General features: G+C 39.7%; 1 protein-coding gene across 1 annotated transcript, besides 2 other annotated features; it reads right to left on the bottom strand.

Annotated features, from left to right (window-relative positions):
• Positions 1-1,146: part of a mobile genetic element that runs on past the window's edge.
• Positions 1,147-39,317: 38,171 nt separating this feature from the next.
• Positions 39,318-42,047: a mobile genetic element.
• A 5,392-nt stretch (positions 42,048-47,439) lies between these two features.
• Positions 47,440-82,671, bottom strand: Haspin. The gene is made up of 5 exons (NM_001015349.4): positions 82,532-82,671; positions 81,568-82,477; positions 66,838-67,041; positions 66,485-66,780; positions 47,440-47,704 (listed from the first exon to the last, which is right to left on the bottom strand). The coding sequence occupies exons 1-5, from the start codon at positions 82,615-82,617 to the stop codon at positions 47,500-47,502; spliced, it is 1,701 nt and encodes a 566-aa protein (NP_001015349.2). The 5' UTR covers positions 82,618-82,671; the 3' UTR covers positions 47,440-47,499.
• Positions 82,672-144,179: the final 61,508 nt, after the last annotated feature.

The following is a 144,179-nucleotide window of genomic DNA, read 5'->3' as shown; positions in this document are numbered from 1 at the left end:
AGAAACGCCAGATAAAATAAACGATATAATTCACATAGACATCTGGTATCCTAAAAGAAACATTATGTACGTTACATCAATTGACAAAATGTCTAAATATGCCACTGCTCAACATATTAAAGACAGATCTTGGATTTCTTTGCTTAACGCAATCAAATTAAGAATTCAATACTTAGGAAAGCCGAAAAAGATTGTAACTGATAACGAATTCGATATTGTCGTAATTAAGCAATTTCTCCTCGAAAATAACATAGATATACACTTTACAACTCCTTATAAGAAAACTGGAAACTCTGATGTGGAAAGATTGCACTTAACCCTAAATGAACATATGCGATTGTATAATGCTGATCCAAACAATTTTGACACTATTCAAGAAAATGTTTATAAAGCAATTGTTTGCTATAATAACACAATTCATTCAACCACAAATATTAGACCGATAGATTTATTTAATAATATACTTTGTCACGAAGACATCTCTAAACTATCCGAAAAGCTAGTAAGAAACAAACAAACTTTAAATGCAAAACAGGATAACATAAACGAGTCAAACTTCTCAAATATATTTGTAAAAAATAATCAAGTAGGAAAATCAAATCCAAAATATAAAGAAATAAGTAATTACACTCAATACGGTAACTACTTGATTAATAATAAAGACAATAAACGAAAAATCTATAAGGATCAGGTGAAACGGAAATATAAATATCAAAATGAAGATTGTGAAACCTAACATTTCTGTACTCCTATTATTTACATATGTATTACTTAATGAAATAATTTCAACCACATACTTGAAACTTACGCTGGGGGAGTCATGTATACCCTTACATACCCTCTTATTAGATTAAGTTATGTTAGAATACACATGGCGCTAAGCTTTTTGTCTGAGCTTAGCTTTATTTTTAGTTAGTAGACAAGAAGACCTCGATCTGTACACATCATTGAATAAACCCTCAATTTGTTAAGCGAAACCTTTCGTTTTGTTTTAACCCCTCTTTAATCGACAAAGAAGTCGATGGGTGCTTAACTGAGGAGTTCAACCTTCAACCTACAGACGACAACGAAGTCGTTTCTGGAGGCAACGATCTTTTGGACACAACGGTCTCTGCTCGGAAGGCCCTATCAACCTTCCACATAACTATATGGATGACATAATTGTATACTCCACTTCATTAGAAGAGCACATAATGTCTTAAAGCTCAGAGAAGCAAATTTAAAACTACAGCTAGACAAATGAGATTTCCTTAAAAAAGAAACTGAATTCCTAGGGCGTATAATTACAACAGATGGTATTAAACCAAATCCCACAAAAATTAAAGCCGTAGTGAATTTCCCTATACCAAAGTCCACTAAGGAAATAAAATCATTTCTTGGTCTTTGCGGTTTTTACCGCAAATTTATTCCAAACTTCGCTAAAATAGCAAAACCAATGTCATTACGACTAAAAAAAGGCTCAATAATAAATATCAAAGACACAGACTATTACTTAGCTTTTGAAAAATTAAAAATGTTAATAACGTCCGGTCCCATATTAATACACCCAGATTTTAAAAAGTCTTTTTTTGCTCTAGGCGCGGTATTATCGCGAGAAAAAGAAAAAGGAACTCCTTGCTATTGTTTGGGCCACTAAATATTTCAGGTCCTATTTATTTGGTAGAAAATTCGAGATCTATAGTGATCACAGGCCATTGGTTTGGCTTGATTCAATTAAAGAACCAAACATGAAAACTCAGAGATGGAAAATCAAATTAAATGAATTTTATTACCATATCAAATATCTCCCTGGTAAAGAAAACCATGTAGCAGATGCTCTATCAAGAGTAAAAATTGAAGAAAATTTTCTAGGAGAAACCTCCAGTAGCATTTCATTACCAACACAAGCTACTATTCACAGTGCTCAAGAAGATAACCAATCTTATATTTCCTTAACGGAAAGGCCAATTACTTACTACAACAGGCAGATAGAATTTATAAAAGACGATAATAATACCGTATAAACCAAAAGATAAAACATAAATCAAAAATTAAAATTCATTACATAGACATTTTGCTGCTAATCTGCCCTCAATGAGATCGGTTGTGTCGCGGATAAACGACATTCTGTTGATGTACGTGTAAGCTTTGTTGATCTGCTGTGCACTATGTGTGTGCTAAAAATAGCACACTTGTTTTTTGGACGCTGTCTCGCGCAGTGTTGGCAGTTAGACCACAACATCAAAATATAACTGTATTGTTAGATAAGACTGCATTGCTTGCCCGTTAGGGCAAAGCTTTACCCCTCACTCCGCGCGTAGCCGAACAAGAGAGGCAATAAGCAACGCGCTTATCAGAAAAAGAAAATATACAAATATATATATAAACTTTTACCTCTCAGCTTAGAAATAAGTCGATTGATTATGAAGAAATGCGGCAAGTAGCAGGTAAATCTCCACTGGATATCAGGATGGAGTTATTGAATCCACGCTTTTCATGCACTGAATCTGTTAACCTAAGCACAATAACTACGATAATAACATTTACAAGTGCTACTTGCAATACTACATCTACAACAACTGCATCAATCAGTAGGCCAAGCTCTAACGAGCTTGTGTGCATCGGCCGCTCCGAATATTCTTAATGATGACTGTGTACCAAGTGAGACATCCAACAGCCCACAACAGTATACTGATAAGCAGAATTCTTACAAACAATCAAAACCACCGCAAATAGTACTGAGCCTTACCAACCTTAATGATCTCTTTGAGCTCATCACGGAGGTCACTAGCTTAGATAATTTACCAGTCAATCAAGTGGAAACAGTGAGAATATTTCCCAAAGACGCTGATACTTATAGAGCCAATGTTAATCTTTTGTATAGTTAGGGAATTGAATTCCATACATACCAAATGAAGGAAGATAAGCCTCACAGAATAGTAGTTAAGGGCCTCCACCATAGCACCCTAACCAACGAAATTATCGCCAACTGTGAAATATATAGCCTATAGCCTATATGTTCTACAATTACATAACCCAAGATCCAGGAGTAATAGAGAAGAAAAACTTAATATATTCTTCATAAATATAAAGACCTGTGCAAAAATTAATGACATATACGATATTAACACACTATGCCGACAGAAAGTGCGGATTGAAAGAATGCGTAAATCATCGGAAATTGCTCAATGCATACGTTGTCAGGAATTCGGCCACACAGCTAAATACTGACGTCGTCATCCCAATTGTGCTCGCTGTGGTGAAAATCACTTAACCAAGTTATGCGTACTTCCCAATGATCAACAGCCTATCTGTGTACACTGTTGAGGAAATCACACGGCATGTTACAAAGGTTGCCAGGAGTATCTTCGACGATCAATGGGCACTATAAAGAAGCAACAACCTAAGCAAGCTAGGTTAGATAAAAGTGTAACAAACCAGCAACAGCCCCAGCAAAAACAGCAGCATGCAATAGCTAGCACTCCCAAAGATCATGCTGGGAGCTTGTCCTACGCAGATATTGCAAGAAATGGCAATACAACAGCCCAGCCTCGTCTACATAATGTACACTTAAAGGGAATTAATATTAAACAGCGACACCCACTTGACGTTCAGTCAATATTGGCACAGCAGCAGGAACAATTTATGAAGTGGCAGCAACAGATTCAACAGCATCAATTCCTATCGTGGCTACAGCAGCAGCAACAGGAACAAAAACAACAAAACAAGCTGAATAGTCAATGACTCGAACGGCTGGAAAAAATGGTTTTTAAAATGGCCAATATGCTGAAGCAACGGACTGGGGATACATCGGCTCCAACTCCATGGTAACGCTTTACCATCGCAATGAACCCTCTGAAGATTCTTATCTGGAATGTAAATAGTTTTTTAGGTAAAGCCAGAGAAGAAGAGCTCTTCGCACACAACAACTGCGTTGACATTCTTTTCCTAAACGAGATCAGACTCAACAGAGGGAACACAGTTAAAATACCTGGGTATAGCTTTTATCCAGCATACAAACCGGAATGGGAGGAGCAGCATTACTGGTGAGAAGCTCTCTCGAGTTATTGAAACGAGAACTATTCAGATGTCTTCAGTTAAGGTCTCCACCGGGCTGGGAGATATGGAATTTAGCGCGATATACTGTCCGCCAACAAATAGAATTAAAGAAAGGCACTTCAGTGACACACTTGTCTCTTGTGGCCAAAGGTATTTACTTGGTGGGGACTGGAACGCCCGACATTGGCTATGGGGTGATACGTACAATTCACCCAGAGGTCGAGAACTAGCAGAAGCCATTTCAGCCGGAGGTGCTTATATCCTTGCAACAGGTTAACCAATTAGATACCCACATGTGCACAGACCTACCTGCATTGATTTTGCTGTGTACCATGGGGTAAACTTAGACAGAACAAGTATTTGCGAAAATTGGGATCTAGACTCCGATCATGTAGCCCTTGTTGCTACTCTACAAACAGAAGGTACCTATGTCAGGATCCATGGGACAGAATCTTGGGGAACCGAGCAGCAAAGCAACTCAAAATCATCTTAAGGGAACTCAGAAGTGATTTCTTTAAAGTGTGGAAGTGCACAAAAGCGACAACCACTTCGATGGGTACCCGTACTCTGTCCAGGTGGGGAATTTGCAAAAACTGAAGTGGAACAGGCTAATGCATTCGGCTACCACCTAGAGGATCGCTTCCTTATGACTTCGCCACGAAAAAACAAATAAGAGAGACTCACCAGTACCTACAAATGCAATTGCAAATGTCTTGGCCTATTAGCCAATAGGATAGAAGAAATATCTGAAATAATTAAATTAATGCCGAAACATAAAGCTCCAGGAATTGGCAGGATTTGCCATGCCACGGTAAAGGTTTTACCTATAAAAACGATAATCTATATAGCACTAATCTTTAATGCTATTTTAAGGATCCAAGTGTTCCCAAGACAGTGGAAAATGGCTGTAATTTTGATGATCCACATGCGTGGAAAACCAGATGTTGATCCTGAGTCGTATTGGCCTATAAGCCGCTTACCCTCCCTTTCTAAACTATGGGAGAGACTTTTTGCCAATCGGATCAACGACATTATAAGACAAGGCAATATCTTGCCGGATCATCAATTTGGATTTCGAAAGGGACACGGAACTATTGAACAGGTCCACAGACTGGTGAAACACATATTACAGGCTTTTGACGACTGCGAGTACTCCAACGCTGTCTTTATAGATATGCAACAAGCCTTTGACAAAGTATGGCATGTTGGATTATTATGCAAGATAAAGACCCTTCTACCTGCGCCCTACTTCTGTATTTTAAAGTCATATCTGGAAGGACGACAATTTAAAATCACGGTGAGAAATAGCTACTCCTCTATATACCCAATGAGAGCTGGAGTCCCACAGGGCAGTGTTCTCGGATCGCTACTATATACCTTGTACACTGCTGATATCCCTTGCCCGAGTTTCGAACACACGGAAGAACCGAACAAGGCTCTTATTGCAACCTATGCAGATGACATCGCAGTTGTATAAATTAACAGACAAAAATTTTAATTATTGCGATTTATTATGCGACTATGCGCGTTCTGATGAGTTTTTAAAACTAAAGACAGAAAACTTAAGCTTAATATGAAGTAGCAGCGCTCACGGCAGAATGCTGACATTGCGCTTCACACGCTCCGGGCAGTAGAATGTTGGAATCAGTCATATTTCGCGACTTAGTTGCAGTCGCGCTGACGTTACTGCGGCCGCGTCCGGTCTTATCGTGGAGTTAGCGATTTTGGCCCTGCGCGTATTATCTTATATAACTCTAGGGACAGCAGAGAAGCAGCTAACGGACTACACTAATATATTTTTGCTCTAGCAGCCTGGTGGAACCTAAAAATAAACCCACTGAAAACCATGCTTCACATTAAAAACGCTTTCACGAACACCCCTCAAATCCGGCTAAAAGGAGTTACCCTGAATCAGCCGCTGCAAGCAACATATCTAGGTATCACCCTGGATAAACGGCTCATCTTGGGCCGCATCTCAAAAACACGGTAAAGAAATGTGGTCACAGATCACAACAGCTGAGATGGCTCATGAATAGAAGGAGCATTCTTTCGCTGAGGTGCGAAAGAGCTGTGTATGCGCACTGTATCGTACCGATGTGGTTATACGGGATCCAGATTTGGGGAATTGCAGCCAAATCTAATTATAAACGTATCCAGGTGATGCAAAATCGCGCGCTACGACAAATAACCAACTTTCCCTGGTATGTACGTAACTCCACAATCCATAAAGATCCCAATATCTACACAGTTGAGACACAAATTGGGAGACATACAAGTCGATACAGTGACAGATTACTGAGCCATAGCAGTCTTCGTGCAAGGCAAGGCTTCGCCAAGACAATTGGGCAACAGTAAAAACTCTTCACTCATGTTCCCACTTCACTTATTTTAATATAGTGTTTGGTAATTCCTAAGAATATTTATCCACCCTGTGATGTTAAGTTACAATATGATGTACGGATTATTCACTTAATAAATAATAATAAAAACAAAAACTACTCCCGCAAAACAGATAAGAGCGGAGTTTGTCCAAAGCCCCTATTGCTATATATATATTATATGAAAGATTTTACTAATATCAAAGAACGCCAAAACTTCGGAAGAAGATAACTAAAGGCTTCCAAAGCCTTTCACCGCCTTGATTTCATCTACTTTTACGAAATAGCACAAGAAATCTACGCTTTCGAACAAAAAACGCGTTTTCCAGGTTAACCTCAAGCTTAGCTTTCCTTAAACTGTCGAATACCACGCAAAGATTAACCCAGTGACTTTTATAGTCTTCGCTAAATCATAGTTTTTAGCCGTTAATATAGACATAGAAAATGTTTCCTATGTGCTCTATAAGAACATCGTTGAGACTTCACTGAAAGATTGTTATGGCGAGGGCATGATAATGCTCTCATTTAGGAGTTGCTCAATCTGTTTTTCTCCTCCGCCATCATGCTAGGGGCTACTACTACTATTTCATCTTTCACATTAGTATTAATCAAAACTTGTCATAACAGTGGTTCGAAAAAACCATATCCATCCATATTTGTTAATCAGAGAATTTAATGTCAAATAAGCAATGGAAGAGGTTCTTTGTAAAGGTGGGATTCTAACCCACGAGGTTGTGATAAAAGAGGGTCTTTTAAAGTCCCTACCGCCTTAAAAGTATCGTCGCCTATTATTCCATCAAGGGTCTAGACACCTGGGAGCACATAAAAGACGGTGGTCTCGTTCTTTCCGATGCGTTGAAGAAAATATCGAATATCGTTCTCACTATAATACAAATAGACTTTATTGACGGCTTGATGAACTTATCGTTGTCGCAAGTTAATTATATTCGAAACACTCTTGGTCTGCTATTGGATTTATGTCTTGTCAAAAGTCCTGATGATCCATATCATCCTTCTTTTGATGTGATAATCGACATAGGTACCGTAAAAAAAGAGAAACCATATATGGTTTAGATTGCAAAGGATCCGAAAAGGTTTTATAATTTCGATATCACTATCAACGAGAGCAAAACCCACTCGGCTATGCGATAGCTTGAGCGTCACTGATAAGCTTTTTGCGCTTCGATTCGTTGTGCAGTTCGGATGCTGCTCGGCAAAGACAGTCGCAATGGTGATGTTCGAAGCTGCACCGGCACAATAAATTCGAAACCGAACTTCGCCGGTTTTATTCTTTTTTGAGTGTAAATTCCCCAAGTAGGCCGCTAGTCGCCAGTCCCCATTATTTTAAAAAATGTTCTTCTGGAAAACTCTAACGGATTTTTATGGCGCCTGAATCAGGCCTACGACTGGGATATTCCAAATCGTCTTTCTCACAGAACAATCGGTTGTGCAATATTTTTCGGAATTCAGTTCATTCAGTTAAGAAGTGCAAAGCAACAAAGTGTCACGTTTGAACAGGCAAATCAATTTTATGGCAGAGGACTCAGCTCAGCGTTGCCGCTTAGACAGGGAAGAATCATTTTTGAATATAACTACTGTAGGAAAAATCGACTCAGTAGTACGGCATAAAGTCCACACGTCAATTCATTCAATGATCACAGTGTCGCTACAGATTTTTGGGTGTTAAGCTCAATTTCATCATATCAACCCGAGTATGAAATTAATTATGCCCAATGGAGGTTTGCAGGAAGAATTGAATTGGCACTCATTTTTACAAGAACGCAAAAGTGGATTTACTGATTGGCGCAGAATCCTTTTTCGAACTTCTGAGCGTAGACCAAATAAAATTGGGTTCACTCCATAAAAAGCTATTAGGATAGATTGTATGCAGCGTCATTGTTAATGACAATATATGTTCTTTCGAGACTCTGGTGGAAAGTTTTTTGGAATTGAAACACGTTCCGGACAGTTCGAAGGCTGTTTATACAGCTAAACAAATTGCTTAAGAGCAGCACTTTGCGAAAACCATACACTGGCTCTCGTCTGGTCGTTTTGAGGTGAAGTTGTAACTTAAGAAAGATCCAAGTGTTTTCGGCTTCTCCTTTAAAACGACAAAGTGCAGATTCTTGCATTGGAACGGAAACTTGCAAATAAACGCGAACTACACGAAACGTATCAAGAGTTTAGGATTATCTTAACCTTGGGCATATGTCGCTGCTTGAAAAAACCTCCTTCACTAAAATACTATTACATTTCACATCAATGTGTCCTGAGACCTGATGGTATCAAAACAAAGTTGCGAGTTGTGTTAGACGCTTCAAGTAAAACCTCGATCTCATTAAACGAGACTCTAATGGTGGGTGCAACAATTCAGAGGGAGCTTTACGTTATTCTGCCAAGATTTCCATTGCACAAATATGCTTTGGCGGCTTATATCTCAAAGATGTATAAGCAAGATAAATCGATGCAAGCTCACCTCAGCACCATCACTTATGGGACAGCCTCTGCTCTATTTTTGGCCATCTTTGTGCTATCTAAAATTTACGCTGAGTCACATCCTGTTGCATCAGACGTGATCCCCAGCGACTTCTATGTCCACGATATAACAGGAAAGAACAGTATGTTAGAGTTGGAGGTAATTTGCAAAGAAGTGACGAATGTCTTAAAGTTTTTTCTGTCTAGCCAAATGGGCAACAAATCACACAAGTTCAATCACCAGCCACTTCTGAGTCCGTTAAAACGGACTTCCGCTTGGAATAAGATGGAAAAGATGAATGGAACGAGTGGCCTCGTTCGCATCAGATTAAACTTTCACCAGAGGTATGTCGATATTGAGCTTATTGAAAAATGTTCATCATTTAATAAACTCCTGCGGCATAAGTAAATCGATTTGTTCAAGGGAAGAAGCGTTAACGCGTTATTTCGGCTAACGAAATGAAGTTGTCGTTTCTTAGGATGGTTTAAATATTTAAAAAATAGGAGTTGGGTTCAAAATATATGGAGTTGGAGAAATCCGAAAACTTATGCCCACTTGTACAACGTTTAAGTCAAAGTGATGGTTTTACTCTTGAGACAACAGATATGGTTAATTAATGCGCGAGAAGCGTGCACGAAAATTTTCCGTAGCAGCGTTCAATGTTTCCGTTATGTCAATGGGTAGTTTGCCAGATGATAGGGTCAGAATGGCACGCCAATTTTTAGTTTGCGGGGTAGCTTTATGAGCTCCATTCTATGTGTCATTAAGTATCCATGGCCGTTTTCGTGTGTTTTTCGTCAAAGTCTATTCACTTTGTTGTCGATCTATCCACTAACAGTTTCTAATCCGCTTTCAAAAGGTTCGTCGGGTAGCTTAAGAGAGGGCAGTGACGACTCCCATTGCCGGAGTTAAGGCTGCTGATGGATCGCACAGAGAAATGCCGTCAGCAAAGGTTGAGCGGGCTTAGATTTATGAGGCGAGCTTTGAAATCTCCCCACACGCTGAGGATTTAAGCGTTACGAGAACATCATCAAATTTCTAACTCAAATCGTTTTCAATTTAATCCAAATCAAGTTCGCTCAGGATTTTTGGATTGTTTGTTTCAGCTCATCGGTAAGCTTCAACCTTATGTTAACGCAGATCTTTATAGAATCTGCTAATCAACTCTATTATATATTGCAGTCGCCTGTTTACATCAGCGGCAACGTTTCCAGAATTTGTTGCAGCCTTAGCAACAGCAACAACAACTAAAAGATGAGATGATTAAAAAGATGAGCGCAAAGAAGAATAGCAGCAGCTTCCGTTATTTGGCTATGATTTAAAAAGCTTTGTATAATGGGCACTATATATTGTTTATGAATATATCACGAGGGGGTCACCAAAAAGTTGAGCTAATAAGCTTTTTAATTAGCTGTTTTTAGGCAATTAAGATATTTTTTTTCATCGATGCGATGGTTACAAAAAAGTGACTTAATTGCAGAGCGATCAGCAAAACGCTAAGCCAAGTACAAGAGAAAGAACGAGAGAGGGGAGAGCTCAGATGCTCGCGCAGCCGATTTGCATAGATAACAATGATATTCCTGCGCTAAGATAAGAACCTATGTAAAAATGAATAAAAGGCGAAGCCCTCGCAGTAGCTAGTCAGTAAGATTCAAACACCCGAATTGAACTCATTAAATCTACGCACAAGTTTATAGTGCGAACATTTTCGTCCTTCGAGAAATTCTGTTGTTTTCCCCCACCAGTGGTAAGAAACACAGAAGAAAAAACCAGTGCTTTAAAGTAAAAAGAGCAAGGTTATTCGAGTGATTCTTTTGTTTCCCCCACTAGTGGTAAGAAACTCAGAATAAAAGACCACGCCTTAAAGTACTAGGACTATAAGGTGAAACATTGTGTTCTTGCTTTTCCTTGGCTGATCAATCAGCTGTGAGTCGAGGTACAGCTAGGTCAACTGGGCGACCAATCAAAAAATTCTCCAACGGATCACGCCAAAGAATACAAGCGAAAGCACAAAAAAGTCACAGTGATTGTTTTCCCAAAATGTTGTCAGAAAGATCTGTGAAATTGATGCAAGAACAAGGAGAGCAATAGAAGTATTGGTAGTCCGATTTACTACTAACAACAATGCGCTGGTAAAATTGGGAGTTGGCGATCATTAATATTTTAATGATAAAATATTTATTAAAACTATGGAAACAAGGCCTACAAGGAATCACTTTTAAAAGTAGAAACACTTGAAGAGATAAATATACCAAGAGGATCAAAATTATCTGATACCGCGTCAGCTCGGAGTTCCAGTCCAGTTGATAATCTGGTTCAACTGGTGGATAGTAGAGCGGACAGGGTGAGGCAACAGATGAGCCTAATCTACGAAACCCTAGATAGTACAAGTGAGATTGAACTAGTCAATCAGCTGGCAATGATGAAAAGTCATAGGTCCAACGTGACGGACACACAGAAACTGCTTGAAAACATGACAGAACTGACTTTGATCAAGATGAGGCAGACATTCTGCAATCTGAAGTTGCCGCACTAGAGATGGTACTTCAAATGAAGTTGGAACAGTTCAAAAGTTCCAACTACGACGTGCCAGGACTCCCAAAAGTGGACCTTCCAACGTTCAATGGAAATGCCAAGGAATGGCCAATATTTAACGAGCGGTTCTCTGAGCTAATAGACAACAGGAAGGATCCCAGCAACACAAGGAAGCTGAGATATTTAAGAGCCTGCTTAAAAGGAGAAGCTCAAATGGTGGTTAGCCATTTGATAACGGGATCATCGGCTAGCTATACAGCAGCGTGGGAGCTTATCTGCAAACGCTATGAGAATAGCAGAAAAATATTCTCCCAACACCTTAACAAATTAATGGAACTGGAGTGCTTGCTGCCCAATGATGAGAAAAATTTAAGGAAGTTCTTGGATACTGCGACTGAGAGCATATTCATCATAAAGGAAAAAGGAAAAATAGAAAGCTCTGCTGAGGTAATTTTTAGCAGAAATTCTACTGCGGAAATTTTTTGCCAGAAGCCTTACAGCTGTATGAACAGCATGTAAAAAAGGCAAGAGCTATATAGTCCGTGCAAGGCGTACTGGAGTTTATTGAACAACAATACAACTCAGTAAATACCATTACCAAAAATACCGCTCAGCTTGCTACAAGAAAAGTGCACGTTAGATCGTGTGCCTTTTGCTCTAAGGATGGCCACGATATGATAAAGTGTCTCAAATTCAGACACAATCAATCGAAAAAAGAAAAGAATTCGTTCAAAGGAACAGCATGTGCTTTAGATGCTTTGGAAAGCATAATGCTATCGACTGCAGAAAGGAAATTACATGCAATCGATGCTCCAAAGGATACAACAGCCTTCTTCATGAAGACAGAAAACGCAGTATCAACAGCAATAGCCTCAAGCAAGGCCAAGACACACTATTGGCTACAGCTGTTGTTTTAGTGAAAAACATAGCTGGAGGTTACAACGAGTTGGTGGCGCTTATTGACGGTGGACACCAGAAGACGCTGATTTCAGAGGAGGCAGCACAAATATTAAGGATTCCCAGAGTAAGGAGTACTATAGAGCTCGAAGGTATTTCCCAGACTAATCAATTATCAAAAAATAGCGTCCACCTGACGATCAAACCAAAAATTCTAAGCAGCTTTAAAACATCAGAGCAGATCCACGATTCAACGAGCCAAGCAGAATTGACGTGGTGATAGGTGTGGATCTATTTCCCCTGATTATGATGAAGAAAATAAAAACCGTAAATGGAATCTTGGGACAAAAAACCAGATTTAGATGGATTCTGTCCGGAAATATAACTCGAGCAGCAAAGCAAAAAATTATAAGTGCCACTACAACAATAAATCTCAAGGACCTGGAACGCTTTTGGGAATTCGAAGATGAAGCAGATGAGGCGATTACAGACAATGCAGAATGCATTTCAGAAAGCGAAAGCAAATTCCAAGAAACAACTGTCACCAACGAGGAAGGCAGATTTGTGGTTTCAATTCCATTCCACAAAAAGGCAAAGCTGGGAGACTCTCGCAAACGGGCAATAGCAAGGCTTATGCAAATGCAAAAGAAGTTTCAAAGAAACCCAAAGAACTGCGCTGCATACAACATATTCATGAAAGAATACCTTAACGGGTCAAGGTAAATACTAATTACCCCATCAAGCAATCATCAGGCCTGGAAGCTTAACTACGAAGCTACGAGTAGTTTTTAACGCATCCGCAAAGGCGAAAAATGGACTAAGCCTAAATTACGTTATTATAAATGGTCCTAAGATTCAAAAGGATATATTCGATATTCTAATTACATGGCGCAAGTGGCAATATGTTATAGTAGCTGACATTGAAAAAATGTATCGCCAAATAAAGGTTGCTGAGAAAGACCAAGAATACCAATATATCCAATGGAGAGATGATCCAAAATTGCCGATCAGTCAGTTTAAGTTAACAACCGAAACTTATGACACATCGGCAGCACCTTTCTAAGCAGTCCGATGTCTACGAGAGTTGGCAGATCGCTTTTGCCAAGAGGATAGCGTCTTAGCAGAAACAATTAGAGACGACTTTTATATGGATGACCTCATAGCTGGTGGAGACACAGTCAACGAGTGCTATGAACTTCAATGGAAATTGAGACATGTGATGGAGAAGGAGAAAAATCAGCATTGAGGAGAATGAATCGAATAAAACGTATTCGGCAGAAAACCCAATGCTAACACGCATAACAAAGCGGTTAGTGTTATCACAGTTGTCCAGAATTTTCGACCCACTAGGATGGTTGGCACCTGTAACAATTCAAGGCAAATGTTTCATTCAGGAACTGTGGAAGTTACCGATGACTTGGGACGTTGAATTGGAATCCAACTTAGCTAACTGGTAGATGGTGGATGCTAAAGGTCTATCATATTTAGAAGAAATTAGCATTTCACGCTGGACTGGATGCTCCAAAGGTATGGAGCTACATGGATTCTGCGATGCATCAGAGAAAGCATATGCAGCGGCTGTTTATACAAAAGTAGGCGGCAGAGTTACTTTGCTAGCAGCAAAAAGCAAAGTATATCCTATAAAAAAGCAGGAAAACAATTTCAAAGTTGGAATTATGTGCTGCGCATTTATTAGCAAAGTTATTAGCGATGGTGCAGGCTATATGGAGCAACAAGATCACATCGCATGCATGAAGTGATTCGCAAATTACTATTGCTTGGATACAGAACAAGCGCAGCAAAGATAAATTCGTCAGAACTAGAGTGGAAGAAATTAATAAACTAATTCCCAATGTCAAATGGAATTACGTTAAGTCGGTAGGCAATCCAGCAGACGTGGCTTCAAGAGGGATATCACCGCCAGCTCTTAAAATCTGTGAAATTTGGTGGAGAGGGCCGAATTGGCTAGCTATAGATGCACAACACTGGCGCACTCAAATGGAATCGGAAATTGTTGTGGTATCCACATTGATAAAAATCCGAATATCTGCAAAATCAACTTTTATCAAAGTATTCATCAATCGACAATCTTCTTAGAGTAATGGCGTATGTATTACGCTTCATAAAAAAGCTGAGAGGAAAATCGTAACAGCCGTCACATCTTACGGCTGACGAATTAAAGCTGAAGCTAACAAAGATTGTCGTGGTAAAGATACAACAACAGCTGGATTTTGGACACGAAGTCAAACTACTACTACCCAAAGAGTAAGTTACAGGCGCTAAATCCGTTTTTGGATAGTGATGGGGTACTTCTGGATTTTTGGCATACAAAATTCCTTAAAGAAATATTTAAGGGAATGTATTGTAGGCATACCGTACAAGAAAGAGATGTCCAGTCAACTGATGGGAAATTTACCAGTTTATCGAGTAACGGCTGATTACTCGTTTTAAAATACTCGAATCGACTACGCCTGACCGTTCCAGATTCGCTGCTCAAAGGGAAGAGGTCAAAAAACGTATAAAGGATACATTTGTGTATTTGTTTGTATGGCAACAAAAGCAATACATCTGGAAGCTGTTAGCGACCTTTCGTCAGACAAATTCCTGGAGGCTCTTCGACGGTTCTTTGCAAGACGAGGCAAGAGTGAGAACCTATACTAAGATAATGGAACAAACTTCGTGGGAGCTTCAAGAGTATTGGACAAAGAATTTGTAGCTGTCATTAAAAACAATGAGTTAGCACCTACACTAGAAAAAGAAAGCATGAAGTGGCACTTTATTCCCCCGCGAAGCCCCCACATTGGAGGTTTATGGGAAGCCGGTGTAAAATCAGTGAAGCATCATCTTAAACGAGTTATTGGTGAAAACAGCTTTACATATGAAGAATTTGCATCGCTGCTGTCAAATCGAAGCAGTGCTAAACTCGCGTCCATTAGTCACTGTAAGGAGCGAAAACGATGGTGAGGACATATTAACGCCGGGTCATTTTCTGGTGGGAAGACCTCTAATTGGAGCTCCTGAACATTTTGACGAAAGTAAGACAATCAGCTCTTTGGATAGATGGAAGTTTATTCAACGCATCAGAGGTGATTTTTGAAAGAAATGGAAATAGGAGTAATCTGGTGTCATTGCAACAGCGAACCAAATGGCGCCAAGAAAAGCCGAATCTGAAGGAGGGACAGCTGGTTCTTATAAAACATGAGAACACTCACCATGCAAATGTCACTCATAATGTCAGGGTAGTCACGGTTAAAACAAACGATGGGGAAGTAAAAAGATCGCTAAACAAGATCTGTCAACTTCCTGTTAGCGAAGCAAAACCAGCTGGAGCTGCAACGCCATCTATAACGGAGTCAATGCAGCTACGCAATGACAAGAAGTTTAGGCAGCGAGTTCCAAAAGACAAAAGGAATGGCACTGGAAGCATAGCTACTGTGCTATGCTGTGTATCGATATTGCAAGCTACAACTGCGACAGAAAATTCGGAACCTCGAAAACAGGCCGAAGAACTTGGGAATATTTAAGACATCGACGCAAAAGCTGCAGTTATGGTGAACAAAATTGGTAAATTTGAAGTCGCTACAGCCAGTTGGCAATTATTGTTTTATTATGACGTGCAAGCCAATTTTAATGTCATAAAACTATCAGAGGACTTCATGGAAAAATCCCGCTTAGTTTGCGAAAAAATGGGAGACTTCAAGGACTATAGCTATTTCCTCGGCACGACAATACGGACAAAAATTGACAACTTCAAAGAAAAAGACAAAACACTACGGCACCGTACCAACCGAAAGAAAAGGTTTATACTGTTCTTTGATATCGGAAATGCAAATCGAATACAGGAAAATATGCAAACGATCATAAAAAACGAAAAACATCTATTGGAATATGTTGACAATCAGACCTCGGTCATCAATGCCACGGAAGAATTAGTAAGAGCAACTACGATGGAAGCAAACCGGAATTTGGGAAAACTGACCCAACAAGTCAACATTATTGCAGAAACCATGAAGGAGCACTTTATTATATATAAGGAGTCAATTAAATTCCTTATGTTATCAAATCAAGTGCGAAACTGGATTGAAGAGGCAGAAAGCCTACAAGCAACAGCGATCTCAATGATAACGGACATTAGTGAAGGAAGAATTCATCCTACACTAATTGCGCCTAACAAAATGCTGGAGGAGTTCGAAAAAGTTAAGCAAAAATTAGGACGAAAACAAATGCTACCGGGTGGAAATTCAGTTGTACAATTACCACTGATCTATAAACTGATGAAGGCACAAGCAAAATTGCCTATATATCAGGCAATCAGGAAACGGATCTCTTTGAAGTAATCCCAATACCACTGTGGACAAACGGAACAAAGGTTATTCCGAAATTGAATTCAACATTTTTTGCGTTCAATAGACATAAACACATATCACCTAATGTCTGATATTGAAATTAACCAATGCAGACAAGAGGATTCGACAACATGGCTTTGTGAAAATAATTGGGCGTGGAAAAACGCGGATGATCACTCTTGCGAAATATCAAGCGAAACCAAGCAAGGCACACTCATGCTAAATGATGGAATTCCAAGGCAATTCGTTCATCAAATAGATAAGTGGATCCAACCGTTGGCTATTTAGACTGTTTCGGAATACAACAGCTAATATAAGACGCAACGAACAGCATCTAGTTATAAGACTGCCCAATCAAGGCATTATACAACTACTTGCAGGATGCACAGCAATATTAGTGGATACAACAATAATTACTCCTCAAAAAGTAATTTCGACAGCGTCTGAAATGTCTATCTTTCCCAGTTTACGAATTATAGACAACAAGGAGACATGGAACGTGGTCCCGCTAAAGCAATTGATTGTCAACAACACTAATGAACCGCAAAATCTTCAAATGCGCAACAAGACTCTGAAAAATAACAAGGTACACATTAATAACTTGATTTTCCACACGGCACGCGGACACTCGGCTCTAGGGTTGACAACGATTATCATAATTATATTGGTCATTTATATCCGGAGGCAACGCATAAATGAGAGACGACTACTGGCCGTACACTATCCCCAGATTCAAACACCCGAATTGAACTCATTAAATGTACGCACAAGTTTATAGTGTAAACACGAACGGTCGTGTTTTTTCTGTAGAACGAAAATATTTTTGTGATTTTAATAATTTCTCTTATAATTCTATACTGTAAAGATAATTATTAAAACTCCGATCGCTTCGCGAGTGAATGTCTTTTGATTTGTGCATTCTATTAAACAAATTAATAAAATAGTTAAAGCTTTAATAATTTATAACTTCAAATTCAAAAATAAATTTCATTGGGTTGCATACAAACTTGAATTTTATTTGGTACATTAGCTGTCTATAATATTTAAGTGTATCCCGTACGGGTTAACGATGCCAACAGCCATACAGCTAACGGATATGGATTGTGTATGTCGGAGAAGCCGAGCGCGACTCTTCATTCATTAGCACAGCAAGTCGCCTGCGTGTTGTCCCTTCGGAAATGCTTTTCTCGATGCTTTTCTTCTATTTCTCAACTTCACTCAATTGCTTTATCCTTGCTTCGATTCCACTCTACCACATAACGGATCTATAACATAATTTCGGTTACATACAAATAATAATTCAAGGAAAAAAAGGATAAAAGAATTCAAGGAAAAGTTTCGACATTGTGAATATGTTATATATTGCCCATTTGTTTATATTATTTCGGGAGCGAGATTTCCCGCTTGAGATATTGATTGTATACAATGAGTGGATGTGGATTGTGTGGTTTTTGCCACTCAGCAACGATCGTCCTGGGACCCTCTGTACCGACCACTGACTCCGCTGACCCTTACGGACACGCCAAGTTCTTTCCTTCCCTTCTGAAGGTTCTTCTGACGGCGGGAACGGATTTAGGATGTTATGGTGCAGGGTGTATCGTCCACGGGCGAGGCAACGCTCGGCCTGGGACCACCTTTGCCGGCCACGGACTCCACTGATCCTTACTCTTCCACTCCCAGGATCTCTACCTGCTTGTGGTGAACGTCCTTCCGTGTCCTTCGGGGTTCTTGCCGCCCGATGCTTTCACTGTGCCTTTCCTTCTGACTTGACAGCACGTTCTCACTTCCGAACTCCTTCCGTTAACACTCCGACGCTCTGTCTTCTTCCGTGCGCGATTTTGCTGTCTCACTAACTGCCCCCCATCCGTGCTCGCGCCTACCCCTTACAGGCCGCAGGGATCCCGTTATTTCCCTTTTTGCGCACGGCCCGCCCGGGTAAAAGGTCCACATATTGTGCCGTTAATTCACGGTGCGTGCGCAAGTTCGACCTATTTGCCCTTGGCCCGCTGGAATCCAAGGTCCAGAGCGATACCATTAGTTCACGGTCTCTCCGATTTACCATGCACCGCGGCTGTTGCTAGGCCGCTCCCCTACACGAGATTTGTGGGGAGTTTTAAGACTCCTCACAGTTTTAATGTTTGGCACTTAATACCTGGTTCCTTTATCCAATCCAATCCAGTCGCGGATTCTAAACAATTCGCCGAATTCCAACAACTAGGTATTTCGCCAACAATTAAAAAAAAAAAACAGAACAAGTCGACGGAAATTTACTATTTTTGTTCGTTTTTTTTTTACGTGAAAATAATGAACGTGTCAGTCGTAGGCCTGATTCAGGCGCCAAAAAAATCCGGGAGAATTTTCCAGAAGAACATTTTTTAAAATAATGGGGACTGGCGACTAGCGGCCTACCTGGGGAATTTACACTCAAAAAAGAATAAAACCAGCGAAGTTCGGTTTCGGAACATCACTTTTGCGACTGTCTTTGCCGAGCAGCATCCGAACTGCACAACGAATCGAAGCGCAAAAAGCTTATCAGTGACGCTCAAGCTATCGCATAGCCGAGTGGCTTTCATTAGCTTCTTTACATTTAATCTTTATATAATTTCAGTATTTATTCTAACTTACATTTAACAAAACAACTTAAATTACTGCTGCGACAAGTAGTAATGGAGAGGGCAATACTGGCACTCCGTCGAAGAGCCTTGCTTGTTAACTGATATTGTTGCATATTCTATATATGCGAATTCATTTGATGCTTTGCAGCGTACGTTTGGGTACATCCATAAGTTTTGCAAGCGCAATCGACATCCATGGTTTACTGTCACTCACGTTCAATGTGGGGCTTTTCTGTTTTTCTGCCCTTCCAGCCCTCTTCGCATCTTTCCTGCACCCCGATTTTTAGGACTTTTAAGACTACTCACAACTTCTATAACAGCGCCATTTTCTTCCTTAAGTATGGATGTAATTGGTCTAGATATGGTAGCGAAGTCTTTGACAAAACTCCTGGAGTAACTGGCCAGTCAAATTTGTTGACTAATTTATTTTTTATTTAATTTTTAATCCTGAAGGACCCGTCCACGTAGTGTAATCGAAATTATAAATCCTTTTGAAAAACATAGAGGTTTTTTAAGGATTGAGGGATAGTACATCGAAACACAAGAGTTAAAAAATGATTTAATTGTGGAAACAATGAATTTGTGTGCTAGACTTCTCTGGTTTCTCTTATATTACGGTCTATTATGACCTCAAAAGAAGGATGATATGAATCATAAGGACTTGTTACAAGACATAAATTCAATAGCAGACCAAGAGTGTTTCGAATATAATTAACTTGCGACAGTCAATTTTTTTTTATATCTCATTCTATTTATTTTAGTTCCAAATGTAATCGTTCAGTCAATTCAGCTGAACTTAACCTAATGTGTGTATAAAGGTATATGAGACCAAGTAGTTATTAATTACTTAATGTGTGATATATAATACTATCCTCCGGGTAGGGAGATCGATGGGGTGTACCCTCTTCAGCCTTCGGAGGGAGATGGGATTAGCTAGGATATTTGCTAGTCGGTTAGGGTGGACCATAAGCCTGTCGGCATAACGGCTGCTATGAAAATTACTCTGATCCCCAAGAGGGGTAACTTTCAGATCTCTTTCGATTGCTTTGTTCGTCACGTACCAGGGGAGCCCAGATGCGTGACGTGCAGCTCTCGACTGGACCACACTGAGCCTATTGAGCTGGGATTTGGCGGCAGTTCCCCTCACCTGGATGGCATAATTCCACGTTGGAGAAAGTATGGCTTTGATTAAAAGAGCCTTGGAGCTCATTTGTAGTTTGCTGGAGTGAAAGAGCCAGTCGAGGTTTTTTAGCTTCACCAGTGACTTAAATTTGACCGCCGTGATGTGAGAACTCCAGGTCAGTCTCCGATCTAGATGAACTCCTAAGTAGCAGTGCGAAGTGACATTGATGATAGGGTTTCCATCGAAAGTCAGACCTGTGCAAGTTCCGGGCCGCAGGGAAAAAGTTACACAGGCTGACTTTGAGGAGTGAATGGCCACATTCCATTTGGCAGTCCATTTTTCGATTGCATGCAACCATTCCCGGAATGCGTTGGAGGCAGTTTGCAGTAAAGGATGAGACGCTAGCATGGCGGTGTCATCGGCGTAAGTGGCCAGGAGCAGCTGAGCCGGGGAGACTTCAACAGGTCGGCAGTGTTCAGGGTGTACAGGAATGGCCCAAGAACACTTCCCTGTGGAACTCCTGCGTGAATCTCTTCCAGGCTGGACCGAGCATCACGCACTGCAACGTCGAACGTCCGATAAGAGATGAACGATCCCAGGATGGCATAGTAGGGAGCAGGAAGGAGAGTTTCATCTTGTATAGAAGGCCCTCATGCCCACCCTGTCAAACGCGTGCTTCACGTCTAGAAAGACACCGACCGTGTAGAGTTTGTGCTCGAAGCCATGCGTCACCTGCTTTACCAGTCGATGTAATTGTTCAGGGCAGCCGTGGGACTTCCTGAAACCAAATTGGTGTCGAGGTATGTGGTTCACTACATGCAACAGCTCCATCGGGCGGGCTAAGAGTACTCTCTAAAAAATCTTGGAGAAAGTTGAAAGCAAGCTGATTGTTTTAGTTTTTACTAAGGCTAGGACTCCTTTGCGTGGCAGCGACTTCGCAGCACGGTTGTCGATGCCATCGTAACCAGGGGTTTTCTTGATTTGTAACGCCTTCAGCTGCATCATGACTTCATGCGGTGTGGTATGCCTAATGGGGCAGTCGGAGTGTCCAGAAAATTATTGATGGCTACGCGGTTTGAGTCGTCTGTTAGGTTGAAAGGCATGAAGGGGGAGGTCAGGTGCGAAGCAAATGCCCTCGCTTTTTCATCGTCCTTCTTAAGCCAGAGGCCACTGTGACTCAGGACGGGAGATTGAAACAACGACTGTCTCTTGATACCTCTTGTGAGCCTCCATAACGATAAATTGCTGTTGTTATTTGTGCCAGTACCCTCCAGAAGGGTATGCAGATTTTCTCGTCGGGTCCTGGCTAGCAAACGGTGCAGTCTGTTAGCGGTGCTAGAGTATAGCTGCTTGATGCAAGGATCTCCTGAAGCGATGTACCGTCTCCTGAGGCGTCTTTTTTAGGAGAGTAGCTCCCGTCAATATATTCGATTTTTCTTCTTCTTCCACATAATGCCATGTTAAAATCACTCAAAACTACCAAGTGGTTGCTATCGGACAGTATATTTGAGACAGATTGGATAGTGGACAAAAGATTTAGAAATTCTGGGAATTAAGAAGACGGCGGAACGAATTACGATAAGAGGCGATAAAAAGGCGCAGATGAGGTGCCCTACAACAAACTGATGCTTAAAATGTTTATAAAGATGGTTTTTATGATCTGCACCCTGCTGAAAGAGTGACTGTCACCAGCATCCTGGTGGTCTTAATTTTCAACTAATTATCGCTGTGCCAGCTGTAAATAATTATCAACACCGACCATTGGCAACAACAATAAGGCACGCAAAGGACCAAAACAAAAGCAGAAGACGATTTCGACTGTGCAGACTGGCATGGATCACTACATCCAAATGAAGAGAAAACTCAGTACGCAAACCAATATGACGAGTAATCAACCCGAAATCAATCGTATAAAGGTATATGAGACCAAGTGGTTTCTTAATTATGAAGTACAGAAGGAAAAATTTATCTAGTTATTAATTACTTAATGTGTAATATATAATACTATCCTCCGGGTAGGGAGATCGATGGGGTGTACCCTCTTCAGCCTTCGGAGGGAGATGGGATTAGCTAGGATATTTGCTAGTCGGTTAGGGTGGACCATAAGCCTGTCGGCATAACGGCTGCTATGAAAATTACTCAGAGGCGTAACTTTCAGATCTCTTTCGATTGCTTTGTTCGTCACGTACCAGGGGAGCCCAGATGCGTGACGTGCAGCTCTCGACTGTGCCAGCTGTAAATAATTATCAACACCGACCATTGGCAACAACAATAAGGCACGCAAAGCACCAAAGCAAAAGGAGAAGACGATTTCGACTGTGCAGACTGGCATGGATCACTACATCCAAATGAAGAGAAAACTCAGTACGCAAACCAATATGACGAGTAATCAACCCGAAATCAATCGAGCCAACAACGGCAATGAAAACTCTGCAGTAAACAATTCAAGCCGATATGCTATCTTGGCGGATTCTCCGACCTAACAACCCAACGAAACAACGGGAAACAATGGGAAACCACAAAAGACCAGGCCTCACCCTACATTTATACGAGAACAGAGTACAAACGCAGTCGTAAATAAACTCGTAGCATTGGTTGGTGACAGGAAATTAAAAAAGGAAATATTCATGAAACAAAACTACAGATTCAAACAGAACCAGACCACCGTATAGTGACTAAATACCTACTCCAACCAATTAAAAATTTGCAAAATATTGCCACAGCACATACATACAACAAAGTCAATTTCTGCTCTCCGCAATCGATGTTTCAACCACCCTTAACTGTCCCAAGCATTACTTCTGGAATTTCCTTCGCGCGTTAAAATCCGGACTACATGTCCGGGCCACATGTCCCGATCACTGAATCCACTATCCTTTCTAACCACGTCAGGCCCTTGTTTTCTCTGCCCACGAACCACTTGCTTAGAGATTAGGATGTTGTGGGGCAGGATTCCCCAATATGTATCGTTATGAAATTTCTTTGTTTTTTTTTTTACTTTTATTAGTCATGTAAATTTCTATCGAGTTGCCAAAAAAATTTGGTACACCCACACATTTAAAAATCGTTTTGACATTTCTTTGTTTTATTGTTTGTCTTGCCAATTTCTATCGGTAAACCAAAAATACTTTGGCACCGCCCACTCTTACGCCAACAAAACGGTCACGCCCACACTTTTTAACAATTTTTAAATTGTTTTTAATTTTATTTCCCAATATCTACCAATGCCCCAGAAAAATTATAAAATTTCACGTTCGGATTCCCACTATCTGAGTAATGGGTATCTAATAGTCGGGGAACTCGACTGTAGCAATCTGTCTTGTTTTATTTTTATCTGTCAGAATAACGAGCAGGGAGCTCGAATATCAAGGGGTAATCGGAATTCAAAGAACTCAGCTTGGGAGATTGTTGTTTTGAATTTTTTTAAGTTCACTTTTATATATATTTCGAAATCTTTTCAATCAGTACATGCATCTTAATTTAAATTAAACAGATAATTTGCGCAATGAGAAGCACTTTCAAATGTCATTATAATGTTTTTCAATTCCTTTATTTTATCAATGTACATCCTGTGAACTTTCGTATTGATGCTTTTGTATTTCACGCTATCCAGTACCTTAACGATAACATATGATAGCCATATGATATTTGTTTTGGGTGAAAACGATGACCAGTTGTTCCTTAAACAAAATAAAGAATTAAAAGAAGAATTATTTACAACATTGGTTTAAGGTCTAAACATGTTAGATAGGTGTTAGGTGTTAATATTTCGTATATAACATATTTATGTTTCCTGCTATCTACTAAACTATGAATGTCTTTAATAAAATGCTTAATTTCAATAAATTCGTGTGCACAATAAGCAATTATTTATTAATAGACAATAGAAAGCGTTATTAATATTTGTTTTTAGCTCACGTAAAAAAATATAAAGAATTAACACCAGCAGGATGCTGGTGAAAGGCACTATTTCAGCGGGGTGCAGATCATAAAAACCTCTTTATAAACATGGTAAACATAATTTTGTTGTACGGCACCTCATTAGCGGCTTTTTATCGCCTCTTATCGTCGTCTCTCTCCCTCTGTGCTATTCCCTTTGCAATAAAGCCTGTCCCTCGCTTTTGCTAATTATGCATTTTTGCCTAGCTATAACCAAAGTAAACTAAATACATTCGAAAATCGAAATATTTAAAATCGTATAAACTTAAAACTGTCTATGAATATCGTTAAAAGGAATGTCGGACACGCTTAACTATAGTACAGTAAAGTTATTTTTTTTATTTTGATTACAATGAAGAGCACATTGCTCACAAAACTAACTCCAGCTAACGTTAATATCATTAAATTGGTTATCTAGGCTTAAGGGTAGATAAGGTTATTACACCTCCACACCCTTCCCAACAGGTTGCGGCTTACGATGTTACTTAAAATATAATTGGCACCCAACCTAAATACCGAATCCACGACTCAATAACATGTAAGTGGGTTGATCAAATTATAGTACAGGGAAAAAAATAAAAATAAATATAACTCCTACAAATTACTTACACAAAATTTAAGCACGTACAATTAAAAAAATGCGTGCTATTCAAACGTGTTATTGTGTTATTGTGTTATTGTGTTATTATATTATAACCGTGTTAGACCTGTTAATACAAAAAAATCTTTGCTATGCTATGTAATTTTTCAAGTTCTTTTGAGTGTTGCTTATGTGCTGTGTTTATGTTGTAGGGTGGTTACTTTGTTATTTGTTAAGTTCTTTTTTTTATATTTTTTGTTTATTTGTTTCTAGTTTTTTGGTTTTTTTTTAGTTTTTTATTCTTATTTATGTTAATTTCCTGGAGCTAGTGAAATCGTATCGACTTTTCCCATTTTTTTACATTAGCGCTGATTTCTTGTTTTACTTCCTTAAATCGGATTTATGAAACATTTTTCCGGACTTTGTTGTTATTCTTACGGTGTTATCTTCCAACACCCCATCGGACCTAAACCGCGGCTCCTTACTTGTAATCTGCATGTTGGTCACGTAAACTTTCTTATCTAGATTGTAAATAAATTAAAATTCTTAGTTAGATTTTGCCTGCGTTATATAAACCTGACGTCCTATAACGATTGCATTCTAAAGCCATCCAATTCCTAGTTGTTCCTTCCTAAAAAATTCGTTTTTTTTTTTAAACAGAAGAATAAGTCTACTGCAGTTGGGACTAACCCAACATCCTTAAAGGTTGTTTGGTCGTTTTTATAGAGTTTGCAAAATTCGCAAGGGGATAATTGGGCGCGTGGAAGTAGAACTTTTCGAGGAGCTGAACACGTACCTCTTAGAACACATATATTCCCTTTCAATTATGTCGCAGATTTGTTAGACGTATTTTAAAAAACTTACAATTCTCGAAGCAAAGTTCTTAAAAAACCTTCAAATATGCTTCTGGGATTTTAACTCGTAATGTCTACGGGCTTTAAAAAATGTTGCAATGCGGCTTATATGGCGAACGTATCCTGTATCATGCGTAATAACGACAACAACGTGGAGCGTCGTTAGGCGAATTAAGTTCTTGTTTGCACCAGTATCTATGGAATAGTAGGAATAGTAGTTTAGGCCCATCTTTGGACATACTCTGGGTATTTAGGTTAAGAGAGTTAAATCAAAGACACTAGAATAACAAGATGCCTAACGGCCATACATTGGTTTGGCACTATGCAGCCACTTTTTTGCTGACGGCCAAAATTGCACTCTATCCGCTCGCTTACGCTGAGAGCCTAAGACATCTAAAAATAGAATTGGCTTGCTTCTGTGAGTGAAAACAAGATAACGTGTATACGTGTGCGTACTTGCGTAAGAAGATAATTTTCGGGCCAAAATCAATTCTGATCGAAGATATTTATTACATAGTAATTAAAAATTCACGCCCTGACTATTATAATTTTAAAGTTTTTTAAATCCGTTTGTTAAGACACTTTTTTCATTTGTGCACTTAATGCATTGATTATTTTTTGATTGCTCAACAATCAATTTTTTTATACACATTTGTTTTTTATTATTTTTAAAAATATTTTCAAAAACTAATGTGTATTTTGCAAATATTAAAAAATAGATCCGATTCAGTTTCCCGAAGTCCGAGTCTATTGAGTAGTTTTTCTCATGTATAAAAAGCTCTGATGGAGCCGTTAAATACTCGGTTTCTTTTAAAATTACCGATCTGCATTTATCGCAACTGGATCCCTTAGCAATATATCCAACAAAATATCTTCAATGGCAAAAAAAAATGTTATCTATATTTTGGTCAAAGAATGTACCTCTCATTGTCTTGTACAATTTTGGAATATAATACAGAGTATTCTTGTTGCTGTATTTCATTTTTTTAATGAAAGGCTGATATATTAGCGAATTTAACTCTATAAAACATCATCATCTGATTCCCAATTCGACTTTTGTGAAAATTTAAAAATGTGTAGAGATGTGAGCTTGGCAATTATTATATTAAATTCGTTAACTAAGGGATTTCTGCAGTTACCACCTTTTGCTCGAACGCACGCAAATATATTTTCAAGGGGATTCTGGTTAACTCTACTAGTTAAAAAGAAAAAATGGTCTTCGTTAAAGCCGGATATACTTTACCCTGAAGTTTTCCCGGGTATGCACACTTTATTTAGGCATGATCGTCACTTCAGGCGGGGAGGTTGAGTCTTAATTACTGTTAGGTCTACCCTCCCTCACGACAAAGGATGTACCTTTTGACGATTCCCTTAAAGTAGAATTCATATTCATATTCATTTTCATATAGATTAGTTTATTTTCGTTCCGCCGTCTTCTGAATTCCCATAATTTCTAAATCTTTTTTCCGCTATCCAATCTGTCTCAAATAGACTGCATATAGGAACCACTTGGTAGTTCTGACTGATTTTGACATGGCACTATGTGGTCCCCGGAAGAAAATATCGAATATCGTTCTCCCTATAATACAAATTGACTTTATTGACGGCTTGATGAACTTATCGTTGTCGCAAGTTAATTATATTCGAAACACTCTTGGTCTGCTATTGGATTTATGTCTTGTCAAAAGTCCTGATGATCCATATCATCCTTCTTTTGATGTGATAATCGACATAGGTACCGTAAAAAAAGAGAAACCATATATGGTTTAGATTGCAAAGGATCCGAAAAGGTTTTATAATTTCGATATCACTATCAACGAGAGCAAAACCCACTCGGCTATGCGATAGCTTGAGCGTCACTGATAAGCTTTTTGCGCTTCGATTCGTTGTGCAGTTCGGATGCTGCTCGGCAAAGACAGTCGCAATGGTGATGTTCGAAGCTGCACCGGCACAATAAATTCGAAACCGAACTTCGCCGGTTTTATTCTTTTTTGAGTGTAAATTCCCCAAGTAGGCCGCTAGTCGCCAGTCCCCATTATTTTAAAAAATGTTCTTCTGGAAAACTCTAACGGATTTTTATGGCGCCTGAATCAGGCCTACGACTGGGATATTCCAAATCGTCTTTCTCACAGAACAATCGGTTGTGCAATATTTTTCGGAATTCAGTTCATTCAGTTAAGAAGTGCAAAGCAACAAAGTGTCACGTTTGAACAGGCAAATCAATTTTATGGCAGAGGACTCAGCTCAGCGTTGCCGCTTAGACAGGGAAGAATCATTTTTGAATATAACTACTGTAGGAAAAATCGACTCAGTAGTACGGCATAAAGTCCACACGTCAATTCATTCAATGATCACAGTGTCGCTACAGATTTTTGGGTGTTAAGCTCAATTTCATCATATCAACCCGAGTATGAAATTAATTATGCCCAATGGAGGTTTGCAGGAAGAATTGAATTGGCACTCATTTTTACAAGAACGCAAAAGTGGATTTACTGATTGGCGCAGAATCCTTTTTCGAACTTCTGAGCGTAGACCAAATAAAATTGGGTTCACTCCATAAAAAGCTATTAGGATAGATTGTATGCAGCGTCATTGTTAATGACAATATATGTTCTTTCGAGACTCTGGTGGAAAGTTTTTTGGAATTGAAACACGTTCCGGACAGTTCGAAGGCTGTTTATACAGCTAAACAAATTGCTTAAGAGCAGCACTTTGCGAAAACCATACACTGGCTCTCGTCTGGTCGTTTTGAGGTGAAGTTGTAACTTAAGAAAGATCCAAGTGTTTTCGGCTTCTCCTTTAAAACGACAAAGTGCAGATTCTTGCATTGGAACGGAAACTTGCAAATAAACGCGAACTACACGAAACGTATCAAGAGTTTAGGATTATCTTAACCTTGGGCATATGTCGCTGCTTGAAAAAACCTCCTTCACTAAAATACTATTACATTTCACATCAATGTGTCCTGAGACCTGATGGTATCAAAACAAAGTTGCGAGTTGTGTTAGACGCTTCAAGTAAAACCTCGATCTCATTAAACGAGACTCTAATGGTGGGTGCAACAATTCAGAGGGAGCTTTACGTTATTCTGCCAAGATTTCCATTGCACAAATATGCTTTGGCGGCTTATATCTCAAAGATGTATAAGCAAGATAAATCGATGCAAGCTCACCTCAGCACCATCACTTATGGGACAGCCTCTGCTCTATTTTTGGCCATCTTTGTGCTATCTAAAATTTACGCTGAGTCACATCCTGTTGCATCAGACGTGATCCCCAGCGACTTCTATGTCCACGATATAACAGGAAAGAACAGTATGTTAGAGTTGGAGGTAATTTGCAAAGAAGTGACGAATGTCTTAAAGTTTTTTCTGTCTAGCCAAATGGGCAACAAATCACACAAGTTCAATCACCAGCCACTTCTGAGTCCGTTAAAACGGACTTCCGCTTGGAATAAGATGGAAAAGATGAATGGAACGAGTGGCCTCGTTCGCATCAGATTAAACTTTCACCAGAGGTATGTCGATATTGAGCTTATTGAAAAATGTTCATCATTTAATAAACTCCTGCGGCATAAGTAAATCGATTTGTTCAAGGGAAGAAGCGTTAACGCGTTATTTCGGCTAACGAAATGAAGTTGTCGTTTCTTAGGATGGTTTAAATATTTAAAAAATAGGAGTTGGGTTCAAAATATATGGAGTTGGAGAAATCCGAAAACTTATGCCCACTTGTACAACGTTTAAGTCAAAGTGATGGTTTTACTCTTGAGACAACAGATATGGTTAATTAATGCGCGAGAAGCGTGCACGAAAATTTTCCGTAGCAGCGTTCAATGTTTCCGTTATGTCAATGGGTAGTTTGCCAGATGATAGGGTCAGAATGGCACGCCAATTTTTAGTTTGCGGGGTAGCTTTATGAGCTCCATTCTATGTGTCATTAAGTATCCATGGCCGTTTTCGTGTGTTTTTCGTCAAAGTCTATTCACTTTGTTGTCGATCTATCCACTAACAGTTTCTAATCCGCTTTCAAAAGGTTCGTCGGGTAGCTTAAGAGAGGGCAGTGACGACTCCCATTGCCGGAGTTAAGGCTGCTGATGGATCGCACAGAGAAATGCCGTCAGCAAAGGTTGAGCGGGCTTAGATTTATGAGGCGAGCTTTGAAATCTCCCCACACGCTGAGGATTTAAGCGTTACGAGAACATCATCAAATTTCTAACTCAAATCGTTTTCAATTTAATCCAAATCAAGTTCGCTCAGGATTTTCGGATTGTTTGTTTCAGCTCATCGGTAAGCTTCAACCTTATGTTAACGCAGATCTTTATAGAATCTGCTAATCAACTCTATTATATATTGCAGTCGCCTGTTTACATCAGCGGCAACGTTTCCAGAATTTGTTGCAGCCTTAGCAACAGCAACAACAACTAAAAGATGAGATGATTAAAAAGATGAGCGCAAAGAAGAATAGCAGCAGCTTCCGTTATTTGGCTATGATTTAAAAAGCTTTGTATAATGGGCACTATATATTGTTTATGAATATATCACGAGGGGGTCACCAAAAAGTTGAGCTAATAAGCTTTTTAATTAGCTGTTTTTAGGCAATTAAGATATTTTTTTTCATCGATGCGATGGTTACAAAAAAGTGACTTAATTGCAGAGCGATCAGCAAAACGCTAAGCCAAGTACAAGAGAAAGAACGAGAGAGGGGAGAGCTCAGATGCTCGCGCAGCCGATTTGCATAGATAACAATGATATTCCTGCGCTAAGATAAGAACCTATGTAAAAATGAATAAAAGGCGAAGCCCTCGCAGTAGCTAGTCAGTAAGATTCAAACACCCGAATTGAACTCATTAAATCTACGCACAAGTTTATAGTGCGAACATTTTCGTCCTTCGAGAAATTCTGTTGTTTTCCCCCACCAGTGGTAAGAAACACAGAAGAAAAAACCAGTGCTTTAAAGTAAAAAGAGCAAGGTTATTCGAGTGATTCTTTTGTTACCCCCCTAGTGGTAAGAAACACAGAATAAAAGACCACGCCTTAAAGTACTAGGACTATAAGGTGAAACATTGTGTTCTTGCTTTTCCTTGGCTGATCAATCAGCTGTGAGTCGAGGTACAGCTAGGTCAACTGGGCGACCAATCAAAAAATTCTCCAACGGATCACGCCAAAGAATACAAGCGAAAGCACAAAAAAGTCACAGTGATTGTTTTCCCAAAATGTTGTCGGAAAGATCTGTGAAATTGATGCAAGAACAAGGAGAGCTGCAGAAAAAAATACTGCAGGCCATCAAGGAAAAGGCATCTATACCAGCAATAGAAGTATTGGTAGTCCGATTTACTACTAACAACAATGCGCTGGTAAAATTGGGAGTTGGCGATCATTAATATTTTAATGATAAAATATTTATTAAAACTATGGAAACAAGGCCTACAAGGAGTCACTTTTAAAAGTAGAAACACTTGAAGAGATAAATATACCAAGAGGATCAAAATTATCTGATACCGCGTCAGCTCGGAGTTCCAGTCCAGTTGATAATCTGGTTCAACTGGTGGATAGTAGAGTGGACAGGGTGAGGCAACAGATGAGCCTAATCTACGAAACCCTAGATAGTACAAGTGAGATTGAACTAGTCAATCAGCTGGCAATGATGAAAAGTCATAGGTCCAACGTGACGGACACACAGAAACTGCTTGAAAACATGACAGAACTGACTTTGATCAAGATGAGGCAGACATTCTGCAATCTGAAGTTGCCGCACTAGAGATGGTACTTCAAATGAAGTTGGAACAGTTCAAAAGTTCCAACTACGACGTGCCAGGACTCCCAAAAGTGGACCTTCCAACGTTCAATGGAAATGCCAAGGAATGGCCAATATTTAACGAGCGGTTCTCTGAGCTAATAGACAACAGGAAGGATCCCAGCAACACAAGGAAGCTGAGATATTTAAGAGCCTGCTTAAAAGGAGAAGCTCAAATGGTGGTTAGCCATTTGATAACGGGATCATCGGCTAGCTATACAGCAGCGTGGGAGCTTATCTGCAAACGCTATGAGAATAGCAGAAAAATATTCTCCCAACACCTTAACAAATTAATGGAACTGGAGTGCTTGCTGCCCAATGATGAGAAAAATTTAAGGAAGTTCTTGGATACTGCGACTGAGAGCATATTCATCATAAAGGAAAAAGGAAAAATAGAAAGCTCTGCTGAGGTAATTTTTAGCAGAAATTCTACTGCGGAAATTTTTTGCCAGAAGCCTTACAGCTGTATGAACAGCATGTAAAAAAGGCAAGAGCTATATAGTCCTTGCAAGGCGTACTGGAGTTTATTGAACAACAATACAACTCAGTAAATACCATTACCAAAAATACCGCTCAGCTTGCTACAAGAAAAGTGCACGTTAGATCGTGTGCCTTTTGCTCTAAGGATGGCCACGATATGATAAAGTGTCTCAAATTCAGACACAATCAATCGAAAAAAGAAAAGAATTCGTTCAAAGGAACAGCATGTGCTTTAGATGCTTTGGAAAGCATAATGCTATCGACTGCAGAAAGGAAATTACATGCAATCGATGCTCCAAAGGATACAACAGCCTTCTTCATGAAGACAGAAAACGCAGTATCAACAGCAATAGCCTCAAGCAAGGCCAAGACACACTATTGGCTACAGCTGTTGTTTTAGTGAAAAACATAGCTGGAGGTTACAACGAGTTGGTGGCGCTTATTGACGGTGGACACCAGAAGACGCTGATTTCAGAGGAGGCAGCACAAATATTAAGGATTCCCAGAGTAAGGAGTACTATAGAGCTCGAAGGTATTTCCCAGACTAATCAATTATCAAAAAATAGCGTCCACCTGACGATCAAACCAAAAATTCTAAGCAGCTTTAAAACATCAGAGCAGATCCACGATTCAACGAGCCAAGCAGAATTGACGTGGTGATAGGTGTGGATCTATTTCCCCTGATTATGATGAAGAAAATAAAAACCGTAAATGGAATCTTGGGACAAAAAACCAGATTTAGATGGATTCTGTCCGGAAATATAACTCGAGCAGCAAAGCAAAAAATTATAAGTGCCACTACAACAATAAATCTCAAGGACCTGGAACGCTTTTGGGAATTCGAAGATGAAGCAGATGAGACGATTACAGACAATGCAGAATGCATTTCAGAAAGCGAAAGCAAATTCCAAGAAACAACTGTCACCAACGAGGAAGGCAGATTTGTGGTTTCAATTCCATTCCACAAAAAGGCAAAGCTGGGAGACTCTCGCAAACAGGCAATAGCAAGGCTTATGCAAATGGAAAAGAAGTTTCAAAGAAACCCAAAGAACTGCGCTGCATACAACATATTCATGAAAGAATACCTTAACGGGTCAAGGTAAATACTATTTACCCCATCAAGCAATCATCAGGCCTGGAAGCTTAACTACGAAGCTACGAGTAGTTTTTAACGCATCCGCAAAGGCGAAAAATGGACTAAGCCTAAATTACGTTATTATAGCTGGTCCTAAGATTCAAAAGGATATATTCGATATTCTAATTACATGGCGCAAGTGGCAATATGTTATAGTAGCTGACATTGAAAAAATGTATCGCCAAATAAAGGTTGCTGAGAAAGACCAAGAATACCAATATATCCAATGGAGAGATGATCCAAAATTGCCGATCAGTCAGTTTAAGTTAACAACCGAAACTTATGACACATCGGCAGCACCTTTCTAAGCAGTCCGATGTCTACGAGAGTTGGCAGATCGCTTTTGCCAAGAGGATAGCGTCTTAGCAGAAACAATTAGAGACGACTTTTATATGGATGACCTCATAGCTGGTGGAGACACAGTCAACGAGTGCTATGAACTTCAATGGAAATTGAGACATGTGATGGAGAAGGAGAAAAATCAGCATTGAGGAGAATGAATCGAATAAAACGTATTCGGCAGAAAACCCAATGCTAACACGCATAACAAAGCGGTTAGTGTTATCACAGTTGTCCAGAATTTTCGACCCACTAGGATGGTTGGCACCTGTAACAATTCAAGGCAAATGTTTCATTCAGGAACTGTGGAAGTTACCGATGACTTGGGACGTTGAATTGGAATCCAACTTAGCTAACTGGTAGATGGTGGATGCTAAAGGTCTATCATATTTAGAAGAAATTAGCATTTCACGCTGGACTGGATGCTCCAAAGGTATGGAGCTACATGGATTCTGCGATGCATCAGAGAAAGCATATGCAGCGGCTGTTTATACAAAAGTAGGCGGCAGAGTTACTTTGCTAGCAGCAAAAAGCAAAGTAAATCCTATAAAAAAGCAGGAAAACAATTCCAAAGTTGGAATTATGTGCTGCGCATTTATTAGCAAAGTTATTAGCGAAGGTGCAGGCTATATGGAGCAACAAGATCACAACGCATGCATGAAGTGATTCGCAAATTACTATTGCTTGGATACAGAACAAGCGCAGCAAAGATAAATTCGTCAGAACTAGAGTGGAAGAAATTAATAAACTAATTCCCAATGTCAAATGGAATTACGTTAAGTCGGTAGGCAATCCAGCAGACGTGGCTTCAAGAGGGATATCACCGCCAGCTCTTAAAATCTTTGAAATTTGGTGGAGAGGGCCGAATTGGCTAGCTATAGATGCACAACACTGGCGCACTCAAATGGAATCGGAAATTGTTGTGGTATCCACATTGATAAAAATCCGAATATCTGCAAAATCAACTTTTATCAAAGTATTCATCAATCGACAATCTTCTTAGAGTAATGGCGTATGTATTACGCTTCATAAAAAAGCTGAGAGGAAAATCGTAACAGCCGTCACATCTTACGGCTGACGAATTAAAGCTGAAGCTAACAAAGATTGTCGTGGTAAAGATACAACAACAGCTGGATTTTGGACACGAAGTCAAACTACTACTACCCAAAGAGTAAGTTACAGGCGCTAAATCCGTTTTTGGATAGTGATGGGGTACTTCTGGATTTTTGGCATACAAAATTCCTTAAAGAAATATTTAAGGGAATGTATTGTAGGCATACCGTACAAGAAAGAGATGTCCAGTCAACTGATGGGAAATTTACCAGTTTATCGAGTAACGGCTGATTACTCGTTTTAAAATACTCGAATCGACTACGCCTGACCGTTCCAGATTCGCTGCTCAAAGGGAAGAGGTCAAAAAACGTATAAAGGATACATTTGTGTATTTGTTTGTATGGCAACAAAAGCAATACATCTGGAAGCTGTTAGCGACCTTTCGTCAGACAAATTCCTGGAGGCTCTTCGACGGTTCTTTGCAAGACGAGGCAAGAGTGAGAACCTATACTAAGATAATGGAACAAACTTCGTGGGAGCTTCAAGAGTATTGGACAAAGAATTTGTAGCTGTCATTAAAAACAATGAGTTAGCACCTACACTAGAAAAAGAAAGCATGAAGTGGCACTTTATTCCCCCGCGAAGCCCCCACATTGGAGGTTTATGGGAAGCCGGTGTAAAATCAGTGAAGCATCATCTTAAACGAGTTATTGGTGAAAACAGCTTTACATATGAAGAATTTGCATCGCTGCTGTCAAATCGAAGCAGTGCTAAACTCGCGTCCATTAGTCACTGTAAGGAGCGAAAACGATGGTGAGGACATATTAACGCCGGGTCATTTTCTGGTGGGAAGACCTCTAATTGGAGCTCCTGAACATTTTGACGAAAGTAAGACAATCAGCTCTTTGGATAGATGGAAGTTTATTCAACGCATCAGAGGTGATTTTTGAAAGAAATGGAAATAGGAGTAATCTGGTGTCATTGCAACAGCGAACCAAATGGCGCCAAGAAAAGCCGAATCTGAAGGAGGGACAGCTGGTTCTTATAAAACATGAGAACACTCACCATGCAAATGTCACTCATAATGTCAGGGTAGTCACGGTTAAAACAAACGATGGGGAAGTAAAAAGATCGCTAAACAAGATCTGTCAACTTCCTGTTAGCGAAGCAAAACCAGCTGGAGCTGCAACGCCATCTATAACGGAGTCAATGCAGCTACGCAATGACAAGAAGTTTAGGCAGCGAGTTCCAAAAGACAAAAGGAATGGCACTGGAAGCATAGCTACTGTGCTATGCTGTGTATCGATATTGCAAGCTACAACTGCGACAGAAAATTCGGAACCTCGAAAACAGGCCGAAGAACTTGGGAATATTTAAGACATCGACGCAAAAGCTGCAGTTATGGTGAACAAAATTGGTAAATTTGAAGTCGCTACAGCCAGTTGGCAATTATTGTTTTATTATGACGTGCAAGCCAATTTTAATGTCATAAAACTATCAGAGGACTTCATGGAAAAATCCCGCTTAGTTTGCGAAAAAATGGGAGACTTCAAGGACTATAGCTATTTCCTCGGCACGACAATACGGACAAAAATTGACAACTTCAAAGAAAAAGACAAAACACTACGGCACCGTACCAACCGAAAGAAAAGGTTTATACTGTTCTTTGATATCGGAAATGCAAATCGAATACAGGAAAATATGCAAACGATCATAAAAAACGAAAAACATCTATTGGAATATGTTGACAATCAGACCTCGGTCATCAATGCCACGGAAGAATTAGTAAGAGCAACTACGATGGAAGCAAACCGGAATTTGGGAAAACTGACCCAACAAGTCAACATTATTGCAGAAACCATGAAGGAGCACTTTATTATATATAAGGAGTCAATTAAATTCCTTATGTTATCAAATCAAGTGCGAAACTGGATTGAAGAGGCAGAAAGCCTACAAGCAACAGCGATCTCAATGATAACGGACATTAGTGAAGGAAGAATTCATCCTACACTAATTGCGCCTAACAAAATGCTGGAGGAGTTCGAAAAAGTTAAGCAAAAATTAGGACGAAAACAAATGCTACCGGGTGGAAATTCAGTTGTACAATTACCACTGATCTATAAACTGATGAAGGCACAAGCAAAATTGCCTATATATCAGGCAATCAGGAAACGGATCTCTTTGAAGTAATCCCAATACCACTGTGGACAAACGGAACAAAGGTTATTCCGAAATTGAATTCAACATTTTTTGCGTTCAATACAGACATAAACGCATATCACCTAATGTCTGATATTGAAATTAACCAATGCAGACAAGAGGATTCGACAACATGGCTTTGTGAAAATAATTGGGCGTGGAAAAACGCGGATGATCACTCTTGCGAAATATCAAGCGAAACCAAGCAAGGCACACTCATGCTAAATGATGGAATTCCAAGGCAATTCGTTCATCAAATAGATAAGTGGATCCAACCGTTGGCTATTTAGACTGTTTCGGAATACAACAGCTAATATAAGACGCAACGAACAGCATCAAGTTATAAGACTGCCCAATCAAGGCATTATACAACTACTTGCAGGATGCACAGCAATATTAGTGGATACAACAATAATTACTCCTCAAAAAGTCGGGTCTAGGGTTGACAACGATTATCATAATTATATTGGTCATTTATATCCGGAGGCAACGCATAAATGAGAGACGACTACTGGCCGTACACTATCCCCAGATTCAAACACCCGAATTGAACTCATTAAATGTACGCACAAGTTTATAGTGTAAACACGAACGGTCGTGTTTTTTCTGTAGAACGAAAATATTTTTGTGATTTTAATAATTTCTCTTATAATTCTATACTGTAAAGATAATTATTAAAACTCCGATCGCTTCGCGAGTGAATGTCTTTTGATTTGTGCATTCTATTAAACAAATTAATAAAATAGTTAAAGCTTTAATAATTTATAACTTCAAATTCAAAAATAAATTTCATTGGGTTGCATACAAACTTGAATTTTATTTGGTACATTAGCTGTCTATAATATTTAAGTGTATCCCGTACGGGTTAACGATGCCAACAGCCATACAGCTAACGGATATGGATTGTGTATGTCGGAGAAGCCGAGCGCGACTCTTCATTCATTAGCACAGCAAGTCGCCTGCGTGTTGTCCCTTCGGAAATGCTTTTCTCGATGCTTTTCTTCTATTTCTCAACTTCACTCAATTGCTTTATCCTTGCTTCTATTCCACTCTACCACATAACGGATCTATAACATAATTTCGGTTACATACAAATAATAATTCAAGGAAAAAAAGGATAAAAGAATTCAAGGAAAAGTTTCGACATTGTGAATATGTTATATATTGCCCATTTGTTTATATTATTTCGGGAGCGAGATTTCCCGCTTGAGATATTGATTGTATACAATGAGTGGATGTGGATTGTGTGGTTTTTGCCACTCAGCAACGATCGTCCTGGGACCCTCTGTACCGACCACTGACTCCGCTGACCCTTACGGACACGCCAAGTTCTTTCCTTCCCTTCTGAAGGTTCTTCTGACGGCGGGAACGGATTTAGGATGTTATGGTGCAGGGTGTATCGTCCACGGGCGAGGCAACGCTCGGCCTGGGACCACCTTTGCCGGCCACGGACTCCACTGATCCTTACTCTTCCACTCCCAGGATCTCTACCTGCTTGTGGTGAACGTCCTTCCGTGTCCTTCGGGGTTCTTGCCGCCCGATGCTTTCACTGTGCCTTTCCTTCTGACTTGACAGCACGTTCTCACTTCCGAACTCCTTCCGTTAACACTCCGACGCTCTGTCTTCTTCCGTGCGCGATTTTGCTGTCTCACTAACTGCCCCCCATCCGTGCGCGCGCCTACCCCTTACAGGCCGCAGGGATCCCGTTATTTCCCTTTTTGCGCACGGCCCGCCCGGGTAAAAGGTCCACATATTGTGCCGTTAATTCACGGTGCGTGCGCAAGTTCGACCTATTTGCCCTTGGCCCGCTGGAGTCCAAGGTCCAGAGCGATACCATTAGTTCACGGTCTCTTCGATTTACCATGCACCGCGGCTGTTGCTAGGCCGCTCCCCTACACGAGATTTGTGGGGAGTTTTAAGACTCCTCACAGTTTTAATGTTTGGCACTTAATACCTGGTTCCTTTATCCAATCCAATCCAGTCGCGGATTCTAAACAATTCGCCGAATTCCAACAGCTAGGTATTTCGCCAACAATTAAAAAAAAAAACAGAACAAGTCGACGGAAATTTACTATTTTTGTTCGTTTTTTTTTTACGTGAAAATAATGAACGTGTCAGTCGTAGGCCTGATTCAGGCGCCAAAAAAATCCGGGAGAATTTTCCAGAAGAACATTTTTTAAAATAATGGGGACTGGCGACTAGCGGCCTACCTGGGGAATTTACACTCAAAAAAGAATAAAACCAGCGAAGTTCGGTTTCGGAACATCACTTTTGCGACTGTCTTTGCCGAGCAGCATCCGAACTGCACAACGAATCGAAGCGCAAAAAGCTTATCAGTGACGCTCAAGCTATCGCATAGCCGAGTGGCTTTCATTAGCTTCTTTACATTTAATCTTTATATAATTTCAGTATTTATTCTAACTTACATTTAACAAAACAACTTAAATTACTGCTGCGACAAGTAGTAATGGAGAGGGCAATACTGGCACTCCGTCGAAGAGCCTTGCTTGTTAACTGATATTGTTGCATATTCTATATAGTGACGTATTTGGGTGGTCCAAACCAGCCACTTCCATTATTTCAAAGAAATCAGTAATGCACTCTAGTAATTTTCCATAACGTATCCCAGCTGCGCAGCATTCGTTTATCTTTGGCAGCGCAGCCGTTCTTGTAAACATCCTAAAGCCTGACCTAAGCAGATTTGACTGCCCTCTTTCAACGCTACCTAATCTTAAGAACCCAAGAGCGAGGCTCTCCCGAAATACAAATATTGTTCAAATACTGAGGCTTCTCCTCAATCCAATTTGCATTTGATTTTTAGTCTTAAGCTGAGATCCAAAGAATAAAGTCGTGAAACTATTTCTCCTAAAAACTATTTTTTTATTTCTTGGCGTTGTCCTTAGTCAACTGACGGGACATTAGTTCGACTCATAAATAAAACAACAATTTTACTGGCGCAGTCGGTAGGATACAAAAGTATCCGAAAAAAAGAACCTTCGAGTGGAAAATAAGTTAAATTTTATAGTCCAGTGCTCGAAACATCTCCCAAAATAAATTCGTGAAAACTCTTCAACTTGGATTATAATTCCAATTCGGTTATCCAATAATAAGTGGAAGTGAAATACGAAACAAAAATATTAAGTCCAAAGGCAACTAAGTTTTAAAACCAACATATAAAAATAAAAAATTAAAACAATATAGAATTTTAATAATACAACACAAAAATTTACAAAACAAAAAAAACAAACAAGTGAAACTAGAAAGCTTAAAAATAATAATAACATTGAATCCGAAACAAAACAAAAAAATAAAACACAAAAGTTAAAAATTTTACAATAAAAATGTCACAACCAATTATTGCGCTGAGCGACATAAACCTTGCCGAAGCCCGTCGGCAGCTTAAAGACATTATGCCATTCAAGGGTGATCCAGAAACCCTTCACACCTTTATCAGCAGAGTGGATTACGTAATTTCGCTCTACCAAACAAATGATGTCCGACAACAGAGGATTCTACTGGGAGCCATCGAAAGGAACTTGGACGGACAAATTACACGATCTTTGGGACTTCCGAACATCGAAGATTGGCCTACCCTTAAAGCAAGACTCATCGCGGAATTTAAAATTCAAACACCAAACTACAAACTTCTGGAGAACTTCAGGGAGACACCATACAGAGGAAGCCTAAGAGCATTCTGCGAAGAAGCGGAGAGACGACGTCAATTACTAATTTCGAAACTACACCTGGAAGGTAACCAATCGGATTTTCTTATTTATATTCAGGGTATTAAAGAATCTATTAAGATACTGATAAGGAAACTACCAATACAATTATTCACTATTTTAGCCCATCACGATATTACAGACTTAAGATCCTTAATTACCATTGCACAAAATGAGGGAATTTATGAAGAACACATTAATTTTGAATTTTATGAAAAACCAGAATATCGTAATAAAAATTCAAGTTCTAACCAGAATTCGAAAACACAAAAATTCAATACAAATGTTCAAACTCAAAATCGACCAAGTTACTCACAATATTCCCAACCCTTCCAACCTAATTTTAATCAATACATTCAACCATTTAGACCTAGCTATACACAGCAGATAACTAACAACCCACCCATGTGGCACGCACCTAATTATTTCAGACCCAACCAATACATAAACCCACAACCCATTATTCAAAAAAATCATTTCCAACAATATCCCAACAAAGCCCAATTTCCCCAAACAACGCATTTTAGAGGAAATACATACCCTCGACTACAACAACCCTCTACATATAAAAATACTAACTTCCCGATTACTAAACGACTAAGACCATCGGACAGTGAACAAACTAAAATGTCTATTGACGAAATTAGATTCCAAGACGCGCATGAATTCGAACAAGTCCAACCTAATTATTACGAGCAACAGTATTTTAACCAAAATCAATACAATCCGTATCAAAATCATAGCTTCATTAATGAAGGGCAACAACAAGTCCAATCTGTAATTTTAAGTGAAAATCTGTTAGAACCAGAAATAGATTTGACACCACTATACACACCACTTAATATAACAAAAATAAAAATTGTAAAACACAACGACATTGTTGAGATGATTTCAGAGAACAATATTACACTTTACATACAAATGATCATTGTAATAATCGCACTAATTTTGTTGTACTCATATTTAAGATATGTATCATTTAAACCATTTATGATGCTGTATGCAAAACTTAAAATAAGAAAAAATCAAAATCAAAACACACCACAACAAACAGAAATAGAAGAAACTCCATTTCCCACACTATATCCATCAATCCCAGCCCAAGTATAGGCTTCTCTTTAAGGGAAGGGGAGTGACGTATTTGGGTGGTCCAAACCAGCCACTTCCATTATTTCAAAGAAATCAGTAATGCACTCTAGTAATTTTCCATAACGTATCCCAGCTGCGCAGCATTCGTTTATCTTTGGCAGCGCAGCCGTTCTTGTAAACATCCTAAAGCCTGACCTAAGCAGATTTGACTGCCCTCTTTCAACGCTACCTAATCTTAAGAACCCAAGAGCGAGGCTCTCCCGAAATACAAATATTGTTCAAATACTGAGGCTTCTCCTCAATCCAATTTGCATTTGATTTTTAGTCTTAAGCTGAGATCCAAAGAATAAAGTCGTGAAACTATTTCTCCTAAAAACTATTTTTTTATTTCTTGGCGTTGTCCTTAGTCAACTGACGGGACATTAGTTCGACTCATAAATAAAACAACAATTTTACTATATATGCGAATTCATTTGATGCTTTGCAGCGTACGTTTGGGTACATCCATAAGTTTTGCAAGCGCAATCGACATCCATGGTTTACTGTCACTCACGTTCAATGTGGGGCTTTTCTGTTTTTCTGCCCTTCCAGCCCTCTTCGCATCTTTCCTGCACCCCGATTTTTAGGACTTTTAAGACTACTCACAACTTCTATAACAGCGCCATTTTCTTCCTTAAGTATGGATGTAATTGGTCTAGATATGGTAGCGAAGTCTTTGACAAAACTCCTGGAGTAACTGGCCAGTCAAATTTGTTGACTAATTTATTTTTTATTTAATTTTTAATCCTGAAGGACCCGTCCACGTAGTGTAATCGAAATTATAAATCCTTTTGAAAAACATAGAGGTTTTTTAAGGATTGAGGGATAGTACATCGAAACACAAGAGTTAAAAAATGATTTAATTGTGGAAACAATGAATTTGTGTGCTAGACTTCTCTGGTTTCTCTTATATTACGGTCTATTATGACCTCAAAAGAAGGATGATATGAATCATAAGGACTTGTTACAAGACATAAATTCAATAGCAGACCAAGAGTGTTTCGAATATAATTAACTTGCGACAGTCAATTTTTTTTTATATCTCATTCTATTTATTTTAGTTCCAAATGTAATCGTTCAGTCAATTCAGCTGAACTTAACCTAATGTGTGTATAAAGGTATATGAGACCAAGTAGTTATTAATTACTTAATGTGTGATATATAATACTATCCTCCGGGTAGGGAGATCGATGGGGTGTACCCTCTTCAGCCTTCGGAGGGAGATGGGATTAGCTAGGATATTTGCTAGTCGGTTAGGGTGGACCATAAGCCTGTCGGCATAACGGCTGCTATGAAAATTACTCTGATCCCCAAGAGGGGTAACTTTCAGATCTCTTTCGATTGCTTTGTTCGTCACGTACCAGGGGAGCCCAGATGCGTGACGTGCAGCTCTCGACTGGACCACACTGAGCCTATTGAGCTGGGATTTGGCGGCAGTTCCCCTCACCTGGATGGCATAATTCCACGTTGGAGAAAGTATGGCTTTGATTAAAAGAGCCTTGGAGCTCATTTGTAGTTTGCTGGAGTGAAAGAGCCAGTCGAGGTTTTTTAGCTTCACCAGTGACTTAAATTTGACCGCCGTGATGTGAGAACTCCAGGTCAGTCTCCGATCTAGATGAACTCCTAAGTAGCAGTGCGAAGTGACATTGATGATAGGGTTTCCATCGAAAGTCAGACCTGTGCAAGTTCCGGGCCGCAGGGAAAAAGTTACACAGGCTGACTTTGAGGAGTGAATGGCCACATTCCATTTGGCAGTCCATTTTTCGATTGCATGCAACCATTCCCGGAATGCGTTGGAGGCAGTTTGCAGTAAAGGATGAGACGCTAGCATGGCGGTGTCATCGGCGTAAGTGGCCAGGAGCAGCTGAGCCGGGGAGACTTCGACAGGTCGGCAGTGTTCAGGGTGTACAGGAATGGCCCAAGAACACTTCCCTGTGGAACTCCTGCGTGAATCTCTTCCAGGCTGGACCGAGCATCACGCACTGCAACGTCGAACGTCCGATAAGAGATGCACGATCCCAGGATGGCATAGTAGGGAGCAGGAAGGAGAGTTTCATCTTGTATAGAAGGCCCTCATGCCCACCCTGTCAAACGCGTGCTTCACGTCTAAAAAGACACCGACCGTGTAGAGTTTGTGCTCGAAGCCATGCGTCACCTGCTTTACCAGTCGATGTAATTGTTCAGGGCAGCCGTGGGACTTCCTGAAACCAAATTGGTGTCGAGGTATGTGGTTCACTACATGCAACAGCTCCATCGGGCGGGCTAAGAGTACTCTCTAAAAAATCTTGGAGAAAGTTGAAAGCAAGCTGATTGTTTTAGTTTTTACTAAGGCTAGGACTCCTTTGCGTGGCAGCGACTTCGCAGCACGGTTGTCGATGCCATCGTAACCAGGGGTTTTCTTGATTTGTAACGCCTTCAGCTGCATCATGACTTCATGCGGTGTGGTATGCCTAATGGGGCAGTCGGAGTGTCCAGAAAATTATTGATGGCTACGCGGTTTGAGTCGTCTGTTAGGTTGAAAGGCATGAAGGGGGAGGTCAGGTGCGAAGCAAATGCCCTCGCTTTTTCATCGTCCTTCTTAAGCCAGAGGCCACTGTGACTCAGGACGGGAGATTGAAACAACGACTGTCTCTTGATACCTCTTGTGAGCCTCCATAACGATAAATTGCTGTTGTTATTTGTGCCAGTACCCTCCAGAAGGGTATGCAGATTTTCTCGTCGGGTCCTGGCTAGCAAACGGTGCAGTCTGTTAGCGGTGCTCGAGTATAGCTGCTTGATGCAAGGATCTCCTGAAGCGATGTACCGTCTCCTGAGGCGTCTTTTTTAGGAGAGTAGCTCCCGTCAATATATTCGATTTTTCTTCTTCTTCCACATAATGCCATGTTAAAATCACTCAAAACTACCAAGTGGTTCCTATCGGACAGTATATTTGAGACAGATTGGATAGTGGACAAAAGATTTAGAAATTCTGGGAATTAAGAAGACGGCGGAATGAAAGAGTACGTACCATAAACAGATCTATAGGAAAATTACAGCTATACGAATTTGAATTCTAGATAACTCGTCAAAAAGTATCTCCTCTGACGCTAGGGAGAGCTGACCTAACATTAATTAAGTGTCCACCTCCCCGTCTGGAGGGACGATCATGCGACGATTCAGCTTTAACCAAGTCTATGTAAATATAATGACATGGGATCACCAAAAAAAAAGCTTATTAGGGACAGTGTTCTTAGAAGATGAAATGTCCTTAGCGTAAGAACAGTGAAAATTTTCCACTTTTATATGATCGGCTTTTGTTTTGTTTTGTATATAAGAAACGAGAATTATTTTTTTAAGTGAGGTCCGACTTGTAAATGTAGTCCGGACTCAAACTCATTTGCGGTGGTAAGCTAATTCCCCTGAGGCCTCCTACCACCCACCACTCATTAGCACGAAAAAACTATGAAGCCGCCTTTAGTTTGGCGCGTAAACACTTTTATCTCGTTTGCAAGGACAATCTTGTAGTGTGCACCATTTTATTACATAGCGTACAAATAGTGTCTAGTGTCTAAGGTAGGACTTCGAGGATATTTATCTCTGGTGGTGCGCTGACCGACTCTTTGTAAGCTCAGCGTCGTTCCTGCATATGTTCGGAATATGATGGGAGAACTTCTCCATTAGATAACCAATTAAATGATATTAGCTTTAGCTGGAATTAGTTTTGTGGGCTATGCGCTCTTCATTACAATCAAAACAAAAAAAAAACCGAACTTTACTCTAGTTAAGGGTATCCGACATTCCTTTTAAGGCAGTTGTGTGCTTATTCGTTTTTTTTAATAATCCTACAATCCTATACATACGAATGTATGTAGCTTACTTTGGTTACAGCTATGCACAAATGCATACGTAGCGAAAGCGAGGGGCAGGTTTTATTGCAAAGCGAATGGCACAGAGGGAGTGAGACGACATCGGATGTTTAATTACGATAAGAGGCGATAAAAAGGCGCAGATGAGGTGCCCTACAACAAACTGATGCTTAAAATGTTTATAAAGATGGTTTTTATGATCTGCACCCTGCTGAAAGAGTGACTGTCACCAGCATCCTGGTGGTCTTAATTTTCAACTAATTATCGCTGTGCCAGCTGTAAATAATTATCAACACCGACCATTGGCAACAACAATAAGGCACGCAAAGGACCAAAACAAAAGCAGAAGACGATTTCGACTGTGCAGACTGGCATGGATCACTACATCCAAATGAAGAGAAAACTCAGTACGCAAACCAATATGACGAGTAATCAACCCGAAATCAATCGTATAAAGGTATATGAGACCAAGTGGTTTCTTAATTATGAAGTACAGAAGGAAAAATTTATCTAGTTATTAATTACTTAATGTGTAATATATAATACTATCCTCCGGGTAGGGAGATCGATGGGGTGTACCCTCTTCAGCCTTCGGAGGGAGATGGGATTAGCTAGGATATTTGCTAGTCGGTTAGGGTGGACCATAAGCCTGTCGGCATAACGGCTGCTATGAAAATTACTCTGATCCCCAAGAGGCGTAACTTTCAGATCTCTTTCGATTGCTTTGTTCGTCACGTACCAGGGGAGCCCAGATGCGTGACGTGCAGCTCTCGACTGTGCCAGCTGTAAATAATTATCAACACCGACCATTGGCAACAACAATAAGGCACGCAAAGCACCAAAGCAAAAGGAGAAGACGATTTCGACTGTGCAGACTGGCATGGATCACTACATCCAAATGAAGAGAAAACTCAGTACGCAAACCAATATGACGAGTAATCAACCCGAAATCAATCGAGCCAACAACGGCAATGAAAACTCTGCAGTAAACAATTCAAGCCGATATGCTATCTTGGCGGATTCTCCGACCTAACAACCCAACGAAACAACGGGAAACAATGGGAAACCACAAAAGACCAGGCCTCACCCTACATTTATACGAGAACAGAGTACAAACGCAGTCGTAAATAAACTCGTAGCATTGGTTGGTGACAGGAAATTAAAAAAGGAAATATTCATGAAACAAAACTACAGATTCAAACAGAACCAGACCACCGTATAGTGACTAAATACCTACTCCAACCAATTAAAAATTTGCAAAATATTGCCACAGCACATACATACAACAAAGTCAATTTCTGCTCTCCGCAATCGATGTTTCAACCACCCTTAACTGTCCCAAGCATTACTTCTGGAATTTCCTTCGCGCGTTAAAATCCGGACTACATGTCCGGGCCACATGTCCCGATCACTGAATCCACTATCCTTTCTAACCACGTCAGGCCCTTGTTTTCTCTGCCCACGAACCACTTGCTTAGAGATTAGGATGTTGTGGGGCAGGATTCCCCAATATGTATCGTTATGAAATTTCTTTGTTTTTTTTTTTACTTTTATTAGTCATGTAAATTTCTATCGAGTTGCCAAAAAAATTTGGTACACCCACACATTTAAAAATCGTTTTGACATTTCTTTGTTTTATTGTTTGTCTTGCCAATTTCTATCGGTAAACCAAAAATACTTTGGCACCGCCCACTCTTACGCCAACAAAACGGTCACGCCCACACTTTTTAACAATTTTTAAATTGTTTTTAATTTTATTTCCCAATATCTACCAATGCCCCAGAAAAATTATAAAATTTCACGTTCGGATTCCCACTATCTGAGTAATGGGTATCTAATAGTCGGGGAACTCGACTGTAGCAATCTGTCTTGTTTTATTTTTATCTGTCAGAATAACGAGCAGGGAGCTCGAATATCAAGGGGTAATCGGAATTCAAAGAACTCAGCTTGGGAGATTGTTGTTTTGAATTTTTTTAAGTTCACTTTTATATATATTTCGAAATCTTTTCAATCAGTACATGCATCTTAATTTAAATTAAACAGATAATTTGCGCAATGAGAAGCACTTTCAAATGTCATTATAATGTTTTTCAATTCCTTTATTTTATCAATGTACATCCTGTGAACTTTCGTATTGATGCTTTTGTATTTCACGCTATCCAGTACCTTAACGATAACATATGATAGCCATATGATATTTGTTTTGGGTGAAAACGATGACCAGTTGTTCCTTAAACAAAATAAAGAATTAAAAGAAGAATTATTTACAACATTGGTTTAAGGTCTAAACATGTTAGATAGGTGTTAGGTGTTAATATTTCGTATATAACATATTTATGTTTCCTGCTATCTACTAAACTATGAATGTCTTTAATAAAATGCTTAATTTCAATAAATTCGTGTGCACAATAAGCAATTATTTATTAATAGACAATAGAAAGCGTTATTAATATTTGTTTTTAGCTCACGTAAAAAAATATAAAGAATTAACACCAGCAGGATGCTGGTGAAAGGCACTATTTCAGCGGGGTGCAGATCATAAAAACCTCTTTATAAACATGGTAAACATAATTTTGTTGTACGGCACCTCATTAGCGGCTTTTTATCGCCTCTTATCGTCGTCTCTCTCCCTCTGTGCTATTCCCTTTGCAATAAAGCCTGTCCCTCGCTTTTGCTAATTATGCATTTTTGCCTAGCTATAACCAAAGTAAACTAAATACATTCGAAAATCGAAATATTTAAAATCGTATAAACTTAAAACTGTCTATGAATATCGTTAAAAGGAATGTCGGACACGCTTAACTATAGTACAGTAAAGTTATTTTTTTTATTTTGATTACAATGAAGAGCACATTGCTCACAAAACTAACTCCAGCTAACGTTAATATCATTAAATTGGTTATCTAGGCTTAAGGGTAGATAAGGTTATTACACCTCCACACCCTTCCCAACAGGTTGCGGCTTACGATGTTACTTAAAATATAATTGGCACCCAACCTAAATACCGAATCCACGACTCAATAACATGTAAGTGGGTTGATCAAATTATAGTACAGGGAAAAAAATAAAAATAAATATAACTCCTACAAATTACTTACACAAAATTTAAGCACGTACAATTAAAAAAATGCGTGCTATTCAAACGTGTTATTGTGTTATTGTGTTATTGTGTTATTATATTATAACCGTGTTAGACCTGTTAATACAAAAAAATCTTTGCTATGCTATGTAATTTTTCAAGTTCTTTTGAGTGTTGCTTATGTGCTGTGTTTATGTTGTAGGGTGGTTACTTTGTTATTTGTTAAGTTCTTTTTTTTATATTTTTTGTTTATTTGTTTCTAGTTTTTTGGTTTTTTTTTAGTTTTTTATTCTTATTTATGTTAATTTCCTGGAGCTAGTGAAATCGTATCGACTTTTCCCATTTTTTTACATTAGCGCTGATTTCTTGTTTTACTTCCTTAAATCGGATTTATGAAACATTTTTCCGGACTTTGTTGTTATTGTTACGGTGTTATCTTCCAACACCCCATCGGACCTAAACCGCGGCTCCTTACTTGTAATCTGCATGTTGGTCACGTAAACTTTCTTATCTAGATTGTAAATAAATTAAAATTCTTAGTTAGATTTTGCCTGCGTTATATAAACCTGACGTCCTATAACGATTGCATTCTAAAGCCATCCAATTCCTAGTTGTTCCTTCCTAAAAAATTCGTTGTTTTTTTTAAACAGAAGAAGAAGTCTACTGCAATTTGGACTAACCCAACATCCTTAAAGGTTGTTTGGTCGTTTTTATAGAGTTTGCAAAATTCGCAAGGGGATAATTGGGCGCGTGGAAGTAGAACTTTTCGAGGAGCTGAACACGTACCTCTTAGAACACATATATTCCCTTTCAATTATGTCGCAGATTTGTTAGACGTATTTTAAAAAACTTACAATTCTCGAAGCAAAGTTCTTAAAAAACCTTCAAATATGCTTCTGGGATTTTAACTCGTAATGTCTACGGGCTTTAAAAAATGTTGCAATGCGGCTTATATGGCGAACGTATCCTGTATCATGCGTAATAACGACAACAACGTGGAGCGTCGTTAGGCGAATTAAGTTCTTGTTTGCACCAGTATCTATGGAATAGTAGGAATAGTAGTTTAGGCCCATCTTTGGACATACTCTGGGTATTTAGGTTAAGAGAGTTAAATCAAAGACACTAGAATAACAAGATGCCTAACGGCCATACATTGGTTTGGCACTATGCAGCCACTTTTTTGCTGACGGCCAAAATTGCACTCTATCCGCTCGCTTACGCTGAGAGCCTAAGACATCTAAAAATAGAATTGGCTTGCTTCTGTGAGTGAAAACAAGATAACGTGTATACGTGTGCGTACTTGCGTAAGAAGATAATTTTCGGGCCAAAATCAATTCTGATCGAAGATATTTATTACATAGTAATTAAAAATTCACGCCCTGACTATTATAATTTTAAAGTTTTTTAAATCCGTTTGTTAAGACACTTTTTTCATTTGTGCACTTAATGCATTGATTATTTTTTGATTGCTCAACAATCAATTTTTTTATACACATTTGTTTTTTATTATTTTTAAAAATATTTTCAAAAACTAATGTGTATTTTGCAAATATTAAAAAATAGATCCGATTCAGTTTCCCGAAGTCCGAGTCTATTGAGTAGTTTTTCTCATGTATAAAAAGCTCTGATGGAGCCGTTAAATACTCGGTTTCTTTTAAAATTACCGATCTGCATTTATCGCAACTGGATCCCTTAGCAATATATCCAACAAAATATCTTCAATGGCAAAAAAAAATGTTATCTATATTTTGGTCAAAGAATGTACCTCTCATTGTCTTGTACAATTTTGGAATATAATACAGAGTATTCTTGTTGCTGTATTTCATTTTTTTAATGAAAGGCTGATATATTAGCGAATTTAACTCTATAAAACATCATCATCTGATTCCCAATTCGACTTTTGTGAAAATTTAAAAATGTGTAGAGATGTGAGCTTGGCAATTATTATATTAAATTCGTTAACTAAGGGATTTCTGCAGTTACCACCTTTTGCTCGAACGCACGCAAATATATTTTCAAGGGGATTCTGGTTAACTCTACTAGTTAAAAAGAAAAAATGGTCTTCGTTAAAGCCGGATATACTTTACCCTGAAGTTTTCCCGGGTATGCACACTTTATTTAGGCATGATCGTCACTTCAGGCGGGGAGGTTGAGTCTTAATTACTGTTAGGTCTACCCTCCCTCACGACAAAGGATGTACCTTTTGACGATTCCCTTAAAGTAGAATTCATATTCATATTCATTTTCATATAGATTAGTTTATTTTCGTTCCGCCGTCTTCTGAATTCCCATAATTTCTAAATCTTTTTTCCGCTATCCAATCTGTCTCAAATAGACTGCATATAGGAACCACTTGGTAGTTCTGACTGATTTTGACATGGCACTATGTGGTCCCCGGAAGAAAATATCGAATATCGTTCTCCCTATAATACAAATTGACTTTATTGACGGCTTGATGAACTTATCGTTGTCGCAAGTTAATTATATTCGAAACACTCTTGGTCTGCTATTGGATTTATGTCTTGTCAAAAGTCCTGATGATCCATATCATCCTTCTTTTGATGTGATAATCGACATAGGTACCGTAAAAAAAGAGAAACCATATATGGTTTAGATTGCAAAGGATCCGAAAAGGTTTTATAATTTCGATATCACTATCAACGAGAGCAAAACCCACTCGGCTATGCGATAGCTTGAGCGTCACTGATAAGCTTTTTGCGCTTCGATTCGTTGTGCAGTTCGGATGCTGCTCGGCAAAGACAGTCGCAATGGTGATGTTCGAAGCTGCACCGGCACAATAAATTCGAAACCGAACTTCGCCGGTTTTATTCTTTTTTGAGTGTAAATTCCCCAAGTAGGCCGCTAGTCGCCAGTCCCCATTATTTTAAAAAATGTTCTTCTGGAAAACTCTAACGGATTTTTATGGCGCCTGAATCAGGCCTACGACTGGGATATTCCAAATCGTCTTTCTCACAGAACAATCGGTTGTGCAATATTTTTCGGAATTCAGTTCATTCAGTTAAGAAGTGCAAAGCAACAAAGTGTCACGTTTGAACAGGCAAATCAATTTTATGGCAGAGGACTCAGCTCAGCGTTGCCGCTTAGACAGGGAAGAATCATTTTTGAATATAACTACTGTAGGAAAAATCGACTCAGTAGTACGGCATAAAGTCCACACGTCAATTCATTCAATGATCACAGTGTCGCTACAGATTTTTGGGTGTTAAGCTCAATTTCATCATATCAACCCGAGTATGAAATTAATTATGCCCAATGGAGGTTTGCAGGAAGAATTGAATTGGCACTCATTTTTACAAGAACGCAAAAGTGGATTTACTGATTGGCGCAGAATCCTTTTTCGAACTTCTGAGCGTAGACCAAATAAAATTGGGTTCACTCCATAAAAAGTTATTAGGATAGATTGTATGCAGCGTCATTGTTAATGACAATATATGTTCTTTCAAGACTCTGGTGGAAAGTTTTTGGGAATTGAAACACGTTCCGGACAGTTCGAAGGCTGTTTATACAGCTAAACAAATTGCTTAAGAGCAGCACTTTGCGAAAACCATACACTGGCTCTCGTCTGGTCGTTTTGAGGTGAAGTTGTAACTTAAGAAAGATCCAAGTTTAAAACGACAAAGTGCAGATTCTTGCATTGGAACGGAAACTTGCAAATAAACGGGAACTACACGAAACGTATCAAGAGTTTAGGATTATCTTAACCTTGGGCAAAGTTGCGAGTTGTGTTAGACGCTTCAAGTAAAACCTCGATCTCATCTGCTCTGTTTTTGGCCGTCTTTGTGCTATCTAATAATTTACGCTGAGTCACATCCTGTTGCATCAAGACGTGATCTCCAGCGACTTCTATGTCCACGATATAACAGGAAAGAACAGTATGTTAGAGTTGGAGGTAATTTGCAAAGAAGTGACGAATGTCTTAAAGTTTTTTCTGTCTAGCCAAATGGGCAACAAATCACACAAGTTCAATGACCAGCCACTTCTGAGTCCGTTAAAACGGACTTCCGCTTGGAATAAGATGGAAAAGATGAATGGAATGAGTGGCCTCGTTCGCATCAGATTATACTTTCACCAGAGGTATGTCGTTATTGAGCTTATTGAAAAATGTTCATCATTTAATAAACTCCTGCGGCATAAGTAAATCGATTTGTTCAAGGGAAGAAGCGTTAACGCGTTATTTCGGCTAACGAAATTAAGTTGTCGTTTCTTAGGATGGTTTAAATATTTCAAAAATCGGAGTTGGGTTCAAAATATATGGAGTTGGAGAAATCCGAAAACTTATGCCCACTTGTACAACGTTTAAGTCAAAGTGATGGTTTTACTCTTGAGACAACAGATATGGTTAATTAATGCGCGAGAAGCGTGCACGAAAATTTTCCGTAGCAGCGTTCAATGTTTCCGTTATGTCAATGGGTAGTTTGCCAGATGATAGGGTCAGAATGGCACGCCAATTTTTAGTTTGCGGGGTAGCTTTATGAGCTCCATTCTATGTGTCATTAAGTATCCATGGCCGTTTTCGTGTGTTTTTCGTCAAAGTCTATTCACTTTGTTGTCGATCTATCCACTAACAGTTTCTAATCCGCTTTCAAAAGGTTCGTCGGGTAGCTGAAGAGAGGGAAGTGACGACTCCCATTGCCGGAGTTAAGGCTGCTGATGGATCGCACAGAGAAATGCCGTCAGCAAAGGTTGAGCGGGCTTAGATTTATGAGGCGAGCTTTGAAATCTCCCCACACGCTGAGGATTTAAGCGTTACGAGAACATCATCAAATTTCTAACTCAAATCGTTTTCAATTTAATCCAAATCAAGTTCGCTCAGGATTTTCGGATTGTTTGTTTCAGCTCATCGGTAAGCTTCAACCTTATGTTAACGCAGATCTTTATAGAATCTGCTAATCAACTCTATTATATATTGCAGTCGCCTGTTTACATCAGCGGCAACGTTTCCAGAATTTGTTGCAGCCTTAGCAACAGCGACAACAACTAAAAGATGAGATGATTAAAAAGATGAGCGCAAAGAAGAATAGCAGCAGCTTCCGTTATTTGGCTATGATTTAAAAAGCTTTGTATAATGTGCACTATATATTGTTTATGAATATATCACGAGGGGGTCACCAAAAAGTTGAGCTAATAAGCTTTTTAATTAGCTGTTTTTAGGCAATTAAGATATTTTTTTTCATCGATGCGATGGTTACAAAAAAGTGACTTAATTGCAGAGCGATCAGCAAAACGCTAAGCCAAGTACAAGAGAAAGAACGAGAGAGGGGAGAGCTCAGATGCTCGCGCAGCCGATTTGCATAGATAACAATGATATTCCTGCGCTAAGATAAGAACCTATGTAAAAATGAATAAAAGGCGAAGCCCTCGCAGTAGCTAGTCAGTAAGATTCAAACACCCGAATTGAACTCATTAAATCTACGCACAAGTTTATAGTGCGAACATTTTCGTCCTTCGAGAAATTCTGTTGTTTTCCCCCACCAGTGGTAAGAAACACAGAAGAAAAAACCAGTGCTTTAAAGTAAAAAGAGCAAGGTTATTCGAGTGATTCTTTTGTTTCCCCCACTAGTGGTAAGAAACACAGAATAAAAGACCACGCCTTAAAGTACTAGGACTATAAGGTGAAACATTGTGTTCTTGCTTTTCCTTGGCTGATCAATCAGCTGTGAGTCGAGGTACAGCTAGGTCAACTGGGCGACCAATCAAAAAATTCTCCAACGGATCACGCCAAAGAATACAAGCGAAAGCACAAAAAAGTCACAGTGATTGTTTTCCCAAAATGTTGTCAGAAAGATCTGTGAAATTGATGCAAGAACAAGGAGAGCAATAGAAGTATTGGTAGTCCGATTTACTACTAACAACAATGCGCTGGTAAAATTGGGAGTTGGCGATCATTAATATTTTAATGATAAAATATTTATTAAAACTATGGAAACAAGGCCTACAAGGAGTCACTTTTAAAAGTAGAAACACTTGAAGAGATAAATATACCAAGAGGATCAAAATTATCTGATACCGCGTCAGCTCGGAGTTCCAGTCCAGTTGATAATCTGGTTCAACTGGTGGATAGTAGAGTGGACAGGGTGAGGCAACAGATGAGCCTAATCTACGAAACCCTAGATAGTACAAGTGAGATTGAACTAGTCAATCAGCTGGCAATGATGAAAAGTCATAGGTCCAACGTGACGGACACACAGAAACTGCTTGAAAACATGACAGAACTGACTTTGATCAAGATGAGGCAGACATTCTGCAATCTGAAGTTGCCGCACTAGAGATGGTACTTCAAATGAAGTTGGAACAGTTCAAAAGTTCCAACTACGACGTGCCAGGACTCCCAAAAGTGGACCTTCCAACGTTCAATGGAAATGCCAAGGAATGGCCAATATTTAACGAGCGGTTCTCTGAGCTAATAGACAACAGGAAGGATCCCAGCAACACAAGGAAGCTGAGATATTTAAGAGCCTGCTTAAAAGGAGAAGCTCAAATGGTGGTTAGCCATTTGATAACGGGATCATCGGCTAGCTATACAGCAGCGTGGGAGCTTATCTGCAAACGCTATGAGAATAGCAGAAAAATATTCTCCCAACACCTTAACAAATTAATGGAACTGGAGTGCTTGCTGCCCAATGATGAGAAAAATTTAAGGAAGTTCTTGGATACTGCGACTGAGAGCATATTCATCATAAAGGAAAAAGGAAAAATAGAAAGCTCTGCTGAGGTAATTTTTAGCAGAAATTCTACTGCGGAAATTTTTTGCCAGAAGCCTTACAGCTGTATGAACAGCATGTAAAAAAGGCAAGAGCTATATAGTCCGTGCAAGGCGTACTGGAGTTTATTGAACAACAATACAACTCAGTAAATACCATTACCAAAAATACCGCTCAGCTTGCTACAAGAAAAGTGCACGTTAGATCGTGTGCCTTTTGCTCTAAGGATGGCCACGATATGATAAAGTGTCTCAAATTCAGACACAATCAATCGAAAAAAGAAAAGAATTCGTTCAAAGGAACAGCATGTGCTATAGATGCTTTGGAAAGCATAATGCTATCGACTGTAGAAAGGAAATTACATGCAATCGATGCTCCAAAGGATACAACAGCCTTCTTCATGAAGACAGAAAACGCAGTATCAACAGCAATAGCCTCAAGCAAGGCCAAGACACACTATTGGCTACAGCTGTTGTTTTAGTGAAAAACATAGCTGGAGGTTACAACGAGTTGGTGGCGCTTATTGACGGTGGACACCAGAAGACGCTGATTTCAGAGGAGGCAGCACAAATATTAAGGATTCCCAGAGTAAGGAGTACTATAGAGCTCGAATGTATTTCCCAGACTAATCAATTATCAAAAAATAGCGTCCACCTGACGATCAAACCAAAAATTCTAAGCAGCTTTAAAACATCAGAGCAGATCCACGATTCAACGAGCCAAGCAGAATTGACGTGGTGATAGGTGTGGATCTATTTCCCCTGATTATGATGAAGAAAATAAAAACCGTAAATGGAATCTTGGGACAAAAAACCAGATTTAGATGGATTCTGTCCGGAAATATAACTCGAGCAGCAAAGCAAAAAATTATAAGTGCCACTACAACAATAAATCTCAAGGACCTGGAACGCTTTTGGGAATTCGAAGATGAAGCAGATGAGACGATTACAGACAATGCAGAATGCATTGCAGAAAGCGAAAGCAAATTCCAAGAAACAACTGTCACCAACGAGGAAGGCAGATTTGTGGTTTCAATTCCATTCCACAAAAAGGCAAAGCTGGGAGACTCTCGCAAACGGGCAATAGCAAGGCTTATGCAAATGGAAAAGAAGTTTCAAAGAAACCCAAAGAACTGCGCTGCATACAACATATTCATGAAAGAATACCTTAACGGGTCAAGGTAAATACTATTTACCCCATCAAGCAATCATCAGGCCTGGAAGCTTAACTACGAAGCTACGAGTAGTTTTTAACGCATCCGCAAAGGCGAAAAATGGACTAAGCCTAAATTACGTTATTATAGCTGGTCCTAAGATTCAAAAGGATATATTCGATATTCTAATTACATGGCGCAAGTGGCAATATGCTATGGTAGCCGACATTGAAAAAATGTATCGTCAAATAAAGGTTTCTGAGAAAGACCAAGAATACCAATATACCCAATGGAGAGATGATCCAAAATTGCCGATCAGTCAGTTTAAGTTAACAACCGAAACTTATGGCACATCGGCAGCACGTTTCTGAGAAAGACCAAGAATACCAATATACCCAATGGAGAGATGATCCAAAATTGCCGATCAGTCAGTTTAAGTTAACAACCGAAACTTATGGCACATCGGCAGCACCTTTCTAAGCAGTCCAATGTCTACGAGAGTTGGCAGATCGCTTTTGCCAAGAGGATAGCGTCTTAGCAGAAACAATTAGAGACGACTTTTATATGGATGACCTGGTGGAGACACAGTCAACGAGTGCTATGAACTTCAATGGAAATTGAGACATGTGATGGAGAAGGAGAAAAATCAGCATTGAGGAGAATGAATCGAATAAAACGTATTCGGCAGAAAACCCAATGCTAACACGCATAACAAAGCGGTTAGTGTTATCACAGTTGTCCAGAATTTTCGACCCACTAGGATGGTTGGCACCTGTAACAATTCAAGGCAAATGTTTCATTCAGGAACTGTGGAAGTTACCGATGACTTGGGACGTTGAATTGGAATCCAACTTAGCTAACTGGTAGATGGTGGATCCTAAAGGTCTATCATATTTAGAAGAAATTAGCATTTCACGCTGGACTGGATGCTCCAAAGGTATGGAGCTACATGGATTCTGCGATGCATCAGAGAAAGCATATGCAGCGGCTGTTTATACAAAAGTAGGCGGCAGAGTTACTTTGCTAGCAGCAAAAAGCAAAGTAAATCCTATAAAAAAGCAGGAAAACAATTCCAAAGTTGGAATTATGTGCTGCGCATTTATTAGCATAATAATAATAATTCGATCGCCGACGTGTGAAGACGTTTTTATCGTGCTCCGCACAAAATCGGTTGTTTTGAGTGAAGTGAACGCCAAATAAAATAAACTAAATAAAAAATCTGAAAGCGAAAGAGACGCTCTATGCGATGCAAGATCGCTTAAATACATAGTGAATTGTTATCTTAAATAATAAAACTATGAGTCAGAATGACACTCGCGCCCAGCGTCAGCGCGAGCATGACGAACGCCGACTCTCAATTCAGCGCAACAACGCGTACTTCTCCTACGTCTCACCGACAATCCCAAACGCAGACATCGAGCGGTCAATAACCCATAGCCCAGGAAACCTTCTTCTACCAACAAATCAAGAAAGAGCGCGCTCCTGCTCTCCCGCTCTATTGGCTCCGACAGAAGCCCCGCTACCTCCAACAACAACAGCTGGAGAGGGACCGGCAGCCCGCTCTGCCTCGTCATCGGCTGCACCCGCTCACGGTCTGACTAAGTCAGCGAAAGCAAAACCGCTAGCAATAAACGGTACTGCTGCACTGCCAGCAAAACAAAACGAAAACGTAAACAAAAAAGCTGGGTCGACCTGGCAGACTGGAATGGACCGCTACATTACAATAAAGCGAAAGCTCAGCCCGGAAAATTCAGATTTGGGAAACAAGCCGAAAAATACACGCGATAACTCTACCTTGATCAAAAATGTAGCCCCTGCAAATACCAACAGATTTGCCTTGCTGGTAGATACCGCTGAGGACGTGCCGCTGGGATCCGTTGATATCGAACCGAAGAAAACAAAGCCTCCGCCAATATACATCCGCGAGAAGAGCACAAGCCGTCTTGTAAATACTTTGATTGGCCTTATTGGGAAAGATAGCTTTCATATAACTCCCCTCGTAAGAGGTACTATCAACGAAATCAAACTTCAGACGAAAACGGAGGACGACTACAGAAAAGTCACAAACTATTTTACCGCACAAAAAATAGGCTTCTACACCTACCAGCTTAAAAGCAGCAAGGGCCTGCAAGTAGTCCTGAAGGGCATTGAGTCTGATGTTACGCCCGAAGAGATAACTGAGGCGCTAAAGGAAAAGGGATTTTACGCCAAAAACGTGTTCAATATCAAAAACAGAAACAGGCAGCCCCAACCACTCTTCAAGATTGAGCTTGAACCAGAAAACAAGCCTCCTAGAAAAAACGAGGTTCACCCAATTTACAAACTCCAGCTCCTTTTGCACCGTAGGATCACGGTAGAAGAGCCGCACAAACGCAACGCTCCTGTACAATGTACAAACTGCCAAGAGTATGGCCACACGAGGTCATATTGTACACTTCGCCCGGTGTGCGTAGTCTGTGGAGATCTCCACGACTCCAAACAGTGTCAAATTAACAAAGAAAATGCATGCGAGAAAAAATGTAATAACTGCGGGGGCAATCACACAGCAAACTACAGAGGCTGTCCAATCTACAAAGAGCTGAAAATCCGTCTTCACAAAAGAATGAACACGGCGCGGGCACACCAAGGATCAGCTACCCTGATACCATCAGAGACAAATCCTGAAGTAATTTTCTCGAAAGCAGCTAGTTTCGCTCCCTGGCCTACATTCAACACTAACAAGACAACATTTGCTAACGTTTTAAAATCAGGTATGACGCCTCCAACCCAAAACTCCCGAACTCCACATGAAGTGCACACAAAATTAGACACACAACAAAACTATCACCCAGCTGCGCAGCAGGAAACAAAAACTGAAGCTATGATGCAAGCCTTACAACAGAGCATGATGGAATTTATGACATTTATGAAGACCACCATTCAAGACATGATGCGTAATCAAAACCTTTTGATACAAATGCTTGTAGCCCAACAATCAAATAAATAATGGCTACCTTACGCATAGCTACGTGGAACGCCAATGGCGTCTCACAGCGCAAACTTGAGCTAGCTCAATTCCTACATGAGAAGCATATCGACGTAATGCTTCTTTCGGAAACTCATCTCACAAGCAAATACAATTTTCAAATAAGAGACTACCATTTCTACGGTACAAATCATCCCGACGGAAAAGCACACGGTGGCACCGCCATACTCATAAGGAACCGTATGAAGCACCACTTTTACAAAGAATTTGCGGAAAATCATCTTCAGGCCACATCTATCAACATTCAGCTGGATGACAACACTCTCCTTACACTAGCGGCCGTATACTGCCCCCCCCCGTTTCACAGTATTAGAAGCTCAATTCCTGGATTTCTTCCAAGCACTAGGGCCACACTTCATTGCAGCAGGCGACTACAACGCTAAACATACTCACTGGGGATCGCGACTTGTGAACCCAAAAGGAAAACAGCTTTATAAGACGATAATAAAAGCCACTAATAAACTTGACCATGTTTCCCCCGGGAGTCCTACATACTGGCCATCAGACCTCAATAAGCTGCCAGACCTGATCGACTTCGCAGTTACGAAAAATATTTCCCGCAGTTTGGTTAAAGCTGAATGTCTGCCGGATCTCTCATCTGATCACTCGCCTGTACTAATTCACCTCCGCCGATACGCAGAAAACGTGAAACCACCAACCAGATTGACCTCTAGCAAAACAAACTGGCTCAGGTATAAAAAATATATAAGTTCACATATTGAGCTAAGCCCAAAACTCAATACTGAATCTGATATAGAGAGCTGCACGTGTGCATTGCAATCCATCCTTACTGCAGCAGCTCTTACTGCAACACCCAAAATAACAAATAATACAATTAATTCAAAAAAGACCAACGTACAAATCGAGCAACTCGTCCACGTAAAACGTCGCTTACGCAGAGAATGGCAATCTTCCAGATCCCCAACTGCAAAACAAAAGCTAAAAGTAGCCACACGGAAACTGGCCAACGCTCTGAAACAAGAAGAGGACGACGATCAGCGCCGATACATAGAGCAACTCACACCAACAGGCACAAAACAAAAGTCACTGTGGCGAGCCCACTCAACTCTTCGCCCACCGACTGAAACCGTTTTGCCGATAAGGAATTCATCAGGTGGCTGGGCCCGTAGTGATGAAGACAGAGCCAACACATTTGCCGCTCACCTACAAAATGTGTTCACGCCAAACCAGGCTACTAGCACATTCGCGCTACCGTCCTATCCCGTAAACCGCCATCAGCAACACACCCCAATTGTGTTTCGTCCTAAAGAAATAACTAAAATAATCAAAGACAATCTCAGCCCGAAAAAATCCCCCGGCTACGACCTTATAACACCGGAAATGATCATCCAGCTGCCACATTCTGCAGTTCGCTACATAACCAAGCTCTTTAATGCCATCACCAAACTTGGTTACTTTCCACAACGATGGAAGATGATGAAGATCATAATGATTCCAAAGCCTGGTAAGAACCACACAGTCGCTTCATCTTACAGACCAATAAGTCTACTCTCATGCATTTCGAAACTATTCGAAAAATGCCTGCTGATCCGACTTAATCAACATCTGATATACCACAATATAATCCCAGCCCACCAATTTGGATTTCGCGAAAGCCACGGAACCATTGAACAGGTGAATCGTATTACAACGGAAATAAGAACTGCATTTGAATATCGCGAATACTGTACAGCAGTATTTTTAGACGTATCCCAAGCATTCGACAAAGTCTGGCTCGACGGCCTAATGTTTAAAATTAAAACATCCCTACCCGAAAGCACACACAAACTTCTAAAGTCTTACCTCTATGACAGAAAGTTTGCAGTGCGGTGCAACACTGCCACTTCCACTGTTCATACAATTGAGGCTGGAGTCCCCCAAGGCAGCGTTCTTGGGCCAACCTTATACCTCATCTATACAGCCGACATCCCTACAAATAGTCGCTTAACGGTATCCACATTTGCCGACGATACAGCTATCCTTAGCCGTTCAAGGTCCCCTATCCAAGCTACAGCACAGTTGGCACTGTACCTCATCGACATTGAGAAGTGGCTCTCTGACTGGCGAATAAAAGTAAACGAGCAAAAATGCAAGCACGTGACGTTTACGCTAAACAGACAAGACTGTCCTCCGCTCTTGTTGAACAGCATACCACTCCCGAAAGCAGACGAGGTAACGTACCTAGGAGTACACCTAGACAGAAGACTCACATGGCGCAGGCACATTGAAGCCAAAAAAAACCCAACTTAAACTCAAAGCCAACAACTTACACTGGCTCATCAACTCTGGTTCTCCGCTCAGCCTAGATCACAAGGTCTTGCTCTACAATTCTATATTGAAACCAATCTGGACCTATGGCTCACAGTTATGGGGCAATGCCAGCAACAGCAATATTGACATCATTCAGCGAGCACAATCAAAGATTCTGAGAACCATCACTGGGGCACCGTGGTACGTTCGGAGTGAAAACATCCAAAGAGACTTAAATATCCCATCAGTTACCAACGCAATCACGGAACTTAAGGAAAAATACCATAGCAAGCTTCACACGCACCCCAACCACCTAGCGCGAGGTCTAATCCAGCTCAGCAGCCGTTCCCGTCTCCGGCGAAAGGACCTACCAACCCAGCGAATAAATTATTAGGGCCGTTTAAACATAGAACAGTTGGAAAAATAATACAACTGTTCAAAAAATACTTGTTATAGTTAAGATTTTTAAACTTATTGTTAGTTCTTATACAAGAAGATTCAATAAATAAAAGCAAAGTAAAATAAAAAAAAAAAAAAAAAATTTATTAGCAAAGTTATTAGCGAAGGTGCAGGCTATATGGAGCAACAAGATCACAACGCATGCATGAAGTGATTCGCAAATTACTATTGCTTGGATACAGAACAAGCGCAGCAAAGATAAATTCGTCAGAACTAGAGTGGAAGAAATTAATAAACTAATTCCCAATGTCAAATGGAATTACGTTAAGTCGGTAGGCAATCCAGCAGGCGTGGCTTCAAGAGGGATATCACCGCCAGCTCTTAAAATCTTTGAAATTTGGTGGAGAGGGCCGAATTGGCTAGCTATAGATGCACAACACTGGCGCACTCAAATGGAATCGGAAATTGTTGTGGTATCCACATTGATAAAAATCCGAATATCTGCAAAATCAACTTTTATCAAAGTATTCATCGATCGACAATCTTCTTAGAGTAATGGCGTATGTATTACGCTTCATAAAAAAGCTGAGAGGAAAATCGTAACAGCCGTCACATCTTACGGCTGACGAATTAAAGCTGAAGCTAACAAAGATTGTCGTGGTAAAGATACAACAACAGCTGGATTTTGGACACGAAGTCAAACTACTTAAAAACAAAGAGTAAGTTACAGGCGCTAAATCCGTTTTTGGATAGTGATGGGGTACTTCTGGATTTTTGGCATACAAAATTCCTTAAAGAAATATTTAAGGGAATGTATTGTAGGCATACCGTACAAGAAAGAGATGTCCAGTCAACTGATGGGAAATTTACCAGTTTATCGAGTAACGGCTGATTACTCGTTTTAAAATACTGGAATCGACTACGCCTGACCGTTCCAGATTCGCTGCTCAAAGGGAAGAGGTCAAAAAACGTATAAAGGATACATTTGTGTATTTGTTTGTATGGCAACAAAAGCAATACATCTGGAAGCTGTTAGCGACCTTTCGTCAGACAAATTCCTGGAGGCTCTTCGACGGTTCTTTGCAAGACGAGGCAAGAGTGAGAACCTATACTAAAATAATGGAACAAACTTCGTGGGAGCTTCAAGAGTATTGGACAAAGAATTTGTAGCTGTCATTAAAAACAATGAGTTAGCACCTACACTAGAAAAAGAAAGCATGAAGTGGCACTTTATTCCCCCGCGAAGCCCCCACATTGGAGGTTTATGGGAAGCCGGTGTAAAATCAGTGAAGCATCATCTTAAACGAGTTATTGGTGAAAACAGCTTTACATATGAAGAATTTGCATCGTTGCTGTCAAATCGAAGCAGTGCTAAACTCGCGTCCATTAGTCACTGTAAGGAGCGAAAACGATGGTGAGGACATATTAACGCCGGGTCATTTTCTGGTGGGAAGACCTCTAATTGGAGCTCCTGAACATTTTGACGAAAGTAAGACAATCAGCTCTTTGGATAGATGGAAGTTTATTCAACGCATCAGAGGTGATTTTTGAAAGAAATGGAAATAGGAGTAATCTGGTGTCATTGCAACAGCGAACCAAATGGGGCCAAGAAAAGCCGAATCTGAAGGAGGGACAGCTGGTTCTTATAAAACATGAGAACACTCACCATGCAAAATGGCCAATGGGAAGAATCATTAGTACGACTCGAGGACAAGACGATAATGTCAGGGTAGTCACGGTTAAAACAAACGATGGGGAAGTAAAAAGATCGCTAAACAAGATCTGTCAACTTCCTGTTAGCGAAGCAAAACCAGCTGGAGCTGCAACGCCATCTATAACGGAGTCAATGCAGCTACGCAATGACAAGAAGTTTAGGCAGCGAGTTCCAAAAGACAAAAGGAATGGCACTGGAAGCATAGCTACTGTGCTATGCTGTGTATCGATATTGCAAGCTACAACTGCGACAGAAAATTCGGAACCTCGAAAACAGGCCGAAGAACTTGGGAATATTTAAGACATCGACGCAAAAGCTGCAGTTATGGTGAACAAAATTGGTAAATTTGAAGTCGCTACAGCCAGTTGGCAATTATTGTTTTATTATGACGTGCAAGCCAATTTTAATGTCATAAAACTATCAGAGGACTTCATGGAAAAATCCCGCTTAGTTTGCGAAAAAAATGGGAGACTTCAAGGACTATAGCTATTTCCTCGGCACGACAATACGGACAAAAATTGACAACTTCAAAGAAAAAGACAAAACACTACGGCACCGTACCAACCGAAAGAAAAGGTTTATACTGTTCTTTGATATCGGAAATGCAAATCGAATACAGGAAAATATGCAAACGATCATAAAAAACGAAAAACATCTATTGGAATATGTTGACAATCAGACCTCGGTCATCAATGCCACGGAAGAATTAGTAAGAGCAACTACGATGGAAGCAAACCGGAATTTGGGAAAACTGACCCAACAAGTCAACATTATTGCAGAAACCATGAAGGAGCACTTTATTATATATAAGGAGTCAATTAAATTCCTTATGTTATCAAATCAAGTGCGAAACTGGATTGAAGAGGCAGAAAGCCTACAAGCAACAGCGATCTCAATGATAACGGACATTAGTGAAGGAAGAATTCATCCTACACTAATTGCGCCTAACAAAATGCTGGAGGAGTTCGAAAAAGTTAAGCAAAAATTAGGACGAAAACAAATGCTACCGGGTGGAAATTCAGTTGTACAATTACCACTATGCTAAGTGAAAAAATGGCACACACTAAGTGCTCGCCCAATTTTGTACTTCCATTCAGAAATACAATCTGCAGGGCCAAAAGCCCTTGCACCGCTAATAAAAAGAAATTTTTGTTCTCTGCTTTCCATTGATTAAACATCATCTGATGTATTGTCTTATATAAGTTAACTTAAGTTAACGCCGCTTCGGCGAACATGTGATACGTAGCCGCCAAACACTGCTTATTTGCGTGGCCGCTACGAATATGAAACCGCAAAAATGTGTTTCGTTTTCATTTTAGCTCTTTATTTCTTCTTCGTATTTTTGTATTCGTATATTCAGTTCTTTTCTACCCTCGTAAGAAGCAGCACTTACTATGCTCAATAAAGTGACATTCAAAAGTTACTCCGTCGAATAATTATTGTAAAGCCACCGGCTTACAGAAATTTACGTAGTTTACCATTAACATAAAGTACCAGGAAACTGGTTAATTTATACAAAACAAAAACCGATAATATAAAAGTGGAAAAATGTAACACAATGACAACATACCCTCCCTCACGACAGAGTATGTACTTTTTGACGAGTCCCCCAAAGTAGAATTCATATTCGTAAAGCTGACATTTGAATATAGATTAGTTTATTTTATACGAACTCTTTCATTCCGCCGTCTTCTGAATTCCCAGAATTTCTAAATCTTTTGTACACTATCCAATCTGTTTCAAAAAGACTGTCCGATAGGAACCCCCTGGGAAGTTCTGACTGATTTTAATATACCTGGCACTATGCGGTCCCCGGAAGGAAAATCGAATATCCTTATCTCTATAGCTCAAATTGACTCTATTTAATGATATTCGAAACACTTTTAGTCTGGTATTGGATCTATGTCTTTGTAACAAGTCTAAGTAATAAAAGAGAAACCAGAAGTCTAGCATGCGAATTCATTATTTTCGCAAGGCAAACTTTTTGAGGTTAAAAATTTTATAGCTGGCTTTAATTGATCCGATCTTTATTCCTGCAGCATAAAGACGGATGCCATTTATATTTTTTATACCGCAATTAGATCATTTTTTAACTCTTGTGTTTCGATGTACTAATCTCTAATCTAATCTCTCCAGAAAAAAGGTAGAAAATTGAACTCAGAGGAATCTCTAAATTTCGGCTATTCCAAATCTTTTCGGAAATATTATCACTCCTTATTTGCAGCGCCTTTGTAGATCAAGCAGCTCAACAGCTACTAACCTTTCAAAGCTAACTTCCGTTTTTATACGGGGCTTCTAACAGATGTCACCTACACTGTTAATAACTCTCTTCTAGTAGGGAATATTTATTTATTACATTTCCCTGTTGATCTTTTAAATAGCAATTTAAATTATTTGAATGGCAGGAAAATCGTGGCAGGAAAAACCTTTTGAAAAATTATTTTTCTTGTATTCTCCGAGTTGTACACTACGATGAACGTGTAAAAAACAACAAATATTTTTAAATTAAATCCTATAGACGTCTATTCCGACCGTTCAGGTAAGTTGTCGATTGAATGGGTGTGTTAGCAAAGAAATGTAATAGAAAATATTATGCAGAATACAAACCCTGGACATTCCTACTTAAAATTATAAATAAAACGCCACTTTGTTTTCATGGTTTACGTACTTTAACTCATTCCGCATCATTCGATAGACATCGTATTGATAATCTCCTGTTGCCTGGAAAAGTTCCTCATCTCTTGAGAGATCATTAAAATAGCAGCAGTCATTAATTGTAACTCTTGAAAGTGTGTAGTCAATAATAGTAACGTTCACTCCTTTTGAAAGCAAAGTTAAATTACTGCTTTTGAATGTACAAACTATGTGCTTCTTATTGGTGTATTCAATTAATATGTTTCCCAAATGAAGGTCCCTGTGCTCAAATTGATACTCTTCTTCACCAACAGCAAGCGCTAGAATAATCTATAAATAAAGTTATTAAATTATATAGTATATTTTAAAAATGTATAAACGAGTTACCTGTTGTAAAGCGTAATATGATTGTTCGGAATTTAAAAATTTAAAATTTGCCATGTCACTTCCGGCAAACTTCAGTTCTAGGACTGCAAAAAGTTGATTGTCTCCAAAAAGTTCCGGATGGTCATTTTCAGATCCCTTTTCGTTGTCATACTTTTCCCAAAGCTTTATAAAATGTGGTGGATACCTTCCTTTAACTAGTGATACCTTAAAGAAAGTTCAGTCTTTTTACTTTTCGCTTCCTTACAAATTTGGATTTTGTATGGCTTAGTTTATAATTTACAACCGCTAGAATATCATTTCTGATAATATATTTTCATTAATTATTTTAAGCAACTTACGGTATATAAAAAAAATGCGGCAAACCTCAATAAAAATGATTTATTATCCGACGGACTTTGTAATTCTTGTTTTAATATAATATATTTCACCTTTTACAACCTTGCACCATTATGCAACTAAATCATATGTCTGTCATAGAATTAAAATAATGATTATTATGTCTAAACACTAAACACTCCTTTATAAATCTAATTTTTTTAAGTATAAACTTGTAATTTACGACTGTAACGACTTCATTTCCACAAATATATATTTATACCCGTTACTTGTAGAGTAAAAGTATGTAACAGGCAGAAGAAAACGTTTCTGACTATAGTCAAAATTATATATATTCTTGATCAGGGTCGAGATCTCAGCAACTATAAAAGCTAGAAGGTTATGTTATGAGCATACAGATTCTAGAGACAAAGCGCAGCGCAAGTTTTTTATGCTGCCAAGCTCACTTTAACGCCCACAAACCAGATACAACTGTCACGCCCACATTTTAGGAAAATTACTTGATACTTATTTACAGTTTTATTATTCTTGTAAATTTTTATTGATTTCCAAAAAACTTTTTGCCACGCCCTCTCTAACGTCCTAAAACCGCCCAAAACTGCCACGACCACAAAAAACAATTTTTGGATATTTTTTCATAATTTAATTAGTTTTGTAAATTTCAATAGATTTGCAAAAAAGTTTTTGCCACGCCCACTCTAACGCCCAAAACTGCCACGACCATATTTTTGAAAAATTGTTGCGATTTATTTTTAAAATTTAAATTTGTATCGATTTGCCAAAAAAAAATTTGCCACGCCCTTTCTAACGCCTTAAAGCCGGCAAACCAGTCACGCCTACACTTTTAAACAATTTTTCCCCAATATCTATCGATATCCCAGAAAAGTGAGTAATGGGTCGGCGTTCTCTCTTGTTTTAAATATTGTTAAACACCTGTATATTAAAGGCGTCAATAAATTTTTTGCGTAACGCCGTGACTGTGAATCTCACTGCCATTCTCCTTAACAGTAATCCGCGGGGATATTAAATGTTACCTACCACTTCGCTTACTTTGTGACATAGATGCCGAATATAACCGGAATCTATAACCTTGTCGTCTTACTTTAGTTATATCAGAAACAACATAACCTCAAAGTTTACTATCCGAGTCCACCAGGAGATCGATCCGGAATAAGCCCCGTTGCCAGTTGCCCCGCAACATCCGATCTGATCGGAGATTCATACAAATGTCTAACTGAATATCTTTTACAACTACATGGCCCCGACTATGTTTATATTCCTGCCAGAGAAATGTCATGTAGGAACGATTTGAACAATATATTGCAACACTTATGGTCATAAAAGTGGTATTTCTTGCAAAAAAAAACGAGATAATCGATATCCCGATACTCTCGGGAATAATTTCTTAAGCTCTTTACATGTACGGCACCGGAAGGCATAGGAACAGAACGACAAACCACGGAGATGGAAGGAGCAAATGAGAGGAAGGCAGACAAGAGGTTGGAGACGGAGATCGTGGACCGCTTACGAAACTGGGGTACTAAAGGAACACTAACCCATTGGAATTCCCTAGCAAAACAATGGGCAGAACGAAATCTAGGAGGATCAGCTGGTACAGCTCCTTTATCCTGGAGGAAGCTGCCATCGACTAGTGAACCCTAACGCCGTCTGAGATAAGTACATGAGCGAAATTATCGGCGGAGGAATAGGAATACTTCCTGCATACAAGATATGAAGAAAAACTGGAGACTAGGATTAGTCAGTTGAGACAGCGGAACTGCGGAAACTATCGGAACAGGTGAAACTCGCATATACAGGAACAGTATACGAGGAGGTCCGGGTTCGCAAGAATCCGGTTTAGATGAAGGTCATTCACAATGTCGTTCCTGATACTGGAGAAGGTGACAGGGGGAATCCTTTTGGGCATGGATTTCCTCACAGCGCTCACAGCGGACTTAGATGCGGAAATCTGGAGCTGGAAATAACAGTGGCACGCAAGGATGAAGACAAGAAGGACCAACACGAAGTGGACAGACCAGAAGAATTGGAAGATGAGCTGTCCAAAAAGGAAGTACAGTATTCGAAAACATGAGCGGGGTAACAATCATACATCAAGGATGACCAGCCAATAAAGCAATGTTCCATCTCATTGAAAAGGTAATCACCTGCGGTCTAACCACGACACAACGATCCAGAGGGCATTGGATACAATAATAGGATCCGACATGAAGCCAATCGCCCTTGCGGTTTAAGCAATCGGGAGCATTTCCACAATCTAAAGGTGGCGTTCAGACGGATTCTACGGATTATCTCGGGTAAATGCAACTTCTTTCAAAAGGAGCTAAGGTATCTGGGACATGTGGTGAGAGACCAATATACTGGGGTATCAACAATTACAAAAGGGGGAGTATCGACTAGAAGGGGAGAGGGTTAATAAGCTGAGCGGAGACAAAAAAGATCTAGAACCTTGGAAGCTATGCGTGGCAAAGGAGGGAGAGGATCCAACAGGTACTCAGAAAAATTCACAGCAAAGCGGAAACGGGGCACTAAGGTACGTTTAAACCGCTGACGAGGATGACGCGATATTTCTAGCCGCGGTTAGCGAGGGACGTGAGTAAATTTGTCAGGGAGTGAGACTTTTGCCAAAAATGCAAGGTGTAGCTACATAAGCACCCTGAGAAAAACTGTACCAAGTTCGCAATGGACAAATGGGGCATCCGACAACAAGTCACACCACCCTATACGCCGCAGGAAAACCGGACGGTTAAAAACGATGATAGCGCTAAGCGGGGAGGAACAGACAAACGACCATGTACGCGAACTGATGCTGGCATATAATAGCAGTGGATATTCAGGAGGGAATTGAGGATAAGAAAAAAGACTCAGCGCAGAGAGAGAAACTGTAGAGTCCAGGCGAAAACGGCTGCAGGGGATTATGAAAGAAGGACATATGGAGGATGCGGAACAGCAGCAGCACAGAAGCATAACGATTTGCAAAAGCTCGCTTTAGATGCTGGCTACGGGAGAGCAGGATTGGTGGAAGAAGTTTCATTTGAGAAATGCAACGGAGAAATTTAACGCAAAGCTGGAGCGGAAGTAACCTTTCATATCACGGACGCCCCAACACTGTGCCGCGTAAGCTCCAACCGTGAAAACTACGCCACAATAACGAAAAAAGAAAATAATAAAACCCAAATATAACTCAAATAACTCAAATTTAATATTTGAGCGCACGCGCCAACAAGCACGGGCGGAGCGTCACACTGGACCGATCAGGCTCGACCAATTTCCACATTAATACAGGCCAAAGCCACGTAGGCGCCGGGCACACCAAGACCAGCCAGGGCCTATATGAAGCGGGCTTCTGCCGGGTACAAGACCTTTCTCTCTCTCTCTCTCTCACGCTTGTGGTTAACACGGTTTCTCATAATATTCTCTCGCTTTTGTCGGATATTAAAGAGTTTCCCAAGTGATCTCTCCCGATTTAGGCAGGAATTACACACTCGCGTCGGACCTCAACAATTCCACAAGCCACTGTTAATCGCGACAGGCCCTGGAGCGTCTGTTCTACTCAGTTTTCCCAGCCCCAGGACGACTCGGAAACAGTGACCCGCCACCGGGCGTTGATCCCACCGGCAGGAGCCTAATCCAGACCCGGTGTGAGAACCCTGTCGATAACCATTAAGCCTTAAGTCTTATAATGTGAACTTATTTTTCTATATTACCTATAAACAAACAAGCTTTAAAAAAATTTGTTTCTAATTTCGATCTTGTACTAAGCTGTGTTGCGTGTGTTACAAATACCCTTTATAAATATGTATATCTTACGTACCGAACAACCAAGGAATACTAATTTTTCAACCGGTTAGTTACTGCCCAGACGCTGGTACACTAAAAGACACCTATATTTTTATAACCGTTTACTCGTAGAGTAAGGACGAGTTTCCGACCATATACAGTAGATATATTTTCGGTCAGGATCAATAACCCAGTCGATCTGGCTTTGTATGTCGAGCGTCGAGATATCAAGAACTTTAAAAGAAAGATCGTTGAGATTATGCACACAGGTTTTATACATTCTAACGTCCACAAATCGGCCAAAACTGCCACGCTCATTCTTTTAAAAATGTTTTGATTTGTGTTTTGTCTTGCCAATTTCTATCGGTACACCAAAAATACTTTACACCTACAAAACGCCCAAAACGGTGTCGCACACACTTTTTAACCATTTTAAAATTTTTTCTCAATTTATTTCATTTATTTATTATGAAACGGGAATCTAATAGACGGGAAACTCTACTATACCATTCTCTCTAGTTTTTTAAATATTTGTTTATTTTATTATGAAATTAAATATTCCTTAAACCGGGACTTTTTTTTATATTTTTTGGGAACCCTTCCTTTTCTTCAGATAGAAATATAACAATAATTTAATAATACACCCAGAGCATTTCAGGGAATTCTTAGAATGGCATTTCAGGAAGTGAATCCCGAAAAATTTAAGGGAATGCATTTGGAAACATTTCAGGCTACGGATCCAAAAGCATTTCAGGGAATGAAAAATTAATAAGGCAATGATTGTTGAGTGCTTGTGTCCGCACTTCGTGCCCCAAAATATGACTTTTGCAATAAACAGTTTTCATATTTTTATTTATTTTATAAGTTTTTATTTTCTAGTACGTATTATTTTTATGAATTATCCTTTAATAATTTAGTATATTTATTAAGTCATTTGACTTAATAATAATGTATTTAAAGTATCCATTTTTATTATTTAAATTTCAAATAAGATTCAGTGAAAATGAGTGATATTAAATAATTGACGACTAAAAATAATTATTAAAATCAAAATAGGGCAATAGTTAGAAAAATAATTTAATTTGGGAACATGGACCCGAAGGTCATATAAATATAGGGCTCCATTACATTTGTAATGACCTCCTCGTGATGTTCCCTGGGTACCGATTATTACATATAAATTATTATTAACATACATATAAATATGTAAACAATAGCTAATTCGAGCGGCTATTTTAGCAAGCGAATATTAATAGTCACATTTTTAAATATTATTTTATTTCATTGATTATTGATACGAAATTGGCCAAAACTCCAAATATGTAAATTCCTTTCTTGGATCAGAATTGGTTTCGGCCCGAAAATAGTCTTCTAGCACAACTACGCACACATATACACGTTCTCGTCTACGGTTTTTACCCACACAAGCAAGCCAATTCTATTTTCAGATTTCTAACGCTCCTGGCGTAAGTGAGCGGACAGAGGCCCTGAATATTGCAATATTCATATATGAAAAAAAATAAAATGAATAATCTGTTTCCGAGTTCCGAGTTTTTGAGTATGAACTTTGAACGTGGGAATGTGACAGTTGTGTGAAGGCTTGGGAGAAATATGTTATGCTTATGGGTTATGGGCGCTTGATATAAAGAAAAAAAAGGGACCCCAACCCAGGCTATATTGGCGTCGATCACTTCAAGACTCCTAGGTGGGAACACTTGGCTCATGAGACCGTTGTCCGTAATAGACCAGAGAAAGCTCTAAGCCGGTATTAAAAGAAATCAGTCCTCAGTCCAATCAAGGCCTTCGACAATACAGCCAATGTGATCAGTACTGTGGAAGTAATCTGGGCGTTCAACTTTCCCCTTAATGTAATTGAGGTGGTAATGATGTTTCTGGCAGTATTGAGATTAGTGAAGGCCTATAAGCGGTCAGTGCAGTTGAAAATTATATTTAGCAAATTAAACTGAAATAATAACGGACGAGAAACAAAAATAGGGGCCCTATGCATTTATTTACATGCCAGCAAAAAAAAAAAAAATAACTTTTAAAACAAGTGCGGGGTCCAAGTAGTTTGATAATCAGATAGCGGTCGGAGCGTGCCGCAAGGAAACACACATGCCATAAATACACGTATATATGCATATGTATATACCTAGATAGAAAATATTTACTTTGTGTACTTTTTTTGTGTGTATTACGTTAGTATATGTGTGGGATTGGCTTTTGGGTGTTTACCCAAACCCCTCAAGTATAAAACAGCCAACAGACAACAATGACGACAACGAGATCGAGAAAATTCCAGAAGACGACGATCAACGTGGAGCAAGAACGCAACGGGAGAGGTTTTTTGCACGACGGCAGGAGAGTTGTTGTTTGCTCGTTGAAGAAAGAAGTTGTGCGTATTGACTGTATGGCAGCGCTCTTGCTGCCAATACAATACGACGACAAAATTGTTCTTAATTATTCTTGATTTTTAAATACTAAATAAGTTAAAAATCGTCTTCCTAACTTTAAAGCGAACCTTCGTGCTGGTATTATGCGCTCCTAATTTACTTTTGTGTTTGTTAAACCAGCGTTAAAAACAACGCTCGGTCGCTGACGTGTGAAGACGTGTTTTCATCGAGCTCCGTATAAAATCGGTTGTTTTTAGTGAAGTGAATGGTTATTAATATAATACAAACAAATAAATCGAAAGCGAAAGAGACGCTCTGTGCGATGCACCATCGCTCGAATACCTATTCTGTGTAGTATATAAGTATACTAAGTATATAAATAGTATAAGCAAGTAGTTTTACACCTTCAAAAGAAAAAGAAAAAAAAAAAAAAGGAAAAAGAAAAAAAAAAAGGAAAAATAAAAAAAGACACTATGATCCGGAACGACACTCGCGTTCAGCGACAACGCGAGCAAGACGATCGCCGGCTCTCATTGCAACGAAACAACGCGTACTTCTCTTACGTCTCCGCCACTTCTGCAGACAGCGAGCGGTCAATCACCCATAACCCGACAAGTTTACCATTGCCAACAACTCAAGAAAGAGCGCGTTCTTGCTCTCCCTCACTACTGTCACAAAACCCCCAATTTCCAAACACTTGCGAAATTTCTTTACGCTTACCTACGGTGACTAGTACTGTGACAACAACAACCACTGCAACTGCAATCACAACAACAACTGGAACGGTATCGTCAGCTCGCTCAATTATGTCGACGCAAGCATTTGCTCCTACTAAGCCAGCGATCAAAACAAAAACACAATTTAACGGTTCTGCTGCGCTATCAGCAAGCCAAAACGTAAACAAGAACGCCGGGTCCACCATACAGACTGGAATGGATCGCTACATAACAATAAAAAGAAAACTTAGCCCTCAAAATTACAAAAGCCAACAAACAGAAAACAAATCAAATATTACACGCGACAATGCTAACATGCTCACTAACAAAACGCCAGAAAACACCAATAGATTTGAGATTTGACCGGCAAAGTCACCTAAGAAGGTCAAGCCTCCTCCAATATACATTCGCGAAAAAAGCTCAAGTGCATTAGTGAACAAAATAGCCACACTTATAGGAGAAAACTCATTTTACGTAATACCCTTAAGAAAAGGGAACATAAATGAAACAAAGGTTCAAACTGAAACCGAGGATAACCATCGTATACCAACCAAATTCTTGGATGAAGCAGGAAAAAACTTTTATACATACTAACTAAAAAGCGCAAGGGGCCTACAGGTTGTTCTCAAAGGGATTGAGGCAACTGTTTCGACCACTGAAATCGTAGAAGCGCTCAAGGAAAAGAACTTTAGTGCAAAAATGGTCATGAACATATTAAACAAAAATAAGGAACCACAACCAATGTTCAAAATCGAGTTGGAGCCAGAGCGCCAGACACTGAAAAAAAATGAAGTTCATCCAATCTACAAGTTACAGCTCCTACGGCATCGGCGTATCACAGTGGAAGAGCCACACAAGCGCAATCGCCCAATGCAGTGCACTAACTGCCAAGAATATGTCCACACTAAGGCGTACTGTACGCTGAAATCTGTTTGCGTAGTCTGTAGTGAAGCTCATAGCACAGCGAACTGCAATAAGAACAAGGAAGACATCTCTGTTAAAATGTGCAGCAACTGCGGTGAAAGTCACACAGCGAACTGGCGTGGCTGTGTAGTATACAAGGAACTAAAGAACCGCCTTAACAAACGCGGAGAATCAATACGCGCTCAGACCACCCACATCGCTCACACTCCGCCACAATCGGGCCCGTCCTACACTGCACCCCCCCCCCCCCCTACACATCGTACCAGTCCTAGCGTTTCCTTCGCTAGTGCCTTAAAATCGGGAATTAAATCTGTGAATCCGCTAACACAAAAGTCGACTTCTACTCGGGAAGAACAGAAAATAACTACCTTGAACGAACAAACGCAGCATATATCAACTGGCGTTGAAACGATGATGATCTCACTCCAGCAAACCCTAAAAGAGTTTATGACATTAATGCAAACCACAATGCAAGAGCTTATGCGAAACCAAAATATGCTGATACAGCTTCTTCTGTCATCCAAATCAACATAATGTCTCCACTTCAAATATCTATGTGGAACGCGAATGGCGTTTCACGGCATAAAAACGAACTTGCCCAGTTCTTATTCGAAAAAAATATTGACGTCATGCTCCTCTCCGAGACACATCTAACAGACAAGCACAACTTCCATATCCCAGGATACCTATTCTACGCCACAAACCATCCGGACGGCAAAGCCCATGGGGGCACTGGTATACTTATCAGAAGTCGCATCAAACACCACCTTTATAACAGAACTGAAATGGACTACCTGCAATCCACTTCCATAAGCATGCAATCCAGCAGCGGCCCCGTCACTCTGGTCGCAGTCTACTGCCCGCCTCGTTTTGTAGTTTCTGAGGACCAATTCTTGGAATTTTTCAACTCACTCGGTGAGCGATTCATAGCGGCCGGTGACTACAATGCCAAGCATACGCACTGGGGATCACGTCTTTTGACCCCAAAGGGCAAACAACTTTACAACGCGCTCATTAAGCCGCGAAACATGCTCGATCATGTGACTCCGGGTAGGCCTACATACTGGCCAGCAGATCCAAATAAGCTACCGGATCTCATTGACTTCGCAATAACAAGAAAGATTCCAAGAAATAATATTACGGCCGAGTCACTTGCAGAACTATCATCTGATCCAGTTCTACTTACTCTCTGGCACCGACCACATATAACTGAGCGGCCCTACAGGCTGACAGGCAACAGGACCAACTGGGCAAGGTACGCGAAATATGTTTGTACTCACATGGAACCAACTCAAACAGTATTCACCGACGAGGATGTTGATCGCCTGGTCAAATCGATAGAGGAAACACTTGTTGCTGCAGCCAAGGCCTCTACACCTCCAGACACACACAAAATGACAAATCATAGCAAGACAAATCGTGAAATCGAACAGCTAGTACTTGAAAAACGAAGACTAAGAAGAGAATGGCAGAATCATAGATCCCCAACGGCTAAAGAACATCTAAAAATAGCAACACGTAAACTAACCAGGGCACTTAAGCTTGAGGAAACCAACGCCCAGCATCTATATATCAAACAACTATCGCCCACCAGCAAAAGGAACCCTTTGTGGAAAGCACACATACAGCCACCGGCAGAAACAGTCGTTCCACTGCGAGGTCTTCTGGAAGCTGGATACGCAGCGACGAAGATAGAGCTAATGCGTTCGCCGATCACCTTCAGAAAGTATTCCAACCAAATCCTGCTAGCAACTCATTTGTCCTCCCTGTAGTAACTAAAAGCTTGCCCCCTATAAATCCAGTAACATTCAGCCAAAGTGAGATAGCATCTATCATAAAAGATCTTAAGCCCAAAAAATCACCTGGTGACACCAAAAATGATCATAGAACTCCCACCGTGTGCGATTCTGACCTTATGCTATCTCTTCAACGCTATTACGAAACTTGGATACTATCCCCAAAGGTGGAAAAAGGCGGTTATAGTAATGATTCCCAAGCCAGGCAAAGACAAAACGCAACCCTCATCCTACAGACCAATCAGTCTCCTAACGTGTCTCTCGAAACTGTTTGAAAAGGCATTTTTAAAACAACTAACTCCCTCCTTGAAAAGGCGAAATACAATACCATCGCAGCAGTTTGGCTTTCGCAAAAATCACGGAACGATCGAACAGGTCAATCGCATCACAAACGAAATTCGTACCGCTTCTGAGCTCCGGGAATACTGTTCAGCTATATTCTTAGATGTTGCACAAGCATTTGACCGAGTCTGGCTGGAAGGACTAATGTACAAGATAACAAAACTGCTTCCCCAGAACACGCACGCAAGTGTTCGAATCTTATCTCTTCAAAAGAGTGTTCTCAACCAGGTGCCCCGTTTTTTACACCCTATTCACAGCAGACATGCCTACAAACTATCAGCTCACAACCTCTACGTTTGCTGACGATACCGCAATACTTAGCCGATCTAGATGCCCAGCAAAGGCAACAGAGCAACTTTGCCTGCCATCTTAAAATAGTGGAAAGATGGTTTGCGGACTGGCGCATTAAGATAAACGAGACCAAAAGCAGACATGTAACCTTCACACTGAACAGACAAACCTGCCCACCCTGTACCCTGAACAATACATTTATCCCACAAGCAGACGTAGTAACATATCTCGGCGTTCACCTAGATAGACGCCTCACCTGGCGGCGAAATATAGAATCTAAGAGGACTCATATGAAGCTTAAAGCAGCCAATCTTCACTGGCTTATTAATTACAACTCTCCCCTTAGTCTGGAATACAAAGTACTCCTCTACAATACCGTGCTGAAACCCATCTGGACATACGGCTGTGAACTATGGGGAAACGCTTCAAAAACCAACATTGAAATCATAAAGCGAGCTCAGTCCACGATTCTGCGAACTATCACTGGGGCACCATGGTACCTACGCAGCGAAAGCATCCATAGAGACCTCCACATAAATCTTGTCAATGAGGAAATTCAGATGAAGAAAAGTAAACATCAAGCAAAGCTCGCCGCACACGAAAATCCTCTCGCGAAGTCGCTTACGCGAGTCTACAGTCAGAGCCGACTGAAGCGCAAAGATTCTTCAGCCCAGCAAAGAAATCCTAGGGCCGTTTCCAACTAATACAATTACTTCATATTGTAATTAATATAAGTTATATAATAAGATTTGAATAATTATTGTTAGTCTCACAAAAAGAGAAGATCCAATAAATTTGGATCTTTTGATTTATGCACTAGTTTAAACAAATGAACTTTTGCTTCTCTGTCTTTGTTTTTTGTTTTCTCTCTCTTTCGCAGCACTGCGAAAGTAGTTTTTGTATGCAAATTAAAATATTTATTGTTTAATTACTTAGAAAAATAATTTTTAGTTTAATATAATTTTATATTTTTTGTTGATAAACCTTTTCACTGACACTATTACACGACACTGTTTTTTTTTTTTTTTTTTTTTTTTATCCGTAATTGGAATAACGATAATGGTTATCGATCTGGTCCCGATCTTATAATTCTTACTCCTAATCCAAAAAACCTCGGCCAGAAGCTTTTCTTTTGAAAACTTCTTTAACTTTTAATTATGTCTTGAATAGGCCAGAAGCTTTTCTTAAAAAACTTCTTGAACTTTCATTTATGTTTAGAATAAAAGCTTCATACTGAAATTATTTTGCGGAGTTGAAATTAGACTGATATAGTTTGATTGAAGCGCAATAAGTTGATCATGGCTTGGTCTCCAAGCGGTAGCTGTGTTTACTTTAAGTTTGGATATTTATCTTATTGGGTAGCTTAGTGCTGGCAAAGACAATGACAAAAACAAAGACAAAGCAAATGCCGCTGAGATTGGTATTTGCAATTTGTTTATAAGCTGGGGTGGAGTGCTATATTTAAGGGTTGGATAACTTGCACATAAACTACACTGTGCACCCACTCTCTAGCTCTCCCACACAAAATCTAAGGTTCTAAGGGTGTGGACTCTTCTTTTGCGGTACTTTTAATAGCTTTCTAAAAAGTTTTAATTAAAAAAAAAAAACTTTGAATACTGATGTTCTCTTCTTTCAAAATATTTGCTGGTTATAAAAACTGAGCAGCCAAAAATGATTTTTGATAAAATGGTACACTCTGGTTTTGGCGGCCGAACCAGTGATGACCTAGCTAAGGGTCCAAACTCAAAGATACCCCCCGCAGTTGTTCCACTGAAGAAACAAATTTTCGTTTCTCGGCATTCCCCTGCTATGAATGAATGTCTATATGCCAGGTCCCGACGGAATCCCTTGTTGCGTGCTCAGATTCTGTGCGGAAGCCTTGAGCAAGTCTTTACTGAAACCGTTTAACTTATCTCTGTAATCTGCACAGTTCCCCCATATATGGAAGGGGTTCCTTGTGATTCTTCTTCATAAAAATGGTAAAATTTGATTCAAGCAATTACAGCGGAATCTCTATCCCAAATCTATCCTATATCCTATATTTATGTTCAGTTCTAATTTATCTCTCATCTGACAATTTTTTATAATAAAAATAATAAAAAATTATAAAAAAATAATAAAAATGGATCATTAACATACATAAATCATATTAAGTCAAATGACTTAATAAATATACTAAATATTTAAAGGAAGTAAAATATAAATGATTATAACTACTGTAATTTAAGATATAAATTTTCCAAAAAGAAGACATAACATTGAGAAATAAATATTTCATAAAAATAATACGAAGTAGAAAATAAAAATTTGTAAAATAAATAAAAATATGAAAACTGTTTATTGCAAAAATCACATCAAAGACACTAGAATAATTTGTTTTGGTCATATCTTGAGGCACGAAGTGCGGCCACAAGCACTCAACAATCATTGCCTTATTATTTTTTCACACTCCGCAAGCTGAATACTCTAATGACAAATATTCTAATATTAAGTCATTTTTGAAATTTATTTTGTGATGGTATGTACATAGATTTGGCTATTTCTAATCTATTTTCAAATAATAATAACGTTAAGGCAATGCAAACAAGAATTTTTCGCATGGTGCCAATTGATCAAAAATAATACAGACTTAAAGTCTAAGAACTTCTAAGGTGAAGGGCATATTTTGTCAAATTTACAATGCATGAGCATACGTGTGCACACATAAAGTTGTCTGCTATCACTGTATGCGTAGAAAAGAGCTGTTCGCTGTAGCGCTCTTCGCTCTCTCGCTCTCTAACAAAAATTCGAGAGAGCCTGGAGCCACCTCTAGAGCCACCGCGAAAAAATCGTGTGCCAAAAAATCGTATGGCGTTACGCATCTTGTTCTTCTAGTGTCTTTGACTATGGCATTCTTTATTGTTATACCCGATACTCGTGGAGTTGAAGGGTATACTAGATACATACGTTGAAAAGGATGTATATATATACTTGATCACGACCAATAGCCGAGTCGATCTAGCCATGTCCCTCTGTCCGAATGAGCGTCCAGATCTCAGGAACAATAAAAGCCAGAAGGTTGAGATTTAGCATACAGATTCTAGAGACGCAAGTCTCGTTGATATTTTGATATTCTTTCTTATTTATATTAGTTTTCTAAATTTCTATCGATTTGCAAAAAAAAAAAATTTGCCACCCCCACTCTAAAGCCCTAACACAGCCAAACCGGTCACGCCCACACTTTTAACAATTTTTTATTCCGCAATATCTATCGATATCACAGAAAAAGAATAATTTCGCGTTCGCTAGTGTGAATACTAGCTAAGTAACGGGTATCTGATAGTCGCGGAACTTGACTATAGCATTCTTTATTGTTTTTAACTATGTATGTTTATATTATTTTTATGAAATATATTTTTTAAAATGTATTTTCTTTTTTGAAAATTTATGTTTTAAATTACAAAAGATATAAAAAAAATTTTAAATCGCAAATTTATTTTATTTTTAAGTTGAAATAATGATAAACTTAATTATAAGGATGTATAAGATACTGCTTACAGTCCCCTTTTAAAGGATGTCGTCAGTGCCTTATACATATTAATTTAAAAAGATTATAGTAAAGTCATTATTATACACGTAACTCGCTGAGTAAAAGGGTATAATACATTTGATGATATCAATGCCACCACGGCGTTCCACGAAATGAATTCGACTATGTAGCAGGTATAGCTACAAATTCTCCACTTTTCACGCCTCAACTTATAAGCTACACTTCCATCTCCTACTTCAACACTTATTAAAACTAAATTAGAATAGCTAGCAACACGAAGAACTGCACAGCGAGCAAACAACTCTTACAAGACCTACGATTTCGACATACCAGATTGACCCACACGATTACATTACTTTCGCCACCATCGAACCAATGCCAAATTAGCCATTACACAGATACAGATCCAAGCGAATGCACATTTCATAAAATGCGATCACCAATTTTCTACAGTTTCTTAAAAATGCCTTAAGCTATAAAAATATATTAATTTGAAGAGATATTGAAAACCTTTTAAAAACACGTTTAGTCAGTTAATTAGTTTAGAACTCGCTTTTGAGTATGATCTTAAATCTTTTTTTTAAGTTAAGCTTAACTTAACTTACCTTTTGTATGCTCACAAATCCATTCGTAGAATTAGTTTTACTTGTTCGAAGGCTGCACATTTTTTTAGTTATAATTATTTCTGGTAAAATTTGACTGAATGTTTTTTGCTTTTCTCCATTAATTACAGTGGAACCCTCCAAAGGTATAATCTTTAATACAATATCAGAGATGTGGTCTTTCAGTACTTCTTGATTTCTCGAACAACGAAATACTTCTCCATAAGCCCCTTCGCCAATCTTCTTAGTATTCAATAATTTATGTTGTTCGTATGCAGTATTAAACGGAAGTGGTGTACACTGATGGCAATATTTAAGAACATCTTCTTCATATTTATTCTCAAATTTATGTTCGCCTTTCAAAACTAATGATTTTCGATCCTGGCATATTGAGCTTCGACGTTCTACCTTTTTCGTGAAATTTGTTTCGGTTATTTTTGATCTGATAAAATTGTTTAGCGATTTTCTCCATTTTCCCGGATTTAATGAAATCGAAGGGTGTACAGCAGTAACCATCTTATTTAAATTACTCAATCGTTTTTTCCCAAAATTAGAACATTTTTTAGGGCTGGAATTTATGTTTTGAAAAAGAATTTCAACATTTACATATAAATCTGCCTCATTAGTATCAGCGCATTTGTCTCTACTGTCTTCCACACCTTCAAGTTTTAAGCGAGTAATTGGAGAGAGGTCGGTTTCAAATAATCCTGTTGTGCCTCCTAATCGTTTATCGCAAGGAGTTGATATAGAATCACTGGGGCAATACACTTTTATAGAGCAATCTTCAAGAGTTAAAGGTTCGTTTTTGTGATTTGGTTCTTTTATTTCTATATAGCTGCTATTTTCAACACTAGAGTCAATGTTATAGGTTACTCGTACATTTTGTTTTACTATGTTCATTTTACTTAGTTTCCTAGAAGCAAATCTATTATTTCAATTCAAATTCATTAAATGTGTATGCTCTTACGTTCTGGAGTCCAAAAGTTCATCAAACGGATCCTTCCATCTACCTTCCTCTAAAAAATCCATTTTTGTTTTGCTAATGCTGAGCATTAAATTAAATGCTCTATGTATTTTCAATTTTTAAAGAATTACGATTGATGGTTCGATAACAGCCGCAATCGATAATGTAAAACTTGCTTTTTACCGATAAGTACTATATAGGTTAATTGCACAACTGTTGCGCAGCACATTAACGTCAATGAAGTTAGCGACGATGGCATATGGAACACGGTGACGTTGTTTATTTATTTGCTTATAATTTGTAGTTGTATTTAAAAAAAAAAGTTCTAACTATTTTTATACGACTTAAGCTTAACTAATTTAAGTTTACTAATTATTTCTGCAAAAATTTTAATTACAATTTGATCCACAGTTTTTGATTAGATTGCATTTTTCTGTTACGATACGTGTTTTACATTCACTGTCTTCGATCCTGAGCTAGATATGTACCAGAAAAATGGACATGTATAAAAAATAGCGACGCTAACCTTAAATATTTGTTACTCCGCTCACAGAGCGTTTTCCAAGTAAAGTTTTCAATAGTTTTTAATTAATTTAATTTAATTTAATTTTAATTATTTATGCAAAAACTTGCATGTAAATTTGGCCCACAGCTTGTATAGAGACTGCATTTTCTATTCCAAGTTCTTGCTAAATCAAGAAAAAAAGGTACACAGTAATATGCATACTGCAATGCTAAGGTCGCTTTTGATATGAGGCCAAAGTCTTAAGTCTCAGGCTAGTAACCACAACTAGCAGCTGTTTTGTAAAGGGCGCACTTGTAATCTCATATATCAGTTTCGAGTGCTTATATACCGTTACTCGTAGAGTAAAAGGGTATACTAGATTCGTTGAGAAGTATATCACAGGCAGAAGGACTATATATTTTCGACTATATAAAGTATATATCTTCTTGAACAGGATCAATAGCCGAGTCCATCTGGACATGTCCGTCTGTCCGTATGAACTCGAGATCTCAGGAACTATAAGATCTAATAGGTTGAGATTTAGCATAAAGATTCTAGAGACGCTGCGCGTGTTTGTTGACCCATGATGCAAAGCCTACAAAAACCGCACCAAACTTTCTCGCCCACACTTTTTTAAAATGTGTTGATATTTCTTCACATTTATTTTATTCTTGTATTTTTGTATATAATTCCTATCGACTTGCATAAAAAAAATAAAATAAAAAAATGCCACGCCCACTCAAACGCCCTAAACAGCCCAAAACTGCCACTCCACATTTTTGAAAAATTTTTTTATACCTTCTATTAATTTTATTAGTCATGTAAATTTCGATCAATTTGCACAAAAATGTTTACCTAGCCCCCTCTAACGCTGTACGCCCTTTCTCATTTTATTCCCCATCCTCATTAAATTTATCGATATCGCAGAAAATTATGAAATATCCCGTTCGCACTATCACTAGCTGAGTAACGGGTATCTGATTGTCGGGAAACTCTTATCACTGGAGGTAGTTTCCACCAGCCGCAGTGACATTTCAGGGAAACGAGTAGCAGCCCATCGGAAGACTTAACTCACCCTCCACTGGGCTAAATAAAAATAATTCGTGTAATATCCGAACATATCATCCCAAAGAATTATTATTAGATAATAGCCTAGTCAATTGATACATTAAACTTTTTCAAATTTTGTTAAATATTGGAAATATGACAATACAGATATACAAAGGACTTTTTCATTTTCCCACACGTATATTATGTATATTATATATATTTATATTTCTCACGATTTCAAAAGATTAATTTGTACTATGATTTTAATTTAACAGGGTTTCAAGATTACGTCTATAAGATGAGATTTTCCTTATGCTATGTTTACTATATATTTTATATTTTCTTTAAGTAAACTGCTTATCAGCCGAAATAGTTTACTTCTTAGTTAGTGTTGAGCTAAAATGTTTTTTATTAGCTATTTTTGAGCAATTAAAAGACAGGGTTTATTATGTGATTTCGAACGATATGTTTTATTGACTGTAGCGAACGAGATTTTGCTTTAGCAGAAGGCCAAGTGTAGATCCGAAAGAGTAAAATAGAAAGAGCTCTCGATAGAGGGGAGCTTAGATAACTAAAGATAATGCTGCACAGCTCAGGTGCCGTAAAACTTATTGCTTCTCCAAAGTTGGCATCAAAATAAGACAGTAAGTTTAAAGTATTCAAATTTGCCAAATAATTAATTGAACCTGCACTTAGACTGTATTTCCAAAAAAACTTATTACTGCCTTCGGAACTGTTTTTTTTTTCATTTTTTCTCTCTCTTTCTTTAAAACAAATTGTTGATAATAGTGGGTCCGAGGAATCAATCGCTCTGTGGAAAATATCACTCATCGTATTGAACCGACTATTTTTCCTTGCATATTGATTTGAATTCCGTGGACCAGTACTTTATGGATCGTTGGTGACATAGGATACCATTGACATGTTTGCATATATAATTGAAAAGTTATATCACAAAGAGAACGAAATTGTCGGAATTTATAAAAAAGTTGGATGATATTGCTATTAAAATAATGTGAAACTTTTCCAAAAGATTTTTGTTGAAGCTGGTAACCGACGAGAATTTGCCGCTGTCATTCTGCTTCGGCATGCTTACTCGAAGGCCCATTTCTATGTACATTTCGTCCTGGTTATATTTTTTTCGAATACTTATTTTAACCTTGTCCTCTCCTTTTAAATGCCACTTTTTATCTCGGCATGATACGTTTATCTCGGTATGATACGTTAAAAACAAAACACAAAAACCGGATCCGAGCACGTAATGGACTTACCCCGAATTGTAAAGCTTTTACTTTTTGTGCAAGGGTTTCTGAACTAAATTTTGTAATTTTTAACATTTGTGTTGGGCTGACTTCACAGATCAGACAACATTGAGTAGATTTAGTGTCCGTTAATACGTTTAGGACTAATTTTTTCCATCATTATTTGGACAGCAGTTTCCTTTATCAACTCAATTTTTAGAGGCCTGAAAAATCGAATGGACTGCAGTGCTCTGTTTATCCAGATATGCCCATTAAACGAATATATAATTTGCATGGGTATAACAGAAGTTACAAATAAAGATTGATCTGAAATTAGTGTGCCAAGGTCTTCAGTTTCAAATTTCTGTTGTACTGTAATTTTGCTTCGATCCCTTCATTATAGGGCGGATATATGTCGCTGTTATGGCTTTTATTTAAAAGCCTGGTGCTTATATATTGCTGTTTTGTCCGCGTGTTTTCCAGAAGATAAGTTCGAGCTTCATCTGGTGAAAGAGGAGTTGGTTTTTGCCATTGAATTTGCATCCTCGATTCGCTTGGAAATTCTGGTGTTTTTAAAGTTTCTTTAAGAACAAAGGCAACGTTCAAGAGGAACGAGCATTCTTTTCTAGCAAAAACAGTTGCTGCATGAATCAAAAGATTTGTGTCGTGATTACTTTCACTTGCCATGCTGGATGCCAGCTTCATTTTTAATCTTTCTTCTGCATTTTTGTAAGATAAGTTTCGGCGTACCATTTTCTGTGGTGTCTTGGAGTTTTTAAAATCACTAACAAGAATTGTTATCTCAGACGCCATCCACTTATTATGTTTGGAATAAATCGGTCTAGTTGTCTGTTACACTCGGGCAGTTTTCTTTTAATGATAATTCAAAATTTTATATTTTTTTGCCAACTTTTTCAGTCATTTCTGTCTTTTTCCATTCCAGATTTTGATTGCTGATTGCGGAAGAAATGTAATCTGAAACATAACTTATTAGCCGATTGTTTCGCCTCCAACTGTACAGGAGGTCGCTATGTCTGGACTCGAACATGTCTATATAAAATCAAATTTTAAGAAAACGAGCAAGAATCGGCAAAAATATTACTTTACCGTCAAAGACAATAGTTTAACAATAGTTAAAGGTATAAATTGACGTTTTAAACTTTTGTCAGAAATTGTCAGAAAATTAGTTATATTCCACGAAACACAGTGGACACGTTAGAATTTTCTACACATAAATTGGATGTTACACATGTTACATACCTTAAAAACAACATACCTTGGCATTTATTTTTCATATTTTACTATAATTTATGGATGCATATTAAGATTCGTACCACGTGCAAAAGTAAGAAAATAATTTGGCGGGAATGGCCTTTTCTTAATCAGCTGTTTAACACTGCACCTTTAAAAGCTCATAAAACGATTTAGTGAAGCTTTCGGTCAATTTTGTTTTTGTTTTTTATTTATATGATCCATTTTGCCAGGGGCCTCATCGACATATATATATTTTTTTTTTCTGTTACCACATTTCATTACCGTGTTTTTGAGATGCGGCCCAAGATGAGCCGTTTATTCAGTGTGATACCTAGATATGTTGCTGGCAGCGGCTGATTCAGGGTAACTCCTTCTAGCCGGATTTGAGGGGTGTTCGGGATAAGCGTTTTAATGTGAAGCATGGATTTGTTGTTTTCATTGGGTTTATTTTTAGGTTCCACCGTTTACACCAGGCTGCCAGAGCATTAATATATTCTTGTAGTCCGTTAGCTACCTCTCTGCTGTCCCTAGAGTTATATACAACTGCGATGTCATCTGCATAGGTTGCAATAAGAGCCCTGTTCGGTGCTTCCATGTGTTCGAAACTCGGGCAAGGGATATCAGCAGTGTACAAGGAATATAGTAGCGGTCCGAGAACACTGCCCTGTGGGACTCCAGCTCTCATTGGGATTTAGAGGAGTAGCTATTTCTCACCGTGATTTTAAATTGTCGTTCTTCCAGATATGACTTTAAAGTACAGAAGTGGGGCGCAGGTAGAAGGGTCTTTATCTTGCAAAATAATCCAACATGCCATACTTTGTCGAAGGCTTGTTGCATATCTATAACGACAGCGTTGGAGTACTCGCAGTCGTCAACAGCCCGTAATATGGTTTGACCAGTCTGTGGACCTGTTCAATAGTTGCGTGTCCCTTTCGAAATCCAAATTGATGATCCGGCAAGATATTGCCTTGTCTTATAATGCCGACATATATTAAAAGCAGAAAAGTTACGAGAATGTTTGAGTGAATGTTCACTGTAGAGGTGCGACACCGACGTATTCCTAATGTGCGATGTCCGTAAAGTTAATGGGGTTGTTTACCTGTTTTTTCTTTAATTCGTTTGGTTATTAGAGTTCGTAGGTGTGTAGAGTTGTGAGACGGCGATAGCTATCGATATTTATTTTGCGGTATGTGTGGCATGGGGAAAATTCCTTCCTAGGAAAAGCTTGAGACAGCAGTCTAAATGGCGGGCATATAGGATATGTAAAACAATGTAATAACGATTTTTCCACGACTTGCCAAAAACTTTTTGCCCAGCCCACAAAACCCCACAAACTGTCATGACCACAATTTAATTGATATTTTATACTCGTTACTATAGTCGACTTCCCCGACTATTAGATACCCGTTACTCAGCTAGCGTGAATGCGATCGCGAAATTTCATAATATTACTGTGATATCGATAGACATTGGGGAATAATATAAGCGACTAATAAAATGATAAAAAGAATAATTTTTCAAATTAGTGGGCATGACAGTTTTGTGCGGTTTGTGGGCGTTAAAGTAGGAACATGAGTGAAGAGTTTTTACTGTTGCCCAATTGTCTTGGCGAAGCCTGCCCGTTTGAGTCGTCTTAGAGGTCGAGTGGGGGATAAGACGTCCTGCAAGAAGACTGCTATGGCTCGGTAATCTGTCACTATTTTTATATTTCTTTGTTTATTTAGAAGCGATGAACCCATACAATGCAGTAATAGTAACATAACAGCGCAATTAACAAGTAAATAATAAGACCAAACCTCGCACTAAGCATGTGAGGACTTACAACTATGTCTCATATTTCGAGGGGTCTGTAGGGTTGTCCAAGTGTTTCGGTGAAACCCTTCCTTTTTAATCTCCATAGAGGCCTAGCAGGGAGTAAGCGTCTAGCAAGTATACTGTGGTGTCGTCTAAGTCTATCACTATATCTGCTGGTGTGCCTGGAGACCTGCTCTTCCTTAATGCGGTTGTGGTTGGATTTTGCAGAAATACCCCAGATCTGTATTCCGTAGACTGCTCTTTTGGCTCTCAGTGACATGGTGCTTTTTCTGTTTATCAGCCATCGCAGTTGTTGCATCCTTTGATAGCATCTCCGAGCCGTAGCTTTTAGGTGCGGGTCGAAAGTCAAACGTTTATCAAGGGTAATTCCGAGGTACTACGCCTGTAAAGGTTGATCTAGAATTACACCTTCCAGTTCTATGGGTGCGGTGACGGGACTTAAGGTGTTCAAGGTGAAGCAGGGATTGGTGGTCTTTTGTGGATTGACCTTTACATTCCATCTTTTGCACCCTGCAGCCAGTGTGCTGAGGTACTCTTTGAAACCCCGTGCTGCCTCGTTGCAAAAATTAGAGCTGTACAACAGCGTACGTAGCAAGTAGGGCCTTCTACCATAAGATAGGCGTTTGGGCAGGGCAGATCTGCAGTAAATACTGAGTAGAGCAGAGGTCCCAGTACGCTACCCTGCGGAACTCCAGCTCTCATAACGCAGGGAGTCGAGTAGGAGTTTCTGACCCTGACCATGAATTTCTGATCTTCCAAGTATGATCTTATAACTCCATAATATGGTGCTGGGAATAACTTTTTAATTTTTTTGAGAAGGCCGTCATGCCAGACCCTATCGAATGCCTGTTGCATGTCAATGAACACAGCATTACAGTATTCCTTATCATCAAAGGCCTGAAGAATGTGTTTTGACATTCTGTCGTTCCCATAGCGTAGATAGCGAAGATAAAAGACTTATGGGTCGGTACGATTCAGGGCTCTCTTCAGGTTTACCAGGCTTATGTATAAGTGCTGCCATTTTCCACTGCTTCCACTGGAAAAACTGCACCCTGAGTATGGCATTATATATCAGCGCCAAGAAGAGAATTGCTTGGTAGTGCTTTTAGTGTGGCATTGCAAACATTGTCGATGCCAGGAGACTTCTTCAACGGGAGAGATTTGATAACTTCGGCAATTTCCTCAACCCTGATGGGCTTAATGGGTAGTGACATTTGCAGAGGAGTCTCTAGGCTATCAAGCGTCTCTTGATACTGCTCCGTTGTAGCGAATTGGAAAGTGGGTGAACCTCGTCTCCAGATGACTTGCAAAACAATTAGCCTGCTCCTCTTAATTTTTAGCAAGTCCCATCCCGGACACCTTATAGGAACCTGTCTAAACGGCTGTCTTTTAAGGGACTTGGTACATTTCCATAGCGAGTATCCAGCATCCACTGTGTAGTCCATAGTAGCTAGTTTCTGCTCAAAAAAATTGTTTCAGATGATGTTTGACCAGGGGAAAGCCGAGAAACGAAAATTTGTTTTATTTTTTTAGTGGAACCACCGCGAGCGGTTTTGGCCCTGCAGATTGTATTTCTGAAGTGCCAACTTGCACCGGTAGGCCGGACTCAATGTTCCCTTGTGGTAGTAAACTAATCGGGACAGGTGAAATCACTGGTTGAGAAACCAGTGCAGACAATTCGGAATCTTTAGCAATCCCAGGGTGGGCTCTCCCCACAGCGGATGGATCGGATTGCTCCCAATCTTTTTTAGCTGACGATCTTAGCAACATTTGCGGATTTGCTGCGATTGACAGCTGATCAGTTGTGGAGTTCTGTTGATCATTTGCCCGTGGTTGCGGTGCGTTCGCTTTGGAGATTCCTCTAATAGCTTTCGAAACTTAAACTATGAATTAAGCGCTGAAAGAAGATCATCGGCTCGACGAAAACTATCTCTAGCTACGCCAAAACCATTGATCAGTTCTTACAAGCCACCTTTAGTTTGGCGCATAGACGATTTCATCTCGTTCGCAACCACAACAGTAATTTAGATTTTTAGATTTTTTTTTTATCACTTGTTCGGCCATTAAAACCAGCGCACTTAGTATGGACCATTCTATCACATAGCCAACAAATCATTTTTGGCTGCTCAGGTTTTATAACCTGGCAGCAGTTTTTATAATAGCAGACAACATTTATTGTTTCTGTCTTAAATCAGACCACTGTGCAAAAAACACAAGATCAAAAGTCTCAAGCCAGCTGTTAAAAGAACCGCAAGAAAGCAGTCTGCACGCTCAGAATTTTTAGATTTTGTGTGCGAGAGCGAAGAACGCACGAAAGGGAGAGTAAACAAAACACAAGGACCAAAAATACAAATTAGTTTATTTGTTTAAACTACTGCACAAATCACAAAGAGTCACTCGCGAAGCGAACGGATTTTTAATAATTATGTTTTCAATATATGATAATAAAAGAAAATTCTTAAAAACCTTGGCTGGTTTCACAAACACAAAATAAAAATCGGAAGTTTTACGTATGACATTTGAGTATAAAACTCACGGAATTGAAAGCTGATATCAAATCCCTTCGCAACAACACGGCTCCTGGTGAGAATCACATCGACAACCGCTCCGTTAAGCTGATGCCCCACAGAACACTTCCCAAGCGCCTAGTAGAAGACGAATATCATTATGCTCCATGGGAAGCCAGCAGATATATTAGACTCCTATCGCCCAATAAGCCTGCTCCAGCATTTGGAAAATTTCTTGATAGGTGCACCCTGAGTAGATTGCTCGAATCCCAAGAGGTCCAAAACGCTATCCCAAAGTTTCAGTTTGGTTTTAGACTCAGGCATGGCAGACCTGAGCAGCTACACCGCGTATTGAACTTTCTTCTGCAGGCTTTCGACAGAGTGTGGCATGAAGGACTTCTGCGCAAGCTCAAAAGCCTACTAAATACTCATCTCCTTTTGACAATAAAAGCGCGTATGTAAATAAATAGGGAAATCACCCGAACCAGTTGTCTCGGAAACTCCTGACGAGGAGTCGTGTAATGGGACTGAGGGCGGGAAGGAGGCTCCAGAACAATCAGCCTACATATCTAACAAGCAGATTTAATTGCTTAAATTTAATTAATGTCTTTAGACTCTCTATTTAGGTTTAAGTATGTACATATGTAAATACTCGCTAAAAATTATGAATCTCTGTAGTAAAAGTTATTATAAATAGTAACAGTTGCCTAAAAAATAAAATACTTAAAAAAATAAAAAATATAAAAAAACAGTTTTTCAAAGTTTAGGCGACAGGGTTTTCTATATAAGTTGACAATTTTATTTGTCAACCCGAAGCCTTGCCTACACCAACGTTATATTGGAATTTTCGTATGTTCAAATGGTAAGAGCGGCAGCTAAAAACGATTCGGAGTAATCTGATCAGTTCGTTGTGGAGGAGGTCCAACTTGGGATTGCTAGAGATTCTGATTTCCCTGCACAGGTTTCTCAATCCGTGATTCCGCCTGTCCCTTCAGAAACACAATATGGAGGGCCAAAACCCTTCGAGGTGGTTCCAATAAAGAAACAGTTTTTGTTTATCGGCTTTCCCCGGATCAAACATCATCTGACGTATTGTCTTATATACAAGACAAATCAAAAACCGAGAATGTTCTATTCTAATGGGAAATTGAACTTTTCTTACGATAGGGACATTTCATCTTTCAAGATAACTGTTCCTAATAAGTTATTTTCTACAATTTGTTCTGGTAATAGTATGGAAGATTGGTTAACAATAGAGATTGCTATAGTCGACTTCTCAGACTATCAAATACCCGTAACTCAGCTAGTGGAAGTGCGAAAGGGAAATTATACAATTTTTCTGGGATATTGATAGATATTGGGAAATACAATGAGACAAATTTTAAAATTTGTTCAAAACTTCGGTGTGACGGGCGTGGCCAGTGTGTTTTTGTGTATACCATTAGAAAATAGCAAGACAAACAATAAAGCGAAGAAAAATTGAAACATTTCTTAAGAGTATTGGCGTTGCAGTTTTGTGCGGTTTGTGCGCTTTAGAGCGGCCGTGTAGTTACAACCACAAGAAATTGCGAAGATTTATTCTCAGTTCCCGGCATCCGACTGAAAGAAGGTAAGTTTTTCTGTGGGTGTATGATGTCACGCGTTTAGTAAACCTTAACCATAAACTATGAGTCAGTAAAGATTGAGTCTTCATAAAACCCTGCAGCTTTCGAAGCATTTGCTAGCCTTTATGCAATGCAGTTAGATTTGATTGAAAGATTACTCCAGTTGAAAATATAAGTCCTAGCAGGAAAACAAAACAGAATCTTCTTCAACGCCTCCGAAACCAACCACCATCGTTGCGTTGCCAAGACTTTCAAATCCTCGGTTCTCGGTCAGTTTTAATGATTGGTCATCTTTCTACCACAGCATCTGCAGCTTATCCACCAAAACCCGTCTCTATTCAACATTCGGAAATTATACTTTTTGAAACAAACATTTCCTGAAGGACGCGATCCGGATCTAGAACACAAGGCTCAGACGTCTGCATCAGGGACTTTCGTCGCTTAAAACTAATCATCGACTATTGCGATCACTGGTTGGTGCACCATCTTGTTGTTTTATAGTTGTCACCAAAGACACTAAAATAACATGATGCGTAACGCAATTCGATTTTTTGGCACACGATTTTTTCGCCGTGGCTCTGGAGGTGGCTCCAGGCTCTCTCGAATTTTTGTTCGAGAGCGAGAGAGCGGAGAGCGCTACAGCGAACAGCTCTTTTCCACGCATACAGTGATGGCAGATCAGAACACGCCTACGTGCTAAGGTGACGAAGCACTACTGGCTACTTTGTTCGCGCAGTAAATTGTCGCTATCCAACAAGCAATTTACAATTTACAAACAGATCTTAGCACCAAGCTGAAAGTATGGGTGCCAAATCTGGGGCTTGGCATGCGACAGCCAAATAAACAGGATCCAGGCTATTCAAAATAAGGTAGCAAGACTCATCACCGGCTGCGAGTGGTTTGTGCGAAACACCACCCTACACAGAGACCTGAAACTCGCAACGGTATTTGACGAGATAGAGAAGCAGAAGCAAGCATAGAGGGAAGCATGTTTGCAAACTCCTACGCCAAGGCCGTAGAGGAGCGAGCGCAGGGGGAACTCAATAAAGATAACAGGGAAGAACAGGGACAGGACAGAAGTCCGCACTTTGTCAAACGTCAGAAAAATAACGCTAACGGAGAAACCAATAGTGACAATCAGGCGCAAGCTCCCCAGCCAATGGAGGTCGATTCGACCTCCATGGTTTAGACAACGCACTGAGCGTAACAAAAATCACCCCAATGAGTCGAACGCGTCTAAGAGGAGAAATTTCTCAGAACGCTCGACAGGACCGATACGTCAACGTCTTAATAACGTTGTCCCGTTCTCGGTCCCGTACACGGTCCCGTACTCGTTCCCGTACTGGTCCCGTACTCGGTCCCGTTCTCGGTCCCGTTCTCCGTCCCGTACCGGTCCCGTACTCGCTCCCGTACTTTTCCCGTACTCGGTCCCGTACCGGTCCCGTACTCGGTCCCGTACCGGTCCCGTACTCGGTCCCGTACCGGTCCCGTACTCGGTCCCGTACTGGTCCCGTACTCGGTCCCGTACTGGTCCCGTACTCGGTCCTGTACTCGGTCCCGTACTCGGACCCATACTGGTCCGGTACTCGGTCCCGTAGGCTCCTAAACAGAAAGACCACAAAGAGGAGTATGAAAAGGCAGCAAAGGCTGCAGTCGAGGAAATCGACAATGAAAATGAGTACTGGTACTGGTCCCGTACTCGGTGTTTCCGACTTCGTGAACAACGAGGTCAAGCAATTGCTGAAAGACGGCATAATCAGGCCCTCAAGGTCTCCCTATAACAGCCCAAATTGGGGTATATCACCAAATCTACCTTGTGGAACATGACCGCAAGAAGAGGTCGTTCTCGGTGAATGGCGGCAAATACGAATTTTGCCGTCTCCCGTTCGGCTTGAGAAATGCAAGCAGCATTTTGCAAAAGCCTTGTGCTGAGAGAGTAAATCCGAAAAATATGTTTCGTCTATGTAGATGACGTTATAATTTTCTTAGAGTCCGACCATGTCCGCCACATCGATACGGTGCTGAAATGCCTGATCGAGGCGAATATGACGGTGAGCCGGGAAAAGACAAAATTCTTCAAAGAAAGTGTTGAGTACCTCGGCTTGATCGTAAGCAAGGATGGTAAAGGCCAGAAAAGGTAAAGGCCATTCAGGAGTACCCTGAACCCAAAAGTGTCTACAGTGTTAGATCTTTTCTTGGTTTGGCTAGGTTTTACAGAGTCTTCATCAAAGACTTTGCAGCCATAGCTAGTCCAATAACAAACATCCTAAAAGGGGAAAACGGTTCGGTGAGAAGGCATATGTCTAAGAAGATTTGTGTTGAGTTTAATGAAACTCAACGCAGCGCATTTCTAAGGCTTCGTAACATTCTGACATCAGAGGATGTCATACTCAAGTATCCCGACTTCCAAAAGCCCTTTAGCCTTACCACAGATGCGTCAGCAAGTGGCATCGGTGCAGTCCTATCACAAGAGTATGATATCCTGTACCCTGAGACAGGCTGAGCGAAATTATGCCACAAATGAAAGGGAATTGCTAGCCTTTGTATGGGCCCTAGGTAAACTACAAAACTTTCTGTACGGCTGACAAGAACACGAACGCTAAGATTAAGAGGTGGAAATCCTATATAGACCAACACAACGCTAAGGTTTTCTACAAACCTGGCAAAGCAAATTTCGTAGCAGATGCCCTCTCCAGGCAAAATCTTAATGCCTTACAAGACGAACCCCAGTCAGATGTTGCGACCATGCACAGCGAGCTCTCCCTGACCTACACGGTCGAAACCACAGATAAACCCTCTTTCTGGAGGCAGCACGTTTCCCGCTCAAGCATAACAACATAACAACATAATAAGGCGAGTTTAGTATGAACCGAAACATGCGGCAATTTATTTTGTATCCTTTTAATATTGCTGTAAGAAGTAGAGCCCCATAATTAGACCCCATACATCCATGCCGGCTTGATAATGGCTTTATATAGCAAGAGCTTGTTATTAATGCGTAGCGTGCTTCTTCTGGCCATTAGCCAGGTCATCGCGCGGCATTTGTGCTCCATGCCAGTATTCTATTGTCTTCAGATACTGGCATATCTGAAGTGAATATGCTGCACAGCACAGGGCCGAGTACGCTGCCCTGGGGTACTCCAGCTCTCACCACGTGTTGGGGTGATTCGGAGTAACTGCTCCTCACGTAGAACCTCCTCTCTTCGATGTATGCCTTGAGAAACAAGTAGTATGGGGCTGGAACTTGCTGCTTCAGCTTGGCTAGGTGCAGGGCTAGGTGCCACACCCTGGCAAAAGCCTGCCTCACATCCAGGAATACTGCTGCACAATATTTCCTGTATTCAAAGGCATCCAGAATCCTGGTGACGACCCGGTGGCACTGCTGAATGGCACCATGCCCTTGCCTGAACCCGAACTGGTGATCGGGGATGATCCTCTTCTCCTCCAGGATGGGCAGCAGCCTCTTCAGAAACAGCTTCTCCAGTATTTTGGACAGGATGGCGAGCAGACTGATTGGCCTGTATGAGCCTACCTCAGCTGGCTTGCCCGGCTTGCGTATGAGGATAACCTTAGCGCACTTCCACTGGGAAGGGAAGTGTCCCAGCCTCAAGCATTGGTTCATCAGAACCTTGAGGAACTCTATGCAGTTCGCTGGAAGTAGCTTGAGGGCAGCTGCGTCGATTTTGTCGTATTCAGGAGATTTGGTGAGCTTCAAACACGAGATCTCATTCAAGATCTCCTGACTACCTATTTCTGAGATAGGCAGGTCCATCGGGCAAGCTGCGTCAACGAACTGCGTCGTCTTTTCTATGTCCTCATCATCACAAAAGGCGAATGGCTGGAAGCTGGTTTCCAGATGGTCGGCAAACGCATCCGCTTCCTCCTGGCTCGTCCGGCACCATATACCAGCAGCTCTTTTAACAGGTGTCACCTCCGCACAGGCCTCTTTAGGAATTTGGTGGCGTTCCAGATGTTGTGCTCAGCATTGCCAGGTTCCAATTCCATCAGGTACTCCTCAAGCGCCTTGCTCCTCGTATCGTGGAGCAAATGTTTGAGCTGCTTGCAGGCTCTGTTGTAACTTTTGGCAGATGAAGCTCTGCTGGACTGCCAGACTCTCCTCAACCTCCTCTTTTCAGTTACCATCGACGCCAGTTCAGTCTATCATAGGTGGATGTCCCTGCGGGCCATTTGAAGTCTCCCACTGTTGGTACGAGGTGTGGGTGTGGCCATCCTTGCCGCATGGTGGACTTTGCCAGTTAGTCTAGCAGCGGCATCGTCGATATCTGCTCCAGTGCTGATGGCTGGATGTGCCAGCCAACTTCTGAATACAGTTGTGTTGGTATTTCGCCTTATGAGCTTAGTGCTTCCTGGAGTCCTTATAAGGGAGGTCCTAAGCAGTACCTTAACCATACTGTGGTCGGAGCACAACCCAACTGTAGATACCTTCGCCGGGTCAATACCTCTACTGATGCCTAGATCTAGGAGGTCCGGTATCCTATTAGGGTCGCTGGGCCGGTATGTTGCAGCCCAACTCTCTAACGCACTTCAGCAGAGCGCTGCCCTCGGGGTTGACGGAGCCCCACCATGTATGCTTGGCGTTGAAGTCGGCAAGTATACCACCGCGATACAAAAAAAATCGATACGATTTTTTTCAAATGTGTCAGCAGCTGAATCCTGACGCATTACATCCAGTCCAGTTGCACCGGCTCCATCTCCTCGTACAGTAGCCCGGACCTCACGATAACTGTGGCCCCACCTCTGATCCTGTCAGCCTGGTGCAAGGCGTTGACCACTTCGTAGCCAGGAATTTTTAAATGTGACCTCGTTGTAAAGTGGGTCTCGCTGACCAGCATTACATCCACCTGGTTGGTTTTCAGGTAGACTTCCACCTCTGGCTTGTTCCTCGCCAAGCCATTAGCAATCCAGATTACTATCTGGGTGCTCATGGCGTGGTTCTCTGGCAGGAGAGCATGGCCATCACTATATCTTTAAACTGAGAGAACATTGAGCATTGATCATAATCTCCATGCGCCTCATTATTCCCTCCTCCAACTCTGCCTCCCGGTCGATGAGACCTTGTTGGTTGAAGATGTTGTTGGGTTGCTACTGCTGGGGGTGCTCCCCCCTGGTGAAGTCAGCGTAGCTGAAGCCATAACGTGTTTCGTTGTTGATAGTCACTGTTGATGTATGGACGACGTTCGGCGGTGGAGCCATTGCCTTCGCCTTTGGCTTGGGGGTAGTCCCCCTTCTTGTTGGATGAAGCCCTTTGATGACCATCCGGATAGCACTATATTTACAAAAAACATAGCCATCGGGTTTTTCGTGATTCTTAATACGGCGTTCTTGATATCTCGAACAATGGGTCCGAGCCCTTTCAGTTCTTCAATGATAAATTTAGCTGGCGTTGTTGAATGAAGCCCTTTGATGACCACCAGGAAAGCACGATTTTCCTTTAGCTGGAATGTCCTGAAGGCCATGTTATGGTGGTCCATGTGGTTACAAATTTTTCGGTACGTCAAGCTCAAACATGATTCTTACGCAACCTCCTCCGGTAGCCTTATAAGCGAAGCTATCTGGCTCAGTAATTTCTCTAAGGTCAGCTAGCATGTCTACGATGCTGTGCACCCCATGAACTATGATTGGTGGGGGCTTGGGTACAGCAGCCTCTACTGACTTAGCTGGTTCCTTGGTAGCTACGTCCTCTTCGATGGGCAGTGCATCAAATTGATTGGTATTTGACTGCAGCTCATCAGTATCGCTGAACCCATCGACTTTGGGCAGTTTAACCGTCTTTTTCTTATGGTGAACTGTCTAATTTCGCCGGCCTCTAGGGATTCGTTGTTCTTATCATTACCTCTTTCAATTTCATTGGAGCTGGAGGTGGAGCTGCCAATGGCCAATGTCTTTTTCATGGAATTTTCGAGTACCTTGGGTACTTTGGATTTCGATATTGTGGGTGCATTAGGTGGCTCCTTACGCTTGCCTGTATTATTTTTAGGCACAAGCATTTGCCAACCGCCAAAGCCACTTTATCCACTTTATAGCCAAACAGATTGCTCGGCGTAGGTGAGAGATAGGCGGTGCTCCGGTACACAAGTAGTCGTCGTGAATTTGTCCGCTGGCACATCTGCACACTGCGAGAGTTCGATCGCGACTGACCCGGCAGATAACCATAAATTCCGAAACCCAGAAGCAGATTAACAAGTTAAATGACACCATCAATAAGGTGATCAGTGCCCGTAAAAACGACTTGGTTGACACTCCACATTTATATGAAGCATTATTGGCAAGAAATGCTTTTTACAGAAATTTAATTCTTACTATTACTTTGGCCAAATCAAACATTGCAAATCCCACCATTCTTGACCATGCCGACTTGAAGTCTCTTGTAGAACAGGACACCCCTATTGTCAGCTTAATAGAAGCATCCAAGATGAGGGTCCTCCAGTCCGAGAACAGCATTCATATTTTAATTGCCTATCCCAGAGTCAAGTTCGGTTGCAAGAAAGTCGCCGTCTACCCTGTATCTCACCAACATCATCATCTTACGCCTCGACGAGGATACGCTGGCCGAATGCAAGCATGACACCTTTGCGGTCACCGAATGCACAGATACCACACACTACACGTTCTGCGAGCGGTCCCGGCGCGAATCATGTGCGCGCTCGCTCCACGCAGGAAGCGCAGCCCAATGCCACATTCAACCCAGCTACTTGCAAGAAGTACCTCCCGTAGATGACTGCGTTGTGATTATCAACGAAGCAGCAGCTCGTGTTAGCACCAATGGCAGCCCAGAAATACTAGTCGAGGGAACCCACCTGGTGACCTTCGAGCGAACGGCAACCATCAATGGCTCCGAGTTCGTAAACCTACGAAAAGCAAGCAAGCAGCCAGGCATTGTGCGCTCCCCATTACTTAACATACTTAACACCCTGTACTCAGCATCCCTCTGCTTCACCGGATGAATAACGAGAACCTACTCTCCATCCAAAGCTTTAAGGACGACATGGAATCTGAAGGTTCGCCTAAACTCTGGTTCGTAGCTGGTGTGGTCCTAAACGTTGGGTTAATTGGCTCCTTCGCACTTTATCTGGCATTAAGGAGAAGACGAGCCTCCAGGGAGATACAGCGAACCATCGACACTTTTAACATGACCGAGGACGGTCATAAGCCTGAAGGGGGAGTAGTTAGCAACTGATAATGTAATACTTCACAGCTACTAAGAAGCTTTGTATAAACAATGCTGACGCGCTTCATTCTGCCTAACAACTTTTCAACGAATCTAGTATATCCTTTTACTCTAAGAATAACGGGCATCACAAGCAGATAGTAGTGTATATGGATGATAAAGTCGTAGCTACCACAACTGTAGAGGAATTATTTAATTATTAGATCGTATTAGTGAGAACAACAAACAGATTAACCTAAATAAATTTGAAATTTTTAAACCTGAATGAGAATTCCTTGGTTATGAAATGAACCGTACTGGTAGTGAAGCACATCTTGATGCGTTAAAAATAATGTCCTGTATCTCAAAATTTAAGCACCCTTCACTCGTTTCGAATTTCCACCTATTAAAACTAAATGTTTACATATGTATGTAATAACTGTAAGTTGTGGTGCCAATTCACATATTTTAGGATCGGCGGACACAAGCACTCACTTACAAAAGCACAGTTATTTACGTTGCATACAGTATGTCAAGAAACTGTTTACGCACTGTGAAAAAAATTAAACTTTTAACTTTAAAGGTAAAAATTAAGAGTTCTTTGCATACGTAAACTCAATTTTTTATGAAATATAATTAAACAATATTTATTTTACTTATAAATCAAAAAACAAATTAAAAATATTAAATATACAAAAAAAAATAAACAAAAAACACAGAACACTAAATACTTGGGACGACTCGATTCACGATTACATGGTCTTCAAGAAAATAAGCCCTTCTGAGCATCGTGGGTTTTATTTTTTTGTTTTCCAGATTTTTTCCAATATATATATTATTATGATTTAATTGTATTTATTTCCCATGATATCACATTTTTGTTCCAGCCTTTCTCGTTTCAAATTCTTGTCATCTTCTTTTCGCCGTTCCCTCCTTTGATGACTTGGATTCCGGGTCCGCCGTGTGTCTCCTCCAAGTTGTCCTTCTTTCGTTTCTCCTGGTCTCGGCCGGTCTGGATAAGGCGTCACACGATGGTCTGTATCTCAGTAAATTTTCTTCTGCGAAATTGTCGCACATTTATTCACAAATTTGCCTTTACTCATTGGCTTCTGCTCCCAAACACCTTTTTCTTTCTTTTTGCTTCACAAAACTTTTCGCTGAGTTTTGGACTTCTTCCAGAAGTTTCTGTCGCTATCGTTCCCACTCTGTCCCCCTATGGGCGCTTTCAATTTTCGGTTTTAGTTTTGTTAATTATCGTATGTGGCTTTCGTAGCCTTAAATCTAATTCTAAATGCTAACATGCATGCTCGGGTCGCCTAGCCTCGGCCTAAGATAATGCGAACGGGTTCGGTTACATGCAGACACGCAGGCATCGTCGCGGCAACATTGCTAACAAACTCTACAAAAATGATCGGAGTACCTCTCCTTAAACCTAGTAAATTAAATATAAAAAAGAGAGAATACTATAGACAAGTTCCCCGTCTATCAAATACCCGATACACTGCTAGTGTGAATGCGAACTCTAATTTCATTATTTTTCTGGGATATCGATAGATATTGGGGGAAAAAATGAGAAAAAAATTAAAAATTGTTAAAAAATTTGGCGTGACTGGTATGGCGGCTTTAGGGCGTTAAAGTGGGCGTGGCAAAAATCGATAGAAATTTAAGCGACATATACAATTATGAAAAAATATCCAACAATTTTTTTAAAAATGTGGGCGTAGCAGTTTAAACAGTATATTTAAAACTAACTTGTATTATATGTATCTTCTCCTGGAAGTATGTATGTCTGTATGTATAACTAAAATATGAAGCAATGCATGTAGCCAATTGAAATTTGACAGGTGGCTGTAGCTGATGAAACTTCTGTTTTTTTTGGAGCTTCAGCTGAAGAAAAAATGTCGAAAAAAGTAACTAAAACAGCATCAGCTCATTTCTTTTCTAGTAGTGCAAAGTAGAAATTTTACTTAAATCATTAAAAAATTATAACGTGGCCAAAATATTTTTTTGCTATACATATAGATAGATATTGGCAAGAAAAATACTAAGACAGTAAAATCAAAAGTAGCATAAATCTCTAGCAACAAAAGTTAGGTTTTTTTAAGCATGTAAAGCAAAAGTTTCCAACGTTAATCTCGTGATTTCTTTTGTGAGTGATGTTACCTCCCACCAATTTTTGTAATTTTCCTTCTTAACTTTCAGAGTTTATTGTCATGAATTTAAGTATGCAGTCCCGTGTGCTGTTGTTGTGCTAACGTATTAAAAATGTATTTTTTTGTAGAAGTGGTATTCAGAGTCAGAAAATTTATTGTGCTAATTGGGGTAAGTTACCTATTTAACAAATCATTGTAATTCGTTTTACCATAAGAAAATTTTGCCATTTAAGCCAAATGCGATTCATTTCAGTATTCAATTATTTTTTAATTATTTTAAATAAAACTCAAAGTAATGATTTACAGTTTTTTCCACAGTTGTTCTTTGTATATAACCAAACTTCAATTAGAGAGAAGAATCCCGTGGGAATCATTCGAAAGTGACATCTGGAACAGGGCCGATAACTAAATATCTTAAGAGTTCTATATTCGTCGGTAGTTGACTAATACCTTAAATTCAGGCTTTCCCTGCATGTTAGCTCTTTATTACAATCGATAGTAATAAGTACAATCGATAGTAGAGTCGATGAATATGCGGATCGAGGAAAGGCAGAACATTTAACGTACTAGTAAATAGTACATTTAAGAGAAAAGGAAAAGGTTGCACAGTATAATTTGAGAGTGGAAAAAAGGTATTTACGGTATTTCTTATGGTGAACTGTCTAATTTCGCCGGCCTCTAGGGATTCGTTGTTCTTATCATTACCTCTTTCAATTTCATTGGAGCTGGAGGTGGAGCTGCCAATGGCCAATGTCTTTTTCATGGAATTTTCGAGTACCTTGGGTACTTTGGATTTCGATATTGTGGGTGCATTAGGTGGCTCCTTACACTTGCCTGTATTATTTTTAGGCACAAGCATTTGCCAACCGCCAAAGCCACTTTATCCACTTTATAGCCAAACAGATCGCTCGGCGTAGGTGAGAGATAGGCGGTGCTCCGGTACACAAGTAGTCGTCGTGAATTTGTCCGCTGGCACATCTGCACACTGCGAGAGTTCGATCGCGACTGACCCGGCAGATAACCATAAATTCCGAAACCCAGAAGCAGATTAACAAGTTAAATGACACCATCAATAAGGTGATCAGTGCCCGTAAAAACGACTTGGTTGACACTCCACATTTATATGAAGCATTATTGGCAAGAAATGCTTTTTACAGAAATTTAATTCTTACTATTACTTTGGCCAAATCAAACATTGCAAATCCCACCATTCTTGACCATGCCGACTTGAAGTCTCTTGTAGAACAGGACACCCCTATTGTCAGCTTAATAGAAGCATCCAAGATGAGGGTCCTCCAGTCCGAGAACAGCATTCATATTATAATTGCCTATCCCAGAGTCAAGTTCGGTTGCAAGAAAGTCGCCGTCTACCCTGTATCTCACCAACATCATCATCTTACGCCTCGACGAGGATACGCTGGCCGAATGCAAGCATGACACCTTTGCGGTCACCGAATGCACAGATACCACACACTACACGTTCTGCGAGCGGTCCCGGCGCGAATCATGTGCGCGCTCGCTCCACGCAGGAAGCGCAGCCCAATGCCACATTCAACCCAGCTACTTGCAAGAAGTACCTCCCGTAGATGACTGCGTTGTGATTATCAACGAAGCAGCAGCTCGTGTTAGCACCAATGGCAGCCCAGAAATACTAGTCGAGGGAACCCACCTGGTGACCTTCGAGCGAACGGCAACCATCAATGGCTCCGAGTTCGTAAACCTACGAAAAGCAAGCAAGCAGCCAGGCATTGTGCGCTCCCCATTACTTAACATACTTAACACCCTGTACTCAGCATCCCTCTGCTTCACCGGATGAATAACGAGAACCTACTCTCCATCCAAAGCTTTAAGGACGACATGGAATCTGAAGGTTCGCCTAAACTCTGGTTCGTAGCTGGTGTGGTCCTAAACGTTGGGTTAATTGGCTCCTTCGCACTTTATCTGGCATTAAGGAGAAGACGAGCCTCCAGGGAGATACAGCGAACCATCGACACTTTTAACATGACCGAGGACGGTCATAAGCCTGAAGGGGGAGTAGTTAGCAACTGATAATGTAATACTTCACAGCTACTAAGAAGCTTTGTATAAACAATGCTGACGCGCTTCATTCTGCCTAACAACTTTTCAACGAATCTAGTATATCCTTTTACTCTAAGAATAACGGGCATCACAAGCAGATAGTAGTGTATATGGATGATAAAGTCGTAGCTACCACAACTGTAGAGGAATTATTTAATTATTAGATCGTATTAGTGAGAACAACAAACAGATTAACCTAAATAAATTTGAAATTTTTAAACCTGAATGAGAATTCCTTGGTTATGAAATAAACCGTACTGGTAGTGAAGCACATCTTGATGCGTTAAAAATAATGTCCTGTATCTCAAAATTTAAGCACCCTTAAATCGTTTCGAATTTCCACCTATTAAAACTAAATGTTTACATATGTATGTAATAACTGTAAGTTGTGGTGCCAATTCACATATTTTAGGATCGGCGGACACAAGCACTCACTTACAAAAGCACAGTTATTTACGTTGCATACAGTATGTCAAGAAACTGTTTACGCACTGTGAAAAAAATTAAACTTTTAACTTTAAAGGTAAAAATTAAGAGTTCTTTGCATACGTAAACTCAATTTTTTATGAAATATAATTAAACAATATTTATTTTACTTATAAATCAAAAAACAAATTAAAAATATTAAATATACAAAAAAAAAAATAAACAAAAAACACAGAACACTAAATACTTGGGACGACTCGATTCACGATTACATGGTCTTCAAGAAAATAAGCCCTTCTGAGCATCGTGGGTTTTATTTTTTTGTTTTCCAGATTTTTTCCAATATATATATTATTATGATTTAATTGTATTTATTTCCCATGATATCACATTTTTGTTCCAGCCTTTCTCGTTTCAAATTCTTGTCATCTTCTTTTCGCCGTTCCCTCCTTTGATGACTTGGATTCCGGGTCCGCCGGGTGTCTCCTCCAAGTTGTCCTTCTTTCGTTTCTCCTGGTCTCGGCCGGTCTGGATAAGGCGTCACACGATGGTCTGTATCCCAGTAAATTTTCTTCTGCGAAATTGTCGCACATTTATTCACAAATTTGCCTTTACTCATTGGCTTCTGCTCCCAAACACCTTTTTCGTTCTTTTTGCTTCACAAAACTTTTCGCTGAGTTTTGGACTTCTTCCAGAAGTTTCTGTCGCTATCGTTCCCACTCTGTCCCCCTATGGGCGCTTTCAATTTTCGGTTTTAGTTTTGTTAATTATCGTATGTGGCTTTCGTAGCCTTAAATCTAATTCTAAATGCTAACATGAATGCTCGGGTCGCCTAGCCTCGGCCTAAGATAATGCGAACGGGTTCGGTTACATGCAGACACGCAGGCATCGTCGCGGCAACATTGCTAACAAACTCTACAAAAATGATCGGAGTACCTCTCCTTAAACCTAGTAAATTAAATATAAAAGAGAGAGAATACTATAGACAAGTTCCCCGTCTATCAAATACCCGTTACACTGCTAGTGTGAACGCGAACTCTAATTTCATTATTTTTCTGGGATATCGATAGATATTGGGGGAAAAAATGAGAAAAAAATTAAAAATTGTTAAAAAATTTGGCGTGACTGGTATGGCGGCTTTAGGGCGTTAAAGTGGGCGTGGCAAAAATCGATAGAAATTTAAGCGACATATACAATTATGAAAAAATATCCAACAATTTTTTTAAAAATGTGGGCGTAGCAGTTTAAACAGTATATTTAAAACTAACTTGTATTATATGTATCTTCTCCTGGAAGTATGTATGTCTGTATGTATAACTAAAATATGAAGCAATGCATGTAGCCAATTGAAATTTGACAGGTGGCTGTAGCTGATGAAACTTCTGTTTTTTTTGGAGCTTCAGCTGAAGAAAAAATGTCGAAAAAAGTAACTAAAACAGCATCAGCTCATTTCTTTTCTAGTAGTGCAAAGTAGAAATTTTACTTAAATCATTAAAAAATTATAACGTGGCCAAAATATTTTTTTGCTATACATATAGATAGATATTGGCAAGAAAAATACTAAGACAGTAAAATCAAAAGTAGCATAAATCTCTAGCAACAAAAGTTAGGTTTTTTTAAGCATGTTAAAGCAAAAGTTTCCAACGTTAATCTCGTGATTTCTTTTGTGAGTGATGTTACCTCCCACCAATTTTTGTAATTTTCCTTCTTAACTTTCAGAGTTTATTGTCATGAATTTAAGTATGCAGTCCCGTGTGCTGTTGTTGTGCTAACGTATTAAAAATGTATTTTTTTGTAGAAGTGGTATTCAGAGTCAGAAAATTTATTGTGCTAATTGGGGTAAGTTACCTATTTAACAAATCATTGTAATTCGTTTTACCATAAGAAAATTTTATTTTAAATAAAACTCAAAGTAATGATTTACAGTTTTTTCCACAGTTGTTCTTTGTATATAACCAAACTTCAATTAGAGAGAAGAATCCCGTGGGAATCATTCGAAAGTGACATCTGGAACAGGGCCGATAACTAAATATCTTAAGAGTTCTATATTCGTCGGTAGTTGACTAATACCTTAAATTCAGGCTTTCCCTGCATGTTAGCTCTTTATTACAATCGATAGTAATAAGTACAATCGATAGTAGAGTCGATGAATATGCGGATCGAGGAAAGGCAGAACATTTAACGTACTAGTAAATAGTACATTTAAGAGAAAAGGAAAAGGTTGCACAGTATAATTTGAGAGTGGAAAAAAGGTATTTACGGTATTTCTTATGGTGAACTGTCTAATTTCGCCGGCCTCTAGGGATTCGTTGTTCTTATCATTACCTCTTTCAATTTCATTGGAGCTGGAGGTGGAGCTGCCAATGGCCAATGTCTTTTTCATGGAATTTTCGAGTACCTTGGGTACTTTGGATTTCGATATTGTGGGTGCATTAGGTGGCTCCTTACACTTGCCTGTATTATTTTTAGGCACAAGCATTTGCCAACCGCCAAAGCCACTTTATCCACTTTATAGCCAAACAGATCGCTCGGCGTAGGTGAGAGATAGGCGGTGCTCCGGTACACAAGTAGTCGTCGTGAATTTGTCCGCTGGCACATCTGCACACTGCGAGAGTTCGATCGCGACTGACCCGGCAGATAACCATAAATTCCGAAACCCAGAAGCAGATTAACAAGTTAAATGACACCCGTAAAAACGACTTGGTTGACACTCCACATTTATATGAAGCATTATTGGCAAGAAATGCTTTTTACAGAAATTTAATTCTTACTATTACTTTGGCCAAATCAAACATTGCAAATCCCACCATTCTTGACCATGCCGACTTGAAGTCTCTTGTAGAACAGGACACCCCTATTGTCAGCTTAATAGAAGCATCCAAGATGAGGGTCCTCCAGTCCGAGAACAGCATTCATATTTTAATTGCCTATCCCAGAGTCAAGTTCGGTTGCAAGAAAGTCGCCGTCTACCCTGTATCTCACCAACATCATCATCTTACGCCTCGACGAGGATACGCTGGCCGAATGCAAGCATGACACCTTTGCGGTCACCGAATGCACAGATACCACACACTACACGTTCTGCGAGCGGTCCCGGCGCGAATCATGTGCGCGCTCGCTCCACGCAGGAAGCGCAGCCCAATGCCACATTCAACCCAGCTACTTGCAAGAAGTACCTCCCGTAGATGACTGCGTTGTGATTATCAACGAAGCAGCAGCTCGTGTTAGCACCAATGGCAGCCCAGAAATACTAGTCGAGGGAACCCACCTGGTGACCTTCGAGCGAACGGCAACCATCAATGGCTCCGAGTTCGTAAACCTACGAACAGCAAGCAAGCAGCCAGGCATTGTGCGCTCCCCATTACTTAACATACTTAACACCCTGTACTCAGCATCCCTCTGCTTCACCGGATGAATAACGAGAACCTACTCTCCATCCAAAGCTTTAAGGACGACATGGAATCTGAAGGTTCGCCTAAACTCTGGTTCGTAGCTGGTGTGGTCCTAAACGTTGGGTTAATTGGCTCCTTCGCACTTTATCTGGCATTAAGGAGAAGACGAGCCTCCAGGGAGATACAGCGAACCATCGACACTTTTAACATGACCGAGGACGGTCATAAGCCTGAAGGGGGAGTAGTTAGCAACTGATAATGTAATACTTCACAGCTACTAAGAAGCTTTGTATAAACAATGCTGACGCGCTTCATTCTGCCTAACAACTTTTCAACGAATCTAGTATATCCTTTTACTCTAAGAATAACGGGCATCACAAGCAGATAGTAGTGTATATGGATGATAAAGTCGTAGCTACCACAACTGTAGAGGAATTATTTAATTATTAGATCGTATTAGTGAGAACAACAAACAGATTAACCTAAATAAATTTGAAATTTTTAAACCTGAATGAGAATTCCTTGGTTATGAAATGAACCGTACTGGTAGTGAAGCACATCTTGATGCGTTAAAAATAATGTCCTGTATCTCAAAATTTAAGCACCCTTCACTCGTTTCGAATTTCCACCTATTAAAACTAAATGTTTACATATGTATGTAATAACTGTAAGTTGTGGTGCCAATTCACATATTTTAGGATCGGCGGACACAAGCACTCACTTACAAAAGCACAGTTATTTACGTTGCATACAGTATGTCAAGAAACTGTTTACGCACTGTGAAAAAAATTAAACTTTTAACTTTAAAGGTAAAAATTAAGAGTTCTTTGCATACGTAAACTCAATTTTTTATGAAATATAATTAAACAATATTTATTTTACTTATAAATCAAAAAACAAATTAAAAATATTAAATATACAAAAAAAAATAAACAAAAAACACAGAACACTAAATACTTGGGACGACTCGATTCACGATTACATGGTCTTCAAGAAAATAAGCCCTTCTGAGCATCGTGGGTTTTATTTTTTTGTTTTCCAGATTTTTTCCAATATATATATTATTATGATTTAATTGTATTTATTTCCCATGATATCACATTTTTGTTCCAGCCTTTCTCGTTTCAAATTCTTGTCATCTTCTTTTCGCCGTTCCCTCCTTTGATGACTTGGATTCCGGGTCCGCCGTGTGTCTCCTCCAAGTTGTCCTTCTTTCGTTTCTCCTGGTCTCGGCCGGTCTGGATAAGGCGTCACACGATGGTCTGTATCTCAGTAAATTTTCTTCTGCGAAATTGTCGCACATTTATTCACAAATTTGCCTTTACTCATTGGCTTCTGCTCCCAAACACCTTTTTCTTTCTTTTTGCTTCACAAAACTTTTCGCTGAGTTTTGGACTTCTTCCAGAAGTTTCTGTCGCTATCGTTCCCACTCTGTCCCCCTATGGGCGCTTTCAATTTTCGGTTTTAGTTTTGTTAATTATCGTATGTGGCTTTCGTAGCCTTAAATCTAATTCTAAATGCTAACATGCATGCTCGGGTCGCCTAGCCTCGGCCTAAGATAATGCGAACGGGTTCGGTTACATGCAGACACGCAGGCATCGTCGCGGCAACATTGCTAACAAACTCTACAAAAATGATCGGAGTACCTCTCCTTAAACCTAGTAAATTAAATATAAAAAAGAGAGAATACTATAGACAAGTTCCCCGTCTATCAAATACCCGATACACTGCTAGTGTGAATGCGAACTCTAATTTCATTATTTTTCTGGGATATCGATAGATATTGGGGGAAAAAATGAGAAAAAAATTAAAAATTGTTAAAAAATTTGGCGTGACTGGTATGGCGGCTTTAGGGCGTTAAAGTGGGCGTGGCAAAAATCGATAGAAATTTAAGCGACATATACAATTATGAAAAAATATCCAACAATTTTTTTAAAAATGTGGGCGTAGCAGTTTAAACAGTATATTTAAAACTAACTTGTATTATATGTATCTTCTCCTGGAAGTATGTATGTCTGTATGTATAACTAAAATATGAAGCAATGCATGTAGCCAATTGAAATTTGACAGGTGGCTGTAGCTGATGAAACTTCTGTTTTTTTTGGAGCTTCAGCTGAAGAAAAAATGTCGAAAAAAGTAACTAAAACAGCATCAGCTCATTTCTTTTCTAGTAGTGCAAAGTAGAAATTTTACTTAAATCATTAAAAAATTATAACGTGGCCAAAATATTTTTTTGCTATACATATAGATAGATATTGGCAAGAAAAATACTAAGACAGTAAAATCAAAAGTAGCATAAATCTCTAGCAACAAAAGTTAGGTTTTTTTAAGCATGTTAAAGCAAAAGTTTCCAACGTTAATCTCGTGATTTCTTTTGTGAGTGATGTTACCTCCCACCAATTTTTGTAATTTTCCTTCTTAACTTTCAGAGTTTATTGTCATGAATTTAAGTATGCAGTCCCGTGTGCTGTTGTTGTGCTAACGTATTAAAAAATGTATTTTTTTGTAGAAGTGGTATTCAGAGTCAGAAAATTTATTGTGCTAATTGGGGTAAGTTACCTATTTAACAAATCATTGTAATTCGTTTTACCATAAGAAAATTTTGCCATTTAAGCCAAATGCGATTCATTTCAGTATTCAATTATTTTTTAATTATTTTAAATAAAACTCAAAGTAATGATTTACAGTTTTTTCCACAGTTGTTCTTTGTATATAACCAAACTTCAATTAGAGAGAAGAATCCCGTGGGAATCATTCGAAAGTGACATCTGGAACAGGGCCGATAACTAAATATCTTAAGAGTTCTATATTCGTCGGTAGTTGACTAATACCTTAAATTCAGGCTTTCCCTGCATGTTAGCTCTTTATTACAATCGATAGTAATAAGTACAATCGATAGTAGAGTCGATGAATATGCGGATCGAGGAAAGGCAGAACATTTAACGTACTATTAAATAGTACATTTAAGAGAAAAGGAAAAGGTTGCACAGTATAATTTGAGAGTGGAAAAAAGGTATTTACGGTATTTCTTATGGTGAACTGTCTAATTTCGCCGGCCTCTAGGGATTCGTTGTTCTTATCATTACCTCTTTCAATTTCATTGGAGCTGGAGGTGGAGCTGCCAATGGCCAATGTCTTTTTCATGGAATTTTCGAGTACCTTGGGTACTTTGGATTTCGATATTGTGGGTGCATTAGGTGGCTCCTTACACTTGCCAACCGCCAAAGCCACTTTATCCACTTTATAGCCAAACAGATCGCTCGGCGTAGGTGAGAGATAGGCGGTGCTCCGGTACACAAGTAGTCGTCGTGAATTTGTCCGCTGGCACATCTGCACACTGCGAGAGTTCGATCGCGACTGACCCGGCAGATAACCATAAATTCCGAAACCCAGAAGCAGATTAACAAGTTAAATGACACCATCAATAAGGTGATCAGTGCCCGTAAAAACGACTTGGTTGACACTCCACATTTATATGAAGCATTATTGGCAAGAAATGCTTTTTACAGAAATTTAATTCTTACTATTACTTTGGCCAAATCAAACATTGCAAATCCCACCATTCTTGACCATGCCGACTTGAAGTCTCTTGTAGAACAGGACACCCCTATTGTCAGCTTAATAGAAGCATCCAAGATGAGGGTCCTCCAGTCCGAGAACAGCATTCATATTTTAATTGCCTATCCCAGAGTCAAGTTCGGTTGCAAGAAAGTCGCCGTCTACCCTGTATCTCACCAACATCATCATCTTACGCCTCGACGAGGATACGCTGGCCGAATGCAAGCATGACACCTTTGCGGTCACCGAATGCACAGATACCACACACTACACGTTCTGCGAGCGGTCCCGGCGCGAATCATGTGCGCGCTCGCTCCACGCAGGAAGCGCAGCCCAATGCCACATTCAACCCAGCTACTTGCAAGAAGTACCTCCCGTAGATGACTGCGTTGTGATTATCAACGAAGCAGCAGCTCGTGTTAGCACCAATGGCAGCCCAGAAATACTAGTCGAGGGAACCCACCTGGTGACCTTCGAGCGAACGGCAACCATCAATGGCTCCGAGTTCGTAAACCTACGAAAAGCAAGCAAGCAGCCAGGCATTGTGCGCTCCCCATTACTTAACATACTTAACACCCTGTACTCAGCATCCCTCTGCTTCACCGGATGAATAACGAGAACCTACTCTCCATCCAAAGCTTTAAGGACGACATGGAATCTGAAGGTTCGCCTAAACTCTGGTTCGTAGCTGGTGTGGTCCTAAACGTTGGGTTAATTGGCTCCTTCGCACTTTATCTGGCATTAAGGAGAAGACGAGCCTCCAGGGAGATACAGCGAACCATCGACACTTTTAACATGACCGAGGACGGTCATAAGCCTGAAGGGGGAGTAGTTAGCAACTGATAATGTAATACTTCACAGCTACTAAGAAGCTTTGTATAAACAATGCTGACGCGCTTCATTCTGCCTAACAACTTTTCAACGAATCTAGTATATCCTTTTACTCTAAGAATAACGGGCATCACAAGCAGATAGTAGTGTATATGGATGATAAAGTCGTAGCTACCACAACTGTAGAGGAATTATTTAATTATTAGATCGTATTAGTGAGAACAACAAACAGATTAACCTAAATAAATTTGAAATTTTTAAACCTGAATGAGAATTCCTTGGTTATGAAATAAACCGTACTGGTAGTGAAGCACATCTTGATGCGTTAAAAATAATGTCCTGTATCTCAAAATTTAAGCACCCTTAAATCGTTTCGAATTTCCACCTATTAAAACTAAATGTTTACATATGTATGTAATAACTGTAAGTTGTGGTGCCAATTCACATATTTTAGGATCGGCGGACACAAGCACTCACTTACAAAAGCACAGTTATTTACGTTGCATACAGTATGTCAAGAAACTGTTTACGCACTGTGAAAAAAATTAAACTTTTAACTTTAAAGGTAAAAATTAAGAGTTCTTTGCATACGTAAACTCAATTTTTTATGAAATATAATTAAACAATATTTATTTTACTTATAAATCAAAAAACAAATTAAAAATATTAAATATACAAAAAAAAAATAAACAAAAAACACAGAACACTAAATACTTGGGACGACTCGATTCACGATTACATGGTCTTCAAGAAAATAAGCCCTTCTGAGCATCGTGGGTTTTATTTTTTTGTTTTCCAGATTTTTTCCAATATATATATTATTATGATTTAATTGTATTTATTTCCCATGATATCACATTTTTGTTCCAGCCTTTCTCGTTTCAAATTCTTGTCATCTTCTTTTCGCCGTTCCCTCCTTTGATGACTTGGATTCCGGGTCCGCCGGGTGTCTCCTCCAAGTTGTCCTTCTTTCGTTTCTCCTGGTCTCGGCCGGTCTGGATAAGGCGTCACACGATGGTCTGTATCTCAGTAAATTTTCTTCTGCGAAATTGTCGCACATTTATTCACAAATTTGCCTTTACTCATTGGCTTCTGCTCCCAAGCACCTTTTTCTTTCTTTTTGCTTCACAAAACTTATCGCTGAGTTTTGGACTTCTTCCAGAAGTTTCTGTCGCTATCGTTCCCACTCTGTCCCCCTATGGGCGCTTTCAATTTTCGGTTTTAGTTTTGTTAATTATCGTATGTGGTTTTCGTAGCCTTAAATCTAATTCTAAATGCTAACATGAATGCTCGGGTCGCCTAGCCTCGGCCTAAGATAATGCGAACGGGTTCGGTTACATGCAGACACGCAGGCATCGTCGCGGCAACATTGCTAACAAACTCTACAAAAATGATCGGAGTACCTCTCCTTAAACCTAGTAAATTAAATATAAAAGAGAGAGAATACTATAGACAAGTTCCCCGTCTATCAAATACCCGTTACACTGCTAGTGTGAACGCGAACTCTAATTTCATTATTTTTCTGGGATATCGATAGATATTGGGGGAAAAAATGAGAAAAAAATTAAAAATTGTTAAAAAATTTGGCGTGACTGGTATGGCGGCTTTAGGGCGTTAAAGTGGGCGTGGCAAAAATCGATAGAAATTTAAGCGACATATACAATTATGAAAAAATATCCAACAATTTTTTTAAAAATGTGGGCGTAGCAGTTTAAACAGTATATTTAAAACTAACTTGTATTATATGTATCTTCTCCTGGAAGTATGTATGTCTGTATGTATAACTAAAATATGAAGCAATGCATGTAGCCAATTGAAATTTGACAGGTGGCTGTAGCTGATGAAACTTCTGTTTTTTTTGGAGCTTCAGCTGAAGAAAAAATGTCGAAAAAAGTAACTAAAACAGCATCAGCTCATTTCTTTTCTAGTAGTGCAAAGTAGAAATTTTACTTAAATCATTAAAAAATTATAACGTGGCCAAAATATTTTTTTGCTATACATATAGATAGATATTGGCAAGAAAAATACTAAGACAGTAAAATCAAAAGTAGCATAAATCTCTAGCAACAAAAGTTAGGTTTTTTTAAGCATGTTAAAGCAAAAGTTTCCAACGTTAATCTCGTGATTTCTTTTGTGAGTGATGTTACCTCCCACCAATTTTTGTAATTTTCCTTCTTAACTTTCAGAGTTTATTGTCATGAATTTAAGTATGCAGTCCCGTGTGCTGTTGTTGTGCTAACGTATTAAAAATGTATTTTTTTGTAGAAGTGGTATTCAGAGTCAGAAAATTTATTGTGCTAATTGGGGTAAGTTACCTATTTAACAAATCATTGTAATTCGTTTTACCATAAGAAAATTTTGCCATTTAAGCCAAATGCGATTCATTTCAGTATTCAATTATTTTTTAATTATTTTAAATAAAACTCAAAGTAATGATTTACAGTTTTTTCCACAGTTGTTCTTTGTATATAACCAAACTTCAATTAGAGAGAAGAATCCCGTGGGAATCATTCGAAAGTGACATCTGGAACAGGGCCGATAACTAAATATCTTAAGAGTTCTATATTCGTCGGTAGTTGACTAATACCTTAAATTCAGGCTTTCCCTGCATGTTAGCTCTTTATTACAATCGATAGTAATAAGTACAATCGATAGTAGAGTCGATGAATATGCGGATCGAGGAAAGGCAGAACATTTAACGTACTATTAAATAGTACATTTAAGAGAAAAGGAAAAGGTTGCACAGTATAATTTGAGAGTGGAAAAAAGGTATTTACGGTATTTCTTATGGTGAACTGTCTAATTTCGCCGGCCTCTAGGGATTCGTTGTTCTTATCATTACCTCTTTCAATTTCATTGGAGCTGGAGGTGGAGCTGCCAATGGCCAATGTCTTTTTCATGGAATTTTCGAGTACCTTGGGTACTTTGGATTTCGATATTGTGGGTGCATTAGGTGGCTCCTTACACTTGCCTGTATTATTTTTAGGCACAAGCATTTGCCAACCGCCAAAGCCACTTTATCCACTTTATAGCCAAACAGATCGCTCGGCGTAGGTGAGAGATAGGCGGTGCTCCGGTACACAAGTAGTCGTCGTGAATTTGTCCGCTGGCACATCTGCACACTGCGAGAGTTCGATCGCGACTGACCCGGCAGATAACCATAAATTCCGAAACCCAGAAGCAGATTAACAAGTTAAATGACACCATCAATAAGGTGATCAGTGCCCGTAAAAACGACTTGGTTGACACTCCACATTTATATGAAGCATTATTGGCAAGAAATGCTTTTTACAGAAATTTAATTCTTACTATTACTTTGGCCAAATCAAACATTGCAAATCCCACCATTCTTGACCATGCCGACTTGAAGTCTCTTGTAGAACAGGACACCCCTATTGTCAGCTTAATAGAAGCATCCAAGATGAGGGTCCTCCAGTCCGAGAACAGCATTCATATTTTAATTGCCTATCCCAGAGTCAAGTTCGGTTGCAAGAAAGTCGCCGTCTACCCTGTATCTCACCAACATCATCATCTTACGCCTCGACGAGGATACGCTGGCCGAATGCAAGCATGACACCTTTGCGGTCACCGAATGCACAGATACCACACACTACACGTTCTGCGAGCGGTCCCGGCGCGAATCATGTGCGCGCTCGCTCCACGCAGGAAGCGCAGCCCAATGCCACATTCAACCCAGCTACTTGCAAGAAGTACCTCCCGTAGATGACTGCGTTGTGATTATCAACGAAGCAGCAGCTCGTGTTAGCACCAATGGCAGCCCAGAAATACTAGTCGAGGGAACCCACCTGGTGACCTTCGAGCGAACGGCAACCATCAATGGCTCCGAGTTCGTAAACCTACGAAAAGCAAGCAAGCAGCCAGGCATTGTGCGCTCCCCATTACTTAACATACTTAACACCCTGTACTCAGCATCCCTCTGCTTCACCGGATGAATAACGAGAACCTACTCTCCATCCAAAGCTTTAAGGACGACATGGAATCTGAAGGTTCGCCTAAACTCTGGTTCGTAGCTGGTGTGGTCCTAAACGTTGGGTTAATTGGCTCCTTCGCACTTTATCTGGCATTAAGGAGAAGACGAGCCTCCAGGGAGATACAGCGAACCATCGACACTTTTAACATGACCGAGGACGGTCATAAGCCTGAAGGGGGAGTAGTTAGCAACTGATAATGTAATACTTCACAGCTACTAAGAAGCTTTGTATAAACAATGCTGACGCGCTTCATTCTGCCTAACAACTTTTCAACGAATCTAGTATATCCTTTTACTCTAAGAATAACGGGCATCACAAGCAGATAGTAGTGTATATGGATGATAAAGTCGTAGCTACCACAACTGTAGAGGAATTATTTAATTATTAGATCGTATTAGTGAGAACAACAAACAGATTAACCTAAATAAATTTGAAATTTTTAAACCTGAATGAGAATTCCTTGGTTATGAAATAAACCGTACTGGTAGTGAAGCACATCTTGATGCGTTAAAAATAATGTCCTGTATCTCAAAATTTAAGCACCCTTAAATCGTTTCGAATTTCCACCTATTAAAACTAAATGTTTACATATGTATGTAATAACTGTAAGTTGTGGTGCCAATTCACATATTTTAGGATCGGCGGACACAAGCACTCACTTACAAAAGCACAGTTATTTACGTTGCATACAGTATGTCAAGAAACTGTTTACGCACTGTGAAAAAAATTAAACTTTTAACTTTAAAGGTAAAAATTAAGAGTTCTTTGCATACGTAAACTCAATTTTTTATGAAATATAATTAAACAATATTTATTTTACTTATAAATCAAAAAACAAATTAAAAATATTAAATATACAAAAAAAAAAATAAACAAAAAACACAGAACACTAAATACTTGGGACGACTCGATTCACGATTACATGGTCTTCAAGAAAATAAGCCCTTCTGAGCATCGTGGGTTTTATTTTTTTGTTTTCCAGATTTTTTCCAATATATATATTATTATGATTTAATTGTATTTATTTCCCATGATATCACATTTTTGTTCCAGCCTTTCTCGTTTCAAATTCTTGTCATCTTCTTTTCGCCGTTCCCTCCTTTGATGACTTGGATTCCGGGTCCGCCGGGTGTCTCCTCCAAGTTGTCCTTCTTTCGTTTCTCCTGGTCTCGGCCGGTCTGGATAAGGCGTCACACGATGGTCTGTATCTCAGTAAATTTTCTTCTGCGAAATTGTCGCACATTTATTCACAAATTTGCCTTTACTCATTGGCTTCTGCTCCCAAACACCTTTTTCTTTCTTTTTGCTTCACAAAACTTATCGCTGAGTTTTGGACTTCTTCCAGAAGTTTCTGTCGCTATCGTTCCCACTCTGTCCCCCTATGGGCGCTTTCAATTTTCGGTTTTAGTTTTGTTAATTATCGTATGTGGTTTTCGTAGCCTTAAATCTAATTCTAAATGCTAACATGAATGCTCGGGTCGCCTAGCCTCGGCCTAAGATAATGCGAACGGGTTCGGTTACATGCAGACACGCAGGCATCGTCGCGGCAACATTGCTAACAAACTCTACAAAAATGATCGGAGTACCTCTCCTTAAACCTAGTAAATTAAATATAAAAGAGAGAGAATACTATAGACAAGTTCCCCGTCTATCAAATACCCGTTACACTGCTAGTGTGAACGCGAACTCTAATTTCATTATTTTTCTGGGATATCGATAGATATTGGGGGAAAAAATGAGAAAAAAATTAAAAATTGTTAAAAAATTTGGCGTGACTGGTATGGCGGCTTTAGGGCGTTAAAGTGGGCGTGGCAAAAATCGATAGAAATTTAAGCGACATATACAATTATGAAAAAATATCCAACAATTTTTTTAAAAATGTGGGCGTAGCAGTTTAAACAGTATATTTAAAACTAACTTGTATTATATGTATCTTCTCCTGGAAGTATGTATGTCTGTATGTATAACTAAAATATGAAGCAATGCATGTAGCCAATTGAAATTTGACAGGTGGCTGTAGCTGATGAAACTTCTGTTTTTTTTGGAGCTTCAGCTGAAGAAAAAATGTCGAAAAAAGTAACTAAAACAGCATCAGCTCATTTCTTTTCTAGTAGTGCAAAGTAGAAATTTTACTTAAATCATTAAAAAATTATAACGTGGCCAAAATATTTTTTTGCTATACATATAGATAGATATTGGCAAGAAAAATACTAAGACAGTAAAATCAAAAGTAGCATAAATCTCTAGCAACAAAAGTTAGGTTTTTTTAAGCATGTTAAAGCAAAAGTTTCCAACGTTAATCTCGTGATTTCTTTTGTGAGTGATGTTACCTCCCACCAATTTTTGTAATTTTCCTTCTTAACTTTCAGAGTTTATTGTCATGAATTTAAGTATGCAGTCCCGTGTGCTGTTGTTGTGCTAACGTATTAAAAATGTATTTTTTTGTAGAAGTGGTATTCAGAGTCAGAAAATTTATTGTGCTAATTGGGGTAAGTTACCTATTTAACAAATCATTGTAATTCGTTTTACCATAAGAAAATTTTGCCATTTAAGCCAAATGCGATTCATTTCAGTATTCAATTATTTTTTAATTATTTTAAATAAAACTCAAAGTAATGATTTACAGTTTTTTCCACAGTTGTTCTTTGTATATAACCAAACTTCAATTAGAGAGAAGAATCCCGTGGGAATCATTCGAAAGTGATTTCTGGAACAGGGCCGATAACTAAATATCTTAAGAGTTCTATATTCGTCGGTAGTTGACTAATACCTTAAATTCAGGCTTTCCCTGCATGTTAGCTCTTTATTACAATCGATAGTAATAAGTACAATCGATAGTAGAGTCGATGAATATGCGGATCGAGGAAAGGCAGAACATTTAACGTACTAGTAAATAGTACATTTAAGAGAAAAGGAAAAGGTTGCACAGTATAATTTGAGAGTGGAAAAAAGGTATTTACGGTATTTCTTATGGTGAACTGTCTAATTTCGCCGGCCTCTAGGGATTCGTTGTTCTTATCATTACCTCTTTCAATTTCATTGGAGCTGGAGGTGGAGCTGCCAATGGCCAATGTCTTTTTCATGGAATTTTCGAGTACCTTGGGTACTTTGGATTTCGATATTGTGGGTGCATTAGGTGGCTCCTTACACTTGCCTGTATTATTTTTAGGCACAAGCATTTGCCAACCGCCAAAGCCACTTTATCCACTTTATAGCCAAACAGATCGCTCGGCGTAGGTGAGAGATAGGCGGTGCTCCGGTACACAAGTAGTCGTCGTGAATTTGTCCGCTGGCACATCTGCACACTGCGAGAGTTCGATCGCGACTGACCCGGCAGATAACCATAAATTCCGAAACCCAGAAGCAGATTAACAAGTTAAATGACACCATCAATAAGGTGATCAGTGCCCGTAAAAACGACTTGGTTGACACTCCACATTTATATGAAGCATTATTGGCAAGAAATAGGATGCTTTTTACAGAAATTTAATTCTTTTTATTACTTTGGCCAAATCAAACATTGCAAATCCCACCATTCTTGACCATGCCGACTTGAAGTCTCTTGTAGAACAGGACACCCCTATTGTCAGCTTAATAGAAGCATCCAAGATGAGGGTCCTCCAGTCCGAGAACAGCATTCATATTTTAATTGCCTATCCCAGAGTCAAGTTCGGTTGCAAGAAAGTCGCCGTCTACCCTGTATCTCACCAACATCATCATCTTACGCCTCGACGAGGATACGCTGGCCGAATGCAAGCATGACACCTTTGCGGTCACCGAATGCACAGATACCACACACTACACGTTCTGCGAGCGGTCCCGGCGCGAATCTTGTGCGCGCTCGCTCCACGCAGGAAGCGCAGCCCAATGCCACATTCAACCCAGCTACTTGCAAGAAGTACCTCCCGTAGATGACTGCGTTGTGATTATCAACGAAGCAGCAGCTCGTGTTAGCACCAATGGCAGCCCAGAAATACTAGTCGAGGGAACCCACCTGGTGACCTTCGAGCGAACGGCAACCATCAATGGCTCCGAGTTCGTAAACCTACGAACAGCAAGCAAGCAGCCAGGCATTGTGCGCTCCCCATTACTTAACATACTTAACACCCTGTACTCAGCATCCCTCTGCTTCACCGGATGAATAACGAGAACCTACTCTCCATCCAAAGCTTTAAGGACGACATGGAATCTGAAGGTTCGCCTAAACTCTGGTTCGTAGCTGGTGTGGTCCTAAACGTTGGGTTAATTGGCTCCTTCGCACTTTATCTGGCATTAAGGAGAAGACGAGCCTCCAGGGAGATACAGCGAACCATCGACACTTTTAACATGACCGAGGACGGTCATAAGCCTGAAGGGGGAGTAGTTAGCAACTGATAATGTAATACTTCACAGCTACTAAGAAGCTTTGTATAAACAATGCTGACGCGCTTCATTCTGCCTAACAACTTTTCAACGAATCTAATATACCCTTTTACTCTAAGAATAACGGGCATCACAAGCAGATAGTAGTGTATATGGATGATAAAGTCGTAGCTACCACAACTGTAGAGGAATTATTTAATTATTAGATCGTATTAGTGAGAACAACAAACAGATTAACCTAAATAAATTTGAAATTTTTAAACCTGAATGAGAATTCCTTGGTTATGAAATGAACCGTACTGGTAGTGAAGCACATCTTGATGCGTTAAAAATAATGTCCTGTATCTCAAAATTTAAGCACCCTTCACTCGTTTCGAATTTCCACCTATTAAAACTAAATGTTTACATATGTATGTAATAACTGTAAGTTGTGGTGCCAATTCACATATTTTAGGATCGGCGGACACAAGCACTCACTTACAAAAGCACAGTTATTTACGTTGCATACAGTATGTCAAGAAACTGTTTACGCACTGTGAAAAAAATTAAACTTTTAACTTTAAAGGTAAAAATTAAGAGTTCTTTGCATACGTAAACTCAATTTTTTATGAAATATAATTAAACAATATTTATTTTACTTATAAATCAAAAAACAAATTAAAAATATTAAATATACAAAAAAAATAAACAAAAAACACAGAACACTAAATACTTGGGACGACTCGATTCACGATTACATGGTCTTCAAGAAAATAAGCCCTTCTGAGCATCGTGGGTTTTATTTTTTTGTTTTCCAGATTTTTTCCAATATATATATTATTATGATTTAATTGTATTTATTTCCCATATCACATTTTTGTTCCAGCCTTTCTCGTTTCAAATTCTTGTCATCTTCTTTTCGCCGTTCCCTCCTTTGATGACTTGGATTCCGGGTCCGCCGTGTGTCTCCTCCAAGTTGTCCTTCTTTCGTTTCTCCTGGTCTCGGCCGGTCTGGATAAGGCGTCACACGATGGTCTGTATCTCAGTAAATTTTCTTCTGCGAAATTGTCGCACATTTATTCACAAATTTGCCTTTACTCATTGGCTTCTGCTCCCAAACACCTTTTTCTTTCTTTTTGCTTCACAAAACTTCTCGCTGAGTTTTGGACTTCTTCCAGAAGTTTCTGTCGCTATCGTTCCCACTCTGTCCCCCTATGGGCGCTTTCAATTTTCGGTTTTAGTTTTGTTAATTATCGTATGTGGCTTTCGTAGCCTTAAATCTAATTCTAAATGCTAACATGCATGCTCGGGTCGCCTAGCCTCGGCCTAAGATAATGCGAACGGGTTCGGTTACATGCAGACACGCAGGCATCGTCGCGGCAACATTGCTAACAAGCTCTACAAAAATGATCGGAGTACCTCTCCTTAAACCTAGTAAATTAAATATAAAAAAGAGAGAATACTATAGACAAGTTCCCCGTCTATCAAATACCCGTTGCACTGCTAGTGTGAATGCGAACTCTAATTTCATTATTTTTCTGGGATATCGATAGATATTGGGGGAAAAAATTAGAAAAAAATTAAAAATTGTTAAAAAATTTGGCGTGACTGGTATGGCGGCTTTAGGGCGTTAAAGTGGGCGTGGCAAAAATCGATAGAAATTTAAGCGACATATACAATTATGAAAAAATATACAACAATTTTTTTAAAAATGTGGGCGTAGCAGTTTAAACAGTATATTTAAAACTAACTTGTATTATATGTATCTTTTCCTGGAAGTATGTATGTCTGTATGTATAACTAAAATATGAAGCAATGCATGTAGCCAATTGAAATTTGACAGGTGGCTGTAGCTGATGAAACTTCTGTTGCTTTTGGAGCTTCAGCTGAAGAAAAAATGTCGAAAAAAGTAACTAAAACAGCATCAGCTCATTTCTTTTCTAGTAGTGCAAAGTAGAAATTTTACTTAAATCGATAAAAAAATTATAACGTGGCCAAAATATTTTTTTGCTATACATATAGATAGATATTGGCAAGAAAAATACTAAGACAGTAAAATCAAAAGTAGCATAAATCTCTAGCAACAAAAGTTAGGTTTTTTTAAGCATGTTAAAGCAAAAGTTTCCAACGTTAATCTCGTGATTTCTTTTGTGAGTGATGTTACCTCCCACCAATTTTTGTAATTTTCCTTCTTAACTTTCAGAGTTTATTGTCATGAATTTAAGTATGCAGTCCCGTGTGCTGTTGTTGTGCTAACGTATTAAAAATGTATTTTTTTGTAGAAGTGGTATTCAGAGTCAGAAAATTTATTGTGCTAATTGGGGTAAGTTACCTATTTAACAAATCATTGTAATTCGTTTTACCATAAGAAAATTTTGCCATTTAAGCCAAATGCGATTCATTTCAGTATTCAATTATTTTTTAATTATTTTAAATAAAACTCAAAGTAATGATTTACAGTTTTTTCCACAGTTGTTCTTTGTATATAACCAAACTTCAATTAGAGAGAAGAATCCCGTGGGAATCATTCGAAAGTGATTTCTGGAACAGGGCCGATAACTAAATATCTTAAGAGTTCTATATTCGTCGGTAGTTGACTAATACCTTAAATTCAGGCTTTCCCTGCATGTTAGCTCTTTATTACAATCGATAGTAATAAGTACAATCGATAGTAGAGTCGATGAATATGCGGATCGAGGAAAGGCAGAACATTTAACGTACTAGTAAATAGTACATTTAAGAGAAAAGGAAAAGGTTGCACAGTATAATTTGAGAGTGGAAAAAAGGTATTTACGGTATTTCTTATGGTGAACTGTCTAATTTCGCCGGCCTCTAGGGATTCGTTGTTCTTATCATTACCTCTTTCAATTTCATTGGAGCTGGAGGTGGAGCTGCCAATGGCCAATGTCTTTTTCATGGAATTTTCGAGTACCTTGGGTACTTTGGATTTCGGTATTGTGGGTGCATTAGGTGGCTCCTTACGCTTGCCTGTATTATTTTTAGGCACAAGCATTTGCCAACCGCCAAAGCCACTTTATCCACTTTATAGCCAAACAGATCGCTCGGCGTAGGTGAGAGATAGGCGGTGCTCCGGTACACAAGTAGTCGTCGTGAATTTGTCCGCTGGCACATCTGCACACTGCGAGAGTTCGATCGCGACTGACCCGGCAGATAACCATAAATTCCGAAACCCAGAAGCAGATTAACAAGTTAAATGACACCATCAATAAGGTGATCAGTGCCCGTAAAAACGACTTGGTTGACACTCCACATTTATATGAAGCATTATTGGCAAGAAATAGGATGCTTTTTACAGAAATTTAATTCTTACTATTACTTTGGCCAAATCAAACATTGCAATTCCCACCATTCTTGACCATGCCGACTTGAAGTCTCTTGTAGAACAGGACACCCCTATTGTCAGCTTAATAGAAGCATCCAAGATGAGGGTCCTCCAGTCCGAGAACAGCATTCATATTATAATTGCCTATCCCAGAGTCAAGTTCGGTTGCAAGAAAGTCGCCGTCTACCCTGTATCTCACCAACATCATCATCTTACGCCTCGACGAGGATACGCTGGCCGAATGCAAGCATGACACCTTTGCGGTCACCGAATGCACAGATACCACACACTACACGTTCTGCGAGCGGTCCCGGCGCGAATCTTGTGCGCGCTCGCTCCACGCAGGAAGCGCAGCCCAATGCCACATTCAACCCAGCTACTTGCAAGAAGTACCTCCCGTAGATGACTGCGTTGTGATTATCAACGAAGCAGCAGCTCGTGTTAGCACCAATGGCAGCCCAGAAATACTAGTCGAGGGAACCCACCTGGTGACCTTCGAGCGAACGGCAACCATCAATGGCTCCGAGTTCGTAAACCTACGAACAGCAAGCAAGCAGCCAGGCATTGTGCGCTCCCCATTACTTAACATACTTAACACCCTGTACTCAGCATCCCTCTGCTTCACCGGATGAATAACGAGAACCTACTCTCCATCCAAAGCTTTAAGGACGACATGGAATCTGAAGGTTCGCCTAAACTCTGGTTCGTAGCTGGTGTGGTCCTAAACGTTGGGTTAATTGGCTCCTTCGCACTTTATCTGGCATTAAGGAGAAGACGAGCCTCCAGGGAGATACAGCGAACCATCGACACTTTTAACATGACCGAGGACGGTCATAAGCCTGAAGGGGGAGTAGTTAGCAACTGATAATGTAATACTTCACAGCTACTAAGAAGCTTTGTATAAACAATGCTGACGCGCTTCATTCTGCCTAACAACTTTTCAACGAATCTAATATACCCTTTTACTCTAAGAATAACGGGCATCACAAGCAGATAGTAGTGTATATGGATGATAAAGTCGTAGCTACCACAACTGTAGAGGAATTATTTAATTATTAGATCGTATTAGTTATATTAATTCGATCGCCGACGTGTGAAGACGTTTTTATCGTGCTCCGCACAAAATCGGTTGTTTTGAGTGAAGTGAACGCCAAATAAAATAAACTAAATAAAAAATCTGAAAGCGAAAGAGACGCTCTATGCGATGCAAGATCGCTTAAATACATAGTGAATTGTTATCTTAAATAATAAAACTATGAGTCAGAATGACACTCGCGCCCAGCGTCAGCGCGAGCATGACGAACGCCGACTCTCAATTCAGCGCAACAACGCGTACTTCTCCTACGTCTCACCGACAATCCCAAACGCAGACATCGAGCGGTCAATAACCCATAGCCCAGGAAACCTTCTTCTACCAACAAATCAAGAAAGAGCGCGCTCCTGCTCTCCCGCTCTATTGGCTCCGACAGAAGCCCCGCTACCTCCAACAACAACAGCTGGAGAGGGACCGGCAGCCCGCTCTGCCTCGTCATCGGCTGCACCCGCTCACGGTCTGACTAAGTCAGCGAAAGCAAAACCGCTAGCAATAAACGGTACTGCTGCACTGCCAGCAAAACAAAACGAAAACGTAAACAAAAAAGCTGGGTCGACCTGGCAGACTGGAATGGACCGCTACATTACAATAAAGCGAAAGCTCAGCCCGGAAAATTCAGATTTGGGAAACAAGCCGAAAAATACACGCGATAACTCTACCTTGATCAAAAATGTAGCCCCTGCAAATACCAACAGATTTGCCTTGCTGGTAGATACCGCTGAGGACGTGCCGCTGGGATCCGTTGATATCGAACCGAAGAAAACAAAGCCTCCGCCAATATACATCCGCGAGAAGAGCACAAGCCGTCTTGTAAATACTTTGATTGGCCTTATTGGGAAAGATAGCTTTCATATAACTCCCCTCGTAAGAGGTTCTATCAACGAAATCAAACTTCAGACGAAAACGGAGGACGACTACAGAAAAGTCACAAACTATTTTACCGCACAAAAAATAGGCTTCTACACCTACCAGCTTAAAAGCAGCAAGGGCCTGCAAGTAGTCCTGAAGGGCATTGAGTCTGATGTTACGCCCGAAGAGATAACTGAGGCGCTAAAGGAAAAGGGATTTTACGCCAAAAACGTGTTCAATATCAAAAACAGAAACAGGCAGCCCCAACCACTCTTCAAGATTGAGCTTGAACCAGAAAACAAGCCTCCTAGAAAAAACGAGGTTCACCCAATTTACAAACTCCAGCTCCTTTTGCACCGTAGGATCACGGTAGAAGAGCCGCACAAACGCAACGCTCCTGTACAATGTACAAACTGCCAAGAGTATGGCCACACGAGGTCATATTGTACACTTCGCCCGGTGTGCGTAGTCTGTGGAGATCTCCACGACTCCAAACAGTGTCAAATTAACAAAGAAAATGCATGCGAGAAAAAATGTAATAACTGCGGGGGCAATCACACAGCAAACTACAGAGGCTGTCCAATCTACAAAGAGCTGAAAATCCGTCTTCACAAAAGAATGAACACGGCGCGGGCACACCAAGGATCAGCTACCCTGATACCATCAGAGACAAATCCTGAAGTAATTTTCTCGAAAGCAGCTAGTTTCGCTCCCTGGCCTACATTCAACACTAACAAGACAACATTTGCTAACGTTTTAAAATCAGGTATGACGCCTCCAACCCAAAACTCCCGAACTCCACATGAAGTGCACACAAAATTAGACACACAACAAAACTATCACCCAGCTGCGCAGCAGGAAACAAAAACTGAAGCTATGATGCAAGCCTTACAACAGAGCATGATGGAATTTATGACATTTATGAAGACCACCATTCAAGACATGATGCGTAATCAAAACCTTTTGATACAAATGCTTGTAGCCCAACAATCAAATAAATAATGGCTACCTTACGCATAGCTACGTGGAACGCCAATGGCGTCTCACAGCGCAAACTTGAGCTAGCTCAATTCCTACATGAGAAGCATATCGACGTAATGCTTCTTTCGGAAACTCATCTCACAAGCAAATACAATTTTCAAATAAGAGACTACCATTTCTACGGTACAAATCATCCCGACGGAAAAGCACACGGTGGCACCGCCATACTCATAAGGAACCGTATGAAGCACCACTTTTACAAAGAATTTGCGGAAAATCATCTTCAGGCCACATCTATCAACATTCAGCTGGATGACAACACTCTCCTTACACTAGCGGCCGTATACTGCCCCCCCCGTTTCACAGTATTAGAAGCTCAATTCCTGGATTTCTTCCAAGCACTAGGGCCACACTTCATTGCAGCAGGCGACTACAACGCTAAACATACTCACTGGGGATCGCGACTTGTGAACCCAAAAGGAAAACAGCTTTATAAGACGATAATAAAAGCCACTAATAAACTTGACCATGTTTCCCCCGGGAGTCCTACATACTGGCCATCAGACCTCAATAAGCTGCCAGACCTGATCGACTTCGCAGTTACGAAAAATATTTCCCGCAGTTTGGTTAAAGCTGAATGTCTGCCGGATCTCTCATCTGATCACTCGCCTGTACTAATTCACCTCCGCCGATACGCAGAAAACGTGAAACCACCAACCAGACTGACCTCTAGCAAAACAAACTGGCTCAGGTATAAAAAATATATAAGTTCACATATTGAGCTAAGCCCAAAACTCAATACTGAATCTGATATAGAGAGCTGCACGTGTGCATTGCAATCCATCCTTACTGCAGCAGCTCTTACTGCAACACCCAAAATAACAAATAATACAATTAATTCAAAAAAGACCAACGTACAAATCGAGCAACTCGTCCACGTAAAACGTCGCTTACGCAGAGAATGGCAATCTTCCAGATCCCCAACTGCAAAACAAAAGCTAAAAGTAGCCACACGGAAACTGGCCAACGCTCTGAAACAAGAAGAGGACGACGATCAGCGCCGATACATAGAGTAACTCACACCAACAGGCACAAAACAAAAGTCACTGTGGCGAGCCCACTCAACTCTTCGCCCACCGACTGAAACCGTTTTGCCGATAAGGAATTCATCAGGTGGCTGGGCCCGTAGTGATGAAGACAGAGCCAACACATTTGCCGCTCACCTACAAAATGTGTTCACGCCAAACCAGGCTACTAGCACATTCGCGCTACCGTCCTATCCCGTAAACCGCCATCAGCAACACACCCCAATTGTGTTTCGTCCTAAAGAAATAACTAAAATAATCAAAGACAATCTCAGCCCGAAAAAATCCCCCGGCTACGACCTTATAACACCGGAAATGATCATCCAGCTGCCACATTCTGCAGTTCGCTACATAACCAAGCTCTTTAATGCCATCACCAAACTTGGTTACTTTCCACAACGATGGAAGATGATGAAGATCATAATGATTCCAAAGCCTGGTAAGAACCACACAGTCGCTTCATCTTACAGACCAATAAGTCTACTCTCATGCATTTCGAAACTATTTGAAAAATGCCTGCTGATCCGACTTAATCAACATCTGATATACCACAATATAATCCCAGCCCACCAATTTGGATTTCGCGAAAGCCACGGAACCATTGAACAGGTGAATCGTATTACAACGGAAATAAGAACTGCATTTGAATATCGCGAATACTGTACAGCAGTATTTTTAGACGTATCCCAAGCATTCGACAAAGTCTGGCTCGACGGCCTAATGTTTAAAATTAAAACATCCCTACCCGAAAGCACACACAAACTTCTAAAGTCTTACCTCTATGACAGAAAGTTTGCAGTGCGGTGCAACACTGCCACTTCCACTGTTCATACAATTGAGGCTGGAGTCCCCCAAGGCAGCGTTCTTGGGCCAACCTTATACCTCATCTATACAGCCGACATCCCTACAAATAGTCGCTTAACGGTATCCACATTTGCCGACGATACAGCTATCCTTAGCCGTTCAAGGTCCCCTATCCAAGCTACAGCACAGTTGGCACTGTACCTCATCGACATTGAGAAGTGGCTCTCTGACTGGCGAATAAAAGTAAACGAGCAAAAATGCAAGCACGTGACGTTTACGCTAAACAGACAAGACTGTCCTCCGCTCTTGTTGAACAGCATACCACTCCCGAAAGCAGACGAGGTAACGTACCTAGGAGTACACCTAGACAGAAGACTCACATGGCGCAGGCACATTGAAGCCAAAAAAACCCAACTTAAACTCAAAGCCAACAACTTACACTGGCTCATCAACTCTGGTTCTCCGCTCAGCCTAGATCACAAGGTCTTGCTCTACAATTCTATATTGAAACCAATCTGGACCTATGGCTCACAGTTATGGGGCAATGCCAGCAACAGCAATATTGACATCATTCAGCGAGCACAATCAAAGATTCTGAGAACCATCACTGGGGCACCGTGGTACGTTCGGAGTGAAAACATCCAAAGAGACTTAAATATCCCATCAGTTACCAACGCAATCACGGAACTTAAGGAAAAATACCATAGCAAGCTTCACACGCACCCCAACCACCTAGCGCGAGGTCTAATCCAGCTCAGCAGCCGTTCCCGTCTCCGGCGAAAGGACCTACCAACCCAGCGAATAAATTATTAGGGCCGTTTAAACATAGAACAGTTGGAAAAATAATACAACTGTTCAAAAAATACTTGTTATAGTTAAGATTTTTAAACTTATTGTTAGTTCTTATACAAGAAGATTCAATAAATAAAAGCAAAGTAAAATAAAAAAAAAAAAAAAAGATCGTATTAGTGAGAACAACAAACAGATTAACCTAAATAAATTTGAAATTTTTAAACCTGAATGAGAATTCCTTGGTTATGAAATGAACCGTACTGGTAGTGAAGCACATCTTGATGCGTTAAAAATAATGTCCTGTATCTCAAAATTTAAGCACCCTTCACTCGTTTCGAATTTCCACCTATTAAAACTAAATGTTTACATATGTATGTAATAACTGTAAGTTGTGGTGCCAATTCACATATTTTAGGATCGGCGGACACAAGCACTCACTTACAAAAGCACAGTTATTTACGTTGCATACAGTATGTCAAGAAACTGTTTACGCACTGTGAAAAAAATTAAACTTTTAACTTTAAAGGTAAAAATTAAGAGTTCTTTGCATACGTAAACTCAATTTTTTATGAAATATAATTAAACAATATTTATTTTACTTATAAATCAAAAAACAAATTAAAAATATTAAATATACAAAAAAAAATAAACAAAAAACACAGAACACTAAATACTTGGGACGACTCGATTCACGATTACATGGTCTTCAAGAAAATAAGCCCTTCTGAGCATCGTGGGTTTTATTTTTTTGTTTTCCAGATTTTTTCCAATATATATATTATTATGATTTAATTGTATTTATTTCCCATGATATCACATTTTTGTTCCAGCCTTTCTCGTTTCAAATTCTTGTCATCTTCTTTTCGCCGTTCCCTCCTTTGATGACTTGGATTCCGGGTCCGCCGTGTGTCTCCTCCAAGTTGTCCTTCTTTCGTTTCTCCTGGTCTCGGCCGGTCTGGATAAGGCGTCACACGATGGTCTGTATCTCAGTAAATTTTCTTCTGCGAAATTGTCGCACATTTATTCACAAATTTGCCTTTACTCATTGGCTTCTGCTCCCAAACACCTTTTTCTTTCTTTTTGCTTCACAAAACTTCTCGCTGAGTTTTGGACTTCTTCCAGAAGTTTCTGTCGCTATCGTTCCCACTCTGTCCCCCTATGGGCGCTTTCAATTTTCGGTTTTAGTTTTGTTAATTATCGTATGTGGCTTTCGTAGCCTTAAATCTAATTCTAAATGCTAACATGCATGCTCGGGTCGCCTAGCCTCGGCCTAAGATAATGCGAACGGGTTCGGTTACATGCAGACACGCAGGCATCGTCGCGGCAACATTGCTAACAAGCTCTACAAAAATGATCGGAGTACCTCTCCTTAAACCTAGTAAATTAAATATAAAAAAGAGAGAATACTATAGACAAGTTCCCCGTCTATCAAATACCCGTTGCACTGCTAGTGTGAATGCGAACTCTAATTTCATTATTTTTCTGGGATATCGATAGATATTGGGGGAAAAAATTAGAAAAAAATTAAAAATTGTTAAAAAATTTGGCGTGACTGGTATGGCGGCTTTAGGGCGTTAAAGTGGGCGTGGCAAAAATCGATAGAAATTTAAGTGACATATACAATTATGAAAAAATATACAACAATTTTTTTAAAAATGTGGGCGTAGCAGTTTAAACAGTATATTTAAAACTAACTTGTATTATATGTATCTTTTCCTGGAAGTATGTATGTCTGTATGTATAACTAAAATATGAAGCAATGCATGTAGCCAATTGAAATTTGACAGGTGGCTGTAGCTGATGAAACTTCTGTTGCTTTTGGAGCTTCAGCTGAAGAAAAAATGTCGAAAAAAGTAACTAAAACAGCATCAGCTCATTTCTTTTCTAGTAGTGCAAAGTAGAAATTTTACTTAAATCGATAAAAAAATTATAACGTGGCCAAAATATTTTTTTGCTATACATATAGATAGATATTGGCAAGAAAAATACTAAGACAGTAAAATCAAAAGTAGCATAAATCTCTAGCAACAAAAGTTAGGTTTTTTTAAGCATGTTAAAGCAAAAGTTTCCAACGTTAATCTCGTGATTTCTTTTGTGAGTGATGTTACCTCCCACCAATTTTTGTAATTTTCCTTCTTAACTTTCAGAGTTTATTGTCATGAATTTAAGTATGCAGTCCCGTGTGCTGTTGTTGTGCTAACGTATTAAAAATGTATTTTTTTGTAGAAGTGGTATTCAGAGTCAGAAAATTTATTGTGCTAATTGGGGTAAGTTACCTATTTAACAAATCATTGTAATTCGTTTTACCATAAGAAAATTTTGCCATTTAAGCCAAATGCGATTCATTTCAGTATTCAATTATTTTTTAATTATTTTAAATAAAACTCAAAGTAATGATTTACAGTTTTTTCCACAGTTGTTCTTTGTATATAACCAAACTTCAATTAGAGAGAAGAATCCCGTGGGAATCATTCGAAAGTGATTTCTGGAACAGGGCCGATAACTAAATATCTTAAGAGTTCTATATTCGTCGGTAGTTGACTAATACCTTAAATTCAGGCTTTCCCTGCATGTTAGCTCTTTATTACAATCGATAGTAATAAGTACAATCGATAGTAGAGTCGATGAATATGCGGATCGAGGAAAGGCAGAACATTTAACGTACTAGTAAATAGTACATTTAAGAGAAAAGGAAAAGGTTGCACAGTATAATTTGAGAGTGGAAAAAAGGTATTTACGGTATTTCTTATGGTGAACTGTCTAATTTCGCCGGCCTCTAGGGATTCGTTGTTCTTATCATTACCTCTTTCAATTTCATTGGAGCTGGAGGTGGAGCTGCCAATGGCCAATGTCTTTTTCATGGAATTTTCGAGTACCTTGGGTACTTTGGATTTCGGTATTGTGGGTGCATTAGGTGGCTCCTTACGCTTGCCTGTATTATTTTTAGGCACAAGCATTTGCCAACCGCCAAAGCCACTTTATCCACTTTATAGCCAAACAGATCGCTCGGCGTAGGTGAGAGATAGGCGGTGCTCCGGTACACAAGTAGTCGTCGTGAATTTGTCCGCTGGCACATCTGCACACTGCGAGAGTTCGATCGCGACTGACCCGGCAGATAACCATAAATTCCGAAACCCAGAAGCAGATTAACAAGTTAAATGACACCATCAATAAGGTGATCAGTGCCCGTAAAAACGACTTGGTTGACACTCCACATTTATATGAAGCATTATTGGCAAGAAATAGGATGCTTTTTACAGAAATTTAATTCTTACTATTACTTTGGCCAAATCAAACATTGCAAGTCCCACCATTCTTGACCATGCCGACTTGAAGTCTCTTGTAGAACAGGACACCCCTATTGTCAGCTTAATAGAAGCATCCAAGATGAGGGTCCTCCAGTCCGAGAACAGCATTCATATTTTAATTGCCTATCCCAGAGTCAAGTTCGGTTGCAAGAAAGTCGCCGTCTACCCTGTATCTCACCAACATCATCATCTTACGCCTCGACGAGGATACGCTGGCCGAATGCAAGCATGACACCTTTGCGGTCACCGAATGCACAGATACCACACACTACACGTTCTGCGAGCGGTCCCGGCGCGAATCATGTGCGCGCTCGCTCCACGCAGGAAGCGCAGCCCAATGCCACATTCAACCCAGCTACTTGCAAGAAGTACCTCCCGTAGATGACTGCGTTGTGATTATCAACGAAGCAGCAGCTCGTGTTAGCACCAATGGCAGCCCAGAAATACTAGTCGAGGGAACCCACCTGGTGACCTTCGAGCGAACGGCAACCATCAATGGCTCCGAGTTCGTAAACCTACGAAAAGCAAGCAAGCAGCCAGGCATTGTGCGCTCCCCATTACTTAACATACTTAACACCCTGTACTCAGCATCCCTCTGCTTCACCGGATGAATAACGAGAACCTACTCTCCATCCAAAGCTTTAAGGACGACATGGAATCTGAAGGTTCGCCTAAACTCTGGTTCGTAGCTGGTGTGGTCCTAAACGTTGGGTTAATTGGCTCCTTCGCACTTTATCTGGCATTAAGGAGAAGACGAGCCTCCAGGGAGATACAGCGAACCATCGACACTTTTAACATGACCGAGGACGGTCATAAGCCTGAAGGGGGAGTAGTTAGCAACTGATAATGTAATACTTCACAGCTACTAAGAAGCTTTGTATAAATAATGCTGACGCGCTTCATTCTGCCTAACAACTTTTCAACGAATCTAGTATATCCTTTTACTCTAAGAATAACGGGCATCACAAGCAGATAGTAGTGTATATGGATGATAAAGTCGTAGCTACCACAACTGTAGAGGAATTATTTAATTATTAGATCGTATTAGTGAGAACAACAAACAGATTAACCTAAATAAATTTGAAATTTTTAAACCTGAATGAGAATTCCTTGGTTATGAAATAAACCGTACTGGTAGTGAAGCACATCTTGATGCGTTAAAAATAATGTCCTGTATCTCAAAATTTAAGCACCCTTAAATCGTTTCGAATTTCCACCTATTAAAACTAAATGTTTACATATGTATGTAATAACTGTAAGTTGTGGTGCCAATTCACATATTTTAGGATCGGCGGACACAAGCACTCACTTACAAAAGCACAGTTATTTACGTTGCATACAGTATGTCAAGAAACTGTTTACGCACTGTGAAAAAAATTAAACTTTTAACTTTAAAGGTAAAAATTAAGAGTTCTTTGCATACGTAAACTCAATTTTTTATGAAATATAATTAAACAATATTTATTTTACTTATAAATCAAAAAACAAATTAAAAATATTAAATATACAAAAAAAAATAAACAAAAAACACAGAACACTAAATACTTGGGACGACTCGATTCACGATTACATGGTCTTCAAGAAAATAAGCCCTTCTGAGCATCGTGGGTTTTATTTTTTTGTTTTCCAGATTTTTTTCCAATATATATATTATTATGATTTAATTGTATTTATTTCCCATGATATCACATTTTGGTTCCAGCCTTTCTCGTTTCAAATTCTTGTCATCTTCTTTTCGCCGTTACCTCCTTTGATGACTTGGATTCCGGGTCCGCCGGGTGTCTCCTCCAAGTTGTCCTTCTTTCGTTTCTCCTGGTCTCGGCCGGTCTGGATAAGGCGTCACACGATGGTCTGTATCTCAGTAAATTTTCTTCTGCGAAATTGTCGCACATTTATTCACAAATTTGCCTTTACTCATTGGCTTCTGCTCCCAAACACCTTTTTCTTTCTTTTTGCTTCACAAAACTTCTCGCTGAGTTTTGGACTTCTTCCAGAAGTTTCTGTCGCTATCGTTCCCACTCTGTCCCCCTATGGGCGCTTTCAATTTTCGGTTTTAGTTTTGTTAATTATCGTATGTGGTTTTCGTAGCCTTAAATCTAATTCTAAATGCTAACATGCATGCTCGGGTCGCCTAGCCTCGGCCTAAGATAATGCGAACGGGTTCGGTTACATGCAGACACGCAGGCATCGTCGCGGCAACATTGCTAACAAACTCTACAAAAATGATCGGAGTACCTCTCCTTAAACCTAGTAAATTAAATATAAAAAAGAGAGAATACTATAGACAAGTTCCCCGTCTATCAAATACCCGTTACACTGCTAGTGTGAATGCGAACTCTAATTTCATTATTTTTCTGGGATATCGATAGATATTGGGGGAAAAAATGAGAAAAAAATTAAAAATTGTTAAAAAATTTGGCGTGACTGGTATGGCGGCTTTAGGGCGTTAAAGTGGGCGTGGCAAAAATCGATAGAAATTTAAGCGACATATACAATTATGAAAAAATATCCAACAATTTTTTTAAAAATGTGGGCGTAGCAGTTTAAACAGTATATTTAAAACTAACTTGTATTATATGTATCTTCTCCTGGAAGTATGTATGTCTGTATGTATAACTAAAATATGAAGCAATGCATGTAGCCAATTGAAATTTGACATGTGGCTGTAGCTGATGAAACTTCTGTTGCTTTTGGAGCTTCAGCTGAAGAAAAAATGTCGAAAAAAGTAACTAAAACAGCATCAGCTCATTTCTTTTCTAGTAGTGCAAAGTAGAAATTTTACTTAAATCGATAAAAAAATTATAACGTGGCCAAAATATTTTTTTGCTATACATATAGATAGATATTGGCAAGAAAAATACTAAGACAGTAAAATCAAAAGTAGCATAAATCTCTAGCAACAAAAGTTAGGTTTTTTTAAGCATGTTATGTTGAAATTACGTTATAATTTAAATAAGCTTTATATGTTTTGATCTGGCAACGCTCAATTATAGCTTAAGAAGTCATTGTGAAATTCCCATTACTCAGTTTCAATTAAACCGTCAACTGCACCACTACGTTCCTGTGTTTATTTGCTCGGTCGGTCTAGAAGCACATAACGGTTGTCCTGATCGTACGGTAAATCACTAACAGTTGGTTATGGGCCTTCAGCAAGCTAAGTTTTCGGTTTGAATAATTCAAAGTAATTAAATGGACTAACACGCGTCCGGTTGAAACTCGAAATAAATAAAAAAAACTAATTTGCGGAATTCGACAAAATGAGTGTGTCAATTCAAATAGAAAAATTAGGCGACGACAATTACGACGTATGGAGCATTTTAATGCGTAGTGTGCTTATAACAGCAGATCTATGGAAAGTCGTTTGTGGTCAATATGTAAAGCCAGAAGATGGCTCTGAAGATTCCGAAAGATGGAATATGCTCGATCAAAAGGCCCTGGCAAGTTTGTTTTTAAATTTAAAAGCAACGCAGTTAATGCATATAAAGGCATGCACAACAGCAGCAGACGCATGGAAAAAGTTGTGTGATGTACATTTGCCAGGTGGCCCGATCAGAAAAGTGCAGTTATATCAAAAACTATCAAGGCTGAGAATGCTTGAAGGGGATAACGTTGTTCAATATGTCAATAAATTTGCTGAAACAGTCAACAAATTAGCTGAGATGGACATAACAATTAATGATGAATTAAAAAGCATCATGTTGTTATCCAGTTTACCAAAATTTGTGGGAAAATTTCGTTGTAGCGATCGAAACACGCGACACGCTGCCGACGTTCGAAACGGTAAAAGTGAAGCTTCTGGAAGAAGGAGCGCGCAAGCAAGAGAGGGACGATCGCGAAGGTTCTGTCCAAGCCGTGTATGTACATACAAAATTACATGGAACTGCAAAGCAAAAACAACGCGAAGAAAATAACCTTGAAAAACATAGTTTCAAGGGCAAATGCTACATTTGCGAGAAATTCGGTCACCGAGCACGAGAATGCCCGAACAAAGGGAGGCATAAAAAACTAGGGGAAAGCAAGGAGAAATCAAACTGCTTGATGCATATTAGTGCTACCACTCAAAGGAAAAACATATGGTGTGTTGATAGTGGTGCCACGTCGCATATGTGTTGTGACAAGGGATTGTTTACATCTTTCATTAATAAGGAAACATCGATTATGCTAGCAGCTAATAAGTTCGTGAAATCGAGCGGCATCGGGACTGTTATGCTTAAATCACAAAATGTAAACATTGAATTACGAGATGTAATTTACGTTCCATCATTGCATATGAATTTTTTATCAGTGAGCAAGTCCGCGGAGTACGAAAACATAACTACTTTTGATAAAAAGGCGGCGGTGATAAAAAACAAACAAGGTGAAGTGATGATGAGAGCAATGCAAGAAGAAAATTTGTATTTATTTACAAGTAGCTCTAAAAACGGTGCGGTTCATTTGTTGAATGATTCTTCTCGCATGGCAACATGGCACAATCGGTTTGGTCATTTAAATTTTCAATGTTTAAAAGAAATCAAAGAAAAAGAGCTAGTAATTGGCATGGACGTTAAAAATATGTCGGTGAATATTAATTGTGACACATGCAATATGGCAAAAATACACGTATTGCCATTCCCACAGAATAGCGAGAGAGCTACGCAAAGTGTACTGGAACTAGTTCACAGTGACGTGTGCGGGCCAATGAATGTTAGTTCTTTAGGCGGCAACAAGTATTTCGTCACGTTCACAGACGACTATTCAAGGAAAATATTTATATATTTTATGCATGCGAAGAACGAAGTGTTTGATAAATTCAAATTGTTCAAATCATATGTCGAGTGCCAAACGGGCAAGAAAATAAAAGCTTTGCGAAGTGACAACGGGACAGAATATGTAAACCGGCAGTTTACAGAGTATTTGAACACCTGCGGCATCAAAAGGCAATTAACGGTTCCGTATACACCACAACAAAACGGCGTCGCGGAACGCGCTAATCGAACGATCGTCGAGATGGCCAAAAGTATGCTGATTCATGCGAAATTAGAGGAGTTTTTGTGGGCCGAGGCCGTGTCCACAGCTTCATATTTGCGTAACAGGTGCCCTTCCAAAGCACTCATGGGCGCTACACCCTTCGAAATATGGCAAAATAGGAAGCCATCCGTTAAACATTTGCGAGTATTCGGATCTCGCGCGTTTGCACTGGATAAGACAAGAAAAAGCAAGTTCCAGGCAAAAGGAAAAGAGTATATATTTGTAGGATACTCTTCAACAGCTAAAGCTTACCGTTTATACGATCGGGAAAAACGTATCATTGTTGCACGTCGTGATGTCAAATTTGTAGAGGGTGAGTTTGAATCTAAAAAATGCACTATTTCGGAACAAAATAATGACTTCGCTACAAACATCATTCACCTTGAGTCAAACATCCAAGTACCAGAGCAGCAGCGGCCGGCTATGCCCATGGTGGTCGAGCAGAGCAGTAATTCTTACGACAGCTGTGACTCCGGTGAAGAGGAGGAGGAGTTTGTAAGCGCAAGCGATGAAAAGCAAATTCTCACTGAGGAGGAGATCGTACCAGACGTACAAGAGCAAGAAAGCAACGCACCTCGACGTGGACCCGGCAGACCAAAAATTATTCGCAGTGGTAAGTCCGGTAGACCCAGAAAACAATACAACAGCCTCAATTACATTGAAGACATTGAGACGCCACAGTGCGTTGGAGACGCTTTACGGGGCGAGCATGCCCAAGACTGGAAGACGTCAATGCAGAAAGAATATGATGCTCTCGTTTCCAATAACACATGGACATTGTGTGATTTACCTCCAGGACAGAAGGCCATAGGATCTAAGTGGGTCTTTCGCGTCAAAAGGGATAAAGAGGGAAATATACAAAAGTTTAAATCAAGACTTGTTGCTCAAGGTTGTGGGCAAAAGATGGGCGTCAACTATTCGGAAACGTTTTCTCCAGTAATCCGCTACGAAACCATCAGAATGCTATTCGCTATAGCAGCAGAAAAACAGCTATGCATGCACCAGGTTGACATATCAAACGCATATTTAAACGGCAGACTTCAAGAAGAAGTGTATATGAGGCAACCACAAAACTTCATTGATGAGAAGCATCCAAACAAAGTATTAAAGCTTCAAAAGGCGATCTACGGACTTAAACAGTCTGGGCGTGTCTGGAATGACACATTGGACGAAGTTTTAAAGAGCATTGGTTTTAAGCGCAGCAAAAATGAGGCGTGCCTGTACGCAAAGCAGCAGCAGCAACAACACAGCTACATTGCAGTATATGTCGACGATCTAATCATCATCAGCTACGACGAGAACGAAATCAGCGCGATTAAGAGGAAGATCGCAAATAAATTCGACATACATGATGGCGGCCAACTAAATTATTTCCTTGGCATGGAAATCCAACGAGAAAGTACAAGAGGGTCGATTTCGCTATGCCAGAAGCAGTTCATCATAAACCTATTGGATAAATATGGCATGCAAAATTGTCGTCCCGCAGCTACGCCGCTAGACCCTGGTTATAAGATGGGTTGTAGAAATGAGAATTGTGTCAAGGTAAATATAACACAATTTTAATCATTAATCGGTTCCCTTATGTATTTAGCAGTCTTGAGCCGACCAGACATTTTGCATACAGTGAGCAAACTGTCGCAAAGAAATACTGATCCACACAGTGAAGACGAGACTGCAGCGAAACATGTTTTGAGATACCTTTCAGCCACGGTTGATCTCAAAATCACATACAGCAAGTCCGGCGAACAGGTGATGGGCTTCGCCGACGCAGACTGGGCAAACGACCTGTCAGATCGCAAATCATACAGTGGGTATGCATTCTTCCTTGGAGGCAGTGCGTTTTCATGGACTTCAGCTAAGCAGAGCGTCGTCGCCATGAGCAGCACAGAAGCAGAGTACGTTGCTTTATCCACGGCTGCAAAAGAAGCGGTGTATCTTCGCCGTTTGCTTTTAGAGATTGGATGGTCATTAGATGGACCAATAACCATATGTGGCGACAACATAAGTTCTCATCATATTGCGAAGAATCCAGTACACCATAAACGCACTAAGCACATAGATATTAAGTATCATTTTGTTCGTGAAAAAGTAGAATGTAATGAAATAATTCTTGAATATGTACCCACTGATAAAAATGTTGCAGATGTACTAACGAAAGGCTTGTGTAAGCAAAAGCAACAGAATTTTACTAAGTTGCTTGGATTAAATTAATTTTCGTTTTACATCACATATATATAGCTTAAGAGGAAGTGTTGAAATTACGTTATAATTTAAATAAGCTTTATATGTTTTGATCTGGCAACGCTCAATTATAGCTTAAGAAGTCATTGTGAAATTCCCATTACTCAGTTTCAATTAAACCGTCAACTGCACCACTACGTTCCTGTGTTTATTTGCTCGGTCGGTCTAGAAGCACATAACGGTTGTCCTGATCGTACGGTAAATCACTAACATGTTAAAGCAAAAGTTTCCAACGTTAATCTCGTGATTTCTTTTGTGAGTGATGTTACCTCCCACCAATTTTTGTAATTTTCCTTCTTAACTTTCAGAGTTTATTGTCATGAATTTAAGTATGCAGTCCCGTGTGCTGTTGTTGTGCTAACGTATTAAAAATGTATTTTTTTGTAGAAGTGGTATTCAGAGTCAGAAAATTTATTGTGCTAATTGGGGTAAGTTACCTATTTAACAAATCATTGTAATTCGTTTTACCATAAGAAAATTTTGCCATTTAAGCCAAATGCGATTCATTTCAGTATTCAATTATTTTTTAATTATTTTAAATAAAACTCAAAGTAATGATTTACAGTTTTTTCCACAGTTGTTCTTTGTATATAACCAAACTTCAATTAGAGAGAAGAATCCCGTGGGAATCATTCGAAAGTGATTTCTGGAACAGGGCCGATAACTAAATATCTTAAGAGTTCTATATTCGTCGGTAGTTGACTAATACCTTAAATTCAGGCTTTCCCTGCATGTTAGCTCTTTATTACAATCGATAGTAATAAGTACAATCGATAGTAGAGTCGATGAATATGCGGATCGAGGAAAGGCAGAACATTTAACGTACTAGTAAATAGTACATTTAAGAGAAAAGGAAAAGGTTGCACAGTATAATTTGAGAGTGGAAAAAAGGTATTTACGGTATTTCTTATGGTGAACTGTCTAATTTCGCCGGCCTCTAGGGATTCGTTGTTCTTATCATTACCACTTTCAATTTCATTGGAGCTGGAGGTGGAGCTGCCAATGGCCAATGTCTTTTTCATGGAATTTTCGAGTACCTTGGGTACTTTGGATTTCGATATTGTGGGTGCATTAGGTGGCTCCTTACGCTTGCCTGTATTATTTTTAGGCACAAGCATTTGCCAACCGCCAAAGCCACTTTATCCACTTTATAGCCAAACAGATCGCTCGGCGTAGGTGAGAGATAGGCGGTGCTCCGGTACACAAGTAGTCGTCGTGAATTTGTCCGCTGGCACATCTGCACACTGCGAGAGTTCGATCGCGACTGACCCGGCAGATAACCATAAATTCCGAAACCCAGAAGCAGATTAACAAGTTAAATGACACCATCAATAAGGTCATCAGTGCCCGTAAAAACGACTTGGTTGACACTCCACATTTATATGAAGCATTATTGGCAAGAAATAGGATGCTTTTTACAGAAATTTAATTCTTACTATTACTTTGGCCAAATCAAACATTGCAAATCCCACCATTCTTGACCATGCCGACTTGAAGTCTCTTGTAGAACAGGACACCCCTATTGTCAGCTTAATAGAAGCATCCAAGATGAGGGTCCTCCAGTCCGAGAACAGCATTCATATTATAATTGCCTATCCCAGAGTCAAGTTCGGTTGCAAGAAAGTCGCCGTCTACCCTGTATCTCACCAACATCATCATCTTACGCCTCGACGAGGATACGCTGGCCGAATGCAAGCATGACACCTTTGCGGTCACCGAATGCACAGATACCACACACTACACGTTCTGCGAGCGGTCCCGGCGCGAATCTTGTGCGCGCTCGCTCCACGCAGGAAGCGCAGCCCAATGCCACATTCAACCCAGCTACTTGCAAGAAGTACCTCCCGTAGATGACTGCGTTGTGATTATCAACGAAGCAGCAGCTCGTGTTAGCACCAATGGCAGCCCAGAAATACTAGTCGAGGGAACCCACCTGGTGACCTTCGAGCGAACGGCAAACATCAATGGCTCCGAGTTCGTAAACCTACGAAAAGCAAGCAAGCAGCCAGGCATTGTGCGCTCCCCATTACTTAACATACTTAACACCCTGTACTCAGCATCCCTCTGCTTCACCGGATGAATAACGAGAACCTACTCTCCATCCAAAGCTTTAAGGACGACATGGAATCTGAAGGTTCGCCTAAACTCTGGTTCGTAGCTGGTGTGGTCCTAAACGTTGGGTTAATTGGCTCCTTCGCACTTTATCTGGCATTAAGGAGAAGACGAGCCTCCAGGGAGATACAGCGAACCATCGACACTTTTAACATGACCGAGGACGGTCATAAGCCTGAAGGGGGAGTAGTTAGCAACTGATAATGTAATACTTCACAGCTACTAAGAAGCTTTGTATAAACAATGCTGACGCGCTTCATTCTGCCTAACAACTTTTCAACGAATATAGTATATCCTTTTACTCTAAGAATATCGGGCATCACAAGCAGATAGTAGTGTATATGGATGATAAAGTCGTAGCTACCACAACTGTAGAGGAATTATTTAATTATTAGATCGTATTAGTGAGAACAACAAACAGATTAACCTAAATAAATTTGAAATTTTTAAACCTGAATGAGAATTCCTTGGTTATGAAATGAACCGTACTGGTAGTGAAGCACATCTTGATGCGTTAAAAATAATGTCCTGTATCTCAAAATTTAAGCACCCTTCACTCGTTTCGAATTTCCACCTATTAAAACTAAATGTTTACATATGTATGTAATAACTGTAAGTTGTGGTGCCAATTCACATATTTTAGGATCGGCGGACACAAGCACTCACTTACAAAAGCACAGTTATTTACGTTGCATACAGTATGTCAAGAAACTGTTTACGCACTGTGAAAAAAATTAAACTTTTAACTTTAAAGGTAAAAATTAAGAGTTCTTTGCATACGTAAACTCAATTTTTTATGAAATATAATTAAACAATATTTATTTTACTTATAAATCAAAAAACAAATTAAAAATATTAAATATACAAAAAAAAATAAACAAAAAACACAGAACACTAAATACTTGGGACGACTCGATTCACGATTACATGGTCTTCAAGAAAATAAGCCCTTCTGAGCATCGTGGGTTTTATTTTTTTGTTTTCCAGATTTTTTCCAATATATATATTATTATGATTTAATTGTATTTATTTCCCATGATATCACATTTTTGTTCCAGCCTTTCTCGTTTCAAATTCTTGTCATCTTCTTTTCGCCGTTCCCTCCTTTGATGACTTGGATTCCGGGTCCGCCGTGTGTCTCCTCCAAGTTGTCCTTCTTTCGTTTCTCCTGGTCTCGGCCGGTCTGGATAAGGCGTCACACGATGGTCTGTATCTCAGTAAATTTTCTTCTGCGAAATTGTCGCACATTTATTCACAAATTTGCCTTTACTCATTGGCTTCTGCTCCCAAACACCTTTTTCTTTCTTTTTGCTTCACAAAACTTTTCGCTGAGTTTTGGACTTCTTCCAGAAGTTTCTGTCGCTATCGTTCCCACTCTGTCCCCCTATGGGCGCTTTCAATTTTCGGTTTTAGTTTTGTTAATTATCGTATGTGGCTTTCGTAGCCTTAAATCTAATTCTAAATGCTAACATGCATGCTCGGGTCGCCTAGCCTCGGCCTAAGATAATGCGAACGGGTTCGGTTACATGCAGACACGCAGGCATCGTCGCGGCAACATTGCTAACAAACTCTACAAAAATGATCGGAGTACCTCTCCTTAAACCTTAAATATAAAAAAGAGAGAATACTATAGACAAGTTCCCCGTCTATCAAATACCCGTTACACTGCTAGTGTGAATGCGAACTCTAATTTCATTATTTTTCTGGGATATCGATAGATATTGGGGGAAAAAATGAGAAAAAAATTAAAAATTGTTAAAAAATTTGGCGTGACTGGTATGGCGGCTTTAGGGCGTTAAAGTGGGCGTGGCAAAAATCGATAGAAATTTAAGCGACATATACAATTATGAAAAAATATCCAACAATTTTTTTAAAAATGTGGGCGTAGCAGTTTAAACAGTATATTTAAAACTAACTTGTATTATATGTATCTTCTCCTGGAAGTATGTATGTCTGTATGTATAACTAAAATATGAAGCAATGCATGTAGCCAATTGAAATTTGACAGGGTGCTGTAGCTGATGAAACTTCTGTTGCTTTTGGAGCTTCAGCTGAAGAAAAAATGTCGAAAAAAGTAACTAAAACAGCATCAGCTCATTTCTTTTCTAGTAGTGCAAAGT

Source organism: Drosophila melanogaster, chromosome 2R (genome assembly GCF_000001215.4).
Source record: "Drosophila melanogaster chromosome 2R".
Classification (NCBI taxonomy): domain Eukaryota; kingdom Metazoa; phylum Arthropoda; class Insecta; order Diptera; family Drosophilidae; genus Drosophila; species Drosophila melanogaster.
The sequence above is the reverse complement of the archived record's forward strand: the minus strand, read 5'-3'. Positions and strand labels throughout refer to the sequence as shown.

Coding starts and splice junctions, on each gene's coding strand:
- Haspin (NM_001015349.4), bottom strand. CDS start 82,617: ATGCTCAGCATTAGCAAAACAAAAATGGATTTTTTAGAGGAAGGTAGA. Junction 82,478..82,531: donor GAACTTTTGGACTCCAGAAC/GTAAGAGCATAC, acceptor ATTTGCTTCTAG/GAAACTAAGTAAAATGAACA. Junction 66,781..66,837: donor CATATTACGCTTTACAACAG/GTAACTCGTTTA, acceptor CTTTATTTATAG/ATTATTCTAGCGCTTGCTGT.